Source organism: Haliotis cracherodii, unplaced genomic scaffold (assembly GCF_022045235.1).
Source record: "Haliotis cracherodii isolate W230 unplaced genomic scaffold, xgHalCrac1.p SCAF_15, whole genome shotgun sequence".
Classification (NCBI taxonomy): domain Eukaryota; kingdom Metazoa; phylum Mollusca; class Gastropoda; order Lepetellida; family Haliotidae; genus Haliotis; species Haliotis cracherodii.
In genome coordinates, this window is record NW_027266270.1 from 2,158,356 (window position 1) to 2,302,534 (window position 144,179).

Sequence of the window (144,179 nt, forward strand, 5' to 3'; positions counted from 1 at the left end):
TGTGTGCTCCGCTCATGCCACATTACCAAGAACTGTTAAGATTGTGTTTGTGTGTTCTGCTCATGCTACATTACCAAGAACTGTTTAGGTTGTGTTTGTGTGCTCCGCTCATGCCACATTACCAAGAACTGTTAAGATTGTGTTTGTGTGTTCTGCTCATGCTACACTACCAATAACTGTTTAGATTGTGTTTGTGTGTTCCGCTCATGCTCCATTACCAAGAACTGTTAAGATTGTGTTTGTGTGTTCTGCTCATGCTACACTACCAATAACTGTTAAGGTTGTGTTTGTGTGTGCTCCACTCATGCTACACTACCAATAACTGTTAAGATTGTGTTTGTGTGCTCCGCTTATGCTACATTACCAAGAACTGTTAAGATTGTGTTTGTGTGCTCCGCTTATGCTACACTACCAATAACTGTTAAGATTGTGTTTGTGTGCTCCGCTTATGCAACATTACCAATAACTGTTAAGGTTGTGTTTGTGTGTGCTCCACTCATGCTACATTTCCAATAAATGTTTATGTTGTGTTTGTGTGTGTTCCGCTTATGCAACATTACCAAGAACTGTTTAGGTTGTGTTTGTGTGTTCTGCTTATGGTACATTACCAAGAAATGTTCAGGTTGTGTTTGTGTGTACCGCCCTGGCCACAATGCTACAATACCAAGAACTGTTTAGGTTGTGTTTGTGTATTTTGCTCACACTGCAATACCGAATACGCTTTACGTTCCGCGTGTATGCGCTGATAACCGAATTTCTTTCAGATCCGTTTGCTTTCTCAGCTGATGTCCATATAATATCTCCTGTCACGGTCACGTCCGTGTGCTCAGCCTTTCTTCTGATAAAGGGAACTATTTAGTTTTCGTTTTAGGGGTCCGCCGATGCTCAGCTAACAGAATTTGTTTCCGTATTCAGGTGATGCTCATATATCAGGATTTCCACGGCCATGTTTGCATGTTTGAGGCTGTTCCAATAACGGCAGCTACTGTTTAGTTGCCATGTAATGTGCTCTGCTAGCGTTCTCAATATTCGATTCCATTATGGTGACCAGCATTCTTCATTCCATGCAAGTATTATCGACGCTTCCGTCATACAGACCTTTGACTATTGACCTTTGTCCTTTATTCCAGGATTCTGCCGGAGGTGGACGCTGTGATCCTTGATAGCATCTTAGTTGTATAGTCTCAGTGAGGCTATCAATACCCATCCCCTTTACTGACACAGTGTAGTGTACCGTATCGATCCCAATACCTACACTGCTCCGTCACAAGAAGTAAATAAATCGGATATGAAGCTATACTAACAAAGTGTTCCCTACAAAGCTATTCCAGAGTTGTTAAAAAATCCACCCGTGCAGTGCATGCAGTTGCGGAATGTTAGTTCGACTGTCATTCCGACCGACGTGGAAGCATCTATTGGCTAGGCTGTCGGCAACGTTCGGAATCGATCGATTTTCTTCAGTATCGGAACTCCTGGACACCAGTCTGAAGCGATGAGATCGCCACCTAGCGGCGGGATGCCGTACTACTGAAATTGACGTCTGTTGCTTGTATCGTCTGCTTGGAACTTGTGTCGTCTGCGTTTTCACCAGTCGTGATATGGCGCGAATCTCTGTCGCTCAAAGCTGTTAAAGAAGATCCGGTGTTTGTTTGTGACTGTATTTGGATGGTTATAATCACAGAGGAGAATTCGTCCCGTGTTATGTTATTTTAGAGAATATATTGCCTTCTTCTCCTCGTCCGCCATGCGCCCACCACGCTTCAGGTTTCTGCTGGGGATTGTTCTGGTGTTCCTGTGCGAATGTGCAGTGCTTGCTGTAGATCTGGACGGTAAGTCTTACATACCATTATTACCCCTCACAACAGCACTTGGCGGGAGCTGATCGTAACAAGCTTCCTTCACCGAGATGAATATTGATTTATAATCAAGAATTAATACCGTTCTTCTTGGGGAAACATGTCCTGTAATCATGGGCCGCAATCTAAGGCACCCTGTCGTTATGTCGGGATCATCTTCCCTCGTCAACATCCCCAATGTATATTTAGCATCATATTCGACACTATTATGTAGAATAAGTCTGGAATATGTTTGCCCAGTTTATTCAATGTTCAGCCAAGGTAGTCACGATGTCTGTTACCAACAGGGACAGAATCGTCTTTGATAAACCATATATACTGATTTAGCAATGGCGGTCGCATGCTGACCAATTTAGCCGTGAAATTAATTCTGCTGGTGAAAGTGGTGGTGATTGATAATTCTTTATGTACACTGTTCGATACTTTACAAAAATACGGCATACGTGGTTACACTTGATTAAAAATAGTAATGTTTCTGTTAGTGACAGGTGTCACCTTTTATTAACACATGTGTGACTCTTTGACTTCACGCTCTGACAGATCATGCATATATACAATGGTAGAAGTATATATAGATGTATATCACATTTCACGGCTAGAACAATGCCGACACGCTCACCGCTTGATTGTAACGTGGAGCTGGTTTCCGACTGAATGTTGGGTTGCGTTTTCAACCGTACTGTTGCCGACAGGGTAGTGTACCGGATGGAGTGGATTGGAGGTTTTGTTGATAGATAAAAAAACATTTGTGGCAATAAAAACATGTTTTGCCGGGCTATAAATGAAATCTGAAATAACTTCCTTCCTTTCCGTCTTGTGTTTCCAATATATTGTGTACTCTTTATACGTTTTCGTCATGAGTAAGAACTGTCTGAGTGTGTGGCATGTTTGAGCATTGTCTGAGTGTGTGGCATGTTTGAGCGTTGTCTGAGTGTATGGCATATTTGAGCGTTGTCTGAGTGTATGGCATGTTTGAGCGTTGTCTGAGTGTGTGGCATGTTTGAGCGTTGTCTGAGTGTGTGGCATGTTTGAGCGTTGTCTGAGAGTGTGGCATATTTGAGCGTTGTCTGAGTGTGTGGCATGTTTGAGCGTTGTTTGAGTGTGTGGCATGTTTGAGCGTTGTCTGAGTGTGTGGCATGTTTGAGCGTTGTCTGAGTGTGTGGCATATTTGAGCGTTGTCTGAGTGTGTGGCATGTTTGAGCGTTGTTTGAGTGTGTGGCATGTTTGAGCGTTGTTTGAGTGTGTGGCATGTTTGAACGTTGTCTGAGTGTTCGTCATGTTTGAGCGTTGTTTGAGTGTGTGGCATGTTTGAGCGTTGTCTGAGTGTGTGGCATGTTTGAACGTTGTCTGAGTGTGCGTCATGTTTGAGCGTTGTTTGAGTGTGTGACGTGAAACCATTGTCTGTGCCTGTGACGTGTATGATGACTAAGTCATGTTCGCCCTGGGCAGAACACTGCCATTTCTTTTCGATTAAAGTGTTCTCATATACTCTCGTCACTTGTGTTTATTGACACATGCGAACACCGCGGTGTTTTTGCCTACAAGTAAACACGACGACACTTTTGTGCACATAGAATACCGTGGCATTTCTTTACACATGCGAACATCACAGTTTTTTGTGCACATGCGAACACCTTACTGTTTTTGTACACTTGCGAACACCTCAGAGTTTGTGGATACTTGCGAACACCTCAGAATTTGTGTACACTTGCGAACACCTCAGAGATTTTGTACACTTGCGAACACCTCAGAGTTTTTGTACACTTGCGAACACCTCAGAGTTTTTGTACACTTGCGAACACCTCAGAGTTTGTGGATACTTGCGAACACCTCAGAATTTGTGTACACTTGCGAACACCTCAGAGATTTTGTACACTTGCGAACACCTCAGAGTTTTTGTACACTTGCGAACACCTCAGAGTTTTTGTACACTTGCGAACACCTCAGAGTTTTTGTATACATGCGAACACCAGGCATTTCACCCTGCCGGGTAAACATCAACTCAGCGGTATCTCTGTGCCTTGTGAAAACATGGCAGGTAGATTGTACATTGATTTACCATTTTAACGTTTGTCAGGTAGACACGTGGCTTCGTTTCGTTTCGTTTCCAATTTGGGGATTTGTGAGTTCGTTGTGACATTGTACATCATGTGACACTGAGCTGCAAATCTCCTCCTTTTCCTCTTTCTCACCTGTTCAGCGTTCGCCTGTGTGGGTAGTCGAGACCTCTCTTTATAGGTATAGGTGGAGGTAGTCGAGACCTCTCTTTATAGGTATAGTTGTGGGTAGTCGAGGTCTTTATGGAAATTGTTGTGGATAGCCAAGATATCTATGGATATAGGTGAGATAGTCGAGATCTCTACTTATATAGGTGTGGATAGTCGAGATATGTATAGATATTGGTGTGGATATTCGAGATCTCTATGGATATAGGTGAGATAGTCGAGATCTCTATGGATATAGGTGAGATAGTCGGGTATTTCAGTATTATTGGTACGGGTGTGCGAGACCTCAATTGACATACAGTGTATGACTGCCTGATGTTTGCGACTGGCATGAAGCGTGTCCGCCCAACACGTGCGTTTAATGTGTAAGAATAATATGCGCATATGATGCATGTGATGTATAAAACTAATATGCGTTTATTCTAATATGTGCGTTTAATGTATGGGAACAGTATTCGTCTGTTCCAATAAGTGAGCGTGTGATGTACAAGAACAGAAACCCGAGACTGGGAGTAGCTAGGTCGCCAGTGGAGGACATTTTAATTATTGCGCCGACAAGCGATTTCGTTTCTTGATGCCCCTTTGTATGAGATTAGTGGCGCTTGTCTCGATCCATCTGCTAGTGCATTGCAAGCCCCAGTTAAGTCACGTTTGATTGTAGCAGTCCTTGCCTCTCACAGTCAGGTGTTTGCTGACAACGCCATCCGGCCCAGCTCACCGTGGATGGAGCTGCTTGGGCTGATGGTCATTAGGGGGGACAATAATCACACTCGCCCTATCTCCACCTAGGGCTTCCGTAGAGACAGAAGGAAGGGGTGCTTGGGATACATAGAGACAGAAGGAAGAGGTATAGAGACAGAAGGAAGGGGTGCTTGGGGGATATAGAGACAGAAGGAAGGCGTGCTAGGGGTACATAGAGACAGAAGGAAGAGGTGCTTGGGATATATAGAGACAGAAGGAAGAGGTATAGAGACAGAAGGAAGGCGTGCTAGGGGTACATAGAGACAGAAGGAAGAGGTATAGAGACAGAAGGAAGGCGTGCTAGGGGTACATAGAGACAGAAGGAAGAGGTATAGAGACAGAAGGAAGGCGTGCTAGGGGTACATAGAGACAGAAGGAAGAGGTGCTTGGGATATATAGAGACAGAAGGAAGAGGTATAGAGACAGAAGGAAGGCGTGCTAGGGGTACATAGAGACAGAAGGAAGAGGTATAGAGACAGAAGGAAGAGGTATAGAGACAGAAGGAAGGGGTGCTTGGGAGATATAGAGACAGAAGGAAGGGGTGCTTGGGAGATATAGAGACAGAAGGAAGGCGTGCTAGGGGTACATAGAGACAGAAGGAAGGGGTGCTTGGGGGATATAGAGAGACAGAAGGAAGGGGTGCTTGGAAGATATAGAGACAGAAGGAAGGGGTGCTAGGGTTATGTAGAAGCAGAAGGAAGAGGTGCTAGGGATATAGAGAGGCAGAAGGAAGAGGTGCTAGGGATATAGAGAGGCAGAAGGAAGAGGTGCTAGGTGTATATAGAGAAACAGGGAGGGTGCTAGGTGTATATAGAGAAACAGGGAGGGGAGAAACAGCTATCTCTACAGTCACACTTCTGCCTGTAGTCATGTCTGTCTTCAGAGACTGACTCGGATTTCCTGCAATGGTGTCCTGTTCGAAACGCTAGTGTTTGCATGAATTCATAAACATGTTTCCCGTGCCGTCTGTTCCATGTTGATTCCTGCCTTGTCCGCGCACGAAGATGATGGCGATGACGTCACGACTATCTGAGTCACCTGCAGGTGAATCATACCTATCATTTAAATGTCGAGTTGCCACGACCTTCCGTGGACCACGCAGTCAAGCACAACCCCTACCCACAGTATTGTTACTGCAACGACCAGACACTTGGACGAGTTGGTCTGTAAACTGGCTCTCATGGACAGTGTTTAACCTGTTGCCATGAGTCTCATCCCTCATATACAGCAAAGTAGAAGCGGCATTTGACATTCTGTATCTTGCAATCGGATACTTTGAGGGGGTGTTGACTATATTCTTTATCTGATAATGGGTTCATATCTGACAATGAGGGGTTCACATCCGGAAAATGGGTGTTGATAGGATCAATGTTCATCAATTGTCCCTCGGGTTTGGTAAGGTAATACATGATACATACATGATACATATGGAAAAAGATATAAACCAGATTTTATTCAACGTTTAACTCTCCGTGGTTAGTTTGACCAAGTCCTCAGCGTCCGTACGTCTGGAGCAATACGACTGGTTAGTGAAAAGTTATCTTCGTCCAAGTATGATAACTCATTTAACGCTGAAGTTTCACTTTCAACATGAACGATGCCGGTAATGCCCGGAAATCATGCTCCTGATGTCATCGTGGTGGCATCCTACAACGTTGACCACGACTGACTGTGTCCGGGCTGGTGATGGAGAACACGATCAACATCTGACACAACCTGGACTGTCCGGACACTGGTGTCTCTCAGTCACTTCTACTCCAATACCAATACAAGTCATGAACGTCAGCACTATGGTCGCAGGAGTGGAATGGAAATGCGAGTGCAATGGAAATCACAAGAAACATATGTATTCTATAATGGCGCTCTACATTTCCACTGATGCCTCTGCATCTCGACATGACGTCCAGGAAACAGGATACAGGCTGTCTCCCACGTCGTCACACGATAGCTGCCGTGGCGGTGGAGTGGGGGACGTGGCGGCACCGGACTGCAGGGGGAAATCAAACTTCATTGTCGATACTCTTGACTGTACAGTCAGGTGTGTTGCTGTACAAGTCAGGTGTGTTGTTGTACAGTCAGGTGTGTTGCTGTACAAGTCAGGTGTGTTGTTGTACAGTCAGGTGTGTTGCTGTACAAGTCAGGTGTGTTGTTGTACAGTCAGGTGTGTTGCTGTACAAGGCAGGTATGTTGCTGTACAAGTCAGGTGTGTTGCTGTACTGCCAGGTGTGTTGCTGTACTGCCAGGTGTGTTGCTGTACAGTCAGGTGTCTTGCTGTACAAGTCAGGTGTGTTGCTGTACAAGGCAGGTGTGTTGCTGTACAGTCAGGTGTGTTGTTGTACGGTCAGGTGTGTTGTTGTACAGTCAGATGTGTTGCTGTACAAGTCAGGTGTGTTGTTGTACAGTCAGGTGTGTTGCTGTACAAGTCAGGTGTGTTGTTGTACAGTCAGGTGTGTTGCTGTACAAGTCAGGTGTGTTGTTGTACAGTCAGGTGTGTTGCTGTACAAGGCAGGTATGTTGCTGTACAAGTCAGGTGTGTTGCTGTACTGCCAGGTGTGTTGCTGTACTGCCAGGTGTGTTGCTGTACAGTCAGGTGTCTTGCTGTACAAGTCAGGTGTGTTGCTGTACAAGGCAGGTGTGTTGCTGTACAGTCAGGTGTGTTGTTGTACGGTCAGGTGTGTTGTTGTACAGTCAGGTGTGTTGCTGTACAGTCAGGTGTGTTGTTGTACAAGTCAGGTGTGTTGCTGTACAGTCAGGTGTGTTGCTGTACAGTCAGGTGTGTTGCTGTACAGTCAGGTGTGTTGTTGTACAATCAGGTGTGTTGCTGTACAGTCAGGTGTGTTGTACAGTCAGGTGTGTTGCTGTACAGTCAGGTGTGTTGCTGTACAGTCAGGTGTATTGCTGTACAGTCAGGTGTGTTGTTGTACAGTCAGGTGTGTTGCTGTACAGTCAGGTGTGTTGCTGTACAGTCAGGTGTGTTGCTGTACAGTCAGGTGTGTTGTACAGTCAGGTGTGTTGCTGTACAGTCAGGTGTGTTGTTGTACAGTCAGGTGTGTTGTTGTACAGTCAGGTGTGTTGCTGTACAGTCAGGTGTGTTGTTGTACAGTCAGGTGTGTTGCTGTACAGTCAGGTGTGTTGCTGTACAGTCAGGTGTGTTGCTGTACAGTCAGGTGTGTTGCTGTACAAGTCAGATGAGATATTATGTTTAATAGTGTCCGTGGTGGCACCATGTGATCTGTGATTAATTAAAGTGTCGGTGTTGTACCAAGTAACCTGTGACTCACTGATGTGTCATTGGAGGCATCACATGGTCCGTGACTTCCTGCTGTGTCATTGGAGGCATCACATGGTCCGTGACTTCCTGCTGTGTCATTGGAGGCATCACATTGTCCGTGACTTCCTGCTGTGTCATTGGAGGCATCACATGGTCCATGACTTCCTGCTGTGTTATTGGAGGCATCACATGGTCCGTGACTTCCTGCTGTGTCATTGGAGGCATCACATGGTCCGTGACTTCCTGCTGTGTCATTGGAGGCATCACATGGTCCGTGACTTCCTGCTGTGTTATTGGAGGCATCACATGGTCCGTGACTTCCTGCTGTGTCATTGGAGGCATGACATGGTCCATGACTCACTGCTGTGTTATTGGAGGCATCACATGGTCCGTGACTTCCTGCTGTGTCATTGGAGGCATCACATGGTCCGTGACTTCCTGCTGTGTTATTGGAGGCATCACATGGTCCGTGACTTCCTGCTGTGTCATTGGGGGCATCACATGGTCCGTGACTTCCTGCTGTGTCATTGGAGGCATGACATGGTCCATGACTCACTGCTGTGTTATTGGAGGCATCACATGGTCCGTGACTTCCTGCTGTGTCATTGGAGGCATCACATGGTCCGTGACTTCCTGCTGTGTTATTGGAGGCATCACATTGTCCGTGACTTCCTGCTGTGTCATTGGGGGCATCACATGGTCCGTGACTTCCTGCTGTGTCATTGGAGGCATGACATGGTCCATGACTCACTGCTGTGTCATTGGAGGCATCACATGGTCCGTGACTTCCTGCTGTGTTATTGGAGGCATCACATTGTCCGTGACTTCCTGCTGTGTCATTGGAGGCATCACATGGTCCATGACTTCCTGCTGTGTTATTGGAGGCATGACATGGTCCATGACTCACTGCTGTGTTATTGGAGGCATCACATGGTCCGTGACTTCCTGCTGTGTCATTGGAGGCATCACATGGTCCGTGACTTCCTGCTGTGTTATTGGAGGCATCACATTGTCCGTGACTTCCTGCTGTGTCATTGGAGGCATCACATGGTCCATGACTTCCTGCTGTGTTATTGGAGGCATCACATTGTCCGTGACTTCCTGCTGTGTCATTGGAGGCATCACATGGTCCGTGACTCACTGCTGTGTTATTGGAAGCATCACATGGTCCGTGACTTCCTGCTCTCATTGAGCTCATGATGGACTATGGCACAATATCGTGATGTATGCATACCGACAGCATGGGGAACATTTGTCGTTGAACATGTAGATAACATGGGTTTACTGTGGGTGGTAACATCTCTCGTTATGGTGATTATACCGATAGCATGGGGAACATTTGTCTTGAACATGTAGATAACATGGGTTTACTGTGGATGTTAACATCTGTCGTTATGGTGAGCATACCGACTGCATGGGGAACATTTGTCTTGAACATGTAGATAACATGGGTTTACTGTGGATGGTAACATCTATCATGGTGAACATACTGACAGCATGGGTTTACTGTGGGTGGTTACATCTGTCGTTATGGTGAACATACTGACGGCGTGGGTTTACTGTGGATGTTAACATCTGTCGTTATGGTGGACATACTGACAGCATGGGTTTACTGTGGATGGTAACATCTGTCGTTATGGTGAACATACTGACAGCATGGGTACACTGCGGATGGTAACATATGTCGTTATGGTGAACATACTGACAGCATGGGTTTACTGTGGATGGTAACATCTGTCGTTATGGTGGACATACTGACAGCATGGGTTTACTGTGGATGGTAACATCTGTCGTTATGGTGAACATACTGACAGCATGGGTACACTGCGGATGGTAACATATGTCGTTATGGTGAACATACTGACAGCATGGGTTTACTGTGGATGGTAACATCTGTCGTTATGGTGGACATACTGACAGCATGGGTTTACTGTGGATGGTAACATCTGTCGTTATGGTGAACATACTGACAGCATGGGTTTACTGTGGATGGTAACATCTGTCGTTATGGTGGACATACTGACAGCATGGGTTTACTGTGGATGGTAACATATGTCGTTATGGTGAACATACTGACAGCATGGGTTTACTGTGGATGGTAACATCTGTCGTTATGGTGGACATAATGACAGCGTGGGTTTAATTTGGATGGTAACATCTATCATGGTGGACATACTGACAGCATGGGTTTACTGTGGATGGTAACATCTGTCGTTATGGTGAACATACTGACAGCATGGGTTTACTGTGGATGGTAACATATGTCATGGTGAACATACTGACAGCATGGGTTTACTGTGGATGGTAACATCTGTCGTTATGGTGGACATACTGACAGCATGGGTTTACTGTGGATGGTAACATCTGTCGTTATGGTGAACATACTGACAGCATGGGTTTACTGTGGATGTTAACATTTGTCGTTATGGTGGACATACTGACAGCATGGTTTACTGTGGATGGTAACATATGTCATGGTGAACATACTGACAGCATGGGTTTACTGTGGATGGTAACATCTGTCGTTATTGTGAACATACTGACAGCATGGGTTTACTGTGGATGGTAACGTATGTCGTTATTGTGAACATACTGACAGCATGGGTTTACTGTGGATGGTAACATCTGTCATGGTGGACATACTGACAGCATGGGTTTACTGTGGATGGTAACATCTGTCGTTATGGTGAACATACTGACAGCATGGGTTTACTGTGGATGGTAACATATGTCATGGTGAACATACTGACAGCATGGGTTTACTGTGGATGGTAACATCTGTCGTTATGGTGGACATACTGACAGCATGGGTTTACTGTGGATGGTAACATCTGTCGTTATGGTGAACATACTGACAGCATGGGTACACTGCGGATGGTAACATATGTCGTTATGGTGAACATACTGACAGCATGGGTACACTGCGGATGGTAACATATGTCATGGTGAACATACTGACAGCATGGGTACACTGCGGATGGTAACATATGTCATGGTGAACATACTGACAGCGTGGGTTTACTGTGGATGGTAACATATGTCGTTATGGTGAACATACTGACAGCATGGGTTTACTGTGGATGGTAACATATGTCATGGTGAACATACTGACAGCATGGGTTTACTGTGGATGGTAACATATGTCATGGTGAACATACTGACAGCATGGGTTTACTGTGGATGGTAACATATGTCATGGTGAACATACTGACAGCAAGGGTTTACTGTGGATGGTAACATATGTCATGGTGAACATACTGACAGCATGGGTTTACTGTGGATGGTAACATATGTCATGGTGAACATACTGACAGCATGGGTTTACTGAGTTCACTGAGTGTACTGAGTTCACCTGGATTACTGAGCTCACACTATATTAGAACACATGGGTAGTGTTGTGTGTGTCGTGAGGGCTTCTGCACATCTCTCTGGAATCAGAGCTATAAAGATGCTTTGCACCATGACAAATAGACGGTTATAGATTTCTGATGATATTATGAGATGTGCTTCTAACTGACAGGCCACCATTATCGTGGCACACAGTGTAACCGGCGATATTAAGGGAACAAGTGGCAATATATCACGTTCATTATACACCCTGGTGGCACTGGTAGTTTATGAGGCTTCCGCTTGTGGGAAATTGGCAAAGGAATTATACAAAGTGTAGGCTGTAAGGTGTAATGAGTGTTCATGATGGAAAGTATGTTTTATATTCACCAGTGTATTAAAGCTAGTAACAACATTGAATCATTTATAGGCCCTCTGACTCAACAAGATTATTCACTGTACCATCATACCACACCACGCTGTTTTAATGCAGCATTTACAGTTATCCCTTACCCTTTATCTTGGAGCGTTTTCTGTTTTATTTTTAAGATGTGACACCGGTAGAGTATATCTGCACTGTAACTTGAAACATCAAGGAGTATATGTCGAATCGTTTCAACGGTTCGCTTACAAATCAGTTCATGTTACGTGACTTTGTTAAATGTCAAATATAAATATATGCGAGTACTGAGTGGTCAGCTCTCTTAGTCAAGTTTGGGATGACGCCGAGAGAGGCAGTCGTAGACTTGGATAAATGGCACTTAGTGTGATGCCAGTGTTCCTGTGTGATGCCAGTGTCGCTGTGTGATGCCAGTGTTCCTGTGTGATGCCAGTGTTCCTGTGTGATGCCACGTGTGTCGTAGTCAAACAAATACATTCTCGCAATACATGGATATGTTGCAGTCAAACAAATACACTCTCGCGATACATGGATGTGTTACAGTCAAACAAATACATTCTCGCAACACATGGATCTGTTGCAGTCAAAGAAATCCACTCTCGCAACACATGGATGTATTGCAGTAAAAAAATCCACTCTCACACAATACTGGGATGTTTTGCAGTCAAACTAATACACTCTCACACAATACTGGGATGTGTTGCAGTCAAACAAATACATTCTCACACAATACTGGGATGTGTCGCAGTCAAACAATTACACTCTTACACAATTCAGGGATGTTTTGCAGTCAAACTAATACACTCTCACAATACTGGGATGTGTCGCAGTTAAACAAATACATTTTCACACTATACTGGGATGCGTTCAAGTCAAACAGATACAATCACACAATACAGGAATGTGTTGCAGTCAAACAATACACTCTCACACAGTACAGGAATGTGTTGCAGTCAAACAAATACACTCTCACACAATACAGGAATGTGTTGCAGTCAATCAAATACACTCTTACACAATTCAGGGATGTTTTGCAGTCAAACTAATACACTCTCACAATACTGGGATGTGTCGTAGTTAAACAAATACATTTTCACACTAAACTGGGATGCGTTGCAGTCAAACAGATACAATCACACAATACAGGAATGTGTTGCAGTGAAACAAATACACTCTCACACAGTACAGGAATGTGTTGCAGTCAAACAAATACACTCTCACACAATACAGGAATGTGTTGCAGTCAATCAAAGCCTCGCACACATCAAACAAATGACCGTTAACACCAGGTGTGTCTGGAAATAGTAACACTTCGCTCGCCAGGGACCACATACGGTCATCGTGCAAGTGGAAGCCGGAACAAACTGGACGCGTCAGCTGAGAGAAATCAGAGAGAAACGCCATCACATCAATGGGAGATATCAGAATCTTCTGTAAATGTTAAACCACGTTCCAAACACCTTCAACAGGTTTCGGCCATTTTTAGAGTCGGGCCAACCGTGAATGCTGGTGGCAGTGTGCAATCTGTACCCATCTGTAAACGGTACCAACAGCGAGGCAGTACTTTCCTCCTTGGGACAAACACTTCAATCTGGTGTCTCTGCTCTACCACCTGTCGTGAAGGCTCTAGATCTTTACCAAAACGTCAGACTGTTCCATTTGACCATAAATGATGCATCGAACTTCTTGCACGATTTCTTGAATATTTTTTGTTATTGCATATCTTTACGTCTTACAGTGACTTTTAACACAGCACTAAATGGTAAATTATTTATTCTTTAATATACCTGGAGAATGTCCGGACTGTCACTATTTCAACACATAACGAAAAGAAGCCATAGGCCTGCGTCTTGAACCTCATTACACAACAACGGCTTTTTAAATGAGCTCGCAACGACGTCGGCGACCACTTGGCTGCAGTAGACGAGAGGCATTATTCATACTGTTGCATCTGTGCAGTGGTAGCCGGCTCTCATCTGTCACACAATGGCTGAAAGGCCGTTTTATCATCGCTGTTAGTTTTTTTCATCAAATGAGCATTACTCCGAAGAGCACTACCACCATTTCTGACTGAATAACGTTTAGCAAAATCGAACACTAAAAAATCGATTGCGAAATGTTTTGGATTTAGGGATTGATTTTTGTATTGATTTGCGGCTGAGCTCACACGAGCGAGCATTACTGATCAATGTTTACCCACAAAGATGATTGACTGCTAGACTTGGGACGAAATGGATTGAACTATTTCTCAAAGGCGCCTTAATTTATCGAAAATAATTGATCAGTATATCGATCAATATATAGTATTGAATGTCGATGTTTGTCCAGTACCCGGAGAAGCAGAATGACAGGGGCTGAACTATAAGTCTACACACCAGGTTTTATCTACACAGTAGCGAGGACATTGCGTTTCTTAGGTGCCATTAAGCTTGTTTTGTTCAATATATACAATAGGGAACGTCACAAATAGTAGCTAGATGTCCAATAAGTTGACACAGAGGACGCCACAGTCAGTAGCTAGATGTCCAATAAGTTGACACAGAGGACGCCACAGTCAGTAGCTAGATGTCCAATAAGTTGACATAGGTAACACCACAGTCCGTAGCTAGATGTACAAAAAGTTGACATTGGGAACTCCATAGTTAGTAGCCAGATTCCAATAAGTTGACATAGGTAACCCCACCACAGTCAGTAGCTAGATGTCCAATAAGTTGACATAGGGGACGCTACAAATAGTATCTAGATGTACCAAAAGTTGACACAGGGAACTCCATAGTTAGTAGCTAGATGTCCAATAAGTTGACATAGGTAACACAACCATAGTTAGTAGCAAGATGTCCAATACGTTGACATAGGTAACGCCACAAATAGTAGCTAGATGTCCAATACGTTGACATAGAGCACGTCACAGCAAGGAGCTAGATGTCCAATAAGTTGACATAGGGGACGTCACAGTAGCTAGATGTTCAATAAGTTGACATTGTGGACGCAACAGTTAGTATCTAGATGTCCAATAAGTTGACATACGTAACGTCACAGTTAGAAGCTAGATGTCAAATAAGTTGACAAAGAGGGCGCCACATATAGTAGCTAGATGTCCAATAAGTTGACACAGAGGGCGCCACATTTAGTAGCTAGATGTCCAATAAGTTGACATATGGGACGCCACAAGATGTCCAATAAGTTGACAAAGAGGGCGCCACATATAGTAGCTAGATGTCCAATAAGTTGACACAGAGGACGCCACATTTAGTAGCTAGATGTCCAATAAATTGACATATGGGACGCCACAAGATGTCCAATAAGAGGGCGCCACATTTAATAGCTAGATGTCCAATGAGTTGACACAGAGGGCGCCACATTTAGTAGCTAGATGTACAATTGGTTGATAACCTCATCCCTACACCTTTAGACAAAGCTTAATCATCACATCGGATTTTTGAGTTATGACCCCGACTCTTGGGGCGGCTTCTTAGAAATGTTCGTTACACTTGTTCAAAGGTTCTAATTGGGACTCATCTCAATTTAAATGCTGCTGCTGACTTGAACTTGTCAGTTGTGCGATCCAGCTGTGTCTTATCGCGGTGTTTTCAGTATAACAAGTTTAATCAATCATAATTTGTGAAGAACGTGACACACCAACACCTTTTTCTCATATCCCCATTTTGAAGAAGCCCGGATGTTGTGACGTAATTAGCTTGTTGTCAGCGTTTGAGAAATAAAGTTTGAAAACAAGGGCCATGGCATAAAACAAGCAACAAGTCTTTTAAGAAAATCAATAAGTAGGATTTCAATTGCTGAGCAAGAGGACAGCCTTGCTGAGCCGCGTCCCTACCTGCTGCAGTCGATTACCTCAGCCTTCTGTTAGAAGCTTGTACCAGCGAACAGAAGCGTGTATTGCCGACGAGAAAGAAAATAATAGAAAACGGGAAATGACTATTTAATGATTAATCTTAACGTGTAACAAAAGCAGCGCAATTGATATCATTTCAATTTGTGACAGATCTGAGAAAATGCCTTAATGTGTGCCTGCTGTTATGTAGATTGAGGTGTGCGTTAAGGTGGAATGATATGACTCAATTCTTCAGAGATGGCGGGAAGTAGAAATACATGAGTATTTAAATATACCCAGCTTCATATCTCGAATTGAGTTCGCTTGATGTGTGGCCTCATATGTTAAATGAACAGCTTAATTGCAGTTTCCAAAGGACGAGGTTGGTACAGATATGTGAAGTATTACTATGTACACACGATGTTTGTACAGATATGTGAAGTATTACTATGTACAGACGAGGTTTGTAGAGATATGTGAAGTATGAATGTGTACAGACGATGTTTGTACAGATATGTGAAGTACTACTGTGTACACACGAGGTTGGTACAGATATGTAAAGTATTACTGTAGACAGACGAGGTTTGTACGGAAATGTGAAGTATTACTGTGCACAGACGAGGTTGGTACAGATATGTGAAGTATTACTGTGTACAGACGAGGTTGGTACAGATATGTGAAGTATTACTGTGTACACACGAGGTTGGTACAGATATGTGAAGTATTACTGTGTACACACGAGGTTGGTACAGATATGTGAAGTATTACTGTGTACACACGAGGTTGGTACAGATATGTGAAGTATTACTGTGTACAGACGAGGTTGGTACAGATATGTGAAGTATTAGTATGTACACACGAGGTTGGTACAGATATGTGAAGTATTAGTATGTACACACGAGGTTGGTACAGATATGTGAAGTATTACTTTGTACAGACGAGGTTGGTACAGATATGTGAAGTATGAATGTGTACACACGAGGTTGGTACAGATATGTGAAGTATTACTGTGTACACACGAGGTTGGTACAGATATGTGAAGTATTAGTATGTACACAGGAGGTTGGTACAGATATGTGAAGTATTACTTTGTACAGACGAGGTTGGTACAGATATGTGAAGTATTAGTATGTACACAGGAGGTTGGTACAGATATGTGAAGTATTACTTTGTACAGACGAGGTTGGTACAGATATGTGAAGTATGAATGTGTACACACGAGGTTGGTACAGATATGTGAAGTATTACTTTGTACAGACGAGGTTGGTACAGATATGTGAAATATTATTGTGTACACACGAGGTTGGTACAGATATGTGAAGTATTACTTTGTACAGACGAGGTTGGTACAGATATGTGAAGTATTACTTTGTACAGACGAGGTTGGTACAGATATGTGAAGTATTACTGTGTACACACGAGGTTGGTACAGATATGTGAAGTATTACTGTGTACAGACGAGGTTGGTACAGATATGTGAAGTACTACTGTGTACACACGAGATTGGTACAGATATGTGAAGTATTACTGTAGACAGACGAGGTTTGTACAGATATGTGAAGTATTACTGTGTACACACGAGGTTGGTACAGATATGTGAAGTATTACTGTGTACACACGAGGTTGGTACAGATATGTGAAGTATGAATGTGTACACACGAGGTTGGTACAGATATGTGAAGTATGAATGTGTACACACGAGGTTGGTACAGATATGTGAAGTATTACTGTGTACACACGAGGTTGGTACAGATATGTGAAGTATTACTGTGTACACACGAGGTTGGTACAGATATGTGAAGTATTACTGTGTACAGACGAGGTTGGTACAGATATGTGAAGTATTACTGTGTACACACGAGGTTGGTACAGATATGTGAAGTATTACTGTGTACACACGAGGTTGGTACAGATATGTGAAGTATGAACGTGTACACACGAGGTTGGTACAGATATGTGAAGTATGAATGTGTACACACGAGGTTGGTACAGATATGTGAAGTATTACTGTGTACACACGAGGTTGGTACAGATATGTGAGGTATGAATGAGTACACACGAGGTTGGTACAGATATGTGAAGTATTACTGTAGACAGACGAGGTTGGTACAGATAAGTGAAGTATTACTGTGTACACACGAGGTTGGTACAGATATGTGAAGTATGAACGTGTACACACGAGGTTGGTACAGATATGTGAAGTATTACTGTGTACACACGAGGTTGGTACAGATATGTGAAGTATTACTGTGTACACACGAGGTTGGTACAGATATGTGAGGTATGAACGAGTACACACGAGGTTGGTACAGATATGTGAAGTATTACTGTAGACAGACGAGGTTGGTACAGATAAGTGAAGTATTACTGTGTACACACGAGGTTGGTACAGATATGTGAAGTATTAGTGCAGATCAATATATGGGGAAACGTTCTCGTGGAAACTGCTATACATATTTGATATCCATAACATGACTATTCCCTGGTGCGAGCTGACAGGAGATGGGTCTACACTCGTCACGCCGCCCAGTGGGGAGACGGTGTATGGAAGAGCAGCACGGAATTGCGGGATGGTGGTTCTCGATGAAAGTTCAACAGCCCAATGTTTAAGTGGTATTACACATAAGTCCTACCGAGACACGATTGTTGTGTTGCCTTGCGATATGCATTGGCACAGAACATAATATACATCGCGTTTCAGTCAGGTCCACATAGCCTGTTATATGCATTGCCATCAGCTGAACATGAAGACATTACAAAGGATTCCCTGTAACGTTAATTTTTATGGTAACGTTGATCTACATGGAAACGTTGATCTTCGTGGTAACGTTGCGCTGCGTGGTAACGTTGATCTACAAGGTTACGTTGATCTACATGGTAACGTTGATCTAAATGGTAACCTTGATCTACATGATAACGTTGCGCTGCGTGGTGTCGTTGATCTACATGGGAACGTTCATCTACGTGGGAACGTTGATCTACATGGTGACGTTGATCTACATGGTGACACTGATCTATATGGTAACGTTGATCTACATGGTAACCTTGATCTACATGGTAACCTTGATCTACATGGGAACGTTGCGCTGCGTGTTGACGTTGATCTACATGGTGACGTTCACCTACGTGGGAACGTTCATCTACATGGTGACACTGATCTACATGATAACGATAATCTACTTTTTGACGTTCACCTACATGGGAACGTTCATCTACATGGTAACATTGATCTACATGGTAACGTTCATCTATATGGTAACATTAATATACATGGTAACTTTGATCTACATGGTGACGTTGATCTACATGGTGACGTTCATGTACATAGTAACGTTTATCTATATGGTAACATTAATCTACATGGTAACTTTGATCTACATGGTAACATTGATCTTCATGGTAACGTTCATATATATGGTAACATTAATATACATGGTAACTTTGATCTACATGGTGACGTTGATCTACATGGTGACGTTCATGTACATAGTAACGTTCATCTATATGGTAACATTAATCTACATGGTGACGTTGATCTACATGGTAACTTTGATCTACTTGGTGACGTTGAACTACATAGTAACTTTGATCTATATGGTGACGTTGATCTACATGGTGACGTTGATCTACATGGTGGCGTTGATCTACATGGTAACTTTGATCTACATGGTGACGTTCATCTACATGGTAACTTAGATCTACATGGTGACGTTCATCTACATGGTAACATGGATCTACACGGGAACGTTGATCTACATGGTGACGTTCATTTTCATGGGAACGTTCATCTACATGGTAACATTAATCTACATGGTGACGCTGATCTACATGGTGACGTTGATCTACATGGTGACGTTGATCTACATGATTACGTTCATGTGCTTGTCATCAGCTGGTAGGATCTGTTCATGTTGGACTCCTTCGAAATATCTACTAAAGTTTAGTAGTCTGTTTACATAATTTAAAGGTACAGTATAATAAATAATGTTGCCATGTGACACACATGTAATGCGTTTTACAGTTAAACTAAAGAAGCCTTAACTTTCGACATGACATTAGCGCGGAGAGACTAAACAGTAGTAGCTGGTGCCAATGTACAGGGCGGATGGAGATGCAGTAATGTGTCTCTAGCAGACGCTCATGTACGGACAAAAAAGTGACGTGTTTCTGAAGGCGTCACGTGTTGTTGCAATCATGCAATGGTTTCTTTGTAGAAAATATAACCTTTAAAAAGAGTGAATAATTCTGACTGATCGACAGAGTTGGTGATTCATCGGTTAGACTACTTAGTCAGAGGCCTGGGTTGCCGATAGCGATCAATACACAAAGAATACTCACAGGGCTACCAGTCCCTTAACCACCTCCGCCACACCGACGGCAAGACGACCGCCATGTGTATGTACATGGTGCTACTGTTTCTTATAATGAGGTGAAATGGTTCAAAGACCTAAGATAGTCCAGTAAAACTAATATGACGTCTCTGTTGTCTCGGAGTTCATCCCAACAGGTCAGTTCGCATTCAGGCAGCGAGAGGGTTGTGTGAGACGAGGATATATTTCTGTTTTTCACCTAATCTGTACTGGTGTCTGTCTCCACGTGGCCGTGTGTTTGTCATCTAACAGCGTGTATTGCCTCCATTACACTGATTAGTGAACGTATCATTAGGGGCAGATAACAGGAATCTTGACTCGGATCATATTGTGATATATACATGACACATCTGCGTGCATCATATAGTGATATTAATAAGGCAAGAGAACCATTTCCATAGCAACAGGAAATATCTTGAGTCGATTTAAGGATATCGACTTCATAATGAGCATATGTTTATATAGAGATTCTCACCGAGTATCTTTTAATAACAAATATATCAACATGAGTTAATGAAAGTGGAAAAACTCTGAGGCTTGCCGAGACGTTTTTGCACTTTTATCAACGAGTGTAATGTATAAGTCAGTGATACGCTACTAATACGTTATACATGCGTTACATATACGGTGAACTCGAGGGGTATACGTTATGGGTACGCCAAAATCATGGTTTTGTCGATGAAAGTTCGACGTATGACAGCGTCTTTTACACGCTAGGTGCAAGTTACTCTAACACGTTGTAGTGTGACAGGGCCATAAGATAGATTCTATGAATACAGTGGAAGTCCTTCCTTGAGTGTTTTGTTTGTGTGTTTGTTTGTGGTTTAACGCCGCACTCAGCAATATCCCAGGTATAAGATTGCGGTCTGTAAAAAATCGAATCTGGACCAGACACTCCAGTGATTGACATCATGAGCATCGATCCAGGCAGTTGGGATACGATGACATGCATCAACCAAGTCAGCGAACCTGAGCACCCGATTCCTTTAGTCGCCTCTTACGACAAGCATGGGTTGCTGAAGACCCATTCTACCCCGGATCTTCACGGGTCTCCTTGATTGTATTTAGGATTGTGGTAAATCTTTGAGACAAGGATTTGGTGGTACATTTGTCGGTACATAGAACTGATGACACGACTGATCAACGTTATGAAAAATATAACGACGAGGTGATCATCGACAGAACAAGACTGGCGCTGCACTTGAACAAGAGGCATTTGGACTGAATGATGGGGGAATATGCGACGGCAGTCATCCGGTCTGCCTATCCTGCTGCGACACAGCTGCAAGTTTCTTAGTTTTCTAATTAATGAGGCTCTGCCATTAAAGTTTCATGTTCTTATTGTAAAGGGTAGTTAAACACGAGCCGCATGTGGGTGAATCCGCTGTAACCTAGGTAATGCTATCTATTATTGACTGGGTACACACGACTACGAACTGCAGGTGGACGCGGTGGCGGCTTGCCCTCGCCATCTGGTATTCTGATGCGTGATGACACTTTCGTAATCCCTCGTGCAACACGACCTAACACGAGCCACCTGCACCCGTTGTCTGATAACGGGGTGCAACACGACCCTATACATGCCACCTGTATTCGTTGTCTTATGTCGGGGTGCAGCACGGCTGACACACGCCGCCTGTATTCGGTGTCTTATGTCGGGGTGCAGCACGGCTGACACACGCCGCCTGTACCCGTTGTCTTATGTCGGGGTGTAACACGGCAGACACACGCCAACTGTACCCGTTGTCTTATGTCGGGGTGCAACACGGCTGACACTCGCCACCTGTACCCGTTGTCTTATGTCGGGGTGCAGCACGGCTGACACACGCCGCCTGTATTCGGTGTCTTATGTCGGGGTGTAACACGGCAGACACACGCCGCCTGTACCCGTTGTCTGATAACGGGGTGCAACACGGCTGACACACACCACCTGTACCCGTTGTCTTATGTCGGGGTGCAGCACGGCTGACACACGCCACCTGTACCCGTTGTCTGATAACGGGGTGCAACACGGCTGACACACACCACCTGTACCCGTTGTCTTATGTCGGGGTGCAGCACGGCTGACACTCGCCACCTGCATCCGTTGTCTTATGTCGGGGCGCAGCACGGCTGACACTCACCACCTGCACCCGCTGTCTTATGTCGGGGTGCAACACGGCTGATAAACGCCACCTGTAGTCGTTGTCTTATGTCGGGGTGCAACACGGCTGACACTCGCCACCTGCATTCGTTGTCTGATGATTGGGTGTAACACGACACGTCCTGTTACCTGATGTCGGCGTTGGTGTTGGCTGATGTTTGAGATGATGTTGCCTGATGTTGAGGTTGGAGTTGCCTGATGCTAAGTGAGTATTGCCTGATGTTGGAGTTGGTGTTACCTGATGTTGGTGTTACCTGATGTTTTGAGGTTGGTGATGCCTGATGTTTGAGTTGGTGTTTGCTGATGTTTTTGTTGGTGTTGGCTGATGTTTGTGTTGGTGTTGGCTGATGTTGGTTAATGTTGGTGTTACCTGATGTTTTGAGGTTGGTGTAGCCTGATGTTTGAGTTGGTGTTGCCTGATGTTTGAGTTGGTGTTGGTTGATGTTTGTGTTGGTGTTGGCTGATGTTTTTGTTGGTGTTGGCTGATGTTTGTGTTGGTGTTGGCTGATGTTGGTTAATGTTGGTGTTACCTGATGTTTTGAGGTTGGTGTTGCCTGATGTTTGAGTTGGTGTTGCCTGATGTTTGAGTTGGTGTTGGTTGATGTTTGTGTTGGTGTTGGCTGATGTTTTTGTTGGTGTTGGCTGATGTTTGTGTTGGTGTTGGCTGATGTTGGCTGATGTTGGTGTTACCTGATGTTTTGAGGTTGGTGTTGCCTGATGTTTGAGTTGGTGTTGGCTGATGTTTGAGAAGGTGTTGGCTGATGTTGGTGTTGGCTGATGTTTTTAGGTTGGTGTTGGCTGATGTTTGAGTTGGTGTTGGCTGATGTTTGAGTTGGTGTTGGCTGATGTTTGAGGTGGTGTTGGCTGAGGTTGGTGTTGGCTGATGTCTGAGTTGGTGTTGGCTGATGTTTGAGGTGGTGTTGGCTGATGTTGGTGTTGGCTGATGTTTGAGTTGGTGTCGGCTGATGTTGGTGTTACCTGATGTTTGAGTTGGTGTTGGCTGATGTTTGAGTTGGTGTTGGCTGATGTTTGAGTTGGTGTTGGCTGATGTTTGTGTTTGAGTTGGTGTTGGCTGATGTTGGTGTTGCCTGATGTTTTGAGGTTGGTGTTGCCTGATGTTTGAGTTGGTGTTGGCTGATGTTTGAGTTGGTGTTGGCTGATGTTTGTGTTGGTGTTGGCTGATGTTTGAGTTGGTGTTGGCTGATGTTTGTGTTGGTGTTGGCTGATGTTTTAGTTGGTGTTGGCTGATGTTGGTGTTGGCTGATGTTGGTGTTACCTGATGTTTTGAGGTTGTGTTACCTGATGTTTGAGTTGGTGTTGGCTGATGTTTGAGTTGGTGTTGGCTGATGTTTGAGTTGGTGTTGGCTGATGTTGGTGTTGGCTGATGTTGGTGTTGGCTGATGTTTGAGTTGGTGTTGGCTGATGTTTGAATTGGTGTTGGCTGATGTTGGTGTTACCTGATGTTTGAGTTGGTGTTGGCTGATGTTAGAGTTGGTGTTGGCTGATGTTTGTGTTGGTGTTGGCTGATGTTTGAGTTGGTGTTGGCCGATGATTGAGTTGGTGTTGGCTGATGTTGGTGTTACCTGATGTTTTGAGGTTGGTGTTGCCTGATGTTTGAGTTGGTGTTGGCTGATGTTTGAGTTGGTGTTGGCTGATGTTGGTGTTGCCTGATGTTGGAGTTGGTGTTGGCTGATGTTTGAGTTGGTGTTGGCTGATGTTTGAGTTGGTGTTGGCTGATGTTGGTGTTGCCTGATGTTTGAGTTGGTGTTGGCTGATGTTTGAGTTGGTGTTGGCTGATGTTGGTGTTGGCTGATGTTTGAGTTGGTGTTGGCTGATGTTGGTGTTACCTGATGTTGGAGTTGGTGTTGGCTGATGTTTGAGTTGGTGTTGGCTGATATTGGTGTTACCTGATGTTTTGAGGTTGGTGTTGGCTGATGTTTGAGTTGGTGTTGGCTAATGTTTGAGTTGGTGTTGGCAGATGTTTGAGTTGGTGTTGGCTGATGTTGGTGTTATCTGATGTCTTGAGGTTGGTGTTGGCTGATGTTTGAGTTGGTGTTGGCTGATGTTGGAGTTGGTGTTGCCTGATGTTTGAGTTGGTGTTGGCTGATGTTTGAGTTGGTGTTGGCTGATGTTGGTGTTGCCTGATGTTGGAGTTGGTGTTGGCTGATGTTTGAGTTGGTGTTGGCTGATGTTGGTGTTGGCTGATGTTTGAGTTGGTGTTGGCTGATGTTGGTGTTACCTGATGTTGGAGTTGGTGTTGGCTGATGTTTGAGTTGGTGTTGGCTGATATTGGTGTTACCTGATGTTTTGAGGTTGGTGTTGGCTGATGTTTGAGTTGGTGTTGGCTAATGTTTGAGTTGGTGTTGGCAGATGTTTGAGTTGGTGTTGGCTGATGTTGGTGTTATCTGATGTCTTGAGGTTGGTGTTGGCTGATGTTTGAGTTGGTGTTGGCTGATGTTGGTGTTGGCTGATGTTTGAGTTGGTGTTGGCTGATGTTTGAGTTGGTGTTGGCTGATGTTGGTGTTACCTGATGTTTGAGTTGGTGTTGGCTGATGTTGGTGTTGGCTGATGTTTGAGTTGGTGTTGGCTGATGTTTGAGTTGGTGTTGGCTGATGTTTGAGTTGGTGTTGGCTGATGTTGGTGTTGGCTGATGTTTGAGTTGGTGTTGGCTGATGTTGGTGTTGGCTGATGTTTGAGTTGGTGTTGGCTGATGTTGGTGTTGGCTGATGTTTGAGTTGGTGTTGGCTGATGTTGGTGTTACCTGATGTTGGAGTTGGTGTTGGCTGATGTTTGAGTTGGTGTTGGCTGATGTTGGTGTTACCTGATGTTGGAGTTGGTGTTGGCTGATGTTTGTGTTGGTGTTGGCTGATGTTGAGGTTGGTGTTGCCTGATTAAACTAGACTAGGAGCAGACTGACGTATACAGCCTATATATAGAAGTATTATACAGTAGTTTGACCGACCTGAATTATTATTCCATGTTTTTTAGGGACAGATATAAATCAACATAGAATTCATATATACAAAGAATATTGAATTTTAGCACAAGTAGTTAGGGGAGTCTGTGAGTGAAAGCTAACACGGAGAGGCCTTCGGTTGGTCAGAGAGAGATGTCGTAATGACAAGTACATAGCGGCGTAGTGGTCATTATCCACCGACAACCGGCGTCACGGCCAGCGATTCCTTGGTCTATAGAACCATTAAAGAATAGTTATCACGTAACGAGCCAAAGTTAAGCGTGATGTTACGTAATGTAGTGACCGAATCGTTCATTAGTACAGCAGCGTAGGTCGAGACGAGGCCAGCTAGTCGGGAACCGAACTCATTCGGTTTTTGAATAGTAGGGGCCTCGTCAGGGTCCTGTGCTGTGTGATCTACTGATTCATTGCGCGATAGTCTGTAGAAATGGAAAGCATGACACTTATGTAATGGATAAATCGATAGAGAAGGGAAACATTCCGTTTCCACAGTAACCGAGTTTCCACGTCACGGGTTTGATCTAATACAAACATCTGGACTTTTTAAATCTCGAAAGTGGTTTCAATTTCAAAGTACCATCAGAATGTTATGATGTAATTGTATAGGCTGGGTCTTGTTACGCGCAGGAAACATATGGTGCCCCGACAGTGATGTGTTCTGAGATAATCCATACAAAGAATGCGTTAGGATTGCGTCACGTACATGTATGTCTGCTGAGTCCTACAGCAGAACATTTCTTCAGTTTAATGTCTCAATGTTAAAAAAGGCTTTTAAAGAAACATACACTCGGCCAAGTCAATCCTTAATATTCTCTTTCCCAATCAAATGTCTGTGATGTCACATGCTCATAAGGCATCAGGTAACGGAGGCTGTACAGGTTACCTGTACAGTTAAAAAGTACAGTTTGGGTCATCTGGAGATAAATCTGTTCTCAGTGGTAAGGTCATGTGACTCAAGGTCATACTGCTGTGACCTGGCAGAGTGGAGCCGCCGGCCGTGCCAGCTGTAACGCAGACCTTCAGATGACAATGCCTCTTGTAACACGAAAACACCTCTTGTAACATATCACGTGAATACACCTCTTGTAACATATCACGTGAATACACATATTGTAACATATCACACGAATACACCTATTGTAACATATCACACGAATACACATATTGTAACATATCACTTGAATACACCTATTGTAACATATCACTTGAATACACCTATTGTAACATATCACACGAATACACCTATTGTAACATATCACTTGAATACACCTATTGTAACATATCACACGAATACACCTATTGTAACATATCACTTGAATACACCTATTGTAACATATCACACGAATACACATATTGTAACATATCACTTGAATACACCTCTTGTAACATATCACACGAATACACATATTGTAACATATCACACGAAAACACCTCTTGTAACATATCACGTGAATACACCTATTGTAACATATCACTTGAATACACCTATTGTAACATATCACACGAATACACATATTGTAACATATCACGTGAATACACATATTGTAACATATCACACGAATACACCTATTGTAACATATCACTTGAATACACCTATTGTAACATATCACGTGAATACACCTATTGTAACATATCACTTGAATACACCTATTGTAACATATCACGTGAATTCAAGTATTGTAACATTCCACATGAATACACGTATTGTAACATATCACATGAATACACACATGTATTGTAACATATATAAATACACCTATTGTAACAACACATAAATACACGTTTTACAATAATATGACTATGTCCACCGATAGTAACCACGTGACTACAGTGTGGCAACATGTTGCCCTCCCTATAATGCAATTCGATAAATTCAGATTGCGATTTTCGTGGCACCGAGGCTCCTAATCTCGCAGATATAAGCAATCTCGCGTGAGTTGAATAATGCATAGGTGTGATTAGTGGCGGGGGAACACAATCTAAACCAGAGTAATGCGCTTATATACACACAACCAGACACTTTTAACGAGCAATTTCTATTTTGCAAATGCTTCATGCGTCTGATGTTGACAAGAGCCCCGGACTAACACTCCGAGGCTGGTCGTTCCTGTATGACGTCATAGTCGACAGCTCTCCAACATCGTGAAGTGCTGACCAGATGATAGGTGAAAATAAAATAATCCGTATATAGAGTTTGGAACTCGAACCCGGCACGACCCGCGGGCATAGCCAACTGGGGCGACATTGCCACGTGTGAATTTTAAGTTCTTGATCAGGTTTTGCGGTATCCGAAGTTACAGACTACCGACTCCGGATTTCAATAAATATATTTCTTGATTAGAATATCATCTTAAATATTGATACCATTCCCAAACCGAGACTCAATCCGACATATACACAAAATTTAATCAGACAGATTAATTAATACTTGTCCACAGGTTCCCGGAGACTGTTGCCGACCTTTGTGTGACATTACGTATTCATGCAGAAAGGTGCGGGCTTAGCCCAGCATCACTGTATCACCCACAACAGCTCCCATGCCTCGTCCGCTGAACCCGGTGGAGAGAGCACTTGTTTAATGCCAATCACGTCATTACTGTCCCGACAAGTGCACACCAACCTGACTAATTACTGACAAGTCACAGTTCATTTCCCCCATAGACCCTGGTGGTATCTTAAAGCGCCCTTCACATCACATGTAACATTACACATGTTGCCAGACAACTAATTACAATAACGTGTCTGAGTCAGGGCCTGACATGGAGTGTCAATCAGCGGCACCATAAGCAAGATCAATATGCTGTAATCTCGGTCTCCAGAAACTCCGGACATTGGGCGCGTAATGGCACCAAAGGTCCTCTGACTGCGACGAGTCCATAATTCTAAATTAACCTAAATGACTTTAATAGGTGATTTCTGTTCTGTAAGCGTTAAGGGTCACGATGTCTTAATTAGTTGTACAGAAACTAGCAGAACGTGTCAGTTTCCTATTGGTACGCCTTCACTGCAATGTTGTTCCTGCAGTCATATCTTAACCAGTGAAAACTGTGATGTGTTTTATACACAAACTAATATATTCGAGTTGAAACCCTAAACAATACTTATCAGAGAATATCATGCTCTTCAAGGGGAGGTAAGCGGTGTGGTTGAGGATGATGAGTGAGGGGTCGAAGCTAATGGTGCGTCACTATTCACTTCCTGCCAGACAATCAGCTTTGTGATGGCGCCGTGTTCTTCTTATCAACATCCACTACACATGAAATAGTTATTAAAGTAACCGTGATGATGGCTGGACAAGGCCGTGTTGTGTGAAGAATCTCGTCAAAACAGTGTTCACCAGTTCTAGGCGACTCATATTGCCTGCAGCTGGTATTCTAAATGACATAAGGGCGTGGGGTACCACGTACCGAGGTCGGGCTATCTTATCTTGATTGATGACTCTACGTCCTTGACTAAAAACATTGCTTCAAAATGATCGACAAACACAGCAACAATCCTGCTTTAAATATGTATATCTCTGTTGTAATGGGGCGGTAGAGCCGGCCACTTAACGACCAAGGCGTTCAGAGCTTCCCGCTCATTTTGAATAAAACTGAATCGATCATCAAGCTCTCAGATACGGCAGATATACTCCCCAAAAGGCTGTTTGCCAAGGTTAACTCATGACTTGAATATAACAACAGCAATTATTCGGACGTGCTAGCCTCTAGTAACAGGTTTCACATGTACTGTTGCTAAACCCATGTCTGCCTCACTCGTTCTCAGGTGGATGTCTCCAAATGTTTCCAGGGCCGACGGTCACAACAGTAGGAAGGCCTACCGCTAGTCCTGGCCAGCGAACACAGACATGGACACAGTTACATATGGTTTGCGATAATCGTGTTCATATTTCTGTATATTTCTGTATTTTGAGGTTGCAGTTGCTGATGAAATCGAGATTGACCTTGACCACAATGGCGCGTGTCTGTTGATTCCATGATAGAATGGCGGGTTGTCTGTGTGCGGAGTCTCCCATTGTAGATGGCGGTGTGGGCCAACTCCCCGGTGTTTACACAGTCAGGCGGTTTGTGATATGTCACCCGCCTGACTATTGAGAGCGTTAACTAGGAGCTGAGGAATCTGATGAAGCTACTGCGGGATCAATTGATGGCGGACTTCAGCTGGCCCGACGGCGATGTCCCCAGGGCGGTGTGTAGGCTACGTCCGTCTCATTACCTGGACCCCCCGAGAGGTCGCTGCTTAAATGCCAGGTTCTGGGGAAATAATGACTGAGCTGTGGCCCTGACGACCCCTTGATCTGTCACTTCTTCCAGGGCACCAGCAGCTGGGGGGACAAACGGTCTATACCCGCCCCCGGGTGACCCCCAGAACACACAACGGCATGGTACGTCGTGTGTGTCGTTGTCACATATGTAGAGCGGTCCAGTGGTCTGAGGCCCTGATCGAGTGTTCGAATCTCAGGTTTGTGATGTGTCTTGGTCAGTCGCGCGTTGTTGCACCAAATGGTTGACGCGTGAGTTTAGACGCCATGATGAGAGGTAGATACCCTCACTCTCTGTGTGCAACCCGAAATCTCAAGTCAGTCGCTTTGAATCAGGTAACAGGGAAGAGAGTGGTAGTTTGAGGGCTTGCTCTGACAACAACAACGTGGTCTCCATGTTTCATGAACCATCTTCCTCTCCGACAGAAATTCTGCAAAGTTTTTATCAAGAATTGGACGACATTTTGTTGTATGTATGTTGAATGAGTGAATGGCATTATCATATACTAAAATCAGTACAACGACACGATACGAAATTAGAGACGAAAACTCAGGTCATAGTTGATCCAGCGACATCCCGACACCACCCCGACAACATCATAGCAACATCATAGCAACATCCAGGCAACATCCTGACACCACCCCGACAACATCATAGCAACATCCCGACAACATCCTGACACCACCCCGACAACATCATAGCAACATCCCGACAACATCCAAGCAACATCCTGACAACATCCCAGCATCATCCTGACAACATCCCAGCATCATCCTGACAACATCCCAACAACCTCCCAACAACAGGTCATCTATATTAAACCAACTTGCATCGTGATCCACTCACCAATCCTCCCTCATCCCAGTTTGTCAGCACCATACCCGTGCTCGTGGGTTTCACCGAAGTGGTAAACGTCTGAGACCTGCATCACTTCGGGCTTTCCTCCCACATTAAGCTGACGCGCTGCGATATGACTGGAATTCTGTTAAAAGTGGCGTTAAACCCAACTCACTCACTCACTCCCTCATCCCAACGCGCCCAACCCGACCGATCCCCAATACTCCACCCCGACTCCATCCCACCCCTCTCTACTAGCTGTTGTGATTGTGTGGATGCAGAATGACCTTCAACAAGGAGAATCTGAGCAAGGAGGTCTTCATTGAATTACTAGAAACCGCCACACTGTTTGGAGATCTCGCTGATGTGACGTGATTGCTGTCGAGACAATTATCGCCCGCGAACCACATGCCTTGAATCAACTGCGCAAAAGCGAAAAAAGAAGGCAATATTTTTGCTGACGCGGGCTCCCAGAAGGTGCTATGCTTCACACAGAAAGCACTACAGACACTCTAGGTCCTCCACGAAACACGATTGCTTCAGATGACGTAACTGTCCTTGGCGCTGATAGAACAAAAAGCCGTTTGAAAATATGTAATTTTGTGGATGCCAGCTTTGTAAATATATTTAAACAAAGGTTCCATGTATCTCCTTACGTCGTAACACTGGCAGACAAGGATGAAGATGCCATCCGTCATTGTCTGCCTCTGAAGTGTGAGGAGCACTTTCAGCTACAAGAGGTGACTAACGGGATCAGGTGGTCAGGCTCGCTGACTTAGTTGAAGTTTGTCACCGTATCCCAATTGCGTGGATCGATGCTCATGATGTCAATTACTGGATATCATTTACAGACCGCCCTCATGTCGCTGGAATATTGCTGCGCCCGGCGTCAAACAAAAAATAAACAAACAAACAGGTAATGGGTTCTTTACCTCGTATATAGGTCACTAGGTGACAGTACTGTGACAAGAATACTATGCAACATGTAACCTGAGTTACAGTACAATGACGAGCATACATGTACCCTGGGTCATAGTGCTGTAACAAGAATACTATGAGACCTGTACCCTGGGTCATAGTGCTGTGACAAGAATACTATGAGACCTGTACCCTGGGTTACAGTACAATGACAAGCATACATGTACCCTGGGTCATAGTTCTGTAACAAGAATACTATGAGACCTGTACCCTGGGTTACAGTACAATGACGAGCATACGTATACTCTGGGTCATAGTGCTGTAACAAGAGTACTATGAAAGCTGTACCCTGGGTTACAGTACAATGACGAGCATACGTTTACTCTGGGTCATAGTGCTGTAACAAGAGTACTATGGAACCTGTACCCTGGGTTACAGTACAATGACGACCATACGTATACTGTGGGTCATAGTGCTGTAACAAGAGTACTATGGAACCTGTACCCTGGGTTACAGTACAATGACGAGCATACGTATACTCTGGGTCATAGTGCTGTAACAAGAGTACTATGAAAGCTGTACCCTGGGTTACAGTACAATGACGAGCATACGTTTACTCTGGGTCATAGTGCTGTAACAAGAGTACTATGGAACCTGTACCCTGGGTTACAGTACAATGACGACCATACGTATACTCTGGGTCATAGTGCTGTAACAAGAGTACTATGGAACCTGTACCCTGGGTTACAGTACAATGACGACCATACGTATACTCTGGGTCATAGTGCTGTAACAAGAGTACTATGGAACCTGTACCCTGGGTTACAGTACAATGACGAGCATACGTATACTCTGGGTCATAGTGCTGTAACAAGAATACTATGAGACCTGTACCCTGTGTTACAGTACAATGACGAGCATACGTATACTCTGGGTCATAGTGCTGTAACATGAATACTATGAGACCTGTACCCTGGGTCATAGTGCTGTAACAAGAATACTGTGAGACCTGTAGCCTGGGTTACACGACGATGACGGGGTTCCTGTGGATAAGATGATTTGAGGTTGCTGGACACTACATATGTTAATCCTATTTATTATTTTGTAAGAAGAAACGTTCCCCCGGGCAATGAATTATTGATGATCTGGAAATGACAAAGCAGGCCATCTGTTTGATCATGTGTATTATGTCAGGTCGGAACAGAAACAAAGGCTAATTGAGTTTACAGAAATTGTTTTGGGTGCGTGACCTCCAAGCAGAATGTTATTTTGATCTGATGCAGGTGTCATACAGTACAACATATATACCATCAGAAACATGCTATTTCTGATGTCAAACTTCCTGATAACATAGACAATATGTTGACAATTCTGAAGCGCGCGCGGTCAAGTGATCTGACAAGCACACGCGAGATGATATTCAGTCTGTCGATATCGGGGATCACAATAGCAAGCGATAGTCTTCAGTCTAGCCATCACTAGGACAAAACAACACGGATAGTCTTCATGTCAAGCCACCACTAGGACAATGCAACACCGATAGTCTTCATGTCAAGCCACCACTAGGACAATACAACACCGATAGTCTTCATGTCTAGCCATCACTAGGACAATGCAACACCGATAGTCTTCATGTCTAGCCATCACTAGGACAATGCAACACCGATAGTCTTCAGTCTAGCCATCACTAGGACAATGCAACACGGATAGTCTTCATGTCTAGCCACCACTAGGACAATGCAACACCGATAGTCTTCATGTCTAGCCACCACTAGGACAATGCAACACCGATAGTCTTCATGTCAAGCCACACTAGGACAATGCAACACCGATAGTCTTCATGTCTAGCCACCACTAGGACAATGCAACACCGATAGTCTTCATGTCTAGCCACCACTAGGACAATGCAACACCGATAGTCTTCAGTCTAGCCATCACTAGGACAATGCAACACCGATAGTCTTCAGTCTAGCCACCACTAGGACAATGCAACACCGATAGTCTTCATGTCTAGCCACCACTAGGACAAAACAACACCGATAGTCTTCATGTCTAGCCACCACTAGGACAATGCAACACCGATAGTCTTCATGTCTAGCCATCACTAGGACAATACAACACCGATAGTCTTCATGTCTAGCCACCACTAGGACAATGCAACACCGATAGTCTTCATGTCTAGCCACCACTAGGACAATGCAACACCGATAGTCTTCATGTCAAGCCACCACTAGGACAATGCAACACGGATAGTCTTCATGTCAAGCCACCACTAGGACAATGCAACACCGATAGTCTTCAGTCTAGCCATCACTAGGACAATGCAACACCGATAGTCTTCATGTCAAGCCACCACTAGGACAATGCAACACCGATAGTCTTCATGTCTAGCCACCACTAGGACAATGCAACACCGATAGTCTTCATGTCTAGCCACCACTAGGACAATACAACACCGATAGTCTTCATGTCTAGCCATCACTAGGACAAAGAAACACGGATAGTCTTCATGTCTAGCCATCACTAGGACAATGCAACACGGATAGTCTTCACGTCAAGCCACCACTAGGACAATGCAACACCGATAGTCTGCATGTCAAGCCACCACTAGGACAATGCAACACCGATAGTCTTCATGTCTAGCCATCACTAGGACAATGCAACACCGATAGTCTTCATGTCAAGCCACCACTAGGACAATGCAACACCGATAGTCTTCATGTCTAGCCACCACTAGGACAAAGAAACACAGATAGTCTTCATGTCTAGCCATCACTAGGACAATGCAACACGGATAGTCTTCACGTCAAGCCACCACTAGGACAATGCAACACCGATAGTCTGCATGTCAAGCCACCACTAGGACAATGCAACACCGATAGTCTTCATGTCAAGCCACCACTAGGACAATACAACACCGATAGTCTTCATGTCTAGCCACCACTAGGACAATGCAACACCGATAGTCTTCATGTCAAGCCACCACTAGGACAATGCAACACCGATAGTCTTCATATCTAGCCACCACTAGGACAATGCAACACCGATAGTCTTCATGTCTAGCCACCACTAGGACAATGCAACACCGATAGTCTTCATGTCAAGCCACCACTAGGACAATGCAACACCGATAGTCTTCATGTCTAGCCACCACTAGGACAATGCAACACGGATAGTCTCCATGTCAAGCCACCACTAGGACAATACAACACCGATAGTCTTCATGTCTAGCCACCACTAGGACAATGCAACACGGATAGTCTTCATGTCAAGCCACCACTCGGACAATGCAACACCGATAGTCTTCAGCCTAGAACGTTTTCATAAAGTTTGTAATTGTTTGGTCAAATCCAGTTTTCAAATATACCTTCTTTTGCTCGGCAGTTTAGGTAAATAAACCCAGACCGGAATGGGTCTCCACGCAGTGGTCAGTGTACAGTCAACACTCACTCCTGGACCACTGTTTAACAGTGGTTACTTTCCCGGTGATTGCTTATGTTTCCAAATGTCTGTTCTTCGCAGTTATTGTTTCCCAATGCTTATGTTTCCCAGTGCTTGTGCTTCGCAGTTATTGGTCCACAGTCCTCGCGCTTCGCAAAGCTTGTGCTTGGCATTGCTTTGTGTTTCCCAATGTTTATGTTTCTCAGTGTTTGTGTTTCCCAATGGTGTGCTTCGCATTGCTTGTAGTTCCCACCGTTTGTGATGTGTTATCAATGCCTGTGTTTCCTAATGCCTGTGTTTCCCTATGTTTGTGTTTCCTCATGCTTGTGTTTCTCGGCGTTAGTAGCGTGGCTTACTCACCGCCGCCTCATATTACACAATATGCAGTGCTGTGTCAGCACAATCGATAGCAGCCGCAATAAGGAAGCTCTGTGCATCTTTCATCATGGGTGGTGTATTACCAGCAGGCCCCGCACGCAGCCTGTGAGTGAGTGAGTGAGTGAGTGGGCGAGTGAGTGAGTGAGTGAGTGGGCGAGTGAGTGAGTGAGTGAGTGAGTGGGCGAGCGAGAGAGTGAGTGAGTGCTCCTTCTTTGTGAGTGATTGAGTGCATGTTCCTTTGTGGTTTCACTACCAACAAACGTTGTATAGATACATGTTTAGTGTTCGTTTTCTGATCTTTATCGGATCCTAAAAAAAAGAAGTGTTGGTCAGTGTTGGTCTGTGTGGGTCTGTGTTGGTCGGTGTGGGTCTGTGTGGGTTGGTGTTGGTCTGTGTTGGTCTGTGTGGGTCTGTGTTGGTCTGTGTTGGTCTGTGTTGGTCTGTGTGGGTCTGGGTTGGTCTGTGTTGGTCTGTGTTGGTCTGTGTGGGTCAGTGTTGGTCTGTGTGGGTCTGGGTTGGTCGGTGTGGGTCTGTGTGGGTCTGTGTGGGTCTGTGTGGGTCACTGTTGGTCTGTGTGCGTCTGTGTTGGTCTGTGTGGGTCTGTGTTGGTCTGTGCTGGTCTTTGTAGGTCTGTGTGGGTCTGTGTTGGTCTGTGTGGGTATGTGTAGGTATGTGTGGGTCTGTGTGGGTCTGTGTGGGTCTGTGGTATGTGTACCATTTTACATTCAGACCGACTGATGAAGATGACAATAGTTTCAGTTCTTCAGTGTAGGACTGCAGCTTGCGTGTGTGACTCATACCTTCACCCGGATATGGAACAGACTTATACAACATGTTTTAGCCATAGCCTGTTGACTAGGTGCGCGAACCAACAGTAGAACCAGTTTAAGACAGCTCGTATAAGCAACACTCCCATGTGCAGCTGTCAAGCAGAGGTAGAGTGGTATTACTTCATCGGGCAGCTCTTACGTGAAACACGATGCTGACAAAAAACAATCCAAACAGAAGTGAAAGTGTCAATAGCACAACTGTCAGCTCTATACCTCCTCCGTCTTATTCTGTCAGAAACAGCTAGATCCCCGGGAGTGGACGTGAACACTGCTCTCTCGCCGTGTCAAGGCGTCAGAAGAGATTTCTGTTTCCAGCATAACTGGTTCAAAATAGAAAACAGTAGTTATCGACAAGCCTAGGGAGGGATGCTGGAAATAACGTGGAATAGCTTCAGAACAAACAGATGTGTCGTAATCGTTCGACCTCGTCAAGTCAATACATTTTGTCAGTAGGAGTTGATAGAGGTATGTTTAGGATATTCAGTGATGTAGGTATTATATGTTAAGGCTCATCAGGTTATGGGCGTTTAAGTGTTTAGGCCGTTCAGTGTTGGAGGTATGCTATACATATGTTCTTTATGAGTGATGATAGAAAACAACAGTGATGTTCAAACTCTTCGTGGGAGGACATGTATGTTTAAGCTCTTCGTGGGAGGACATGTATGTTTAAGGTCTTCAAAGGAGGACCTGTATGTTAAAGGTCTTCGGAGGAGGACATGTATGTTTAAGCTCTTCAGAAGAGGACATGTATGTTTAAGCTCTACATGGGAGTACATGTATGTTTAAGATCTTCAGAGAATACATGTATGTTTAAGCACTTGATGGGAGGACATGTATGCTTAAGCTCTTCAGAGGAATACATGTATGTTTAGCTTTTCAAAGAAGGACATGTATTTTTAAGCTCTTCAGAGGAGGACATATATGTTTAAGCTCTTCAGAGAAGGACATGTATGTTTAAGCTCTTCTGATGAGGACATGTATGTTTAATTCTTCATGGGAGGACAAGTATGTTTAAGCTCTTCTGATGAGGACATGTATGTTTAAGCTCTTCATGGGAGGAAATGTATGTTTAAGCTCTTCAGAGGAATACATGTATGTTTAAGCTCTTCAAAGATGGACATGTATGTTTAAGCTCTTCAGAGGAGGACATATATGTTTAAGCTCTTCAGAGGACAAGTATGTTAAAGCTCTTCAGAGGATGACATGTATGTTTAAGCTCTTCAGGGGAATACATGCATGTTTAAGCACTTCATGGGAGGAAATGTATGCTTAAGCTCTTCAGAGGAATACATGTATGTTTAAGCTCTTCAGAGAAGGACATGTATGTTTAAGCTCTTCTGATGAGGACATGTATGTTTAAGCTCTTCATGGGAGGAAATGTATGCTTAAGCTCTTCAGAGGAATACATGTATGTTTAAGCTCTTCAGAGAAGGACATGTATGTTTAAGCTCTTCTGATGAGGACATGTATGTTTAAGCTCTTCATGGGAGGAAATGTATGTTTAAGCTCTTCAGAAGAGGACATATATGTTTAAGCTCTTCAGAGGACAAGTATGTTAAAGCTCTTCAGAGGATGACATGTATGTTTAAGCTCTTCAGAGGAGGACTTGTATGTTTAAGCTCTTCAGAGAAGGACTTGTATGTTTAAGCTCTTCAGAGGAGGACTTGTATGTTTAAGCTCTTCAGAGAAGGACTTGTATGTTTAAGCTCTTCAGAGAAGGATATGTATTTTTAAGCTCTTCAGAGAAGGACATGTATGTTTAAGCTCTTCAGAGAAGGATATGTATGTTTAAGCCCTTCAGGGGAGGACATGTATGTTTAAGCCCTTCAGAAGATGACATGTATGTTTGATGAATGTGTTATCTGTTTATACTCTTAAAAGATGAAGGTATGATATGTTTAGACTACTGAGCGATGAAGGTGAGATATTTTTAATTTCTTAAGCGATGAAATGGAGATAGGTTAGGCTCTTGAGCCATGACGGTATGGTCTGTTTAGGCTCTGAAGGTAAGATATGTTTAGGCTCTTGAGCGATGAAGATATGATATGTTTGGGCTCTTGAGCGATGAAGATACAATATGTTAAGGCTTCTGATCGATGAAGATATGATATGTTTAGACTCTTGAGCGATGAAGATATGATATGTTTAGGTTTTTGAGCGATGGAGATATGATATGTTAAGGCTTCTGCTCGATGAAGACATGATATGTTTGGGCTCTTGAGCGATGAAGATACGATATGTTAAGGCTTCTGATCAATGTAGATATGATATGTTTAGGCTCTTGAGCGACGAAGATACGATATGTTAAGGCTTCTGATCGATGAAGATATGATATGTTTAGGCTCTTGAGCGATGAAGATATGATATGTTTAGGCACTTGAGCGATGGAGATATGATATGTTAAGGCTTCTGATCGATGAAGATATGATATGTTTGGGCTCTTGAGCGATGAAGGAATGATGAAATATTGATGAAATAGTGCAATAAGGGGTATATAGCAGTATTCGTACACTCCTGGGAAAGAGACCAGTAGACTTCCCCATATCAGGCTCGGCAAGCTCTACGGTACCTTCATATAACTCCAACATCGAACATTTAATTACGTCTATCTCGAATTAGATGGGCAAAGGCGAGTGACGTTTGATGCTTTCCTGTATTACGCTTTCGACATAGAGGCAGTGCATTGTGTGTGTCCCACTTCGAGACAGGGCTCTTTATGTGTGTGTCTCACTTCGAGAAAGAGACGCTCCCAGAGGATTCGAGATGTACTTTTAAAATCTTATAGCAACTTGATTGCATTCAGAACGTGGAGGTGCATATTTGCCTGGGGTAATTTATAACTACAATAAATAGCAGTGTTGACGGGCTCTGCAGCCCCGTCTGGGTAAACTCCGGATCTGGAGTTCATGTCAGCCCTATGGTTGCCAGTAACTGTGGCTGCTCGTGGACCAGATGTTTAATTATTCTGCAGTTACCACCGTGTGCGTGTTCGCCAGGGCCTAACTCCGACACAGATTGACTCAAGGAAATCTATAGGAAATGGAAGCCCCCACTTGCATCGACGTTCTATAATGTATATGCTTTTTATTCTAAAAATCGTTTTTCATGGAACTTAATGACAGTCTGCCTAAATGGAATATCTTGAAGCAATTTGTGCTGGAAAAATACGATTTTGGGAACCAAATTTCAATATTTCAGTAAAAGGCCAGAATGCAATGCACCAAGTGGTAACATGTGCCATTAGTTGTTCATTCGTCTTAATGAAACTGGTAAAGTGAATTATAAAGTCCCTTGGCTATGGCGGCCAGACCGAGAGGACATGTTGATTACCTGAACAGCTCATATGGAAATTATAGGAGTTTCGGGGAAGCCATTCATGTCTGCTATATCACATTGACACTGGGCATAAAAGTGATTGTTCAGAAAGGTTTTATTATTCTCTTTTATATGAGGCAGATTTATTCTTAGTTTCTACAGTTACCCTGTGTGAGGGGTATGGGGTGTATACGTGGCTGTGGATGTCTGTGTGTGCGTGCGTGCGTGCGTGCGCGCGCGCGCGCGTGTGTGTGTGCGTGCGTGTGCATGTGTGTGCGTGCGTGTGCGCGTGTGTGTCGGGAGTGGTGGGTCACTTTAGTTCCCTCACAGCAATGACACCAAGACAGGTCACACATGTTGTATACATGCAGGAGAAAGTGGTAGGCCGGCGATATCGGCTACCGTGCCACCTCCCTGTTTAATGTGCGTATATTTCCACATATCGACATACGTTTTACCTGCATTGGAACTATATTCCCTATTTCCATTATTATGATATCACCTAATCGCGAGACTATTACATATGCATGGATTACCCCGCGTAGCGACACGCTTCTTCACAAGCCAACATGGCTTTAAATAGAAACAGACCTTTCAATCGAAATAGATCAAATTCTACTTTACAAACGCATGAAACGTCTTACTGTCAGGAAACTAATCATCTAGGTATGTCTATTTTATGACACGTGCCCGTTTCGTGATCCAAGCACAAAAGCAAATGCTACCAGCAAAAGAAGTATTTCCTCCGTGTAGCGGAAGTGGCCCTGTAATGGCGGTAACGACGCCCCCTGCCGGCACGTTGGAGAACCGTCTCGACTTGAGGGCTTACTTGGCGTTGAATAATTGGCTGCGTTGAAAATACAGAAGATCATGAAATATTGATTGCTTTATTGCAATGTTTAAATTGTCACGAGGGAATAGGGGAGTACTTGAGCTGAGTGACATTTGTCCAACTGCAGCACGACTTGCTGGCGGCGCTAAATGTTGCCCTCCGCAGGGAGGCAGTTTATTATGGCAACAAGGGTTTCATTGTATTCCAGGGAAATTGATTTCATATTTGAATTTCAAATGAGCATATATATTTCGCCTCTTAAAGACTTCCAGTTGCGCTTGTGCGGTTTGCTGTATGTGGCGAGTGGTTTGTCTCGCTTCATACACAACAAGAATACATATTTACGTTCAGGTATTATGTATTTTGACAGTTCCGAGAATTATTAGCAGAACACCGTTTCTTCATTGGTTTCCATCAATACGTGATCATCATTATACACACAACCAACATACATTATTTCTAAATCCAGTTTTAAGGAGACAAGCACACACGCACACACGAACACACGCACGCACGCTCAAACACACAGACACAGACACATATATACACACACACACACATCTGTATTACGTCACGGCCCACCTGTTGTTTATCCGTGTGACACACGACCCAGTTTATCTGTGTGACTAATGCAGGGTGATGGGATGATGAGTTCTTGTTTTCAATAATGCTCCAGATTACGTTTTCTGCGGCATTATTTATTACGACTACTCAAGAGAAGCGTAACAGCATCGGGGTGTGGCTCAAACACAAGCAGTCACGCGCGATACATGTTGCTTGTCCCATCCCATCCCATCGTTCTGAAGCAGTAGAAACGTCTAGTGCGCCTTTTTATCAGCACCACGCCACCAAACGACAATATATGAGGTCTCGAGTTCCACATAGGGTAGTCTATCAATATTTAACTCTCGTACTACAGCAGTTAAGTAAAGCGTCGAGTCGTCCATCAATAGAGAGCGTCGGACGAAAGTAGAAGAATTGGAGTGTTTATCAAGATTGTTCATGAGAAACACGTCACCGGAATGTATTCCTGCAATACGTCGTGATACTGTATGGAATCAATACACGGCCACCACAAGGTCAAATACATTGATTTAAGTAATCAACGTTTGAAAATGAGGAAATGAAATAGAGGGCTTTATGGCCGCTGGGATGCTGTCTTGTTACAGTTGTCTTGAGGTCGACGGGCTTTACCTCATATGTGCGTGTGTGTGTGTGTGTGTTTTGTGTGTGTGTGTGTGTGTGTTTTGTGTGTGTGTGTGTGTGTTTTGTGTGTATGTGTGTGTGTGTGTGTGTGTTTTGTGTGTGTTTTTTTTGTTTGTGTGTGTGTATGCGTGCGTGCGTGCGTACATACGTGTGTGTGCGTGTATTTGCGTGTGTGTGCGTGTGTATTTGTGTGCGTGTGTGTGTGTGTATGCGTGCGTGCGTACTTACGGGTGTGTGCGTGTATTTGCGTGTGTGTGCGTGTGTGTATTTGTGTGCGTGTGTGTGTGTGTGTGTGTATGCGTGCGTGCGTACTTACGTGTGTGTGCGTGTATTTGCGTGTGTGTGCGTGTGTGTATTTGTGAAGTGTGTGTGGTGTGTGTGTGTGCGTGTGTATGTGTGCGCGCAAGTTGAAAATGAATTAGATTAATAAAGAAATCGTTTCAAATTATTTGTTACTTAAATTGTAATATGTGAACTGAATGAGGAGATTTGTAAACTGGAAGCAGATATGAATGACATCATATCACACCATTCAAACAGCCAGATCAGCAGGGACCACGCTGTCTCCTTGTTTCTGTGTAACTTAACACAGGCCAGGGTCATACTATTGGCACATACAGGTGATAACCCGACTTCAGGAGACTAAGCACTTCCGGGTCAGCCAGTGTCAGCTGACCTCAGCAGTCTACCGCAGTATGATCACACAAACAGTTCAACTCCAGATCTCGGCGATGTTCGGGATGTGAAATGCACAGACGCACCTGCGATAAAGCACTGTTTTTAAACATTTGCGACACACTATACAGGTTTCAAATGCATGGATCCCTTGCAGTTTGATAAGTTATAACATATTTATATGCTCGTAAATTTCGAGGGAACTTATAGAGCCTCGATGGCATTTTCACTTTATGTTTAATTCACGCCACTATACATCTGACATTCCTGTGATCCGAGCACGATCACCCACTGACAGTCGCAGATCCCTGACGGGCAAGAGTGAACAATTGACGTGATAGGACTGAAATGTCCCCCCCCCCCACCCCCCCCCCCCCCCCCCCCAGGGTGAGGCATGTGCTGCGGGGGGACAGGGAGAGCGGCAGCCCCGTGGGGTGAGGGGTGGGGGTGTCATGTAACTGTGCGTCTGCGTCATGTGTTGCTGGTAGGGCAGTTTTGGGCGTGGTGCCTCTACGGTGCTAGTCAGTTGTGTGGTCAGTTGTTTGGTAGACTGTACAGTCCTACTCGGTGGTGGCTTGTTTAAGTCATTGATGTCAACTGCTAGCCATGGCACCGGGCGTACGTACACACAATACTGGTGACGTGATGGCACGGCATGCGTATGCTGCGTTCATCGTTGTGACTGCTGTGTCAACCGAGTTGACTGTTATGTCAATACTGAGTTGACTGTTATGTCAAGACCGAGTTGACTATCATGTCAATATTGTGTTGACTGTTATGTCAATACTGAGTTGACTGTTATGTCAATACCGAGTTGACTGTTATGTCAATACCGAGTTGACTGTTATGTCAATACTGAGTTGACTGTTATGTCAATACTGAGTTGACTGTTAGGTCAATACTGAGTTGACTGTTAGGTCAATACTGAGTTGACTGTTGTGTCAATACCAAGTTTACCGTTATGACAATACCGAGTTGACTGTTATGTCAATACTGAGTTGACTGTTGTGTCAATACCAAGTTTACCGTTATGACAATACCGAGTTGACTGTTATGTCAATACTGAGTTGACTGTTAAATCAAAACTCAGTTGACTGTTATGTCAAGACCAAGTTGACTGTTATGTCAATACTGAGTTGACTGTTATGTCAAAACTGAGTTGACTGTTATGTCAAGAATGAGTTGACTGTTATGTCAAGACCGAGTTGACTGTTATGTCAAAACTGAGTTGACTGTTATGTCAATACTGAGTTGACTGTTATGACAATACTGAGTTGACTGTTATGACAATACTGAGTTGACTGTTATGACAATACTGAGTTGACTGTTTTGGCAATACCGAGTTTTTGTTTCCGTTCTTGCCCTTCTCAAAGACATCTCTACTGGAGCAGACATCCCCTGCGTCCAACTGAAGCAGCCGACCCGTGATCTTAAGATCAAGAGTAGAATAGGCCTTCAGCAACCCACGCTAAGAGACAACTAACGGAATCGGGTGGTCAGGCTCGCTGACTTGGTTCATCATGTCATCGATCCCAATTGCGTGGATCGATTCTCATAATATCAACCACTGGATTGTCTGATCCAGACTCGATTATTTACAGACCGCCGTCATATAGCTGGAATATTGCTGAGTGCGGCGTTAAACGAAAAAACCCAAACAAATAAACCTGAATCAGCCAAATACAGATACACAGAAGGGTCTTCCCTTCAGAGTGTACTTTAGTTTGGATATCGAATGAAGTCTCCATGCATGTGTCCTCCCCTCCAGACCCGCTGGGCCGTCCTGCTGCCACTCACACATGCCGCACACAAAACGATTCTACTCGTCTCAAGGTGAAACCGATGTCCCGTCCAGCTTGCAACCCCTCCTTACGTCCAGAACTAGAGTAGTAGCAGCTTACTCTCCAGTTTGATATTAATTATCATCTCCCAATAACTAATACGTGTAAGGATTTGGAGAATTCTTGACAATGACCTTGGCTTCAGGCAGTCGTCCCTGTAGACACTGACGCTTCCCCTGTCGGGTTTCTCTACATCCGCCGCCACTGTGATTGATGGTTCAGTGACACAAGGGCACACCAGCAACGTCCTGGCCTGACTGTAATGCTTGCCCTGAAAGATGGCCGGACATGTAGGGTCATTGACCCCCCTGCGGGCCACACCGATGTCCATTACTGGTGTACGGCAAGTGGATGTGGGCTTCGATTTCACTTACAAAGTGGGCCCTGCATATCTATTATAGATTAGACGTCGGAGGATGCCACTATTTAAAACCTTGAGGAGAGAGACGTATCTATACTGATACCAGTACAGTTCGTTATGTTGTGTAGCGGTCTGGTTAAACTCTATCTTCACTTGAAATCAGTGGATGCCTTGTGCGTTGTGCATCTGGTTAAGCTTTGTGTTAATGAACGGTGGAAAATGAATTACAGTGTTTGAACGAATTTGTCAATATAGCTTATGGCAACAAAATCATTAACTGGGCTACGTGAGAATGTCTTTGTTTTGACGCCTTGTGTGCATTACTAAAGCCGTTGAATGTACTTCGAGAATACGGTTTGTGCCCTGTTAAAGAAGCGACTCAAGCTTGTCGAGCTCTTAATTGTGGAACCCGTGTGTACCCTGTCTATAGAAATAGCTCTATATGGTGGAGCTCTTTATTGTGGATGCGTTTGTACCCTATCTATGGAAATAGCTCTTCATGGTGGAGCTCTGTATTGTGGATTCGTTTGTGCAATTGTTACAGACAGAAGGTCTCAAAGAAGGTACTCGAACAATTCCCTCCTTTGAAGAAGCTCTACCTCACTATGAAATTGTATGACAGACGGCATAACCGGCATTCTGAAACCCAGTTGTTTATTCCCGTTCCCTGTAGAATGGCATAACTCAGATCTCACTAATATTGATGGTCGAGCCAATTGAAACGCACACGAATAAATCCGTTTACTGGAGAGTAATCACCTCATGGGGTTTCTTTCGTTAAAAAGCGGCATGTCACAAGCAATTTTAAGAAAGCAGATTTCAGGAGAATATTACTGTTCAGGTAGTTTGTCTAAGGCTATTATGATATCGACTCACTTGGAATAACTATTAAACAGTGCATCAGCTTCACAACTAGGCGTTCTCAAACAGGCAATGACCATGAATTATTACAACTGCAATCCGACAAGAACGTTGCAGCATTCTATATACGGAGTTTCAAGTAGAGACGGTGGATTAGTTCTTGAATATCAAATTACACTTTAAAACTTAAGTATTTCAACATGTTGCGAACCAACTATACAACACAGATGCTATAATGTCTTAAGTCATTATTTTCATTCATTTATTCCTACGGTAATCCTAGTTATTCAGGTCTAAGTGTTCGTCCCAGCTGCCAACTCATTCTCTCAGAAGCCAAGTGCGATTACTTTAAACCATGTTATATTGTGTTATGTCGTCATTAGAATCTTGATGTTAGTTGTGTGATAAAAACGCTATTTGTTTCTGAAGATTGGCTACTTCCATGTAAGTACCAGACCTTCTACCTTTTTTTCCAAATCCCAGAACAAACCGGAAAGAAAATACATCGATTGTCCATTATTGTCCATCCCTCCTCGAGGTAGAACACAGAAACAGAGCTTATTACATCACACAGCATACAAGACGACGGGGGAGAGTTTCGTCGGATGAAAGAACTGCCGATCGATTTGTTCGTTGTGGAATGAGAACTGACAAGGTGGAATTAATTCGACTTACATGTTTTACTTGTGTCTGAGAAATGATGGGAGCAGACAAATTCCCAGCGGTCTGAAGCACTCTAGGATGAACGGGGATTAGGAGAAGATGTGGAAGATGGCTTGTTGATGGCCTTTCTGGGCCTTTCCCGTGTGTGTCATCACAGGGAGAGCTTCATCCCGCACCTGCAGATCTTATTACTTGATCTTGCACCTGCCACCTGCCTACAGATCTCATGACAGAGCCTTGCACCTGCCCAGTGCCTACTCATGTGCGAGATCTTACACATGCCACATGCCTACCGATCTTATGACAAGGCCTTACACCTGCCACATGTTTACAGATCTCATGACAGGGCCTTGCACCTGCCACGTGCCTACTCATGTGACAGGATCTTACACGTGCCACATGCCTACCGATCTCATGACAGGGCCTTGAACCTGCCCAGTGCCTACTCATGTGACAGGATCTTACACGTGCCACATGCCTACAGATCTCTTGACAGGGCCTTACACCTGCCCAGTGCCTACTCATGTGACAGGATCTTACACGTGCCACATGCCTACAGATCTTATGACTAGGCCTTACACGTGCCACATGTTAACAGATCTTATGACAGGGCCTTGCACCTGTCACGTGCCTACAATTTCCTAAGACTGTGCCTTGCACCTGACATGTGTCTTCAGATCGTATGACAAGGCCTTGCACCTGCCACGTGCCTACAGGCCTTATAACTGTGCCTTGCACCTGTCATGTGTCTTCAGATCCTATGACAAGACCTTGCACCTGCCACGTGCCTACAGTTCTTATGACAGGACCTTGCACCTGCCGCATGACTACAGATCTTATGACAGGAGCTTGCACCTGCCAAGTGCCTACAGGTCTTATAACTGTGCCTTGCACATGCCACGTGCCTACAGATCCTACGACTGTGCCTTGCACCTGGCACGTGCCTTCAGATCGTATGACAAGGTCTTACACCTGCAACGTGCCAACAGGTCTTATGACATGACCTTGCACCTGTCGCATGCCTACAGATCCTATGACAAGACCTTGCACCTGCCACGTGCCTACAGGTCTTATGACAGGACCCTGCACCTGCCGCATGCCTACAGATCTTATGACAAGGCCTTACATCTGCCATAATGCAACTTCTGTCCTTGTCATGTTATTGTATCGTTAAACTGCCAGGACGAAGTAGAAAGTGACAGGCCCATGCCTTTCGTGTCATATCAATGTATATTTTTAACCATACCGTATCCATGTCGTGTCAGTTCCCTGTTGAGATGTAACAAAGTGCATATCGGTCAATGGATCAGTGTGCACCCACATCTATGTGAGATGTGTACATGAAGAATTGCCTCGGGCACTATAACCACTCCATGTAACTGATCCTGTGCATACTATGACGTCAATCAGGGGTCACTGTGACCCCTCCATGTAACTGAACCTGTGTATACTATGACGTCATTCAGGGGTCACTGTTACCGCTCCATGTAACTGATCCTGTGCATACTATGACGTCATTCAGGGGTCACTGAGACCCCTCCATATAACTGATCCTGTGTATACTATGACGTCATTCAGGGGTCATTGTGACCCCTCTATATATCTGATCCTGAGCATACGATAACGTCATTCAGATGACAGTCGATCCTGTTGAGATGGCGAATGTAATTCCGTGGCATGATGGCGCATGTCGTGAGCGTTTAGAAACAACACGAGAGCACTGTGATCTCCATGCTCTCTTTAACGCCAATAGTAGAAGTTCTTCATTCCTAATACGCACCGTATTTTTGTATTATTATGATCATATGTGTTGCATACAAATGACTGTAGTTATGCCACTACACTGTGTCCATATAAGAATCAGTACCATTGCAAAATTTAAATAGTGAATCGATCCACGCACTTGGGATACGATGACATGCACCAACCAAGTCAGCGAGCCTGACCACCCGATCCCGTTAGTTGCCTCTTACGACAAACATGGGGTGCTGAAGACCTATTCTACCCCGGAGCTTCACGGGTCTCTGATACCTACGGCTGATGGTGGGTGTAAGTAAGTCAGGAAATAGGTGTGGGGAAACAGCCGTACTGGGAATGATGTACAGTAGTACTTTGTCTGTGTGACAATACAACTTTGTACCGGCGTTGTACTAGCGTTGTACTAATGTAGAGGGGCTCTTGTGGTTCGAGTACATGGCTAGGCATGGTTGTACTTTGCCGCTGCGTCCAACATGAGCGCAACCTGCCCTCTGGCCGTTCAGTACAACTGAAGAGAGCCTCTCGGAGGGCCAGACGCCCAGGGTATGGAAGAACCAATTCCTTATTACCCGCTCACTGGAACACCGGGGTTTCAAACGAGGTGGTTAATGGCAGTTTTGTGGCAAGATAAATGTCAACCAATCAAAATCTCTTCAGGGGATACAAGCACCAATGAAACCGAAGCCCGGAAGACGAACAAAAGGTGTTGAATCGATACGGCTGAGTGTGAGGTTTGGCCGCTCTCGTTAGAGTTAATTAGGTGGTTGTCTTCAGAGACCTGCCTGTCATGTAGTGTATTATGTTGAATTGGGGGAACTGTTAGACATCATTTGGTGTTACGCGCCGTGCAGTAGAGATACCTTGGCAGTCAAACCATTCACGAACCGTACCGGCTACAATGTCATGACATACCCCGACGTTAGGTTTCACAAAGTTATGTTGGCTGTTTAAAAATGCAGCTTCTTGCACAATCTAAGATATAGTTCACGAGCCGATTGACTGATGGCCGAGTGGAAACGGCAACAACAGAATGACTTTTAGATCATTTAGCTTAGAATCCAAGTTCGTGTCGTGATGTCAACATGGATTTTACCAAAGTGTTAAATTTGAACGACCTTTGTCCCTTTGGACTTTCCCCTGTTAAAGGTTACCATCATCATTGTCCCTGAAATGTTGTTCACAGCGACACCATACTCACTTTACACAAGCACTGCAATAAAATAGGAAGTATGTTGCAATCCACAGTTCCAGAATAGTTTTACTAACATTCATGTCGTGTTTAGACTCCCCATATAGACTCCTGCATGCACCTGGGTAAGATTTAGTTCACGGCAATCTATGCTGGTCGTAAGAGGCGACTGGCTGATCGGGTGGTTCGGCTCGGTGGCTTGGTTCAATGAATGTCATCGTAACCAGGCGCTGTGGATCGTTGCTCACAATATCGATCACTCAATGTATGTCTCCCTTAACAGTGGAGGAACATCACTCTTACAATCCAGCAACTTGTTCTGATTTCAGACCTATCATTGTCATCGTTGTATCTGGAAGCTGGCTCCATTAGCAGAAATAAACGATAGGACTTTCAGAATTTCAGACAGTGATCTTTGATCCTCGCCTCCATTGCTTGTTAGCGGCGTGGTTCTTTTACATCAAAGGGTCGAGACGGAAGGATGCTTGTGTTGTGACAGAGTCAGAGCAACCAGTCGCGGATCAGACTGAAATATTCTCATCACAGTCTGATCCCTGGGAAGATCACAAAACTGGTTACTATCGTCTGTTATGACACCTAATCAGTGTATTTGGATACGTTGTTTCCGCAGACAGAGCCATTTCACCTTTCTATCGACAGTTCTGTCAGCTCTTGGTTCTAGTACAACAGAGCTTATGTTGGCTAGAAGATTAAGAGATGGGGATCAAAGTGACTCGAAATAGCAAATATACAAAGTGGCATTCCTCCCTGTTTACAGGAAGGGAGTGCATTCTGGGAAGATTGCATGACTGTCATCATATTTCATCAATAATGTTTAAGCTGAGTTTCAGCTCTGCTCCTTCATTCCCATATTCTAAAGACTCGCTACGGCAGGATACCTGGTGGGTTCGATTCCTAGACTGTTGGTGTGTCCGCACCATGCCTGTACGAAGTGGTTACTATCTACTGCTCTTCGCGTCCTCGCCACTTTGAGCAGACACGCAATGATGTCAATATTCCCATTTCGTTACCCCTCCCTTTCTTTGTGCATACCTTGCGTGTGTTGTGAGCACTTGCCAAGCCTTCATACTTTTCCTGCTATAGCAACACTGTTGACTTCATCGTTACATTCCCAGTACTCGCCCTGTTATCGGCTTGTTCCGTGCCGACACACATTCAGTCTTCTTTTAATTCTTTGTCTGGTTGAGATTTTTCAGATCGAATATTGACAGTTTAAACACAGGTCTGTTAAAGAAGAAAGCGCGGCACGTCTCTCTGATACTGGGAGAATCATGGGGACTTAAGCAGTGTTTGGCTAACTCTGTTATAGGGGACCCTCACGTCCCGAGCAGTGCGAGCAGGCAGGTGGACGTGTACATGCATGAGAGACGAGCATCAATATCCTGGCGTGGAGTTCAGGACTATGGGCATGGTTATTTATTGCTACACTACATGGGCAGAGTTTCGCGAGATTTTCAATGATTCAGATGTGATTTACTTTGACATTAATCTGACTTGTCGTGCAAGAGTGGGCATTATGTGACGGAGATACAAGGGCTTGATTTCGCGCTGTTTGCATGCTCGACTGACCGTGACAATACAACATGCAGCATCCCAACACTATCAAAGTCGGTACGCCTTATTTGCTTCTGCAAATGATATTGAACCTAAGTCTACATTTTCATGAAATGTTTTCTTCATACGTGGATCAACCTGGTCTTGCGGTTTCTACAGCCACGTCAATAACAAGGGATCTTTTGAAATAGCTTAACGTTGCTGTGGCCCCGTTCCTCTACTGGCCTTTAGCCACCATAGCCATAAGAGGACATAATGAATTTAGTCTTCATTTGTCTTACCGAAGCGTCCTATATCACCCTTGACACTAACATCATCGCCCCTGCCACCAACAGCAGCCGGATGGGTTTTCCGCAGTAACAATCTTCTCTAAGAGCTTTTCTAATTTCATTTCGCGATATTTGCAAAAAAATATATTTATAGGAAAAGTGATGAAATCGTGATTAATCTGACGAAATAAAGAAAAGGATTGCCCCTAAAAAGAAGTGAGACGCGGCAGATGCCATTATACCGTTGTGTTAGACGTAGAAAAGTTTCTAACAAAAATATCAACTCATCGGCTAAAGGCAACTAATTGAACTTCAAAGCAAATATGTTTAGCCTAGCTACACCCGTCACACCAAGAAAGTGCCATTACATATGAAGTCTTATAAAATACTGACTCATTACATTTAGAGACATATATGATACTGACTCATTACATTTAGAGACCTATAACATACTGACTCATTACATTTAGAGACCTATAACATACTGACTCATTGCATTTAGAGACCTATATGATAATGACTCATTACATTTAGAGACCTATATGATAATGACTCATTACATTTAGAGACCTATATGATAATGACTCATCGCATTTAGAGACCTATAACATACTGTCTCATCACATTTAGAGAGCTATAACATACTGCCTCATTACATTTAGTGACCGATGACATACTGCCTCATCACATTTAGAGACCTATATGATACTGACTCACTACTTTCTGGATACTGCTACTGGTACTGCTAATGCTACTGCCCCCGATGTACTAGATATCGATATCTCATCCAATTAAAACTGTTTTGCTCCAATAAACCAAACAGAATACATATCCTGAAAGTGGCGGAACGTACATACAGAAGAATTGGCCTCATCGAGAAACAGAGAAAGGCACTCTTGTTCTGTGTACTCGAGCCTGGCATCTTCTCTGTGTAGCGAAGGTCGTCTTTGATTGTGGAGATCTGGCGATTACTTCACCTACTCCTGGAACAATGAGGTCAGCGCCAATCAATTCCATCAAAGAGTCAAACCTTCTTTCGAGATCTTACCGAGTCATTACGAGATCAGGCAAGAGCTCTGAAAAGGCGGCCATCTTGGTCGATGGTATTAGGCGTGATGAAGATGGCCCGCGACAATTTGTGCTAAATGTAGGACGATTTAACTCACTGATTCACCTCTGGGGTTTGCGAGGCGAGGAAAACTCTTCGTATATCGAAATGCTTTTATTAGTTGGTTCAAAGAGAACTGAGAGAAAATCGCTCTTAGTTTAGATGATAGGCTCCATATGACCTCAGGTTAAAGACATGTGCTAATTAGGGAAATATTTCTATGAATATGTCGAAATGTCGAAATGATTTGGAGAGAAAGAAAATAATTCAGGTCTATTTGATGGGCATGGATGCCCACTATGGATTTTAAATACGCATGCTCGGGAGATGGTATGGCAATACGTTGGTGAAAGAATGTGTGTTTTGTGTGTGTTGGAGATGTTTGTGCTCTAATGGAGAAGTGCACTGACTGGCACCATTATGAAAGAGGAACTGTAGGGACGCAATATCAAACCGTGCTGCATAGGCCACTGTTCCCCAACTGTTCATCACTGCAGCGATCTAATTCCCGGGATTAGCGTTCCAGCCTCTGTGATGTTATTTCTATATAGTTGTCGGTGTTACATCGCTGTGCAAGTCACGGTAACGCTGTATTACAATAGTCTATTTGCTGCTGTGCCAGTCACAGTCACCTTGTACTACAATAGTCTAGTTGTTGCTGTGTCAGTCACAGTCACCCTGTATTACAATAGTCTACCTGCTGCTGTGCCAGTCACGGTCACCCTGTATTACAATAGTCTAGTTGTTGCTGTGACAGTCACGGTCACTCTGTATTACAATAGTCTAGTTGTTGCTGTGCCAGTCACGGTCACCCTGTATTACAATAGTCTAGTTGTTGCTGTGACAGTCACAGTCACCCTGTATTACAATAGTCTAGTTGTTGCTGTGTCAGTCACAGTCACCCTGTATTACAATAGTCTAGTTGTTGCTGTGTCAGTCACAGTCACCCTGTATTACAACAGTCTAGTTGTTGCTGTGACAGTCACGGTCACACCCTGTATTACAACAGTCTAGTTGTTGCTGTGTCAGTCACGGTCACACCCTGTATTACAATAGTCTAGTTGTTGCTGTGTCAGTCACAGTCACCCTGTATCACAATAGTCTAGTTGTTGCTGTGCCAGTCACGGTTTCCCTGTATTCAAACACTCTAGTTTTCGCTGTGCCAGTCTCGGTCACCCTGTATTCAAACAGTCTAGTTTTCGCTGTGCCAGTCTCGGTCACCTTGTATTGCATTAGTCTATTCGTTGCTGTGCCACTATGTACCTTCATCTTATTTAAAAATTATAATTTGCAAATAAGAGATGAACAGCTGAGAATAAATGAATGTAATTGCTTACCGTATATATATATATATATTCATAATGATATGATCTATATTCATATCAGAGACCTTCAATACTTTGACAATAGGCATAAGCTAGAGTTGCGACATTTTAACATGTACCGTCTACATTTTACTGTAAGACGAGGATTGAAGTCAAGAAAACATAAAATATACAAAGGAATTTTAACAAACACCATAGAATGTTGCATCTGCGTTCCAAACATGATTTTATTTGCTGCTGAGTCCCGAAAACCCCGTAACTGACCCCACGAATCTCGCGTACCAAAAGGGGGTTGACCGCCTCTCGTCTTGTGTGGAGGATGAGATAACGGCGTAACGCATTATGAACGACGTCGTTCAACACCTGGTTCTACTAAAGAGTCGGGTCCTGCCAAGAAGGATATGCAGTACATATTTTATCATGTTGACTACATTAAAAAGTATACAGCGTACATATTCTAGCATGTGTTGTTTACTTTCCCCATGGAAGGTCAGTACACCTGGTAAACGCTGTTTACTGCCCTCTTTTGAGGTCGATATATCTAACATGTATTGTTTACTGTCCCTATGTGAGGTCGATACATTTAGCTTGTATTGTTTACTGTTATATATGAGGTCGATACATCTAGCTTGTATTGTTTACTGTTATATGTGAGGTCGATACATCTAGCTTGTGTTGTTTACTTTTATATATGAGGTCGATACATCTAGCTTGTGTTGTTTACTGTCCCTATGTGAGGTCGATACATCTAGCTTGTGTTGTTTACTCTTATATATGAGGTCGATACATCTAGCTTGTATTGTTTACTGTTATATATGAGGTCGATACATCTAGCTTGTGTTGTTTACTGTTGTATATGAGGTCGATACATCTAGCTTGTGTTGTTTACTGTTATATATGAGGTCGATACATCTAGCTTGTGTTGTTTACTGTTGTATATGAGGTCGATACATCTAGCTTGTATTGTTTACTGTTATATATGAGGTCGATACATCTAGCTTGTGTTGTTTACTGTTATATATGAGGTCGATACATCTAGCTTGTGTTGTTTACTGTTGTATATGAGGTCGATACATCTAGCTTGTGTTGTTTACTGTCCCTATGTGAGGTCGATACATCTAGCTTGTGTTGTTTACTGTTATATATGAGGTCGATACATCTAGCTTGTATTGTTTACTGTTATATATGAGGTCGATACATCTAGCTTGTGTTGTTTACTGTTATATATAAGGTCGATACATCTAGCTTGTGTTGTTTACTGTTGTATATGAGGTCGATACATCTAGCTTGTGTTGTTTACTGTTATATATGAGGTCGATACATCTAGCTTGTGTTGTTTACTGTTATATATGAGGTCGATACATCTAGCTTGTGTTGTTTACTGTTATATATAAGGTCGATACATCTAGCTTGTGTTGTTTACTGTTATATATAAGGTCGATACATCTAGCTTGTGTTGTTTACTGTCCCTATGTGAGGTCGATACATCTAGCTTGTGTTGTTTACTGTTATATATAAGGTCGATACATCTAGCTTGTATTGTTTACTGTTATATATGAGGTCGATACATCTAGCTTGTGTTGTTTACTGTTATATATAAGGTCGATACATCTAGCTTGTGTTGTTTACTGTTGTATATGAGGTCGATACATCTAGCTTGTGTTGTTTACTGTTATATATGAGGTCGATACATCTAGCTTGTGTTGTTTACTGTTATATATGAGGTCGATACATCTAGCTTGTGTTGTTTACTGTTATATATAAGGTCGATACATCTAGCTTGTGTTGTTTACTGTTATATATAAGGTCGATACATCTAGCTTGTATTGTTTACTGTTATATATGAGGTCGATACATCTAGCTTGTGTTGTTTACTGTTATATATGAGGTCGATACATCTAGCTTGTGTTGTTTACTGTCCCTATGTGAGGTCGATACATCTAGCTTGTGTTGTTTACTGTTATATATGAGGTCGATACATCTAGCTTGTATTGTTTACTGTCCCTATGTGAGGTCGATACATCTAGCTTGTATTGTTTACTGTTATATATGAGGTCGATACATCTAGCTTGTATTGTTTACTGTTATATATAAGGTCGATACATCTAGCTTGTGTTGTTTACTGTTATATATGAGGTCGATACATCTAGCTTGTGTTGTTTACTGTCCCTATGTGAGGTCGATACATCTAGCTTGTGTTGTTTACTGTTATATATGAGGTCGATACATCTAGCTTGTGTTGTTTACTGTCCCTATGTGAGGTCGATACATCTAGCTTGTGTTGTTTACTGTTATATATGAGGTCGATACATCTAGCTTGTATTGTTTACTGTTATATATAAGGTCGATACATCTAGCTTGTATTGTTTACTGTTATATATGAGGTCGATACATCTAGCTTGTGTTGTTTACTGTCCCTATGTGAGGTCGATACATCTAGCTTGTGTTGTTTACTGTTATATATGAGGTCGATACATCTAGCTTGTGTTGTTTACTGTTATATATGAGGTCGATACATCTAGCTTGTTTTGTTTACTGTCCCTATGTGAGGTCGATACATCTAGCTTGTGTTGTTTACTGTTATACATAAGGTCGATACATCTAGCTTGTGTTGTTTACTGTTGTATATGAGGTCGATACATCTAGCTTGTGTTGTTTACTGTTATATATAAGGTCGATACATCTAGCTTGTGTTGTTTACTGTTATATATGAGGTCGATACATCTAGCTTGTGTTGTTTACTGTTATATATAAGGTCGATACATCTAGCTTGTGTTGTTTACTGTTATATATAAGGTCGATACATCTAGCTTGTGTTGTTTACTGTTATACATAAGGTCGATACATCTAGCTTGTGTTGTTTACTGTTGTATATGAGGTCGATACATCTAGCTTGTGTTGTTTACTGTTATATATAAGGTCGATACATCTAGCTTGTGTTGTTTACTGTTATATATGAGGTCGATACATCTAGCTTGTGTTGTTTACTGTTATATATAAGGTCGATACATCTAGCTTGTGTTGTTTACTGTTATATATAAGGTCGATACATCTAGCTTGTGTTGTTTACTGTTATACATAAGGTCGATACATCTAGCTTGTGTTGTTTACTGTTGTATATGAGGTCGATACATCTAGCTTGTGTTGTTTACTGTTATATATAAGGTCGATACATCTAGCTTGTGTTGTTTACTGTTATATATGAGGTCGATACATCTAGCTTGTGTTGTTTACTGTTATATATAAGGTCGATACATCTAGCTTGTGTTGTTTACTGTTATATATAAGGTCGATACATCTAGCTTGTGTTGTTTACTGTTATACATAAGGTCGATACATCTAGCTTGTGTTGTTTACTGTTGTATATAAGGTCGATACATCTAGCTTGTGTTGTTTACTGTTGTATATGAGGTCGATACATCTAGCTTGTGTTGTTTACTGTTATATATAAGGTCGATACATCTAGCTTGTGTTGTTTACTGTTATATATGAGGTCGATACATCTAGCTTGTGTTGTTTACTGTTATATATAAGGTCGATACATCTAGCTTGTGTTGTTTACTGTTATATATGAGGTCGATACATCTAGCTTGTGTTGTTTACTGTTATATATAAGGTCGATACATCTAGCTTGTGTTGTTTACTGTTATATATAAGGTCGATACATCTAGCTTGTGTTGTTTACTGTTATACATAAGGTCGATACATCTAGCTTGTGTTGTTTACTGTTGTATATGAGGTCGATACATCTAGCTTGTGTTGTTTACTGTTATATATAAGGTCGATACATCTAGCTTGTGTTGTTTACTGTTGTATATGAGGTCGATACATCTAGCTTGTGTTGTTTACTGTTATATATAAGGTCGATACATCTAGCTTGTGTTGTTTACTGTTATATATGAGGTCGATATATCTAGCTTGTGTTGTTTACTGTTATATATAAGGTCGATACATCTAGCTTGTGTTGTTTACTGTTATATATAAGGTCGATACATCTAGCTTGTGTTGTTTACTGTTATACATAAGGTCGATACATCTAGCTTGTGTTGTTTACTGTTGTATATGAGGTCGATACATCTAGCTTGTGTTGTTTACTGTTATATATAAGGTCGATACATCTAGCTTGTGTTGTTTACTGTTATATATGAGGTCGATACATCTAGCTTGTGTTGTTTACTGTTATATATAAGGACGATACATCTAGCTTGTGTTGTTTACTGTTATACATAAGGTCGATACATCTAGCTTGTGTTGTTTACTGTTATATATAAGGTCGATACATCTAGCTTGTGTTGTTTACTGTTATATATAAGGTCGATACATCTAGCTTGTGTTGTTTACTGTTATACATAAGGTCGATACATCTAGCTTGTGTTGTTTACTGTTGTATATGAGGTCGATACATCTAGCTTGTGTTGTTTACTGTTATATATAAGGTCGATACATCTAGCTTGTGTTGTTTACTGTTATATATGAGGTCGATACATCTAGCTTGTGTTGTTTACTGTTATATATAAGGACGATACATCTAGCATGTGTTGTTTACTGTTATATATAAGGTCGATACATCTAGCTTGTGTTGTTTACTGTTGTATATGAGGTCGATACATCTAGCTTGTGTTGTTTACTGTTATATATGAGGTCGATACATCTAGCTTGTGTTGTTTACTGTTATATATAAGGACGATACATCTAGCATGTGTTGTTTACTGTTATATATAAGGTCGATACATCTAGCTTGTGTTGTTTACTGTTGTATATGAGGTCGATACATCTAGCTTGTGTTGTTTACTGTTATATATGAGGTCGATACATCTAGCTTGTGTTGTTTACTGTTATATATGAGGTCGATACATCTAGCTTGTGTTGTTTACTGTTATATATGAGGTCGATACATCTAGCTTGTGTTGTTTACTGTTATATATAAGGACGATACATCTAGCATGTGTTGTGTACTGGTATGTGTAAGAATGATACATCTAGCACCTGTTGTTGACTGCGCCCAGTATATATCTATAATGTACAAAGGAAGCTGTACAGATATTCTTGGATAAGCCCTGGTCTTTTAACCAGACCGACGGTCGTGAAGTGGACGAAGATGTTGATTAACAGAGTGGTCTCGCCCATCACGTTACTGGGTTTGGCTGATGCTCATGTCATACTTTCGGCATGAAATGCTTCGTCTGTCACTTCAGAGAAAACATACTTTGTCGAAATAATTATTCCTATTTCTGGTGTTGGATATTTGAGACAGTCTTAATTGTGACCGTTTCGTCCTAACTGCCAGACATAAAACCACCAGCTTCAAGGCAGTCAGTCCGTCCCTGGAGGAAATGGCATCTGAAAACAGAAGCCTGCACATGGTTGATTTCAGCACAACATTTTTTAATGCTAATATGTCTGGCACAGTATGATTTCCATGGAGACTGAATTACTCCTTTAGAAATATCATTGTTGAATGACCTTGAGCTTTGTTGCAACGCTAGAATTAAGACGGCATGTGCATTCGCAGTGTTGGGAACCCATTGGCTAACATTAGTGTATTTCAGGGGACACAATAGCCCTGTGGTTGAAGCGTTCGCCTGTAAGAACGATACCCAGTTTTGATTTCCCACATCGGTCCAATTATTGAGGACACACTTGTTGACCTGCCTCTATTCTGAGGGGGACTGTCGGGTAGCCTAGTGGTAAAAGCGTTCGCTCGTCACGCCGAAGACCCGGGTTCGATTCCCAACTTGGGTACAATTTGTGAAGCCCATTTCTGGTGTCCCCCTGCTTGATATTGCTGGAATATTGCTAAAAGAGTAAAACCATATTCACTCACTCATTCACCATACGATCCTGACCATATAACTATGTGTTTATGAACCGCTATCAGTTAGTGAGGATACCAGGTATTCGTAAAATGGTGAACATATCATGCCCCATCGGTGACACCCATTACAAACACATGCAGCGGCAAGTCAAACATTCACCTGAACCAACATACGGTACAAGTCAAACTAAGCAATTGCATCGGACATCATTTGGTCACTCGTTTTCTCACATTTGGAAATGTTCTCCCCGTGTCTTCCATAAAACCTTTTGGAAGCGTTACTGAGGCCTACTGCTGTAATCATGATCAAAGAACAACAAGAGTCACATGACGTTGTTTCAAATGTCCATAGAAAGAGCTTGTGTATGATATTCATTGATTCTGAGGATTGTATGATTCCCCTTACTTATGTTGGATTTGTGGAGACAATGCCAATGTCCCGTTTGTAAGTGTAAAGTCATTGAAACTGTTTTGTTTATTTCAGAATCCCTTGAGGGAAATGATGTGACGGACATGTCGGACTTCATTGACCTTGATGACCCCTTCTACGCTCATGAAACCTCCTCAGAAGCTAAAGGTCAAACTACAACCAATGTAAACATTGATGCCTTAGTCACAGAGAAAACCACCCCAGCTGCAGTTTCCGGCGGAAATGACGTCATTAGTGACGACGACGATGACCTTGAATTGTCTGGAGCAGGGTCAGGTTCAGGAATGGATACTGACCTGACCGGCCACCAGCTCAACATCACAGCATTCCCTATACCTGGTGAGTCTTCATCTGTAGGACGGTGTTTACTTGGGATGTCAGGAGTTGAGTCTGAGGTTTTGTTTCTTTGGAGAGTTAGGGGCGGTCGAGTAGCCTAGTGGTTAAAGCGTTCGCCGTGATATTGCTGGAATATTGCTAAAAGCGGCGTAAAACGATACTCACTCACTCACTAACTTTGGAGAGATGGTGGTAAATGATTTTCAGGCGTTTCATTTTAATGTAAGGTCGTGTGTATGATGCATTGATTTTATGTGAGGGTTAGTGTTTTGGAGTTTATTTCTATTTTAAAAACAAATTCAAATGTAAGTGTTTGACGGTAATGTTGGTAATTTATGATCTTTTAACTGTGTTGTAACTGGATTTGTTAAGATTAAATGGATGGTAGATAAGTCTTAAAACAGTTTCAGAACACACAGTCGATTGTATCATTCTCAAACATCAAACGTCTGAACAACAACGTAGTTTCGGAATTTGCAGTCGAATACCATGTGATGGTGATGGTGATGATAATGATATTGATGGTGATGATGGTGGTGATGATGGTGATGGTGATGATGGTGGTGATGGTGATGCTGATGGTGATGCTGATGGTGATGATGGTGGTGATGGTGATGATGGTGGTGATGATGGTGATGGTGATGATGGTGGTGATGGTGATGCTGATGGTGATGCTGATGGTGATGATGGTGGTGATGGTGATGGTGATGATGGTGATGGTGGTGGTGGTGATGGTGATGGTGATGATGGTGGTGATGGTGATGGTGATGATGGTGATGATGATGGTGGTTATGGTGGTGATGGTGATGATGGTGGTGATGATGGTGATGTTGATGATGGTGGTGATGATGGTGATGGTGATGGTGATGATGATGATGGTGGTAATGGTAATGATGGTGGTGATGGTGATGGTGATGGTGATGATGGTGGTGATGGTGATGGTGATGGTGGTGATGATGATGGTGGTAATGGTAATGATGGTGATGATGGTGATGGTGATGGTGATGGTGATGGGGATGATGGTGGTGATGGTGGTGGTGATGGTGATGGTGATGGTGATGATGGTGGTGATGGTGATGGTGGTGATGGTAATGATGGTGGTGATGGTGATGATGATGATGATGGTGATGGTGATGATGGTGGTGATGGTGATGGTGGTGATGGTAATGATGGTGGTGATGGTGATGGTGATGGTGGTGGTGATGGTGATGATGATGGTGATGGTGATGATGGTGGTGATGGTGATGGTGGTGATGGTAATGATGGTGGTGATGGTGATGGTGATGGTGATGGTGATGATGATGGTGATGGTGATGATGGTGGTGATGGTGATGGTGGTGATGGTGATGGTGATGGTGATGATGATGGTGATGGTGATGATGGTGGTGATAGTGATGGTGGTGATGGTAATGATGGTGGTGATGGTGATGGTGATGGTGATGGTGATGGTGATGATGGTGGTGATGGTGATGGTGATGGTGATGGTGATGGTGTGACAATACACTGGAATGAGGGGTTCAGCCACAATCCTTCTGACGTGTTGGACCCTCGTTCCAGTGAGGGGCGGTCGGGTAGCCTATTGGTTAAAGCGTTCGCTCGTCACGCCGAAGACCCGGGTTCGATTCCCGACATGGGTGCAATGTGTGAAGCCCATTTCTGGTGTCCCCCGCCGTGATATTGCTGGAACATTGCTAAAAGCGGTGTAAAACCATACTCACTCACTCACTCGTTCCAGTGATTTCACTATGCCACACACATCCAACCCCTCATCCCCAACCTCCAACCTATAATGGATGTAGAACAACAGAATCTGTATATAAACTGACTGCCAAGAGAAACTTTACCATAGTTTTAAATCACTCTAATTTAGAAACCACAGATGATAGATTCGTGAGGTAAAATGTATTGAAAAGAACAGATCTCTACGAAATCAACATTTAAAATAACAGTCATACAGCTGCCGAACTTGGCGTGACAGTTGTCCGAATTGAGGTGGGTAGCGAAAAAGCTCCCAAAGTAATGGACAAAGGGACTGCACTGAAATCACCAAATTCAATGACACGTCGCATAAACGTATGACCACCCCTGCTTCAAGACATGCAAAAACTCTCCGGCGCAAAGAAAAAGTCAGTCGTCTGATGTCACGTGATGTCATTCTTCTTGAAAGGCCTGGATCAGTTCTTGACGTACGGTTTGGCTGGAGTATGTGGTCGCTGTCAAACATGACCATCCATGGTATCTCAGAGATGTTCTATTGGTGACTTGTCTGGAGAGCGCGGAGACCACGGCAGCACGCTGACGTTGTTGATTGCAAGGAAGTTATGTACGGGGTGTATGGGACAATCTGACGAAGAATGTCATCCATTTGGCGCTGAGCTGTCAAATGCCCGTTAACGATAATCATTAGCGTTCTCTCCTGCCTACAAATTCCTCCCCACACCATAGCATCCCATCCACCATATGGCACGACCTCCTGAACGCAATATGGCTCCATTCGTTCTCCCCTTCGGCTGTCTTCCATCAGGTCTGAACAGACAGAACCGGCTTTCATCAGGGAAGACGACGATGTCAGGGCTGTCAATAACTGTCCTCAGTAAGTTCTGTAAGCCCCAATATGCCTTGAGCTGTCTGACGAGTAAATAAATGCCCTAAGGCGTTCGTCACTGATGACGTCACTGTCAAGAATCAATTCCGGAGATGCAAAGTACGCAAGTAACGGTTGTCATTGGGCGTAGTTTCCCTGGGTCTGCCTGTTCGTGACCTGCTGGGTTCCCGGTCTGTCTGTTACGTTGCGTCAGGTTAGTTTCAGCAACAAGGGAGCAACCAAAAGTTCTAGCTATGTGGGCATGGATGGCCCCCATCTGTATCATACACAGGGCCATCTTGCGTTGTTCGGGTGTCAGACGTGGCATTTCTGATGTGTTTTTTTTATCAGTTTGAGTGTCTGACATTCCTTCCGTATCATTTAATTACCCTTTTGCATGTCTAGTTTCGGGTGCCCAAGAGGCACGTCTAGAAAAGAAACGTGCCGTGAACGTATATCATATTGTGCACGGAACACTGTTGTTTGGACGATGTGTTTTGCTTTGATTTAGTTTGAACTTGTGTTTTTATCTTTTGCGATTTCGGTTAAAAGTGGTAACGTTTCTTTTGGCCGTCAGTGTATTTCGACGGGGACCATTAAAAAACGTCGTCTTGTCAATGTATCTATGTCATCCGATTTAAGGAAGAAGGGTATTTCTGCACTGAATATGGTTGGCTACTGTACGTTAATTCCTGGTGCTGATGTCGAGATTGACAGCTGCAATGCTGGGTTTTACTGAAAGGAATTTAGATAATGGAGCAGAGAGACCTGTCCCACATTGAACATGTAATCCTATTGTACTGAGATGAGGTATACCACTGGCTTTAATGAATGTAAACTACTTTTGATTTCTGGCTCCTCAAATATAGTGGCCTCCACAAATATAGTCACCTCCCATAGTGATCTTGTCGTGCAAGACATGTTCACTGCGAACAAATGATATCATTTTTGCAATTAAAATGTAGGTTTTTACGAAATGGTCGCTTCCATTTGTTTCGACTCATTGACTTCTTTCAAATGTGACATTGACGTTCAGTGTGGTTAAAGGGGAGTTAATGGACGCTGTGTGTATGTTGCAGAGGGCGAGGGCATCAAGCTGAGCGCCGAGGCCACAACTGCTGAAAGTAAGTTATCTCACTATCTACTTGGCAGAAAATGTCCATGGTTAAAGCTTGTTTCGGCTTGGCAAACCGGTGGTAGATATCATGAGCATCGTTACGCACCGCCGGGAACGATGACAAACTATAATGAATACCCGATCCCCAGTTTGGAATAATGTACCCGTAGATCGTCGACCACTGATTTGTTATTATGGATATACAAGGGGCCACATGTGGTCAAGCCGTCCAAGGCGCCTCAGTTCGCTATGTCTCTAAGGCGTGACAAAAACATATGATCATGGGTTCGAATCCAGGTTCGACTTGATTATATTTCTATTTTTGTCGGTTCCATATCCGTTTGTGGGTTTCTCCAAATTGATACACGTCTAAGACCACCACCCATGGCTTTCCTGCACAGGAAGCAGACACGCCGTGATATAAATGATATACTGTTCGAAGCAGCGTTAAACTCAACTCACTTATTAATTACTTAGATATGATACCTCCATATCTACCTTCATATCAATCTCCCTATCTTCCTCTACATCTAACTACATATCTATCCCAATATTCTACCTCCGTATATACTCCCATATCTACCTCCATACCTACCTTCATATCTACCCCCATATCTACCTCCATATCTACCTTCATATCAATCTCCCTATCTACCTCTCAATCTAACAACATATCTACCACAATATTCTACCTCCATATCTACACCAATATCTACTTCCATATCTACTACCATATGTACTTCCATATCTACCTTCATATCTACTTATATAATTACCTCCATATTTACCTCCATATCTACCTCCATATCTACACCAATATCTACTTCCATATCTACTACCATATGTACTTCCATATCTACCTTCATATCTACTTATATAATTACCTCCATATTTACCTCCATATCTACCTCCATATATACACCAATATCTACTTCCATATCTACTACCATATGTACTTCCATATCTACCTTCATATACTTATCTACTTATATAATTACCTCCATAATTACCTCCATATTTACCTCCATATTTACCTTCATATCTACCTTCATATCTACCCTATCTACCTCCATATCTACCTTCATACCAACGACCATAACTTCCTCCATAGCTACCTTCATATCTACCTCACTGTCTCCCTTCATATCTACCTCCATATCTACCTTCATATCTACCTCCATATCTACCTTCATATCTACCTTTATATCTACCTCCATATCTACCGTCATATCTACACCAATATCTACCTCCATATCTACTCCCATATCTACCTCCATATCTACCTTCATATCCACCTTCATATCTACCTTCATACCAACGTCCATACCTTCCTCTATATCTACCTCCATATCTACCTTCATATCAATATCCCTATCTACCTCTCCATCTAACTACATTTAACCGCCTCCGTGGTCTAGTGGTAGAGCGTCCTCCAGGAGAGCGGAAGGTCCGGGGTTCGATCCCCGACCCTGTCATACCAAAAGACGTTAAAAGATTGTACTTGTAGTTACCCTGTCTGGCACCCGGCATAAAGGGGCTAAAACAAGGACTGGTCGGCTCGGAGTCAGTATACTGTGTCTGAGTGGGGTATTCATGTTAAACTGCGGCATGGTATCTCAGTGTGCTAGCACTATAAATCGGCATCAGTCCGGACTAGTACCTCCATGTCTACCTTCATATCTACCTCCATATCTACCTTCATATCTACCTCCATATCTACCTTCATATCTACCTCCATATCTACCTTCATATCTACCTTCATATCTACCTCCATATCTACCTCCATATCTACCTTCATATCTACCTCCATATCTACCTTGATATCTACCTCCATATCTAATCCCATACGTACCTCCATATCTACCTCCATATCTACCTTCATATCTACCTTCATATCTACCTCCATGTCTACCTTCATATCTACCTTCATATATACCTCCATGTCTACCTTCATATCTACCTCCATATCTAATCCCATACGTACCTCCATATCTACCTCCATATCTACCTTCATATCTACCTCCATATCTACCTTCATATCTACCTCAATGTCCCCCTTCATATCTACCTTCATATCTACCTCCATATCTACCTTCATATCTACCTCCATATCTACCTCCATATCTACCTTCATATCTACCTTCATATCTACCTCCATGTCTACCTTCATATATACCTCCATATCTAATCCCATACGTACCTCCATATCTACCTCCATATCTACCTTCATATCTACCTCCATATCTACCTTCATTTCTACCTCAATGTCCCCCTTCATATCTACCTTCATACCTACCTCCGTATCTACCTCCATATCTAATCCCATACGTACCTCCATATCTACCTTCATATCTACCTCCATAGCTATCTTCATATCTACCTCCATATCTACATTCATATCTACATTCATATATACATTCATATCTACCTTCATACCTACCTCCATATCTACCTCCTTATCTACCTCCTTATCTACCTTCATATCTACCACCATATCTACCTCTATATCTACCTCCATATTACCACCGACTGCGATCTTCGAATTACAGTGGTTGAATGACGACAGGAGAAGAACATTATACTAAATAAACTGATGATATACCACCAACCTCTTCCCCGCCCCTACCCCGTGCATCTCATTCTACCCTCTTTAGCGTCAAGGTATTCAGCGACTTCATCACCGTTATCAAGTATCACCGAATGTGTCTCGTACAAAACCAAGGGAAACCTAAAACTGATGTCGTTTTAGATTACTGTGTGGCGACATTAAGACATTGATAAAAAACATCCAGAATCTCTCCTCAGAGAGGGTTGTCATGGCGGGTTTGTGTGACGAGACAGACGGGGTACCCCCGGCATCATCAACGGGTTGGAAGAACGCATCACCTACATGGTCCTTCCTACATCTGGAGCCAATCATCCCCCTCTGTCAAATGAAAGCAATTTAACCTAGTCACTTTTCTAAATATCGTCCTCGCGTGATCCGCTGCACCGACCGCCCATAACTGGCAGCGACCACACCGTGCTGGGCGATCGATAGATGTGATATCACAATTTATTACCTCTCTTATTATTTATTCCTTGATGTCGATAGGCTGTGCTTGTCTTTAACATATAAATCATATAGATGAACCATTTGGAGAGGGATGCTGAATTTGATTATGTTTTTCAAGGTAAGACCGGGTTACGGATGCGAGTGAAGGGATCAGCATTAATATCTGACAGTGTTAACATGAAGACCCCGTACAACTGGTCTTTGTCTAGCTGGGATGACATTATGACAGGAATGTATTCAAATGCGTTTAGGTTGTATTAAGGGGTCAACAGGCATACATGAGTTACCGCCAACACACAAGACAACGCTTCAAGTAGTTGTGTTGCGTGTGGGAGTCGGTTTGTCCTAGAACGCCATGTTTATCGACCGGTTAAAGCATTAATATGATTTAATACGCTATTAAACAAGCAAAAATGTCAGTTTTATATCAATAGGAAGATAACTCATTTTGGCATACACAAATTTAAGAATATGACATTTTGAAATGATGTTGCCTGAAGATAATGTGCATCGTTCTGTCGAGTTAGTGAGTGAGTGAGTGTCAGATTATTGTAAGATTGAGGTGAGTGTGTGTGTCGGGGAGTGGGGGCCGTGTGTGTGTGTGTGTGTGTGTGTGTGTGTGTGTGTGTGTGTGTGTGTGTGTGTGTGTGTGTGTGTCGGGGAGTGGGGGCCGTGTGTGTGTGTGTGTGTTTGGGGAGTGGGGCGTTCGTGCGTGAGTTCATGTGGGTGATTAAACACTAATCGGCTTCATACTCGTGCTCTAAATTAGTAATTGTACTTGATAATTAATAAGTTCAAAATTGTATCTCGAAATTTTCCAAGTTTAAAGTAAACAAGACATTACCCGTGAACAGACAGGTGCAGTTGCGTAAAACAATTCTTCAAGAAGTGCATCGTGCAGATTTTAGTCAGTCTTTTGATCCTTATCTCCAAATCACCACGACACTTTGTACTTCTTTAAAATGAAGAAAAAAGACAAACCGTTGCCCGACGTTCTTGGTTCTTGGTCATGTCTCTCTCTCTCTCTCGAGAGAAGACCACGACATGATAGTGATTAGATTGGCGAGAATATGTTGCGTCTTTTGGCGTAAATTCACAAACTTGTTTACAAACTCCTGTCACGTTCACGAAGTAATCCGTGTTCATATACGTTTGGTCTTCCTGTGATGCGACCTCAAGCCTTACCGTGCAGCGCGCCTTATCTAATGCATGTCAGCATATCCATGCGAGAACATCCACCCTTAGCTTGCTGCGATATCACATGTACATCTAGAAACAAGCTAAGCAACAACAAGCCATATGAATAGTCATTTCTCAAAAACAGTATCCCGTATCAATGTTCAGACTGTCTTTGGGTTTTCTTCACACTAACATACACATAGATTATTTGATGTTTCGTAACTGCTGAATAGCAATAGTTTTGTGTGTACCCTTTCCATTCCATAGGGGGTGAACTAACATTTGTATCCACGAAGAAGAACAGAGAGTCAATACTTGTGTCTATCTTGTTGTACAGATGTATGCTATCCTCTGTTCACCAGTCGTGCTTGGCGTTCTTCAGATGTATGCTATCCTGTGTTCACCAGTGGTGCTTGGTGTTCTACAGATGTATGCTATCCTGTGTTCACCAGTAGTGCTTGGTGTTCTGTAGATGTATGCTATCCTGTGTTCACCAGTGGTGCTTAGTGTTCTCCAGATGTATGCTATCACGTGTTCACCAGTCATGCTTAGTGTTCTCCAGATGTATGCTATCACGTGTTCACCAGTCATGCTTGGTGTTCTTCAGATGTATGATATCCTGTGTTCACCAGTGGTGCTTGGTGTTCTGTAGATGTATGCTATCCTGTGTTCACCAGTGGTGCTTAGTGTTCTCCAGATGTATGCTATCACGTGTTCACCAGTCATGCTTAGTGTTCTCCAGATGTATGCTATCACGTGTTCACCAGTCATGCTTGGTGTTCTTCAGATGTATGCTATCCTGTGTTCACCAGTGGTGCTTGGTGTTCTGTAGATGTATGCTATCCTGTGTTCACCAGTGGTGCTTAGTGTTCTACAGATGTATGCTATCCTGTGTTCACCAGTCATGCTTAGTGTTCTCCAGATGTATGCTATCACGTGTTCACCAGTCATGCTTGGTGTTCTTCAGATGTATGCTATCCTGTGTTCACCAGTCGTGCTTTGTGTTCTGCAGATGTATGCTATCCTGTGTTCACCAGTGGTGCTTGGTGTTCTACAGATGTATGCTATCCTGTGTTCACCAGTGGTGCTTAGTGTTCTCCAGATGTATGCTATCACGTGTTCACCAGTCATGCTTAGTGTTCTCCAGATGTATGCTATCACGTGTTCACCAGTCATGCTTGGTGTTCTTCAGATGTATGCTATCCTGTGTTCACCAGTCGTGCTTTGTGTTCTGCAGATGTATGCTATCCTGTGTTCACCAGTGGTGCTTGGTGTTCTACAGATGTATGCTATCCTGTGTTCACCAGTCGTGCTTTGTGTTCTGTAGATGTATGCTATCCTGTGTTCACCAGTGGTGCTTAGTGTTCTCCAGATGTATGCTATCACGTGTTCACCAGTGATGCTTGGTGTTCTACAGATGTATGCTATCCTGTGTTCACCAGTCATGCTTTGTGTTCTGCAGATGTATGCTATCCTGTGTTCACCAGTGGTGCTTGGTGTTCTACAGATGTATGCTATCCTGTGTTCACCAGTGGTGCTTGGCGTTTTCTAGATGTATGCTATCCTTTGTTCACCAGTCGTGCTTTTTGTTCTGCAGATGTATACTATCACGTGTTCACCAGTCGTGCTTGGTGTTCTTCAGATGTATGCTATCCTGTGTTCACCAGTGGTGCTTGGCGTTCTTCAGATGTATGCTATCCTCTGTTCACCAGTCGTGCTTGGTGTTCTGCAGATGTATGCTATCACGTATTCACCAGTGGTACTTGGTGTTCTTCAGATGTATGCTATCCTGTGTTCACCAGTCGTGCTTTGTGTTCTGCAGATGTATGCTATCACGTGTTCACCAGTGGTGCTTTGTGTTCTACAGATGTATGCTATCCTATGTCCACCAGTTATGCTTTGTGTTCTGCAGATGTATGCTATCACGTGTTCACCAGTGATGCTTGGTGTTCTTCAGATGTATGCTATCCTGTGTTCACCAGTGGTGCTTTGTGTTCTGCAGATGTATGCTATCACTTGTTCACCAGTCGTGCTTGGTGTTCTTCAGATGTATGCTATCCTGTGTTCACCAGTGGTGCTTTGTGTTCTGCAGATGTATGCTATCCTGTGTTCACCATTCGTGCTTGGCTCTCTGCAGATGTATGCTATTCTGTGTTCACCAGTGGTGCTTGGCGTTCTGCAGATGTATGCTATCCTGTGTTCACCAGTGGTACTTGGTGTTCTTCAGATGTATGCTATCCTGTGTTCACCAGTCGTGCTTTGTGTTCTGCAGATGTATGCTATCCTGTGTTCACCAGTCGTGCTTTGTGTTCTGCAGATGTATGCTATCCTGTGTTCACCAGTCTTGCTTTGTGTTCTGCAGATGTATGCTATCACTTGTTCACCAGTCGTGCTTGGTGTTCTTCAGATATATGCTATCACGTGTTCACCAGTCGTGCTTGGTGTTCTGCAGATGTATGCTATCACGTGTTCACCAGTCGTGCTTGGTGTTCTTCAGATATATGCTATCACGTGTTCACCAGTGGTACTTGGTGTTCTTCAGGTTATGCTATCCTGTGTTTTCTATGTGTCGTTGACTGGTCGCTGGGAAACAATGAATCCTCACACGAAGCTCTGTTATTGACCCATACACGCGCCGTCCACCTTCGCACTGACGAATATCATGGCAGGTTTATAACAAAGGGACACAAACACGTTTAAGACTGAATATTTACTTTGTGAAGAACTCTGAGCAGAAAATGGGAATAAGGAAAGACGCTTTTGTTCAATATTTCTAATAAGCTTTGAATGTTGTTTTCAAGAAATGTCCATCACGAATGAAATATTCGGGTAAATCAAATAAATCTAAAGAAACCACATTAAAAATGTGTTTCTTTTAGTGATTCATACTTTGTCGACCTTCTTCCAGGCTCAAAACTGACATCGTCCAAACCGTCGACATTGTCTACATCTACAACAACAACGTCAACTACAACAGCACAGCCAATCACAGGTAAACATAAATCTAAAGACCGGCCTCTCGACACTCAGAACCTCTCTCTACATCGGCCTCTCTTTAAACAGACCCTATCCCAATAACGGTGTCGGTACTCAGAACCTTTCTCTAAATCAACTATATATATAAGATTCTCTCTTGCTATCCCGACATCTCCGTATATCAGTCTCTCTTGCGTGAAGATCCGGGTTGAATAGGTCTTCAGCAACCCATGTCCTGCTTGTCCCCGCGAAGATCCGGGGCAGAATAGGTCTTCAGCAACCCATGCTTGTCTCCCCGTGAAGATCCGGGGTAGAATAGGTCTTCAGCAACCCATGTCCTGCTTGTCCCCGCGAAGATCCGGGGCAGAATAGGTCTTCAGCAACCCATGCTTGTCTCCCCGTGAAGATCCGGGGTAGAATAGGTCTTCAGCAACCCATGCTTGCCGTAAAAGGCGACTATGCTTGTCGTAAGAGGCGACTAACGGGATCGGGTGGTCAGGTTCGCTGACTTGATTGATGCATGTCATCGTATGCCAATTGCGTGGATCGATGATCATGATGTCAATCACAGGATTGTCTGGTACAGACTCGATTATTTACAGACCGCCGTCATATACTTGGAATAAAGATAAAGTGGCGTTAAATAACAAACAAACAAACAGAACAAACAATAGTCTCTCATTTCTGTATATCAGCCAATCTCGCTATACCAACATATCTGTATTTCAGTCTTTCTCGATATACCGACATTTCTGTTCATGGGAAACTTTTTTAAACATTTTCAGAATCAACAACACAAGATGAGGAGATCAGGACGACCTCAAGGGGTAGGCAAACTTTGCTATTTTCATTTTACATATAACTTAAACAATCTTCTGCCGCCTGGTCGTCAAACATTCAATTTGCATACATGTGAATGGGTTACCCACTACAATGAATGAACTTTGTGAAACTTAATATCGGTATAAGTGCCTGTACTGAAATGTTGACAGATTAAAACAAACGTATTTAAAACCTATAAGTCTGGCTTCACCAAGAACAGCCTCTGAACCACTAACAATTGACGTCTCAGGAGAAATAGAATAATTAGCCACAATGTCGTACATGAATCACTTTTCTATCACATGGATTTATCATGTACAGTAAAGAATAACTCATAGCTATCCATTGACGTGTTTGGAAATCCTTTTGCTAGGCGAGAGCAAATATACACTCCGGATGATGATACAAATACCATATACACATTGCCAGTCTTGTCCTGACGGGTCACGCTCACCGGACTTTACTCATGTAACCATGGCGATAGCCCGGCGCTCTTCGCCTCCATCTATTCATACTGATATGAATGTTTCACAGAGCTCCCCGAGACGACATCGCTGCTGTCGACATCAGCCATGGTGGACGACAACGAGGATGAGGACCAGAGGGACGACGGAGCTGCCGACGACTCCATGGTCGACTGGGCCATCAGAGGTAACCAAGCCCTCTCCTTAATGTACATACTCTCTAACCAAAGGCCATCAGAGGTGACCCTGCCCTCTCCTTAATGTACATACTCTCTAACCAAAGTCCATCAGAGGTGACCCAGCCCTCTCCTAATGTACATACACTCTAACCAAAGGCCATCAGAGGTGACCCAGCCCTCTCCTAAATGTACATACACTCTAACCAAAGTCCATCAGAGGTGACCCAGTCCTATCCTTAATGTACATACACTCTAACCAAAGGTCATCAGAGGTGACCCAGCCCTCTCCTTAATGTACATACTCTCTAACCAAAGGCCATCAGAGGTGACCCTGCCCTCTCCTTAATGTACATACTCTCTAACCAAAGTCCATCAGAGGTGACCCAGCCCTCTCCTAATGTACATACACTCTAACCAAAGGCCATCAGAGGTGACCCAGCCCTCTCCTTAATGTACATACACTCTAACCAAAGGTCATCAGAGGTGACCCAGCCCTCTCCTTAATGTACATACATTCTAACCAAAGGCCATCAGAGGTGACACAGCTCTCTCCTGCGCTGTGTTTCAGAAGGAGGCGATGAGGATGGAGACGAGGCTCTGTATGAGACAACATCACTTCGACCTTCACCTTCAACAATGCCAACCACCACCAACGTGGTTGCCCCAACTGAGAAGGTGAAGGAAATTCCAGCCATCCTTGACATCATCCAGGAGGCCGGAGCTGGAGGTGAGTATCACACTGCCTGTATAGACTGATAGCATGCGGAGATACTGTTTCCTTGACAGGCAGACTGCTGTTAAACATGTTTTACCATTTTTTGAGAGAGTGTCATTTACGTGACTGGATTAACGCATGAATAACACAATAACACAAAATGTGGCTTTATAATTTGTATAATGACAGATCCAGCAACAAGTCAGTCTGGATTTATTGGGTGTAGAACGTCAACAACAAGTCAATCTGGATGTATTGAGCGTAGAACGTCACGCCCAGCAACAAGTCAATCTGGATGTATTGAGCGTAGAACGTCACGCCCAGCAACAAGTCAATCTGGATGTATTGAGCGTAGAACGTCACGCCCAGCAACAAGTCAATCTGGATGTATTGGGTGTAAAAGGTCACGCCCAGCAACAAGTCAATCTGGATGTAATGGATGTATAAACGTCACGCCCTGCAACAAGTCAATCAGGATGTATTGGGTGTAGAACGTCACGCCCAGCAACAAGTCAATCTAGGTGTATTGAGCGTAGAACGTCACGCCCGCAACAAGTCAATCTGGATGTATTGGATGTCGATCGCCACCCCGCAACAAGTCATTCTGGATGTATTGAGTATAGAACGTCACACCCAGCAACAGTCATTCTGGCCGCGTGCAGAACGACGTCGGTGCCGTCACCTATGTTGAGGCACGTCACTGTACATCACTGGTGAAGGCGGGGACTTGACACGGCAGATACGTACAACATCACCGACGACTGTGAAGTAGATCCCAGGGACGTGGCATTACCTCCCTGATTACTGCGCCAGTATATAATCATTAAGGTGGCGAGGAGGGACACTATAAATATCAGTTAGTTTCTCTTTATTGTGGCCCTTTAGTGATTTGGCATCGTTATGTACTGGATGTCTGTGTTCTACAATGGACACACGTAAATATTTAAAGTCAATAACACATAAGTGCCAAGAACATCGTGTATACCACGGCAACTTCTCATGATCAGACAGTGATTGAAATGTCGATACAGTGATAGCACACATGTGCTTAACCCAAGTGTATAACACCGTAACTTCACAGACAGCGATTGAAATGTTGATAAACTGATTTATCATATTATATTGGGTAGGTTTCTCGGCAGGATAAAGCCAACGGATAAAAACGATATCCGTTGGGGTCATATGCGGATAGAGATGCAAATTTCAAAGGTCAAGTAGGGACTACTCCCACTGTTTATAAACAACATGGCGTTGCCCTCGTCATTCGGCGATCGAGTCAGAATTAACCATCAGGAATCTGGATAAACTACAGGGATAATTGCTATCATTATCAAAAGAACAGACTAATATACTGAAAATCAGTGTCTAACTGTGACGTAGCTAAGGCATTTTATAAGTTTGGCAACTTTGGAGATATAAATTTCGAAACAATTTTGCGAGGGCACGAGGCCTAGCCAAACGGGATCAGTAGCCATATCTGTGCTTGTAGACCTCTGCGGCTTGAAACCTTCTCCACAAATTAAAATAGGTGGATTTGGCTGAAATATGTTTGAATTGTTAACTTGTTTCGTTTTGTCGCTGTGTGCACATCTGACTACACTTCTTAACGTTATGACAGGACACACTGTCAACAACGTCTGACCGTGGCCGTTACGTCTCATAGACTAGGGTTAGAGTAGCTTCCCTTTGACAAAGGGCAGTTACTCTAGCGGACAGACCGATGGATGGCCGCGGAAGGCAATTGAAAACAATTTGCGTATATGTTGCTTCACCACTGTATAAGAAACAGATTTCAGTTGGAACTATATTGGCTACTGTCAATGTCCGACTGACACATCACTTAAACTGTGACGTCATAAATATTAATGCGCGCAATCCAGGAAAACTCGCAATGTTTCGGTAATGTTTGTGAGAGAGGGAAAGCGATTTTGAAGCACAGAATTAAAGACTGACATTATATGATAAAGAGGTTATCACGCTTAAATGTTTGGGGATGGTAAATACCCTGTATTAGGAATAAACACTATGTATTTAGCTCGCCAAGGCTCGCTAAATACAATGTTTATTCCTAATACAGGGTATATACTATCCCCAAACACACTCGCGTGATAACCTCTATTTATTACCCACGTGGTGAAGATACATGTGGTAAGATACTAAATCCGTCACACGTGTGTCGTACAGGGTTGACCTTGTTTTATTCGTTTCGATTGGATAACCGTGACCTCTGTCACATTGGGACTAATTTTTTCAGTCATAAAAAATCTACAAGGCAGAACTGAAGCAATCTCATGTGATCGAGAGATATTAACAAACACTTTATTAAACCAATCATGATAGTCACACGCATCAAATTCGGTTTGCATCCTATATAAGTTATGCATTAAGCTTCCACAGACATTATATAATCGAGCTAGATCTATATTCATTTACAAGGTACGAGTACCGTTCAATAGATCGAGGGTCCCAATGAGCGTGACGCACCCGACTACTTTCGCAACTTCCAATTTGATTTAACGTAAAAGGATAAGCGTGGTGAAATGAAGTCAGTTTAAACTACCATAGACTTACTTGGGATGATCCGGCTGTGCCATCAGTGTACAAATCATTCGAAAACACCGTAGAAGAGTGCCTGATTTCTGATGATGTGGCCCAAAATATCCCGAAGGTGAACAATAACATTCCCTATCTCTAGCTTAAATCGCTGAGTAGATCACGGTTGTCTTTTCTTATTCCGGTGGTGACCTTGCCCTTTGTTCGAAACTGTCACTGACAGGCAATCAGACTTGAGCGTACTAACAACATGGCGCTTGAATTCTCATAAGTTGGAGAAATTCTTCCAAAACGATCTTGAGCGTCGGTGCTGTTATGTTTGCAAACACTGCAGGCGCATGTTGGTAATGCGTATGCATATGAATGTCAACAATGCCCATTTTTGGGCATTAGGGCTGGGACTAGTCCAAATTTACTACCCGGGTACCCGCCACCCTATTACCCGGCCCCACCCGGATACCCGCCCCCACCCGGATACCCGGCCCCACCCGGATACCCGCTATAGGTATCAAGAGTTGGGTACAAAATGTCCGAATGGGAATTGTTTTACCGCAGCCCTGGCAAAAACTATTTAGATACATGCATCAAACGGTCTGATAATGCATACACTGCAGTTCATAGACGCTTTATCCTTACTCGAACATATAAAAGTCAGAATGAATGCCTGCATAGTGAGAAAGAGATGTGAACATCAGCTAGGCTTGTGGTGTAAACATTGAGTTTTATTGTTTATGTCATTACAGTATATCACGTGACTCACTACGGGTCAGGGTAGTCATGTGTGTACCCGGGTCCTACTCAGGACCGACCCGACCCGAGTATCCGAGTTACCCGTCCCACCCTATTGGGCATATATCACTATTCATGCGCAACTAGATTTTGCAACCGGTTTCAGTTTGGTCTGTCAACGAACAAAAGTTGTTATGTATTTACACTTACATACATATTTAAAGTGGTCATAAATAAAATACCACACTCATTCTCCTTAGATTTCGCTCGGTCCCATACCATAGAAAGTCCACTCGTTTCGTAAAAATGGTATCTAATATAACGAGAATGAGTGTAGTATTCTCTATTTATTACCTACGAGGGCAAACATGTCAGGGTTCATAAAAATGATCATCATATGTGTCCTAGGGTCATATCTCGTCACGAGACAACGGTGTATTGTTTCTGTCATCCGGACGGCATTGTTGGCGTCATTCGAATTTTATTGTGACGTGAGCTTGGAATGACGTCACACTAAAAACGACGTCATAGGTGAAGATTGCTGACGTCATTTGGCAAATTGTGTTTCAGACGGCAGCCCATGTGATGACGTCAGCTGCTTGTACGGCGGCATCTGCAAGGCTGATGGAGACAGTGTCACGTGCGCATGCTCCATCAACTGCACTGGTCGAGCCACGCGCCCCATCTGTGGCAGTGACGGTCAGTGGTACAGGAACAGGTGCGAGATGCAGCTTCAAGCCTGTCAGAGTCAGGACAACATCACCCCTGGCAACAACAAGAGCTGTGAGTGTTAGGCTAGGGTGGGGAAGGGTGGGGTAGGGCGGGATAAAGTGAATTGGGTGTAGGGTGTGGCGGTGGTTGGTTGGTAGGTAAAGGGGGGTGGGTGTGTGAATGAGTGAATTTGAATTTACATCTCTCCTAATTTACAACACGATGTGTCAGGTTAATGTGGGAGGAATTTCCCTAGTGATGCAGGTCTAAATCCTTTACCATGTTGGTAAATGGTGCTTACATATATAGGAGGACAAGCAGGGCCAATGTTGGATCAACGACCATTGGCTTTTGTCCAAGCGACACAACTCAATATCTGCACAACCATCTACAGCTCTATAGACGCCAGGGCTCCATGACCCTTGCGTGAGTGGGGTGGACAGCAGGACATGTCGAGAGTTACAGGAGGACGTCATCACCGTGTACTATCCAAGGATAACTCATACTATGTAGATCGTGTGACGCTTCACGAAACCTTTTGCGGTTCGTTTGTAATTCAATAATTTCTGATGTAATATTTTCCATTGCAGGCCAAGACTCCCAGACCGGAGCCCCGCTGTGTCCCGAGAAGAATGGTACGTTGATATGAATGAGTCACTAACACCATCGCATCATAAACCAAATGAAACATATTCTTTTCACACGTCACACAAGAATAACTGTTGTATTCCTGTATAATGGTATCTCGTTGATTGCCTTTTGGTTTTAACACAGTACAAGAATACTTTGTCCGTACGTTTCTATTTTGAATAGGGGCGGTCGGGTAGCCTAGTGGTTAAAGCGTTCGCTCGTCACGCCAAAGACCCGGGTTCGATTCCCGACATGGGTACAATGTGTGAAGCCCATTTCTGGTGTCCCCCGCCGTGATATTGCTGGAATATTGCTAAAAACGGCGTAAAGCCAAACTCACTCACTCACTCACTCACTCTATTTTGAATACGTGCCGCTGTTATTTCAGCAAGAGCAATGTGGGGCAGCTGGTCGCCATGGGTAGCATCAGGCGATGTGGATGTCCGCTTCCGGTCATGTGACATCGACGGGAATTCTCTGGGCAAGATGGTGACGTGCAGGGGTCCAAGGGTCGAGGTTCGATCCTGCAACATCCGGGACCAGGGATCGTGCAGATCGTGGAATGGATCCACCAGTGGGAAGTTCTCGTACAGATGTGATGGCGTGGACGTCCGAGATATCAGCAACGCAGGTGCGACCACGTGATCTGACAGCTTGAGTACTAATAGCACAGTAGTACTGTAGCACACACCCCTGTAACATACGTCGCTTTACCAGAGGCCTGAGTGTCCTTGGATAAGTAAAAAAGGACGAGTCTATCTTTTCAAATCGACAGGAGAATCATGAAGCACCAGACAGGACCCGGACACCTGGCGACAAGCTTCCATTACATCCACCCAGCTATCGACCGGTGTTGAGTCAGCGATGTGAATATATCGAATCAAGTAGAATCCAGACAGATACCATTTTAGTATGCGTGTCCGATATTAATTAGTTCATGTACGTACTGTCATTGTATAATGTAACGCGACACATGCCAGGCAGGAGGCGAATGGTATGGTAGGGATGTAATGTTATTCGTCACCAGACTGTTATAATTAATTCATATTTGCATCAGTTGTGGCATTGTGTATCAAGGTTCGGCAAGCCGTATTGCTGGTGCCTTCAAAAACCACATACGTAACACAATATCTACATACGTATCACATCGCATTGGGGGGACAGACAAACATATGTGTCATTAAGTATTATTTTTTATTCTTTCGTTGCAGAAATGACGTTTGGTCCAGCAGCGAATGGAGGTACGATGCATAATAGTACTAATACTAACACTAATAATAACAATGACAACGAAAACAACAACAATGATTATACTGATGTAATACTACTGCAAAATATGATAAAAAGGTCACGTGAGGTGATATTGGGTTTAACATCGTGTTCAACCGTGTGTGTGTGTGTGTGTGTGTGTGTGTGTGTGTGTGTGTGTGTGTGTGTGTGTGTATGTGTGTGTGTGTGTTAATGTGCTGGCCCATTGAGATACCATACCGCAGTTTTTAACATAAATACTCCACTCAAAAACAGTATACTGACTCTTGAGACGACCAGTCCTTGTTTTACGCGCCACGCGCCAGACAGGGTACTATCTTTTAACCTCTTTTGGTATGGTGGGCGGACGCGCTACCACAACCATGGAGGCGGTCAATAATAATATTAATAATAATAATAATTATGTTCTTGCTGTACCTTCAGGGGACTTCTGCCGCTACTCTCTGTACGACCTGAAGCGAAGGAAGATGGTGTTCTCCAGCTTCAACCTGTCCCAGGTGGTGTCCAAGGGCCATCTCAGACGATGGTGCTCCAAACAGGAAGCCTTCTTGGTATCCCACACTGCATTGCACGTCTGCAAGCGCCACCTACAGGACATCTGCAAGTCCTCCCGGAAGTGCAAGGGCTCCAAGCTGGCGCGACGACAGAGGAACCTCGGCGACTACACCCACAGCTGCTGGAGGGACTTCATCCTCGGCAACAGAATCCCCTCCGGTATATCCGACATCCACTCCACCTTCTCCTTCCTCTGTCAGAGATTCGCCCCCGACAGCAAGTGGGGGAAAGTGTTCGGGCACAAGAGGGCGTACTTTGGTACAATCTACGACACCGCCCGCCGTATTCCCGTTGTGTCCTTGGCCAAGGTCACGCAGCTTGGAGAGGACACCTGGCCCAAAACCGACTTCATGATCGAGAGAGGTTAGTGACAAATACAGGGAACAGACATAAAACAAGATACCCTGCTCAATCTTTTACAGAAATATGTGTTTGGTATAACTGTTTTGGGGGGAGTCAGGGTGGTCTGGTGATTAAAGCTGAAGACTCCAGTTTTATCACTAGCATGGTTTCATGGTTTCAGCGTTGTCCATTTCTCATGTTCCCTGGCGAGATGTTACCGGGAATATTGCTAAAACGGCGTAATGCCTCTGTGACTGTGTGAGCGTGGAGGAGGGAGCGGGTAGAGGAGTGTTTAGAAAGTTGATGATGCTGAGTGGAGTCTGTGAGTGAGTATGGTTTTACGCCGCTTTTAGAAATATTCCAGCCATATCACGCTGGGGGACACCAGAAACGGGCTTCACACATTGTATGCATGTTGGGAATCGAACCCAGGTCTTCGGTGAGACGAGCGAACGCTCTAACCACTAGGCAACCCCACCGCCCCTGGAGTCTGTGAGTTGAACATGGAACATATAACTGTATTTTTTCATATGCGATAAATCGCTACGATAAATCAATCCGATAAACTTTGTTTCACGAACCGATAAATTTGCATATGAAGTAACCCGACAAGAACTACTACTAAGCTCCATGCATTGATGTAATGTGAGCGTCAATCTGATAATTTTATGGAGCTCCCAATAAGTTAAGATATGGGCTACCCGGAGTGTGGTGTTTCTGGAGACAATCATGTCTGTGATTTATTTGGCAGATGGTACATTAGGCGGTTCACTCAGACACACTTTTCATAGGGGGTTTCTTATGTTTCTTCATGGAGTGAAAGTACGTTTTAAACATCGGTTATTTCAAGCTTCAATTGATAAAGATGTGCTAATCCTCGTGTGTTTCCGTGTGGTGAACATCATATACTTGTAGTAGGAATAAACAATAGGTATCATGTCGCCAAAGGCTCGCGTAATACAACTGTGATTGCTAACGTATAATATATTTACAATACGGAAACACATTCGACTTATTATCTATATATACATATTTCTCAGTTCCTGCAAATATGACCCTGCTCTTTCACCGCTTTGGTTCGATAATTCAAGAAACATTCTCGCGACGGCTTGGACCTTTGACATTGACTGCGACCTACTGATTGACCGAAAAATATAATCTTCGACCTCTGGTTGTGCTATATGATGATAAAAAGCCATGATTAATATTTTAACTAACTCTGCACGTGTAGAGTCTCCCGAGTTTAGTTAATATAGTGTCTACTGTACGCGGCAAACATACGCACATGTCCATACACTTATTAACATAGAGGCTGCCGGATATGGCAAACATACACACATGTCCATACACTGATAATGTCAAGTGAATAACATTTAACATTTAATCAAGTAACAAACATCCATCAAAACATACAATTAATGTCAATTGAAAGCTGACACATATTACTGTCTCTCCACAAATTACCAATTATTAAATACTCGATTTATTCTTAAGAGACTCCAATGCTGAAGCAGCCATGTTGTCTACGGCACGTCTACACTGTGTGTACTATATGTCTACAACGCTGTGTGTAATGATATTATGGAATAACGCTCATCTCGCTGTCTGTGGAGGTTGGTACCTCTGTCGTAGAAGGCGCGGAAATACTATATATGTCTTCCACGAAACTTGGCCAAGGTCGAGTGGAATGCATGCTGTTCTCTTCAGTAGACTTAAACATGAGACGTACATTTTCTTCATAGCTAATATTTACGATGTTTCAGTATTCGTGGCCACAAGAACACAATTGTTTCAGTCCCCATGGATACAAGAAGACGCCTGTTTTAGCTCCCGTGGCCAGAAAGAACCACGATTCTTTCAGTTTCCATGGCCACAAGAACGCGCTTGTTTCAGTTCCCGTCGCCACAAGAACACGGATGTCCAAGTTCCCATGGCCACAAGAACGCGATTATTTCAGTTCCCATGGCCACAAAAAACACAACTGTTTCAGCTCCCATCGCCACAAGAACATATTTCCTTCAATTAGTCTTCCTCATTGTTACCAATGCCATGTTGCCATCTGAGAACATGTTTTAATCATGTTCAAATTATTTATCATAACCTTCAGTAACCTTTCTCAAAGCATTACACGCTAAATATCAATTTGGTAGTTCTAGACACCCATTGTCGGCAGTGACTGAGCAAGTCTATATGTACTAACAAGAAATATATGGCTTGATAAGAGGAACAACGTCTCGAGCCGTTGGTCCTCAGATCAGAAGAGAACTTTTGTTTCAAGCCCACGTTTTCTGTGCACAATCAAACAGGTCCTACATTGTACGCCCCCGGTCCTCTTCAGTAGGTTCTGGCGACAAACACAACCTACAGGGGACCTAGCCAACCCCAAATTAGTGAGTGAATATGTATGTATGTTGATAATGTTGGACATGACCCTGGGAGTGGACTGTAATCAAACATTGATTTATACCTGACGGCTGAATGCAATGTTAGCAGAGACTGTGAAGGCAAAGCTCCAGTGTGTCTGTAATTGTTGTGCAGGCTATTGCTCACAACTACCCACCCCGACAGTCCACGCCATGTTACTCAATCACTGCCACCGCAAATTTATTTCTACTATCGGCCAGTCTGGGCTGTCCAATTACTGGACAATCACATCCAGGTTCTCTATCCCCAGGGCTACGTTGCTAGATATAAACCGGTGTGTATGTCAGGACGTGGACGGTCCATTTGGGCAAAGTGATGAATGTAGAGAGGAAATGCAAAATGATGACAATTGGATAGTGGTAGATCACCCAATTGATTATAAATGGCGTCTAAAGATTCCATCAGACAGCTGAGGGATGGAGAAGGCCTGGGCGCTGTGAGAGTCTGACAAAAGACTGTTCAACTTTCAGATGAAGCAGCATGGCATGGGGTGGACACTGGGGGATGTAGAGACTTTATATCACAGCGATGTTGATTTCCTCAATTATTGATTAGACGTTGTCATAAATCGGCTTCAGTTTAGTCCTGGTCGGTCTCTCTCTCTCTCTCTCTCTCTCTCTCTCTCTCTCTCTCTCTCTCTCTCTCTCTGACGTATCTTAAAACTGGTAAATTTCTCTTATCTTCTCTGTGCTCCCTGTGCATTGGTGATGTTCAAGGTATTTGTATGATTAAACCCCAACCAATACATTTCCTTCGGTGTCATTGTCTAAATGCGCAGGTTCTCTCACATCTCCCTCAGTGTTGACATATACCATCGTAAACAATGTAAATATTAAAACATGTATATTTTAAAAATTATTTTTTTCATTTCATGTGCTGTTAGATCATATGTTGATGTCTATTTCAGGTCTGATTGATGAGCCAATGACGTTCAGCTGGCTACTGAAGAGGGAGCGCGGTTTGGCCACGATGTCCGACGCGCAGAAATGTGACACGGACTGGGACTGCGACCTCGGCATGAAGCAGGCCCTCCCCGTCGACTACGACATGTCTGGCTACCGAATCGCGCACCTCATGTGGCCTGAGCTCATCGGAGCGGATGTAGACGCCAAACTGTCGACCTTCACCTTGACCAACGCTGCCCCAATGCACCCATCACTGTACCCGGCCTGGCGCCACGCTGTCACGGAGATTCGGTCTTACGCCATCAACCACTGCAAAATTCCCGTCGACGTTGACCCGATGACAGGGCCGTCGCGACCAGAGATGTACATAGCTTCCGGCGCTGTGCCTTCTAAGGACCCAGAGATCACTATCGGCAATGACGTCCACGTCCCTTACCTCTTCTGGTCAGCGGTCTGCTGTTTCAGGGACGACAAAGTCCAGGCTTTCGCCGTGTACGCCCGCAACATCGGCGACAACCCTGTCATTGTGGCCCCGGTGCTGCAGCTTGAGTCCATCCTCCAAGACATGTACAATGTCAGAAAGCGTGACGTCAATCTGCGTATATTCCCTGCCGGGGACGGGGCGTGTGCGGAGCTTAGGAATGACGTGTCACGGTCTATCAACTTGTAGATGTGACGGACTATTTGACTGACATGTTAAATATCAAACTTATCATCGGTCAAACAATGGATCATTAAGATGTTACATATCTTCAGGTTTAGAAGTAGCCCGGAGATATATACAGAACTCTTTGTGTTGGATGTAAACCTTGTACTGTACGAGGAACAGATGCGGATGTTGATTTTGTGGAGGAATGTTCATCTGAGAATTATATAACTGGTTACCACCAAGGTAACCGATTAATTTACTCATTAGGAATCGTATCATGGGGATTATACCGCCGCTTCAGGCGGCTGCGGAATTGTGCTGATGAAGAGGAATCATCTGAGATGAAATCGTGAGGCACTGCACGGGTCCCACGTGCAGCGCCCAGTGTCCTTATAGTTAATCGTAGCTTTTGATGTCGTCATCATGTGTCATGTGACCCGCTGGTCAACCCGGGAGTAGTTGCAGAGACCTTTATGTGTGGGTTGTCTCCCTTGCGGAGGATCTCGATGGAGATTCACACAGGATATGGTTCTGTTACCTTCAAATGTTTCCGTAATCGGCTTTAGTCAATGGATGTTAGATGCTGAATATTTGAGTCTTGATATTTACCCAGCAATCCCCTGTACGTTACCTAGTAACCAGACCAGGTAGCACCGTGTTGATAAAACATGGCGTGTCTTGTTGCCATGTCACCGAGCCAAGTAACGCCGTACATGAATCGGCACAGTTAGTACGTCATGGTAGTGATGACGCGATAATAGCGTTGGGGGCATTTACACAATCATAGGGTCCAGCATTTACAAGGCTAGAGACAGGGTCTATCACAAGGCTAGAGACAGGGTCCAGCATTTACAAGGCTTGAGACATGGTCTATCACTAACAAGGCTAGAGACAGGGTCTATCACAAGGCTAGGGACAGGGTCCATCACTTGCAAGGCTTGAGACATGGTCTATCACTTGCAAGGCTAGAGACAGGGTCTATCACTAAAAAGGCTAGAGACATGGTACATCACTTACAAGGCTAGAGACATGGTCCATCACTAACAAGGCTAGAGCAGGGATCCATCGCTTACAGTGCCAGAAACATGGTCCATGTGATGGTATAATTATTCAATTATTCGTATCAGTTGTATTGGAAGTCTGGTTCGTTGATACATTTTTGACAGCTTCATATGCATATATATGTTCCATCGTTCTGTATATTGCTATTTGTGATATAATGCTGCTTGTGGTAGTCGTGTGTGTAAACTGTGTCATATGTACAGATATCGGTAGATTGTGTACTCTTCTCATTCCAACGAGACAACTCACCGTCATTAAATGAAATGGATATTTTTAAATTTAGCGCTCAGCACGTCAAGGATTTATTTGTTTGGTGTTTGCGTTGCACTATTTCTACAGCTACATGATTGATGGTGGTCTCAGAAGGAATGCTGGGTAGGTAGAGCGGTCTAGACTACTTCAGAAGGATCTAGGTAATGTCAGAATGATCTAGCTGATGCCAGAATGATCTAGGTGATGTCGGAACGAGGCGATTGTCAAAAGGAATGCTAGAAGGAATTGAGGGAAGACTAAAGATTCGCGATATTGAGTCTAAGGTTGCTTCAAGACTTTGGGGTGGTCGAAGGGTCTAGGGTTGTCAGAAGGGTTCAGCGGTACATACGAGTCTTGGGGTGTTTGAAGGTTCTAGATATGTTGACGGGTCTAAGGGGTGGTCGAAAGGGTCTAGAGTTGTCTGAAGGGTCAAAGGGTTCTCTGAAGGATCTAGAGTTGTAAGAAGGGTCGAGGTGTGTACAAGTATGGGGTGTTTAAAGATTCTAGAAAGCGTTTAAGGCTCTCATAATGGATTAAGGATTCTCTTTAGGGCCTAGGGCCTGTTCGAACGGTCTTGGGATTTGGCTTGGGATTTGGCTTATGCGAGAAGGGCTTGGGTGTGTGAAAAAGACCGAGGGGATGACTGTAAGACACGGTGGCGTCTGGAGGAGAAAGTGATAAAGAAAAAGCTCAAAACATACAAACGTATCAGATCTTCTATCCTGCCAACATTTTGAGCAGTTTTAAGTGAGCTACATAACTCAGCATGATACGTCTAGTGATGGGATGTCCACCCCATTGTGTCATTCAGCTACCAGGACGTAAACATTTACTAAAGCTTTCCTAATCAAGTCACACCGCACCATTATCATAAGTCTCTATCAGCTTACTCGCGAGGTACATGATTTCATATGGAGCGTATGCGTGCGCACTGCGAGAGAGCGCCATCTACCTGTAGATCTGTAGCGCGTACATACACCTGCACTGTTGAGTATTGTTCCGGTAGTGATTGATATACGACTTCTAGACGTAGACACTAGTATATTTTATACCAACGTAGTTCCCCTCGTGTTTCTCTTTAGATCTGTGATACAACTAAATATTGGTTATTATGTTACAAAGTGCACACTGTTGCTTATTATTCCTATTGTTGCAATAAAGTATATTTCTTTTCAGTTTGTAGTCTGGGTTGTTTGTGGTCTTCGCCATTGTCACAGTGTTCGGGTATTGCTTACATCCCCAGCACCTGAAACCAGGTTGGGATATACAGGAGTCCATGTTTGTAACGACAATGTGACCTGCAAAATAATGTTTGCAACGAAGCTGTGACCTGCAAAATAATGTTTGTAACAAAGATGTGACCTGCAAAATAATGTTTGCAACAAAGATGTGACCAGCAAAGTAATGTTTGTAACAAAGATGTGACCTGCAAAATAATGTTTGTAACAAAGATGTGACCTGCAAAATAATGTTTGTAACGAAATGTGACTTGCAAAATAATGTTTAGAGCGGAGGTGTGACCTGCATAATAGTTTTTGTAACAAATATATGACATGCAAAATAATGTTTGTAACGAAATGTGACTTGCAAAATAATGTTTGTAACAAAGATGTGACCTGCAAAATAATGTTTGTAACAAAGATGTGACCTGCAAAATAATGTTTGTAACAAAGATGTGACCTGCAAAATAATGTTTGTAACGAAATGTGACTTGCAAAATAATGTTTGTAACAAAGATGTGACCTTCAAAATAATGTTTGTAACGAAATGTGACCTGTAAAATAATGTTTGTAACAAAGATGTGACCTGCAAAATAATGTTTGTAACAAAGGTGTGACTTGCAAAATAATGTTTGTAACAGAGATGTGACCTGCAAAATAATGTTTGTAACAAAGATGTGACCTGCAAAATAATGTTTGTAACAAGAGATGTGACCTGCAAAAATAATGTTTGTAACAAAGATATGACCTGCAAAATAATGTTTGTAACAAAGATGTGACCTGCAAAATAATGCATATAACGGATATAATATTTATCAATGAACTGTTATCTGAGTTCAGCATACAACGGACATATTAGAAAGAAATGATATTCATTTTCTACAGTGTTCAACTCACAAAACTGACAAACCCTATGTTCTCTTAATATCCACATATATCTTCCTGTCGATGAAGAGTTCGTGTGAGCTACATCTGAATCTAGCAAGTGCTATTCGAAATGTTTTAGTTTTAGATTAAATAGGAACTCCTCTTAACAGAAACTGTTTTTAACAGTGTGTAAACTTGATAGTTTATTGGATAATGACACAGAAGAATGCCAACTTCGAATCTACATCAATGAAATTACCTGTTCAGTCTATATATTACCATAACCACATGAATTGAGTTGGTTTGTCAGGTATTCAAATACTGACTAACGTATAACTAACGATTGGTATCACAACGTGAAACCATCATAGATGAAGCATGTGCCAAAATTAAGCAAAAAGAGAACATGAATGTCTTTCGGAGTTAAGTCAGTGCGTGATGTTGTCGTCGATGTTGTGCGCAAACTGACGAAGAGGAAACCGAATTGGAATAAACGCATTCTGTCACAGTCAGCTGTGATTCAAAGTCTGGCTGCTCCATCCAGGAAATGTTGGTTAGTGTTCCCACTGACAAAGCCTCAGTTAACATGACCATTGTATGTAATTCTTACATACAATGTACATCACTTTATTAATTGTTTGATCAGAGAACGCGGTGTAAGTGACATGTCAAATATTGCCACATATAAGGCAAGTATGTTAACTGAGGAAGAAATCCGCCAAAAATACGCATCAGTACAATCAACTTTTTGAAGTTACTTTAAAACCCTTCTCTTTGGTACTGACTTCATGCAAATCCATACAAAAAGAAATATATTGGTTCTTATGACCGTGTGACCTGCAGAGTCCCACGTTTTTAATGACAGTGTGTCGTGCAGAAATCCGGTGACCATTGGTCTTCAATCTATTGTCTGTCTGAACAAGACTTGATTATTGCCAAAACGCTGTGATTGGCTGAAAATATTACTGACTGGGTATAATTCAGTCACCAGGAGGGGGCATGCGAGTGCGGAGTCACTAGGGGTTGGGGAGGAGTGAGGGGTGAGCATCATGCACTGTTGTAACCAGAAGACGTCACACCCTATGGTCTTGAGTCGGGAGACGTGCAGCACTGTAGGGACAAGAAGGGAGTGGGGAGTGTGCAATACAGTGCTCACTCCCTATTTCATGTGCGTTCTCTTGCTATTTATTCAAGGCGCGACAGAAGCAAAGAGACAAGAGGACTTCTTGACTGATTGGGTTTATTGAATGGCTGTCCATAACATAAGTTCAGCAATGTTATACATCACATTGGTATACTGTGAACATGACAATATTCAAACTCCACAAACACTCCACCAGCGTTCCAACACAAACCTACAGCTGACACTGTTATCCTAGAATCAACAAACACTGAAACACGTGCAAGTAAAAATTTGACCACTGCTGAAGGCTTTGAATCAATGTCAGTTGTGACTGGATTGTAATTTCTCCGTGCCTTAAGACAGAAAGAAGACTCTATTTAGATATCCTTTGTTCGCAATACTGTACCTGTCACGAGTGCTCTATCTTTCACATAGAACATGTGGACACAAGCCATTAACAATGAAGTGTCCATGATCCCCAGACACACAGCAACCAGCAGATACTGGTACTTCTGAGGCTCATAGCAACCGGTGAAACCTGGTAGTCCTGGCAACCATAACAATCAGCAGATCCTGGTACTTTTGACCACATAGCAAGCAGCGAAACCAGGTAGTCCTGGCAACCATAACAATCAGCAGATCCTGGTAGTTCTGAGGCACATAGCAACCAGCGAAACCAGGTAGTCCTAGAAAGAATAGGTCTCATCACCCGACAAATGTGGCCTCATCTCTTCTTCTTCAGTCTGGCCACACACCCTACAAACGTCATCTCCGAGCAATTATTACTCACAATTTCTTAAGAAAATCAAATTTGAACATAGACAGGCACTCATAACAGGGATGGAATCTCATAAAAAAAAAACAACTTCACCAGATGCAACAACCTTCTATGGAGGGGTTGTATGATGTCCACGAAGAAAGGTTTCAAATCTGAGTATCAGATCTGTTTGTTTGTTTAACGCCACACTCAGCAATATTCCAGCTATATGATGGCGGTCTTTAAATAATCGAGTCTGGACCAGATAACCAAGTGATTGACATCATGAACATCAATACACACAATTGGGATATGATGACATGCATCAACCATGTCAGCGAGCCTGACCACCCGATCCCGTAAGTCGCCTCTTACGACAAGCATAGTCACCTTTAACAGCACGTATGGGTTGCTGAAGACCCACACTAACCACATCTGATTAATGAGACTCAACAATGATATCACACATACATATCACAAGTTGATGTGACTGAACGAATCCTATCATGCACCTAATCCATGCAGAGAGACAGATACAATACATATTTGTATTAACAAGAATATAAAAAAGCCTCTTCTATCCTGTGATGAGAGTCAGCTGACTATTTCCTTCACCTTCTCCACAAACTTGTAGTAGTTGTACCTGATGTCAAAGTCCATGTCGTACCAGTAGTTCACTGAAACAGACGTGAGTCAGACCAGATGTCAGTGAGTGAGTTGGATTACCCTGTGTTTAGCAATATTGCAGCAATATCATGGTGGGAACACCAGAAATGGGCTCCACACATTGTATACATGTGGGGAATCGAACCCGGGCCTTTGATGATATGAGCAAACACTTTAACCACGAGGCTACCCCAGCTCTCTGGGTGACACCTACCGGCTATACATGCATGTGACTGCTGGACGTGGTGGAACCACAGCGACGGCAGGTACAGCGTCTCTCCAGCCTGCACCACCACCTCGATGGGACGTGCAGATGCGTACTGTGGATATTTCTTCAGGTCTGGCTTCAGCGGGTCGATGGAGATCCAGGGGACCTGAATAAAAGGGGACATAACTCTCAACCATGGATTCATCGTCAATCTAAATATTTCGTTTAAAAAACTTCAACTTGTAACAATGTATTTTTTGTGTCTCTTTTATGTGTCTGAAGCATTATTATTTTTTTCAAGCATTTTCAGGGACAAATATTTTTGGGGATAAAAATCTAAAAGACGTACCATTTGGCTTTGCAAAATGTATATCATGTCATTAATTAAAAACTGATCACTTTTATCAGAACAACTTTGATTTAGGATTTTTACTTTCATATTTTGCTCACCAGACAAGTTCATTTATTATGGAACCATTTGATGTCATCCATTGCATCAAGGTGGCATCGTATTTGATTTCATTGCATAAATAAATGACTTTTCCATTTTACAACGTCAATAAACACTTAGCGTTTTCAGATCTGTGAGTCCTATTAAGTATTTCATCTGAAACTGACAGCTTTATCTCCAAACTACACTCTTCAGAGTAATTTACCATGGTTATACAACATTTCTGAACTAGTTGCCACAGTCTCTTTGTATCAGCTACAGGAGTATTGACTGATACACCTCTCCTCTACACTCATAATTGAATGGTTCACAAAAAAAGAATTATCCTAAAGCTTTCTTACAATTCCAAAGTGCTTCACATATTGTACCCATGTCAGGAATCAAACCGGGTCTTTGGCGTAACGAGCAAACGCTTTAACCACTAGGCTACCCCACTGCCCCTCCAAAGTACACAAAGTTAAAGTGTAACCCTTTATACAAGCTACAACACTAAGCCATCAAGTCACTGATATTACTGCAGGGTGAAGCATTTAGAACCCACTTATATCATTAGGAGAGTAGTGTTAATATTTTATGTCCGTTTCAGTTACTTTTGTAAGCCTTGATATGCAAACAACCCACAGAATGGAGAAGGTGACTAAATGTTTGTGCTTGCCTGGAGTGTGGGGTTAAGATTAGGGCTGACTATTGGTCTGGAAAGCACTATTGCAATAACTATTGATATTGCAAGCAACTATTGCGATAAATATCGATAGTTTTCAGTGTATCATTTTAGATGAATTTTAGAGTTGAATTAAACCTTGGAAATGAAGTTTCCTTTGAATGTGATAACCATTAAACCAAAAAAAGGAAAGTTTGAAGTATGACTGATTTGTTTTTTCTTTACCCTAATAATTTAAGAAAAAGAAACTTCCACATCACCATGTGTGAATTACTACCACTCATGATCAAAAGAAAAACAAATTTGAACAGCATTGCAGGTATTTTATTGATATGGTAAATACAATCAAAACTATCTATATTCCCAAATGAAATCGATACTATTGATCGGAAACTGATTTAACAATCGATTTATTGACTTAAAAGTGCTTACCAATGGCAATATATCAATATTTCAATTTATCGTGACACCCCTAGTTAAGATACCAATACTTTCTGTGGTGTATTAGCCAATATACCCACAGTACATGTACATGCTCTGTTGACTCACTGGGCCCAGACATCTGATGAAGATTCTGAGTTACCTACCTGCCCTGCCTCCTCGTCGTCCACGATATGGAAGTTGCCGTCATCGTCCGTGCTGTACGCAGCAGCCTGGTATTCCCCTGGAGATGCCAAACAGACAAACTGACAACCCTTCATTTGGCACAAATAACCAACTTTCTGAGATGTCCCATATCTTACTTTCTGGAACACACCCAACATTTTCTTGTTTAACTGCAATTTAAACATCTCTGAACCCCTGTCTTCATCAATGTGACATCTTCTACAGTGTACCTATACTTCGGAAACTTTCATAAGCATCTACACTGTAGTGTAGTGTGTGATGTAGACTACAACTGTAGTGTAGTGTGTGATGTAGACTACAACTGTAGTGTATCGTGTGATGTAGACTACAACTGTAGTGTAGTGTGTGATGTAGACTACAACTGTAGTGTAGTGTGTGATGTACAACTGTAGTGTATCGTGTGATGTAGACTACAACTGTAGTGTATCGTGTGATGTAGACTACAACTGTAGTGTAGCGTGTGATGTAGACTACAACTGTAGTGTAGTGTGTGATGTAGACTACAACTGTAGTGTAGCGTGTGATGTAGACTACAACTATAGTGTAGCGTGTGATATACACTTCAACTGTAGTGTAGTGTGTGATGTAGACTACAACTGTAGTGTAGTGTGTGATGTACAACTGTAGTGTATCGTGTGATGTAGACTACAACTGTAGTGTATCGTGTGATGAAGACTACAACTGTAGTGTATCGTGTGATGTAGACTACAACTGTAGTGTAGTGTGTGATGTAGACTACAACTGTAGTGTAGTGTGTGATGTAGACTACAACTGTAGTGTAGTGTGTGATGTAGACAACAACTGTAGTGTAGTGTGTGATGTAGACTACAACTGTAGTGTTGTGTGTGATGTAGACTACAACTGTAGTGTAGTGTGTGATGTAGACTACAACTGTAGTGTAGTGTGTGATGTAGACTACAACTGTAGTGTAGTGTGTGATGTAGACTACAACTGTAGTGTAGTGTGTGATGTAGACTACAACTGTAGTGTAGCGTGTGATGTAGACTACAACTGTAGTGTAGCGTGTGATGTAGACTACAACTGTAGTGGAGTGTGTGATGTAGACTACAACTGTAGTGTAGCGTGTGATGTAGACTACAACTGTAGTGTAGTGTGTGATGTAGACTACAACTGTAGTGTAGCGTGTGATGTAGACTACAACTGTAGTGTAGCGTGTGATGTGCACTCACCATATGGAATGAACGGCAGGTCTGTTGGAGGAATGAGGATAAATTTCTTCCATCCAGACACGACACAGTACAGGTTCTCATAGTGGTCTCTGTGCACTACAACCAACACACAGCAGACTTAGTCATCAAATCAGAAAAAAATCCATTATCGGAACAAAACATGAAATCATCAGAGCAGGACATTCAGTCATCGGCACAGAGCAGACTTCCAAACAGAACACTTGTCATCAGTACAGAACATTCAGTCATCAGTACAGAACATTCAGTCATTGGTACAGAACATTCAGTCATTGGTACAGAACATTCAGTCATTGGTACAGAACATTCAGTCATCAGTACAGAACATTCAGTCATCAGTACAGAACATTCAGTCATCAGTAGAGAACATTCAGTCAATGGTACAGAACATTCAGTCATCGGTACAGAACATTCAGTCATTGGTACAGAACATTCAGTCAGTACAGAACATTCAGTCATCAGTACAGAACATTCAGTCATCAGTACAGAACATTCAGTCATTAGTACAGAACATTCAGTCATTAGTACAGAACATTCAGTCATTGGTACAGAACATTCAGTCATCAGTACAGAACATTCAGTCATTGGTACAGAACATTCAGTCATCAGTACAGAACATTCAGTCATTGGTACAGAACATTCAGTCATTGGTACAGAACATTCAGTCATCGGTACAGAACATTCAGTCATTGGTACAGAACATTCAGTCATTGGTACAGAACATTCAGTCATCGGTACAGAACATTCAGTCATCGGTACAGAACATTCAGTTAGTACAGAACATTCAGTCATCAGTACAGAACATTCAGTCATCAGTACAGAACATTCAGTCATCAGTACAGAACATTCAGTCATTGGTACGAAACATTCAGTCATCAGTACATAACATTCAGTCATTCCCATGGTACAGAACATTCAGTCAGTACAGAACATTCAGTCATCAGTACAGAACATTCAGTCACTGGTACAGAACATTCAGTCATCAGTACAGAACATTCAGTCATCAGTACAGAACATTCAGTCATTGGTACAGAACATTCAGTCCTCGGTACAGAACATTAAGGGAGGACAGAAAAAACAGACAACAAACCCAGACACAACATCCACATGAAACAAAGTAATTCTCTAACATATTACATCAGTTTTGAAACTCTCCTTAACAGAATCTAGTCATCTAATCTCCTCCACTCACTGGAGGTGATAGCTCGACCATCCCCCATCCAGAAGTTCACAGCATCAGGACATCTCCCTGCAACACAGATGATACATTCTCTCTGTATTCACACAATCAAGCTTAGCTATATATAGGCTGAAAATAATAATAGTCTTCGTTCTCAGGCACAACTGTATTATTTGGTTACATACTAGTTTGAATAACCAAAGATAAAAAAAGACACTGCCCACCTGCACTATATTTTCAAAAACCATTGCCTGAGAACCAATCCTTTTGTTTTTTTAAGCCTTAAACATGGCAATCCATGCCCCACCCGTACATTATTACCTGTCTGGGCCACAACAATAGGCAATCTTCAGTGTAAACAGTCAGAACAATCCTTATAATATTACACCTTGTTATAACATAGTTTCAGAGGAGATTCCCTTCCAACAAGAAAATACATGCATGAAAACGTTACATAGTGTCACAGGGCTGTGGTTCATAAGGTCACATAGCCAACAGTTGATATGTAACAGTGTTAGGATCACTGGCAGGGACTTGTAAACATACCTGCAGCTTTGTCACGTCATCAGTCCAGTGGAATCTGTCTACACTTGGCTCAAACAGACAGGGGCGGTCGGGTAGCCTAGTGGTTAAAGCGTTCGCTCGTCACGCCGAAGACCCAGGTTGGAATCCTGACATGGGTACAATGTGTGAAGCCCATTTCTGGTGTCCCCCGCCATGATATTGCTGGAATATTGCTAAAAGCGGCGTAAAACCATACTCACTCACTCACTCACTCAAACAGACAGACATGGGTCTGTGGCTCAAGCCAAATGTCCCAATTTCACTACATTAACTATCACCAAGTACAGACTCCCTACACTCCGGATTTAAGCTTCTAAGCTACCAAATGTCAGGTCGACTAACCTACCAAATGTCTCACTGCACAAGTGTCAGGTCGAGTAACCTACCAAATGCCTCACATCCAAGTGTCAGGTCGAATAACCTACCAAATGTCTCACATCCAAGTGTCAGGTCGAGTAACCTACCAAATGTCTCACTGCCAAGTGTCAGGTCGAGTAACCTACCAAATGTCTCACTGCCAAGTGTCAGGTCGAGTAACCTACCAAATGTCTCACTGCCAAGTGTCAGGTCGACTAACCTACCAAATGTCTCACTGCCAAGTGTCAGGTCGAGTAACCTACCAAATGTCTCACTGCCAAGTGTCAGGTCGAGTAACCTACCAAATGCCTCACATCCAAGTGTCAGGTCGAGTAACCTACCAAATGCCTCACATCCAAGTGTCAGGTCGAGTAACCTACCAAATGCCTCACTGCCCAGTTTCAGGTCGAGTAACCTACCAAATGTCTCACTGCCAAGTGTCAGGTCGAGTAACCTACCAAATGTCTCACTGCCAAGTGTCAGGTCGAGTAACCTACCAAACGTCTCACTGCCAAGTGTCAGGTCGACTAACCTACCAAATGTCTCACTGCCAAGTGTCAGGTCGAGTAACCTACCAAATGTCTCACTGCCAAGTGTCAGGTCGAGTAACCTACCAAATGCCTCACATCCAAGTGTCAGGTCGAGTAACCTACCAAATGCCTCACTGCCCAGTTTCAGGTTGGGTTCTACATCAGAAATGATGGAGGTGAACTCCTCTGTCAAGTTGGAGTTCTGTTTCTGGATGTAGTACACCTCGGCAGAGTCGTCCCCCTTATCGAGATGATCAAGGAACTCCGACATCGTCATCCGTTGTTCCTCGGGCATCACAAACTTCCCCTCTGTCACAGCGTCGGCGTAGCCATTGGGCGTCGCCGTGACCGTCACTTCCAGCTCCCCAATTGTCTTCCTTTGATCACACAAACACAATTACATATAGCCTGTTGTCAGTGCAAGAAATTATTTAATTAATGTAAATCGAGTCATTAACCTTTAACGGAGCCATATAAATACACAGGAAAATTTTAAATAAAAAATTCTGACATGAATAGAATGTGATTTCTTCAAATGTCAACTGTGCTACTTGATCTTCCTAATTACTGTCTTTGCAGTATAAATGGCTTCCTTTGCGTTGGCTCGAGATGCCACCTACCTGAAATAATCTGGTGACCACTTGGACAGGGCTGGCCAGTGGGCAGTGAGGCCTCTCACCAGGACAGGCTTGTTGGGAGCCACATACTGTCGATAGAAGGTCAGTGGTGTTGGCGGCGAGGTCAGCAGTGGGACTTCACTGTCCAGGTACAACTCTGGAAATGGAGGAGGTGGGGAGAAATGTGGTTTAATGCGCGTTCAAGATTATTGCATTTACATAACGAGTGCATGCACGTCCGTGTGTTCCTGCTTGTACTAGTCCTGACAATGAGTACTATCTTCGGCAACTCTGTCATTACAGCTCTCGTTTGTAGGTTTGTTGTTTAATGCCGCACTCAGCAATATTCCAGCTATATGACGGCGGTTCGTAAATAAACAGTCTGAACCATACAATCCAGTGATTGACATCATGAGCATTGTTCTACGCAATTGGGACACAATGACAGGCGACCGCTGTCTCGCTATACTGTTACCGTGGCTCACGCTCTAGCGACTCTCACTTCACGATCCAACACCCCTTTTCGGTCTTAGGGAAACTTACACGTCTTTACGATCCAACACCCCTTTCAGTCTTAGGGAAACTAACATGTCTTTACGATCCAAAACCCCTTTCGTATTTTAGGGAAACTTACACATCTTTACGATCCAACATCCCTTTTCGGTCCTTAGGGTTAGCTTGCTTAGGGCAAGGGTAGGCCATAAATTCTTACCTTTTCAAGCAGTAATCCGGTTAATCTGATTGGTCGGTCATGTTGACATAAACAATGGCGGGTGTGGTTTCAAGAAAAGATTAATGGGTGGGTGGACGCATGCGCAAGTCATTGTTTACTTCAATGCGCATGTGTGTTAATGGGGTGCTAATGACCTGTTAAACAAGCACTGATTACAAGTGATAGCGCTCGTTGTCCAGTAGAGCGTCAGCCAATTAACGCACTAATTACCCAAGCCGGAGAGCCCCCACAGCGCTAATTGGATCTGAAAAAGTGCGCCCGGTAAAGTCACAGGAACTCGTTATTGGTCAGTAGATAAAAAAATATATACCCCCTATCTCTACTGACATATAGGGGGTATATATTTTTATTTACTGACCAATAGCGAGTTCCTGTGGGTAAAGTGCACTACTCCCAACTCAGGGTTAAGGTCAACACACATACTTATTCATCATGGTGATGTTGCAGTCATAATATTACGTCATGTCCACAGTACAGGACTGATCGCAGGACCTAGCATGAGCTGGGGAAAATCATTTACTGTAATAATAATAATAATAATAATAATGATAACAATAATAATAATAATAATAATAATAATAATGATAATGTATACACAAATTAACACTACAGGCAGCTTTGTGATTACTGTTCTCGTTTGTATGTACAATGTTTATTATCCCTGCCACTGCACCAGCTGTAACAGTTTCCAGTTCTCATTTACAAACTATCTCATGTCTCGGAAAACAATCTTTTTATTAGCTCAACTGTAGAAGGCGAAACTCACAACTGATTTTGGGTTATTATGATAGTAATCACTAGAGCTATTATGTCGTGATGATTTCATATTAATGACTGGTCGAGAAATGATACAGAAATCACGATTGATTGCGTCCAATGACTCGCCAACAGTTCTACAGTACATAATTAAGAAGGCTACAGAGTACAATGCATGGGCGTTACCTCTCGCCTCGCTGGCCAAATATAGAAACTGTTGTTTGATCGCGGCTGTCAAATCTTCAGACTCGTTCTCCGACATCTTGCTGTCATATTCAGTCGACAGTTTCACTCTAGAAGCAAGAACCACACTGAACCATGCCTACCTCATCAACATTTGTTGACATCAGGCACGTGTTCCGTTCAAACCGGAAGTTTATTAGGTTGTTTCTAAAATGCTGATTTATCTAACGAAACGAAATTTGTATTGACTCGATTTCATTCGTGACCAAGTCGTTCCGGGACAAGCTATCTGTAGATTACGAGTGGGGACAAAAGTCATTGTCTATACTACTGACCTAATTGTTCCTGTAACAGAAACACGAAAAGTTAAATACAGAATGCATATCTCTACTTATAAAGAGAATTGCCTTCAATAACTTATCTGCCTAAAAACATGATTAATTCAAAGGGAAAAAAATGCCCCATTTGCATTTTTACATACGAAACATCGCATGGTTATAGCTTAAACTGACGTTTATATAGTCCCAGAAATAAAGTGATCTTGAAGATTATTTAATATACATCCTTGAGTCCACAGAGAGTATGCCGAGAAGTACACCTGGTAGACCACACAAGTACACCTGGTAGACCACACAGGTACACCTAGTAGACCAAACAAGTACACCTAGTAGACCACACAAGTACACCTAGTAGACCAAACAAGTACACCCAGTAGACCACACAAGTACACCTAGTAGACCACACAAGTACACCTAGTAGACCACACAAGTACATCTAGTAGACCACACAAGTACACCCAGTAGACCACACAAGTACATCTAGTAGACCACACAAGTACACCCAGTAGACTACACAAGTACACCTAGTAGACCACACAAGTACACCTAGTAGACCACACAAGTACATCTAGTAGACCACACAAGTACACCCAGTAGACTACACAAGTACACCTAGTAGACCACACAAGTACACCTAGTAGACCACACAAGTACATCTAGTAGACCACACAAGTACATCTAGTAGACCACACAAGTACACCTAGTAGACCACACAAGTACATCTAGTAGACCACACAAGTACACCCTGTAGACTACACAAGTACACCTAGTAGACCACACAAGTACACCTAGTAGACCACACAAGTACATCTAGTAGACCACACAAGTACACCTAGTAGACCACACAAGTACATCTAGTAGACCACACAAGTACACCTGGTAGACCACACAAGTACACCTAGTAGACCACACAAGTACACCTGGTAGACCACACAAGTACACCTAGTAGACCACACAAGTACACCTAGTAGACCACACAAGTACACCTAGTAGACCACACAAGTACACCTGGTAGACCAAACAAGTACACCTAGTAGACCACACAAGTACATCTAGTAGACCACACAAGTACATCTAGTAGACCACACAAGTACACCTGGTAGACCACACAAGTACACCTAGTAGACCACACAAGTACACCTGGTAGACCACACAAGTACACCTAGTAGACCACACAAGTACACCTAGTAGACCACACAAGTACACCTAGTAGACCACACAAGTACATCTAGTAGACCACACAAGTACACCCTGTAGACTACACAAGTACACCTAGTAGACCACACAAGTACACCTAGTAGACCACACAAGTACATCTAGTAGACCACACAAGTACACCTAGTAGACCACACAAGTACACCTAGTAGACCACACAAGTACACCCAGTAGACCACACAAGTACACCTAGTAGACCACACAAGTACACCCAGTAGACCACACAAGTACACCCAGTAGACCACACAAGTACACCTAGTAGACCATACAAGTACACCCAGTAGACCACACAAGTACACCTAGTAGACCACACAAGTACACCCAGTAGACCACACAAGTACACCTAGTAGACCACACAAGTACACCTAGTAGACCACACAAGTACACCTAGTAGACCACACAAGTACATCTAGTAGACCACACAAGTACACCTAGTAGACCACACAAGTACACCTAGTAGACCACACAAGTACACCTGGTAGACCACACAAGTACACCTAGTAGACCACACAAGTACACCTAGTGGACCACACAAGTACACCTAGTAGACCACACAAGTACACCTAGTAGACCACACAAGTACACCTAGTAGACCACATAAGTACACCTAGTGGACCACACAAGTACACCTAGTAGACCACACAAGTACACCTAGTGGACCACACAAGTACACCTAGTAGACCACATAAGTACACCTAGTGGACCACACAAGTACACCTAGTAGACCACACAAGTACACCTAGTAGACCACACAAGTACACCTAGTAGACCACATAAGTACACCTAGTGGACCACACAAGTACACCTAGTAGACCACACAAGTACACCTAGTAGACCACACAAGTACACCTAGTAGACCACATAAGTACACCTAGTAGACCACACAAGTACATCTAGTAGACCACACAAGTACACCTAGTAGACCACACAAGTACACCTAGTAGACCACACAAGTACACCTAGTGGACCACACAAGTACACCTAGTAGACCACATAAGTACACCTAGTGGACCACACAAGTACACCTAGTAGACCACACAAGTACACCTAGTAGACCACACAAGTACACCTAGTAGACCACATAAGTACACCTAGTGGACCACACAAGTACACCTAGTAGACCACACAAGTACACCTAGTGGACCACACAAGTACACCTAGTAGACCACACAAGTACATCTAGTAGACCACACAAGTACACCTAGTAGACCACACAAGTACACCTAGTAGACCACACAAGTACATCTAGTAGACCACACAAGTACACCTAGTAGACCACATAAGTACACCCAGTAGACCACACAAGTACACCTAGTGGACCACACAAGTACACCTAGTAGACCACACAAGTACATCTAGTAGACCACACAAGTACACCTAGTAGACCACACAAGTACACCTAGTGGACCACACAAGTACACCTAGTAGACCACACAAGTACATCTAGTAGACCACACAAGTACACCTAGTAGACCACACAAGTACACCTAGTAGACCACACAAGTACACCTAGTAGACCACACAAGTACACCTAGTAGACCACATAAGTACACCTAGTGGACCACACAAGTACACCTAGTAGACCACACAAGTACACCTAGTGGACCACACAAGTACATCTAGTAGACCACACAAGTACATCTAGTAGACCACACAAGTACACCTAGTAGACCACACAAGTACACCTAGTAGACCACACAAGTACATCTAGTAGACCACACAAGTACACCTAGTAGACCACATAAGTACACCCAGTAGACCACACAAGTACATCTAGTAGACCACACAAGTACACCTGGTAGACCACACAAGTACATCTAGTAGACCACACAAGTACACCTAGTAGACCACACAAGTACACCTAGTAGACCACACAAGTACACCAAATAGACCACACAAGTACACCTAGTAGACCACACAAGTACACCTAGTAAACCACACAAGTACACCTAGTAGACCACACAAGTACACCTAGTAAACCAAACAAGTACACCTAGTAGACCACACAAGTACACCTAGTGGACCACAAAAGTACACCTAGTAGACCACACAAGTACACCTAGTAGACCACACAAGTACACCTAGTAGACCACACAAGTACACCTAGTGGACCACACAAGTACACCCAGTAGACCACACAAGTACACCCAGTAGACCACACAAGTACATCTAGTAGACCACACAAGTACATCTAGTAGACCACACAAGTACACCTAGAAGACCACATAAGTACACCTAGTAGACCACACAAGTAAACCTAGTAGACCACACAAGTACACCTAGTGGACCACACAAGTACATCTAGTAGACCACACAAGTACACCTAGAAGACCACATAAGTACACCTAGTAGACCACACAAGTACACAGTGTTCAACAGTACAAAGTAACGAGGCCTGTGTTCAACTGTAGAAAGTGACGAGGCCTGTGTTCAACTGTACAACGTGACGAGGCCTGTGATCAACTGTACAAAGTAACGAGGCCTGTGTTCAACTGTACAACGTGACGAGGCCTGTGATCAACTGTACAAAGTAACGAGGCCTGTGTTCAACTGTACAAAGTGACGAGGCCTGTGTTCAACTGTACAAAGTGACGAGGCCTGTGTTCAACGGTACAAAGTAACGAGGCCTGTGTTCAACTGTACAAAGTGACGAGGCCTGTGTTCAACTGTACAAAGTGACGAGGCCTGTGTTCAACTGTACAAAGTAACGAGGCCTGTGTTCAACTGTACAAAGTGACGAGGCCTGTGTTCAACTGTACAAAGTAACGAGGCCTGTGTTCAACTGTACAAAGTAACGAGGCCTGTGTTCAACTGTACAAAGTGACGAGGCCTGTGTTCAACTGTACAAAGTGACGAACATGCCGGGAACATTGATACACACCGACCAGAGATGCGAGCCAACACTCTGGCCTCAATCCTAGGTAAAGCAAGACAACGCCTTATGTCTTTTTCAGTTTCCTTACCCGTGATGATGGGATTCTCAACTGAGCGAATTCTCCGTCTGTGCACACTATGTAACCCAAATAAGACTTGGTGTTGCTTGGCTCTAAGTCAGACTTATCCCAATTAATAAAAAACCCAAGCTTTGAAAGAGTGTTCACTAATTGTTTGTTTTGTGATACGATATGTGCAGGAGTACTCATAAGTAGAATGTCATCTACATAACACACAACTCTCAGTCCAAGAGATCGCGGATACGTAACAACTGGTTTGAGTATTTTACAAAAGTAGTACGGAGCTATTGATAAGCCAAATGGGACAACCTTTCATCGATAAAATGTATTTTGCCACTGAAACCCAAGATAATCTCTGTCATCTTGGTGTATGGGTATATGATGAAATCCGTTTTTAACGTCAAGTGTAACTAAACTATCACCTGCTTTAACACACTGCCTAACCGTTCTAATGTGCTCACATTGGTATCCCTGTTTTAAACATGCACTGTTCAGCTCCCGTAAATCATGTATCAATCGTAATTTCACCACCTTTTTAGGTACAGTTCCAATAGGCGATACACATTTTGGTTTTCGACTGCATATTTCAATTGCCCCCGAACACAACAATGCCCGAATTTCACTTGTCACAAATTGATATTGTTTATAACTGAATTTGTGGTTAGACAGATGAAAAGTTTGTGATTCTTTAGTGAATGGTATTTTTACGCCACCATAAACCCATTTACAAACATTATCTGGAGCTCCTATTTCACGCCAGGCATCTTTGTGTCGTTGAATATTCCCTGCCTTGAAATGTAGGGTCGTTTTTGGAAAACACATTTAAAACATCAAATGTAAAATACCCAATAAAAATGTTTTAAAGCAGAAACATACAAATATTTCTAAATGAACATAAACTAAGACACTTGCATAAAATAAAAAAATAAAAAATAAACATAAATATAGAGAAAGAAATTAAAACATATCAGTCTAAGGGAGGTAATCCAACCTCTAACTAACACAAATAGAAATCTAGTACACACAAAACAAGGGAGACTACTTTTGTCACCTTAAACGCTCTCTTGGCAATTTTCAAACGTTTAACAATATTATATAATGTTATAAAGAATATATTTAATGTCTGACTCCAGTAAAATCAAAGTTTCTTCCTTGACCGCTGACATCTTATAACTGGAATTTGTTGTCCCCCTTCAATATCGCGAGTGGTAGGGGTGTTTCGACCCGTGAACACGTCTTGTGAAGAATGTGCTTGTCGAAAGTTAAAGTCACCGCGTCTAAACCCGCGTGATCTGAATCTTCGGCCTCTTAGTCGGAACGGATAGCGTCCACGGTAGGATCCCCGACCTTGCTGTACTGATACTGAAGCTACGACTGCAGCGTTTCTCAGGTCGTTTATTGCGTCTGGAGTAAAACCATAGGTATTTCTTCTAAATGTTCTGAACAATCGTGCGGTTTCAGGGTTAACAGCACCACTAACTAAAAGAGCAGCATATTCATCTTGTAGATAACGAATATTAGCTAACAGTACAACATAAAGTTCCTGAATATTCTCACTGTCATTTGACTCAATGCTTTGTAATATTTTCAAACCTGTTTCAATATACCGCGCACACTTTGCTATAATAGAATAGGTTGTTTGGTCCTGGCGTTTTATTCCTCCGCGAGAATCCTGCAGTTTGTGATCGGCAGCTAGCTAGCTTGACACGTTGATAACTGTCCTGGATTACTTGAAATTGAGACTGCACATCAACTGCATTCGTCGCATTGTGCCCTGCTGTGCCGGTGGCGACTTCAGCGTTGCTAAAACCGGGACTCGGTGAACTCGACGCACCTTTGGGAGCATGTCCGCCATTTTGGGCATTCAACTCCAGAGACTGTTGTATCAATGCGTTGGTATGCTGTTGACTCCGCAATAAACATTCGAGAGTATCTTTTATATCTTTCCTGATATCATCTTGATAGCTTTTCTTAGGACAGTGTTCCTCAAAAGACATACTAAACTAGTAAAACCTACTTAATTTTGGTTGCAACAGCGTAGGTCGACTCGCTGGCGACGTTGCACAACAGGAAGTGACGTCAGCAGAAGAAACGTATTTCTTCTGCTGCTGATTATTATTTTGTGGTGTGTACTAACTACTGCTGCATGTCCTACGCTAGAAAGATGTGTCATCACGGGCCAGTGACGGAAAGAGGACACCGGAACTCTTCCATACTTTAGTCCCTATTGTCAATGGGTTTGTCGGCAATGTCACAACTTCAATTCATATGCTTATATATGTATATAAGTTGACATCCATAGATTCTCTTCCTTGTGGGTATCACTTCTAAATGCCATTGAAAGACTTATACATGTTGTTAGTTTAAACGCTCCACGTAATGCCACGCCAGCTCGGGAACAGCTGACCTTCAGTGTGTAGGACAGTGTAACGGATGACGTGCTTTATCTCAATCCATCAGCATCATGTTATCGCCATGAGACAAGGTATCTGGTATGCTGGTGAGCTGTGACCCTCATCGACCTGGTTCACCCAATCATGTACCTTGGAGCTGATATGTCCTCAACTGTCACCAGGCAGCCAGTGTTATCCCCAGGCAACGTGACATATTCTTTTACATCTCCAACGCTTTATTCCAGTTTTGAAGTATCAACTTATGTACTAACGTTGGTGAAAGACCAGCAGAAATTCAAATACTCTCGGGCTCTCAACTCTCCCATGAGATGCCTACTGTTTTGGCTTGATTGAGAGTGAGACTTGTGATCATTTAAAATCCTATCATGTATTTTATCAACAGATTCCTTAGCGGTGACAATTACTGTCCTTCCTGATCTTGGATCATTTTCGAGATTCTCTCTTTTTGTCTTGAATTCTGCTGTCCACATTGACAAAGTAAGGAGACCATTCCCTAAAGTTGCCATCATGTCAACATGTCGAGATACGTGATGAAAGCACTGAAGCTAATTTTCTCCATCTTCATCAACAGCGAAAAAATTGTCACTTTTAGATATGTAGCCTTTTGTGTATTTGGTTTAAACGAAGCGTGTGAGCATGAAGTATGAAGTGTTGCTGTATCAAGGGTGTTCTATGCACCCGTCGTTGTTAGGCTCAGAACTGTTCAGTCATCCTTCGAATGATCCCTCTCATTAAACATGTGACCCGAGGAGAGTTTATTAGTGCAGGAGGTGATTGAGGTGGGCCTGGAACAATGTTGAATGCATTACCAATCTGTGGGTGTGTGATGGAGTGAGACTTCAATATATTGCTAGGACATGCGCGAGACAGCCCGGTGTGTGTCTTCTAGCGTCACGAAACACTCATGTCACGAAAACTCCCACATCATCACAGAATATAAACGTTCAGATCTGTTACTGTTTCACACTCGACAAGAGTATATCCCCCACCTTCTTCCTTCCCTCTTACCTACCACACCTCATTCCTTCCACACCTCCCTCTACTCTACCCTGCCACCTCCCCCTCCCTTCCCTCCCCTCTTCCCCGCCACACCTCCCCCTCCCTTCCCTCCCCTCTTCCCCGCCACACACCCCCCTCCCTTCCCTCCCCTCTTCCCCGCCACACACCCCCCTCCCTTCCCTCCCCTCTTCCCCGCCACACACCCCCTCCCTTCCCTCCCCTCTTCCCTGCCACACACCCCCTCCCTTCCCTCCCCTCTTCCCCGCCACACACCCCCCTCCCTTCCCTCCCCTCTTCCCCGCCACACCTCCCCCTCCCTTCCCTCCCCTCTTCCCCGCCACACCTCCCCCTCCCTTCCCTCCCCTCTTCCCCGCCACACACCCCCCTCCCTTCCCTCCCCTCTTCCCCTCCACACCTCCCCCTCCCTTCCCTCCCCTCTTCCCCGCCACACACCCCCCTCCCTTCCCTCCCCTCTTCCCCGCCACACACCCCCTCCCTTCCCTCCCCTCTTCCCCGCCACACCTCCCCCTCCCTTCCCTCCCCTCTTCCCTGCCACACCTCCCCCTCCCTTCCCTCCCCTCTTCCCCGCCACACACCCCCTCCCTTCCCTCCCCTCTTCCCTGCCACACACCCCCTCCCTTCCCTCCCCTCTTCCCCGCCACACCTCCCCCTCCCTTCCCTCCCCTCTTCCCCGCCACACCTCCCCCTCCCTTCCCTCCCCTCTTCCCCGCCACACACCCCCCTCCCTTCCCTCCCCTCTTCCCCGCCACACCTCCCCCTCCCTTCCCTCCCCTCTTCCCCGCCACACACCCCCCTCCCTTCCCTCCCCTCTTCCCCGCCACACACCCCCCTCCCTTCCCTCCCCTCTTCCCCGCCACACACCCCCTCCCTTCCCTCCCCTCTTCCCTGCCACACACCCCCTCCCTTCCCTCCCCTCTTCCCCGCCACACACCCCCCTCCCTTCCCTCCCCTCTTCCCCGCCACACACCCCCTCCCTTCCCTCCCCTCTTCCCCGCCACACCTCCCCCTCCCTTCCCTCCCCTCTTCCCCGCCACACCTCCCCCTCCCTTCCCTCTTCCCTGCCACACACCCCCCTCCCTTCCCTCCCCTCTTCCCCGCCACACCTCCCCCCCTTCCCTCCCCTCTTCCCCTCCACACCTCCCCCTCCCTTCCCTCCCCTCTTCCCCGCCACACCTCCCTCCCTTCCCTCCCCTCTTCCCCGCCACACCTCCCCCTCCCTTCCCTCCCCTCTTCCCCGCCACACCTCCCCCTCCCTTCCCTCCCCTCTTCCCTGCCACACCTCCCTCCTCCCTTCCCTCCCCTCTTCCCTGCCACACCTCCCTCCTCCCTTCCCTCCCCTCTTCCCCGCCACACACCCCCCTCCCTTCCCTCCCCTCTTCCCTGCCACACCTCCCTCCTCCCTTCCCTCCCCTCTTCCCCGCCACACCTCCCCCTCCCTTCCCTCCCCTCTTCCCTGCCACACCTCCCTCCTCCCTTCCCTCCCCTCTTCCCCGCCACACCTCCCCCTCCCTTCCCTCCCCTCTTCCCTGCCACACCTCCCTCCTCCCTTCCCTCCCCTCTTCCCCGCCACACCTCCCCCTCCCTTCCCTCCCCTCTTCCCCGCCACACCTCCCCCTCCCTTCCCTCCCCTCTTCCCTGCCACACCTCCCTCCTCCCTTCCCTCCCCTCTTCCCCGCCACACCTCCCCCTCCCTTCCCTCCCCTCTTCCCCGCCACACACCCCCCTCCCTTCCCTCCCCTCTTCCCTGCCACACCTCCCTCCTCCCTTCCCTCCCCTCTTCCCCGCCACACCTCCCCCTCCCTTCCCTCCCCTCTTCCCTGCCACACCTCCCCCTCCCTTCCCTCCCCTCTTCCCTGCCACACCTCCCTCCTCCCTTCCCTCCCCTCTTCCCCGCCACACACCCCCCTCCCTTCCCTCCCCTCTTCCCTGCCACACCTCCCTCCTCCCTTCTCTCCCCTCTTCCCCGCCACACCTCCCCCTCCCTTCCCTCCCCTCTTCCCTGCCACACCTCCCTCCTCCCTTCCCTCCCCTCTTCCCCGCCACACCTCCCCCTCCCTTCCCTCCCCTCTTCCCTGCCACACCTCCCTCCTCCCTTCCCTCCCCTCTTCCCCGCCACACCTCCCTCCCTTCCCTCCCCTCTTCCCTGCCACACCTCCCTCCTCCCTTCCCTCCCCTCTTCCCCGCCACACCTCCCCCTCCCTTCCCTCCCCTCTTCCCTGCCACACCTCCCTCCTCCCTTCCCTCCCCTCTTCCCCGCCACACCTCCCCCTCCCTTCCCTCCCCTCTTCCCCGCCACACCTCCCCCTCCCTTCCCTCCCCTCTTCCCTGCCACACCTCCCTCCTCCCTTCCCTCCCCTCTTCCCTGCCACACCTCCCTCCTCCCTTCCCTCCCCTCTTCCCCGCCACACCCCCCTCCCTTCCCTCCCCTCTTCCCCGCCACACCTCCCTCCCTTCCCTCCCCTCTTCCCCGCCACACCTCCCCCTCCCTTCCCTCCCCTCTTCCCCGCCACACCTCCCTCCCTTCCCTCCCCTCTTCCCCGCCACACCTCCCCCTCCCTTCCCTCCCCTCTTCCCCGCCACACCTCCCCCTCCCTTCCCTCCCCTCTTCCCTGCCACACCTCCCTCCTCCCTTCCCTCCCCTCTTCCCCGCCACACACCCCCCTCCCTTCCCTCCCCTCTTCCCTGCCACACCTCCCTCCTCCCTTCCCTCCCCTCTTCCCCGCCACACCTCCCCCTCCCTTCCCTCCCCTCTTCCCTGCCACACCTCCCTCCTCCCTTCCCTCCCCTCTTCCCCGCCACACCTCCCACCTCCCCCTCCCTTCCCTCCCCTCTTCCCGTCACACCTCCCTTCCGATCGATGCTGTGGAGAGAGGCCGGTCGCGTTAACATCGCACTGGTCAATACGTCGGACCTAAAGTACACTACTCAAAATTTGATAAGAACCAAATATGACATCTTTAGTCAAATTGTTGTCCTGTTGTAGTATAATACAATGGGTGTTCAACGTGCAAAATATGTACATGGATAGAGATTATAAAACGTGCAAGAAATGTACACAGGTGGAGCGTGTTCAGCGTGCAAGACTTGTACACGGGTTGAGGGTTTTCACATGCAAAACCTGTACACGGGTAGAGAGTGTTCAAAAAAGCTATGTAGACAGGTAGAGGGTGTTCAACGTAGGCAAGTACACGGGTAGAGAGTATCCAGCGTGCAAGACATGTACACAGGTAGAGAGTGTTCAGCGTGCAAGACATGTACACGGGTAGAGAGTGTTCAGCGTGCAGGACATGTACACAGGTGGAGAGTGTTCAGCGTGCAAGACATGTACACAGGTGGAGAGTGTTCAGCGTGCAGGACATGTACACAGGTGGAGAGTGTTCAGCGTGCAGGACATGTACACGGGTAGAGAGTGTTCGGCGTGCAAGACATGTACACAGGTGGAGAGTGTTCAGCGTGCAGGACATGTACACAGGTGGAGAGTGTTCAGTGTGCAAGGCATGTACACAGGTGGAGAGTGTTCAGCGTGCAAGACATGTACACAGGTGGAGAGTGTTCAGCGTGCAAGACATGTACACAGGTGGAGAGTGTTCAGTGTGCAAGACATGTACACAGGTGGAGAGTGTTCAGCGTGCAAGACATGTACACAGGTGGAGAGTGTTCAGCGTGCAAGACATGTACACAGGTGGAGGGTGTTCAGCATGCAAGACTTGTACACAGGTGGAGAGTGTTCAGCGTGCAAGACATGTACACAGGTGGAGAGTGTTCAGCGTGCAAGACATGTACACAGTCGGAGGGTGTTCAGCATGCAAGACTTGTACACAGGTGGAGAGTGTTCAGCGTGCAAGACATGTACACAGGTGGAGAGTGTTCAGCGTGCAAGACATGTACACAGTCGGAGGGTGTTCAGCATGCAAGACATGTACACAGGTAGAGAGTGTTCAGCGTGCAAGACATGTACACAGGTGGAGAGTGTTCAGCGTGCAAGACATGTACACAGGTGGAGAGTGTTCAGCATGCAAGACATGTACACAGGTGGAGAGTGTTCAGTGTGCAGGACATGTACACAGGTAGAGAGTGTTCAGCATGCAAGACATGTACACAGGTGGAGGGTGTTCAGCATGCAAGACATGTACACAGGTGGAGAGTGTTCAGCGTGCAAGACATGTACACAGGTGGAGGGTGTTCAGTGTGCAAGACATATACACAGGTGGAGAGTGTTCAGCGTGCAAGACATGTACACGGGTAGAGAGTGTTCAGCGTGCAAGACATGTACACAGTCGGAGGGTGTTCAGCATGCAAGACATGTACACAGGTAGAGAGTGTTCAGCGTGCAAGACATGTACACAGGTGGAGAGTGTTCAGCGTGCAAGACATGTACACAGGTGGAGAGTGTTCAGCATGCAAGACATGTACACAGTCGGAGGGTGTTCAGCATGCAAGACATGTACACAGGTGGAGGGTGTTCAGCATGCAAGACATGTACACAGGTGGAGAGTGTTCAGCGTGCAAGACATGTACACGGGTAGAGAGTGTTCAGCGTGCAAGACATGTACACAGGTGGAGAGTGTTCAGCATGCAAGACATGTACACAGGTGGAGAGAATTCAGCGTGCAAGACATGTACACAGGTGGAGAGTGTTCAGCGTGCAAGACATGTACACAGGTGGAGAGTGTTCAGCGTGCAGGACATGTACACAGGTGGAGAGTGTTCAGCGTGCAAGACATGTACACAGGTGGAGAGTGTTCAGCGTGCAAGACATGTACACAGGTGGAGAGTGTTCAGCGTGCAAGACATGTACACAGGTGGAGAGAATTCAGCGTGCAAGACATGTACCCAGGGGGAGGGTGTTCAGCGCGCAAGAAATGTACACGCCTTGTGGTAGAGCGTCCGCCCGAAGTGCGGAAGGTCCAGGGTTCGATCCTCGGCTGCGTCATGCCAAAAGACGTTAAAGGAAGGTACTTGTTGTTACCCTGTCTGGCGCTCGGCACTGCCGCTCGGCAACAAGGACAGGTCGGCTCCGAGACAGTATCATGTGTCTGAGTGGGGTAATCATGTTAAACTGCGGCATGGTATTTCAGTGGGCTAGCAAATCATCAGCACATATTTGCCGGATTGTACACACCTGAGTTTAGATGTCTCTTGTATTTTATATACATGCTTTATTGTATACATCAGAGTTTAGGTGTCTCTTGTATTCTAGATGTATGCTATATTGTACACACCAGAGTTTAGATGTCTCTTGTATTCTACATATATGCTATATTGTATAAGACAGAGTTTAGATGTCACTTGTATTCTACATTTATGCTATATTGTATACATCATAGTTTAGGTGTCTCTCTTATTCTACATATATGCTATGTTGTATACACCAGAGTTTAGATATCTCTTGTATTCTACATACATGCTATATTGTATACATCAGAGTTTAGATGTCTCTTGTATTCTAGATATATGCAATATTGTATACACCAGAGTTTAGATGTCTCTTGTATTCTACACATATGCTATATTGTATAAGACAGAGTTTAGATGTCACTTGTATTCTACATATATGCTATGTTGTATACACCAGAGTTTAGATATCTCTTGTATTCTACATATATGCTAAATTGTATACATCAGAGTTTAGATGTCTCTTGTATTCTAGATATATGCAATATTGTATACACCAGAGTTTAGATGTCTCTTGTATTCTACACATATGCTATATTGTATAAGACAGAGTTTAGATGTCACTTGTATTCTACATATATGCTATATTGTATACATCAGAGTTTATGTTTCTCTTGTATTCTACATACATGCTATATTGTATAAGACAGAGTTTAGATGTCACTTGTATTCTACATTTATGCTATATTGTATACATCAGAGTTTAGGTGTCTCTCTTATTCTACATATATGCTATGTTGTATACATCAGAGTTTAGATGTCTCTTGTATTCAATATACATGCTATATTGTATAAGACAGAGTTTAGATGTCTCTTGTATTTTACATACATGCTATATTGTATACATCAGAGTTTAGATGTCTCTTCTATTCTACATGCATGCGATAATGTATACATCAGAGTTTAGATGTCTCTTGTATTCTACATATATGCTATATTGTACACAACAGAGTTTAGATGTCTCTTGTATTCTACATACATGCTATATTGTATACATCAGAGTTTAGATGTCTCTTGTATTCTACATACATGCTATATTGTATTCATCAGAGTTTAGATGTCTCTTGTATTCTATATATATGCTATATTGTATACATCAGAGTTTAGATGTCTCTTGTATTCTACATATATGCTATATTGTATACATCAGAGTTTAGGTGTCTCTTGTAATCTACATATATGCTATATTGTACACACCAGAGTTTAGATGTCTCTTGTATTCTACTCATATGCTATATTGTATAAGACAGAGTTTAGATGTCACTTGTATTCTACATATATGCTATATTGTATACATCAGAGTTTAGGTGTCTCTTGTATTCTACATACATGCTATATTGTATAAGGCAGAGTTTAGATGGCTCTTGTATTCTTCATACTTATTATATGTAACTATCTGAGTTTAGGCGGCAATTTTATTCAACAATTGTGTTATGTTGTGCTGTCAGTATAGCATATATTATACATATACAATAATGTATTAACGAGATCTGGTGGTCAGTCTCGGTGACTTGGTTGGGGGATGTCGTCGTATCCCAATTGCGTTGAACGAAGTCAATCACTGGATTTTATGGTCAAGACTCTATTATTTAAAGACCGTCGTCGTATAGCTGGAATATTGCTGTGTGCGGCGTTAAACAACAAACAAAGAAAGAAAGAAAGAAACAAACATATACACTGTGTTGTACACATCAGGATAGGATAGCAGGTGTTCTGTGTACTTCAAGAGACATGTCATCAAGGAGAAGGGGTTAGATTAGTATCAGAGTTAAGGTAGCAGGTGTTCTGTGTACTTCAAGAGACATGTTATCAAGGAGAAGGGGTTAGGTTAGTATCAGAGTTAGGGTAGCAGGTGTTCTGTGTACTTCAAGAGACATGTTATCAAGGAGAAGGGGTTAGGTTAGTATCAGAGTTAGGGTAGCAGGTGTTCTGTGTACTTCAAGAGACATGTCATCAAGGAGAAGGGGTTAGATAAGTATCAGAGTTAGGGTAGCAGGTGTTCTGTGTACTTCAAGAGACATGTCATCAAGGAGAAGGGGTTAGATTAGTATCAGAGTTAGGGTAGCAGGTGTTCTATGTACTTCAAGAGACATGTCATCAAGGAGAAGGGGTTAGATTAGTATCAGAGTTAGGGTAGCAGGTGTTCTGTGTACTTCAAGAGACATGTCATCAAGGAGAAGGGGTTAGATTAGTATCAGAGTTAGGGTAGCAGGTGTTCTGTGTACTTCAAGAGACATGTCATCAAGGAGAAGGGGTTAGATAAGTATCAGAGTTAGGGTAGCAGGTGTTCTGTGTACTTCAAGAGACATGTCATCAAGGAGAAGGGGTTAGATAAGTATCAGAGTTAGGGTAGCAGGTGTTCTATGTACTTCAAGAGACATGTCATCAAGGAGAAGGGGTTAGATAAGTATAAGAGTTAGGGTAGCAGGTGTTCTGTGTACTTCAAGAGACATGTCATCAAGGAGAAGGGGTTAGATTAGTATCAGAGTTAGGGTAGCAGGTGTTCTATGTACTTCAAGAGACATGTCATCAAGGAGAAGGGGTTAGATTAGTATCAGAGTTAGGGTAGCAGGTGTTCTGTGTACTTCAAGAGACATGTTATCAAGGAGAAGGGGTTAGATTAGTATCAGAGTTAGGGTAGCAGGTGTTCTGTGTACTTCAAGAGACATGTCATCAAGGAGAAGGGGTTAGATAAGTATCAGAGTTAGGGTAGCAGGTGTTCTGTGTACTTCAAGAGACATGTCATCAAGGAGAAGGGGTTAGATAAGTATCAGAGTTAGGGTAGCAGGTGTTCTATGTACTTCAAGAGACATGTCATCAAGGAGAAGGGGTTAGATAAGTATAAGAGTTAGGGTAGCAGGTGTTCTGTGTACTTCAAGAGACATGTTATCAAGGAGAAGGGGTTAGATAAGTATCAGAGTTAGGGTAGCAGGTGTTCTGTGTACTTCAAGAGACATGTCATCAAGGAGAAGGGGTTAGATTAGTATCAGAGTTTGGGTAGCAGGTGTTCTGTGTACTTCAAGAGACATGTCATCAAGGAGAAGGGGTTAGATTAGTATCAGAGTTTGGGTGGCTCTCGTTCTCTTGGGATATACTATACAATACACATCAGAGTTAAGGCGGATCTTTATATATTGTTTATATATGGTATTTTGTACATGTCTTTGATGGAATATTGTATTCTACCCGCCATGATATTGCTGGAATATTCCTGGAAGTGGCGTAAAACTATACTCTCTCACCCTTGTATCTGTCAAAAAGCTCTATGTTTCATATCAAAGTTTAGATAGCTCTTGTATTCTACATATATGTTGTACATATCTGAGGCCCATTTCCGGTGTCCCCCGCCGTGATATTGTTGGTGTCACAAAACAGAAGATGAACCAGCATTTGCTCTCAGTATGATGATATCTATTGATGTAAAAGATAGCTAACATACAGACACACTTCAATGGCAGTTTTGTGAATAATAAAGAACGCTAGACTGACACAAACACCAGATGCGAAAAGTCTTCAGATATGCAAGATTAAACATGTTGAAGTTTATGACATTTGATGATGTTCATCACAGAGTTGACACAGTCACCAAGTCTGCATTTGTCGTTTCCTGCGAGTCCCATCTTGAATCCCTACCAATGTATGTTGAATCATTATTCTTCCTTATTGAATCATTACCATTCTTTGTTGAATCCCTACCCTTCCCTGTGGAATCTTCACCCTTCCCTGTTGAATCCACACCCTTCCCATGTTTCCCCAGCCGCGCCCCACCCTCTCCATATACACGTGGGCCACAACATAACGTCCTCCACACTGACCAGGTCTTTCACCTGGAGTCGTAGAGTGCGAGCCATCTGGTCAACCGCTTGCCATAGGGCGTGTGCCACCCTTGTTGGCGTTTTATCTCGTATAGTCGTTTTTGTTTCTCGTCCCATCCCAGCTGTCGCCTCCTTACTTTCTGTTCCATAGCTTCATATCCAGAAAACTCGACCTGCTTCTGGGCGATAGGTACATTTCGGGTGGCCAGGCTCGGGATGTAAGGCTGAAGGTCCAATTCCCGATCATACGCTGATGGTTCAACGTATCCCGTGATGACGTCACCATTGCTTTCTCTCTTTCCATAACCCACGTGCCAGCCCTGCTGACGTTTGCGGTATGCTGGGCGCCAGCCTTGGAACAGTGTATTGTAGATGTCATTTAGAGACACCTCTCTAGGAGACGCATCGTATTCATTTTGAGAGGCGTAGTCTGCATTCCAGCCCTGTTGCCGTTTACCATAATCCGAGTGCCATCCTTGTTGCCGTTTACCATAATCCGAGTGCCATCCCTGCTGCCGTTTACCATAATCTGAGTGCCATCCTTGTTGTCGTTTACCATAATCCGAGTGCCACCCTTGTTGCCGTTTACCATAATCCGAGTGCCATCCCTGCTGCCGTTTACCATAATCCGAGTGCCATCCCTGCTGCCGTTTACCATAATCCGAGTGCCACCCTTGTTGCCGTTTACCATAATCCGAGTGCCACCCTTCTTGCCGTTTACCATAATCCGAGTGCCATCCCTGCTGCCGTTTTCCGTAGTCAGTGTACCAACCTTGTTGCCGTTTATCGTAAGAGGTGTATAGCGGTCTGCCGTTGTCGACGGGCCAGCTTTGCTGTTGCTTAAGGCCCGGGGCATTTCTCTTCCAGGGCAGCGTCTGGGGGTCGGGGCGGTACAGCAGGTCCCAGATCAGATCCCCGAGTTCTGAGTCGCTGGGGGTGAGGTCCTCGTCACTGTGGCGGAGATATTCGTCGATGAAGTCGTATGAGGGGGAGTAAGCGAGGGAGTCACTTTCGCCGTACTCACCTGAAGAAGAAAACACCAAGTTGGGTAAAATGAATGTATGCACTACAAAGGAGAAAAAACATACGAACTATGAAACGAAAAAAATTGCTACACTTCTGTAAGATATATCAAATAAATCAGCCTTGTCCTTACACCCTTACATTTAGATAGATCCCCGTGTGGAGCCTTGTCCTTACATCCTTACATTTAGATAGATCCCCGTGTGGAGCCTTGTCCTTACATCCTTACATTTAGATAAATCCCCGTGTGGAGCCTTGTCCTTACACCCTTACATTTAGATAGATCCCTGTGTGGAGCCTTGTCCTTACATCCTTACATTTAGATAGATCCCCGTGTGGAGCCTTGTCCTTACATCCTTACATTTAGATAAATCCCCGTGTGGAGCCTTGTCCTTACACCCTTACATTTAGATAGATCCCTGTGTGGAGCCTTGTCCTGACACCCTTACATTTAGATAGATCTCCGTGTGGAGCCTTGTCCTTACATCCTTATATTTAGATAGATCCCCGTGTGGAGCTTTGTCCTTACACCCTTACATTTAGATAGATCCCCGTGTGGAGCTTTGTCCTTACACCCTTACATTTAGATAGATCCCAGTGTGGAGCCATGTCCTTAAACCCTTACATTTAGATAGATCCCCGTGTGGAGCTTTGTCCTTACACCCTTACATTTAGATAGATCCCCGCGTGGAGCTTTGTTCTTACACCCTTACATTTAGATAGATCCCTGTGTGGAGCCTTGTCTTTACATCCTTACATTTAGATAGATCCCCGTGTGGAGCCTTGTCTTTACATCCTTACATTTAGATAGATCCCCGTGTGGAGCCTTGTCCTTACACCCTTACATTAAGAGGGATCCCCGTGTGGAGCCTTGTCCTGACGCCCTTACATTTAGATAGATCCCCGTGTGGAGCCTTGTCCTAACACCCTTACATTGAAATAGATCCACGTGGGTTGTCTTGGATTCATATATAAATATATGTATATATTTTAGATATTTACGTCTACATGGATCCCCGTGTGGAGCCTTGGTTTTACATGTTTACATGGATCCCTGCGTGGAGCCTTGGTTTTAGATATTTACATGGATCCCTGCGTGGAGACTTGGTTTTAGATATTTACATGGATCCCTGCGTGAAGTCTTGGTTTTAGCTATTTACATGGATCCCTGCGTGGAGACTTGGTTTTAGATATTTACATGGATCCCTGCGTGAAGCCTTGGTTTTAGCTATTTACATGGATCCCTGCGTGGAGACTTGGTTTTAGATATTTACATGGATCTCTGCGTGGAGCCTTGGTTTTAGATATTTATATGGTTCCCTGCGTGGAGCCTTGGTTTTAGATATTTACATCGATCTCTGCGTGGAGCCTTGGTTTTAGATATTTACATTGATCCCTGCGTCGAGACTTGGTTTTAGATATTTACATGGATCTCTGCGTGGAACCTTGGTTTTAGATATTTACGTCCACGTGGATCCCTTCGTCGAGCCTTGGTTTTAGATATTAACATGGATCCCTGCGTGGAGCCTTGGGTTTAGATATTTACATGGATCTCTGCGTGGAGCCTTGTTTTTAGATATTTACATGGATCCCTGCGTGGAGCCTTGGTTTTAGATATTTACATGGATCCCTGCGTGGAGCCTTGGTTTTAGATATTTACGTCCACATGGATAGCCGTGTGATGACCCAATTACTTGCAAGTGATTCCCAGTGTAGAGCCTTGCCCTAGGCCTCGATAGAGACTCATTTACGCTGTCGACATTAATACCACGAAAAATCGGTGGTGTCTAGTTTTCCGACTCACAAGACCATTTCTATTTCTTCTCCTTGTGACGTTGACTGCCTCCGTGGTCTAGTGGTAGAGCGTCCGTCCGGATAGAGGAAGGTCGGCGGATCGATCATACGAAAAGACATTGAGAGAGGGTACTTGCAATTGTAACCCTGTCGACGCTATATTAGTGCAGTAATCTTGAACGCGACGTATACCCCATTTCGCCGACCCCCACCTCACCTCCTTCTGACGTCCCAATGATAATCCACACAATCCCCATAATTGATAGAGAATGTCTCGCCCTTAAGCGATTGATGAGCATTCGAAATGCGCCATTTCTATCAACATTTTCAGTGAATTGTTTCGTGATTCGGTGCGTTCGTATGACGTACAGATGGATGATTGGGTTCGTAAGTCTCTGTATGTGTATGAGCTGGAGCTTGTCTCACTGGCCAACTTCATATTTTCAACTCTTAGAACCATTAATGTCTAAACAATGAACTCTTAGAACCGCCAATGTCTAAACTATTTGTCTTCTCGGGTTTTTATTCATGTGTCAAACTTTTGCTCAGTTTGGAACACGTCATCACTCTTTACCTGTTCAGAGTGTTCGATGGATAGTGAGTGAGTGAGTGAGTGAATATGGTTTTACGCCGCTTTTAGCAATATTCCAGCAATATCACGGCGGGGGACACCGGAAATGGGCTTCACACATTGTACCCATGTCGGGAATCGAACCCGGGTCCTCGGCGTGACGAGCGAACGCTTTAACCACTAGGCTACCCGACCGCCCCGGATATATTTTCTTGATACTCATAGAATCTGTCCTTTGTGTAACATTTCAGTTTAGGATGAATTTCATTATATATTTGGATGCAGTAGTTTTGTAAATGAGCGCCGGTGTTATCTAATGAATTTCATGTTTGTCAAAATGTAAATAACCAAAAAGCTAGAGATAGAATTCTACAACTTAAGGACGAATTGTATTTAATGTATGGCGTGAACATAACCCTTCAGCAAAAGATATACATGCCAACCAACCCCTTTGAAACAAGCGCGCGTAGACTACTAAATTTCCCAATAATATGTTGCCTTCCGTCAGGAAAACGGAAACAGGGCCTAGTTTCAGATCGGACCACTCACCAATATACAGGGCTATGGTTTTTAGAAGTTCAATAGTTCTCTATTAAAAATATACGAAACTTATGTAACACTCGTTAAGACTACCTTTGAAGAAACAAATCAGCAGTATAAAATGAAGATAATAACATAGAAACCGAATTTAATATAGACAATAAACATTTCTGGGAAAGATGAGAGGTAAGACAATACAATATTCTTCCTACAAAAAGGAAAAGCAACATAATCGGGAAAGAAAAACTCAAGAAAAGCTAACGCTTCTGACTAAACAATTAGATGAATCCCCTGAGCAAACAGTGAAAAAAGGAAATTCTGGCAGAGAGATTATGATAGTCAATACAGAATTAGAAGAAATCATAAAGCATACAACAAAAAGGTTAATGGTACGGGCAAAAGCACAATGGATGGTGAAAGTGGAAACACCAACATAATATTTCTTAAGTTTGGAATATAAAAAACTATCTAAATAAATCTATAAACAGAAAAGAACAGGAAGATGGCAAAATGATTGAATCACAAGATGACATACTAAAAGAAGTAAAAGTCCATTATTCGATACTATACTCAAAATATGATATTTCAAAAGTAGACTAAAAGAATACAATATTCCTGAACTATCTGATGGTATATTCCAACCCAGAGGTTGGAAGCTGTGTTGGCCTACAATGACGTACAAGAAGCTGTTAAACACTTACAAAATGACAAGAGTCCTGTGCCAGATGAATATATGTCAGAAGCTTCACATGTTTCTGGAATGAGCTTGGGACATATCTAATAAAAATCCTTAAATAACGCTTACAATAATGGAAATTATCAACATCACATAGACAAGGGCCAATAACGTGTATCCCAAAAGGAAATGAACCAAAGCAACATTTGAAAAACTGGGCACCAATAAGCTTACTTTCAGTAACAAATCGCATCAATATCAATATCACAAAGGGTAAAATCTGTGTTAAACTTCCTGATTAACGAGGATCAAAAGGATTTCTGGCTGGTGAAACATCGGTGAAACAACAAGACAAATCTATGATCTACTGGACTACACCGATAACTCACAAACCAGATATATCATTACTTATAGATCTTGAAAAAGCATTTGATGGGAGTGGGGTGGGGTGGGGTGGGATGGGGTGGGGTTGGGTTTGATGGGGGTGGGGTGGGGAGGGGTGGTGTGTGTGTGTGTGTGTGTGTGGGTGTGTGTGTGGGGGGGTGGTGGGGTGGGGTGGGTGGGGTGGTGGTGGTGGTGGTGGTGGGGTGGTGGTGGTAAACCCGACAAAGTAAAGAGAAGTCAAATTATATGTGAGACATCAGATGGAGGCACACAACGTCCCAACATACCATAATTTATATGCGCAAAAATATCTGTGGTACGTAGAGCATCATAATCGAAATCTATGAGGTGTCCATTCTTCTCCTAGAAAATATCTCGTTCTGGACCCTATATTGCATTCGAAATTACCTGCACACGGTAAGATTACACATGATTACCAAGATAAATAATATATACTGCAAGAACCTTACAGAGGCCTGGTGGAAATTCGTAGATAACACCTACGTCGAGCGTATAAATGCCAGGGTTATCCTAGCACAATATATAAGGCATAACCAGAACATAAAAAGAGGAAATACCAGTGTATTCTGCATTGAATGATTTGTAAAAGGGATACATTTCATTCATGGTCTTCTAGATAATAACGGACAATGGATTGAAACCTTTAAACCCATTTTTCAGTTTAAAAACCACATACACAGTGATGTCGCTGTTGACCAATACTGTCGAAGACAACGATTACCCAAATTTACCATTATCCTACCATATCATATATATCATCTGAACAAACAAAAAATATATGTGAGAGAAATAATCATTTGCTAAACAGGAGTACAAATATAGACTCGATATTGAGGAACAAGACAGGAAGATGATCAATTCTATCCCGTTTCGTTGCACGAACGCGACTAAACTACAATGGTTCCAGTTTCAATCATAGATTGCCAACAAACTGTCTCCTTGATAAAATGGGATACGTAGATATCTAATGATATCAACGAGGGAGCCGACCACTGAAAACACATGTGACAAAGCATCCCGTTCTTAGATGATGTAAATACAGATGACATCAGACGTATGTCCCGTGTTGAGAGGACCTGACGTCACACGGAATGTGTTGGGGCGGACAATCGGGACTAGTTAGTCTCTGCTGTTGACGTTGTATATTTGGAACGATGGGAACTCATCGATCCATGTTTCAAGAACAAGCGGGCATACTGTAGGCGAAAATGAGAGATCCCCGGTAAATGTGACCGCCTATATACAGGCACCTGATGTATTACTCATCGGGAGACTGATAAACGTAGAGGACACAGTAGGAGAAGGGCCCTTTTGAAAGTAAGAGAATTATTGTCTGACAAACACCCCTCTTTCAGTCTTACACTAGCACGTTTTAGTTTTATTAAGTTTTATCAAGTTTTATCAAGTTTTATCAAGTTCATATAAATGCTCAAGCTTCATCCACAGCTCTATGTATAGATTCAGTGGGCACAAATCCCCTTTATTAATCTCACAAACACACACACACTCACAAATACAAACACACACACATGTACACATGCGCACACACACACACACACACACACACACACACACACACACACACACACACACACACACACACACACACACACACACACACACACACACACACACTCACACACACACACACACACACACACAAACGCACACCACACCCACCCACAAAGCATTCCAAAACAAACACTCCCTGGGCGCGTTGCAAGCCACGAATCGCTAAGAGAAAGCAAATTAATCGCTCATCCCGGGGTCTGCAACAGTTGGAAGCGCTTGCGCACTCTTCCAAAATGGCAGCGCAACTACCGCTTGATTGCCTTGACGTTATGAAGATCATAATAGAAGAGGCTCGATGACGAGCTGATGAAATTTATGACTACTTTGAAGATGTGGAGCAGACTGAGGATGATGGTGTGTTAGCTACCTTTGCTCATTTTCTCGTTGATCCAATCAATAATTCCTTGTTCCGCTGTCAAAGTAAGCCGCCCTTTTGGTTTGAGAACGAAGCGACCTCAGTCAGCGATTGTTTCGCTTGCAAGCGGCTGAAAGTTAGCGCACTGTTGTGAGGCGAATCGCTGTACATCGCTTACAAGCGATTGGCGCTTTGCAACGCACCCCCTGATACACTCACATACTACACACACACCAACACACTCATACACACACGGAAACACTCACAGGCACACACACGAAAACACACAGATACACAAAGGCAGACAGACACACTCACACACATACACTGGATACAAGTGAGTGAGTATGGTTTAACGCCTTTTTAACAATATTCCAGCGATATCACGGCGGGAGACACCAGAAATGGGCTTCACACATTGTACCCATGTCGGGAATCGAACCCGGGTCTTAACGCGCTTTAACCACTGGGCTACACCAGCGCCCCGCACTGGATACAAGGCACGTTGATATATTTAATTATTGCTGTAGAATTCCGAGGCAACGTCATAAGCTATAACACACCATTTTTGCGTTGTTGGGAAGTCTGAACGTGACGGCCCATCAGTCACTGCGCCATGACGACGGTCCTACGTGAGAAGTCACGTCGACCCACAACATGGCGTCGGCGACGGCGTGAGACGATGGACGCTCTACCAGGGTTTATTACATCAACAGCAACAGAAAACTGAGAGTAGATTCGATAATAGTTGGCAGTAGATTGATTGGATGAAACATGACCCTCCTTTCCCGTCCCTCGTCATGTCTGGTCACGCAACTGCATGCACAGGATGAACAGGCCGAACCACCGCTAGCAGTGGCCTCACTTGACGGCAGCGCGCAACACACTCGTCTCAGATTCCGAGGTCCTTTAGAGGAAGCGCATGTGTATGATCCCGTCGCAACTTCGTGAGTGTGCATTTAGAATGGTTCTGATGAACAATTGACAAGCATCCTCTTCCTCCTCCCCGTACTGATCTCTCAAGTATTCGGATGACATATATTGAGGATATTTCACGTTTTTTATTGATTGGGGTTTGCTAATTTTTTTATGACAAGATGGATATGTCGATAATATGTATCGGGTTGCATGTGAGCCTGAACTATAATCTGGTTATTTCGAAACAGGAATGTTTATCACCGAACTGAATATTTCTTTACTGCAAGTTTAATCAAGTTTAAAAAGTAGATTGGATACGTTTGTAATGATAGTTTGGGGTGGAGGTATAGACGTTGATTGATGAGTGTATGTGTTGGAGGTTGGGGTGGGGTGTGGGGTGTGTGGTGGGGTGTGTGGGGTGTAGACGGTGATTGATGAGTGTATGTGTTGGAGGTTGGGGTGGGGTGTGGGGTGTGGGGTGTGGGGTGTAGACGGCGATTGATGAGTGTATGTCTTGGAGGTTGGGGTGGGGTGTGGGGTGTAGACGGTGATAGATAAGTGTACGTGTTGGAGGTTGGGGTGGGGTGTTGGGTGTACGGTGTAGACGGTGATTGATGAGTGTATGTGTTGGAGGTTGGGGTGGGGTGTGGGGTGTGGGGTGTACGGTGTAGACGGTGATTGATGAGTGTATGTGTTGGAGGTTGGGGTGGGGTGTGGGGTGTACGGTGTAGACGGTGATTGATGAGTGTATGTGTTGGAGGTTGGGGTGGGGTGTGGGGTGTGGGGTGTAGACAGTTATAGATAAGTGTATGTGTTGGAGGTTGGGGTGAGGTGTGTGGTTTGGGGTGTGGGGTGTGGGGTGTACGGTGTAGGTGGTGATAGATGCGTGTGTGTTGGGAATTGGAATGTTGTGACTATTGCGTTGTATCTGTGGAAGATGGTTGGGGTTGGAGTGGTGGTCTGAGTCCCAAGTCTAGCATGTGCGACTGTATGTTGTCTGAAGTCCAAGTTACCAGACAGACATGTGCAGCTGACAACGCTCCTTGTAGCCAACGCTGACTGTCGCCGAAATGTCCGCCGTGTGTACCGATAGGTCAGTCCCAGATCGGCGGGAGAGGCCTCTTTCATACCAATGACGTCTTTACCAATTTCATTCATGTTTTAATCACACTCTCCTCTATCATACGATGCTGCCCATTCACAGAGGTTATTTTGATACACTTCCTTGACATAATCTCCTCCGATCTGATGGTGACTTGAAGCAGCTGTTAGGCTCACGCCGCGAGTGTGTGTGGAAGCTGGTCGCTACTCTCGTCTTATCGCCATCACTGCGGCATAATTGATCCCGCTACTCCAGTTATTAGCCTGAATAAGATCGCAAATTGTTTGTTATCAGTTAAAAGATAGAAGGTCAGACGAAAAGACAAATGGAAACGCCATTAAGCGGAATGTCGACATTTGCATCAAAATAAAATATCAGTTTTGATTATTGTCGCCAAGGTTACTTGTATCTCTTGTCAGCATCTTGCTGGTCCATCATCACTGATGTAACATGGCATCGTCGTCATCAGTCCACGAGTCACAGAAGTGACACTGCAGTACGCCCCTTAGAACAGTAGTACAGGTGGACGCTGGACCAGGCAAACCAGAGCAGGAGCATCGAGCCGCAAACATGGCGTCTTGCGTCATACATTTGGCAGGGGACTGAATTCACAAAACGAGTTTAATACTATGTACTTCCGTCAATGTAGCATGGGGTCAGATAACGTATATGTTTGTACCCCTCGGGGCATCAGTCACACTGTTAGTGTCCACTCAAGGCAGGTTTCATATTTCTGGGGAGGACATTTCCAATGCTGACGCATCAGTGACAAAAATGATGTCCCACGTAAATCCCTATTTTATCTTGTACTATATGTTCCCGTGTTGCTTCATTTGAGCAATTGACATGCCTTTGCATGCGTTGTGGGGGGTGCCACGGGTGGGGCAGATTACGTTCTTCTTTTCGCAAACATCTGGTGTCATCACTAGTTGATATGGATTCATAAACACCTACTCTTGATATAGTCGGAAACGTACAATCAACTCGTGAAAAGAAAAGGATTTCTTCTGCACATGGAAAGGGTTTTGTCGCTTTTATTAAGACAATGGGTTTTACTCCTCAGGGCACTGATGTCACAATTACACTTTTATCGTTTCAATGTGAATATAATGCCACAGTCGTCTTTTAGATTTCCGTCTTCGTTTAATGATAAGGAAAAACGTTTTTTTTTGGAATTGAGGCACCCCAGCTCATCCAAGAATCGGTTGTCATCGATTCTGGTTTAGATAAAGGTCATCCGTTGGTAGATATTGAATGTTACTTCGAGGTAAGCTGATATATCTTTTCTGGTTGCACGGACCTAGACGTAATGGCTTTCCTGTCTGGATATTGATGAAGAGAGAAGTGTCAGTACTGATACACAGACTCAAGGACGTGCAGACTGGCGGTGCTGATAATGCCCAGGCTCATTGCTTCGCGTGACATGTCATGTGATAATGCATCGATCACGTACAAAAATTTTAGGCAAACTACCCGAACTAATTTATATCATGTATATGTATTTGGACTGGTGCCTACATCTCATGCTTAGGTCTGCATAGATACAGAAATATTATTCTTGGTCTCCTTGCTGAGGTCTGCATAGATACATAGATATCTTTTTTGGCCTCCTTGCTGAGGTTTGTATAGATACAGGAAGATCCTTCTGGATCTTCTTTCTGGGGCCTGTATAGATACATACATATCCTTCTTGGTCTTTATGCTGAGGTCTGTACAGATACAGAAAGATCACTCCTGGTATCCTTTCTGAGGTCTGTATAGATACAGAAATATCCTTCTTGGTCTTCTTTCTGGGGCCTGTATAGATACAGAAAGGTCTCACTTGGTCTCCTTGCTGAGGTCTATTTTGCTGGTGTCTATACAGATACAGTAAAACCTATAAGTAGACTTATAAATATACGTAGCCAAATTTGTTATCAATATACATAGCCAAATTTCTTATAATATCAAATTCATCACTTGACATCAAGACATTGAATTTATCTAATATGGGAAATATATATTAGTTTCTTGGAATGTACTGTTCAAGAAATGATTCTCATTCTCAACAGAGCCTTATTCATAAACATTGCAAAACCTTTCGTTTGTTGAAACATTTACATATCTGCCAGTTTCAATTATTAAACACTATAGATTTATGCCTAGAGTAATTGAATGTTTTTGCACCATGTGACAAGGATGCTTGCCAGTCTTGCTGATAAGTATTCATTTTGCTGTTACCATAAATTCTGATTAAAATGATTGAACACCACCAATATTAGATTATCCCAAACACAGCCAAATCCCATTTAAAAAAAATATACACTTCTTAACTTTGAAGCCCAATTGCTTTAACCATGACTCATGGAATATTGTCTGAAAAATACCCTTTTTGATTCTCACACTTGCACTATTTAGTTTTATCAAGTTTTATTAGGTTTTATAAAGTAAATGCTCAAGCTTCATCTGCATGTCTATATGTAGATTCAGAGAACACGAACATAGCCAAGTCCCATTTTTAATAATACATTGCTTAACTTTGAAGCCCAATTGCTTTATTACAGCATTTGTTTGGAAGTCGTAAGACTGGCATGGATAATAATTTATACCAATATTTATACAACGCTTATAGCCATAGATATATACAGGGTATCACCCACACACCACGAACAACATGATTTGGAGTTGACGACTTCACACCTAGAAAACATTTTCATGCCTGAACATGAATGTCTTCAATAACCCTGCTAAGCTTACAATCTGCGTCATTATCCAGTCCATATATTTCAGCACCATACAATAAAATTGACAGATATTTTGAGATATCAAATAATGCTTTTCTAGATTGCAACGAAGAATTCGTAAAGTGCTTATTCCAGGTTAAGATCTTAGAAAATGTGCAAGTAGATTCGAGTTGATTTTCAATTTCTTCGGTATAGAACGGTACAACAAACACTGTGGTAATACTACTGACACATATACAGGAACTGATGAGATGACATTGAAGGTGTAATGACGATAAATGCATTTCGGGCGTTCATTATCCTGTGTGCCCACCATGCTGGGCGATACATGCACGGCACTTTGGGTGAGTGAGTGAGTGAGTGAGTGAGTATGGTTTTACGCCGCTTTTAGCAATATTCCAGCAATATCACTGCGGGGGACACCAGAAATTGGCTTCACAAAATGTGCCCATGTCGGGAATCGAACCCGGGTCTTCAGCGTGACGAGCGAACGCTTTAACCACTAGGCTACCCGACCGCCCCAAACACGACACTTTGGTGGCACTCAGTTGGTGGCACATTGTTGAATAACTTGAGTATGGCTGACCTTGGTATTGCCCGCCACTCAACCTGAAGAGCTACCCCAAGCATGGCCACGTTGGCGGCTGCTTGGTGCAGGCATACACTCTTCGCCCTAGACCATCCCACATGTGCTCTGCCGGGGACATGTCAGGGGACTTAGCGGGCCCGTCCAATGCCCGTATGCCTGCTCGTCGGTGATATTCGGTGACAACCTGGCATTAACTGGTCCGGAATTGTCATCTTGCAGTTCAACAATTCGGCCGATTATTTTCGTCAATGGGACAAAAGGACGCAAACTTTGGTCAGCATATCGCTGGCCTGTCACATTTTCATTCACAATAACCCAAGCAGTTCGCCTGTCATGTGTGATACCGCCAGCACCATGACACTACCGCCTCCATACCTGTCATGTGTGATACCACCCCACACCATGACACTTCCGCCTCCATACCTGTCATGTGTGATACCGCCCCACACCATGACATTACCGCCCCATACCTGTCATGTGTGATACCGCCCCACACCATGACACTACCGCCTCCATACCTGTCATGTGTGATACCGCCCCACACCATGACACTTCCGCCTCCATACCTGTCATGTGTGATACCGCCCCACACCATGACACTTCCGCCTCCATACCTGTCATGTGTGATACCGCCCCACACCATGACACTTCCGCCTCCATACCCGTCATGGTTAAGAATTGTTGCCCTCAGCTGGCACTCCACTCACGGCAACGTCGCCACCAACGTCGCCAACAACGTTAATATCATCTGTGAATCGAGGCAAAACCTTGATTCGTCTTTAAACATAGTGTTAGGCGATTGGCGCACAGCCCGTCCCTGGTGTTGCCTGCCCAATCTTTGCAGCTTATGGAAAGATGTTAGGGTCACCCTCTTCACAGTACGCCCTTCTTTTAGGCGGGCTACATACAGCGGTTTTTTTAAAGGTAGGTGTTAAAACTCACCCATTCGTTATTGTAGAGAATCCTCGATTGATAATAGGAGCAGATTTAAATCTCTTGCGTTGTGCAATTATTGTAATCAGACGATTTTGTGAAGGTGTCGTATTTTTATGCCTGTCACGCCAGGGTCTTTTTGCAACACACCCGTTTGACGGCATTGTTTAGCATCGTGCTGACAACAACCACTCAGAAAAACAACAGAATTACGCAATTATTCAACATTATGCAGTCAGGCGAATGCGTTCAGAGACCATCCTCGGAGTGGCAGGCCATGCGTAACCAATAATCGACAAGATAACTGGATTCGAACAACACACTTACGAAATCGATAACCAGCCAGCAACAGTGGCTGCAAGAGGCATCCCTGGCCTTCGACGAATATCTTCACAAACCGTACGCCCTGCCATACGTCCCATCCTGACACACCGTCATCGAGTCAACCGTCTAAGATGGTGTCGAAATCTGTTCTCCAACTTCGAATATGGTGGAGAAATGTTGTCTTTACAGATGAATCGAGGTTCAACATTTCCCACAGTGACGGGCGCCAACGTGTCTACCGGCGTTTGGGAGAACGTTATGCACGCAACTGTATTGTTGTGAGGAATCGTTTTGGAGGTGGCTCTGTGATGACTTTGGGTGGGATAACAGCACGGCACCGATCCCCTTTGGTGGTTGTTCAGGACAATCTCACCGGTGTTGGCTACAGAGATCAGATTTTGAGGCCTGTGGTCATTCCTTTCCTGCAACGTCATGGCCCGGGATTGACATTTCAACAGGACAACGCTCGTCCTCACACGGCTAGGGTCGCAATGGATTTCCTTCACCATAATAATGTCATGTTACTGCCATGGCCTGCAGTTTCTCCAGATCTCTCCCCAATAGAGCATGTGTGGGATGAAATGGAGCGCCGTCTGCGTCGTCTTCCACATCCTCCAGATAACGTCCGTGACTTGGCACAGGATTTGAGGAGGATATGGCAGGCCATTCCCCAGGCCTTCCATGCCCATTTGGTGGACTCCATGCATCGCCGATGCACTGCTGGGATTCACGCACAGGGTGGTCATACCCGTTATTGACTTTGTGACTTTGTCGTATGACCCCCTACTCCATTTTGATCTTCTGACGTCATCGTAACAGACGTTGTTCAGGTCCCGTTGACATTTTCTTATGGTCCGATCATTCAGCTGCCACAGCGTCTGCATCATTTTGTTCTTGCTGTATTGTATTTCAATCCAGAATATATTTTCTCCGTGCACAGTTTCTTTATGTGGCTATATTTGCACACTATTTTAGTATGATCTGATAGCGAACAAAACTGTCATTTGTTTAGATTTATAACATATTTAGCGTTGGTGACACATAGAAGATGTTAGATGGCATTGTTAAGAAGAAACTTTCTATGATATATGAAAAAACGATTCCGAACGATAATTACTCGTAATTAAGATGATGAATGGATCGTATTTCTGATGTCATTAACCTTTGTTGTTATCGACGTATTACACCTGTTCTCGTTACGATCAAGCCGATGTCCATGGCGATTACAATCCCCTGCAGCACATAAGGAGGTCATTACGTTGGATTAGTATTTATCTTCTCCTCGAAGATCACTACCATGTTTTTTAAGTATGATGATGTCTGTGGAAACAAATTAATTATAAGTCCTATTAAGATTAATGTAATGTTTATACAGTATGGAACTATCTTAAAATAGTTTTCATCTTACCTGTCTGAGAGATTGCAGTCCGTTATTGTAAATGGTGCAAAGCCACACGAACTGAATTATCACATGATGTTTTAAGTCATATTCTCACCCAGACAGTCTGACTGAAAACTATGATAGTGGTCATCCCTGCACTATTGATTTGAATTGTTCACAATATAGTGCCAACAACAGCAGCTTTTGAATGGAACAAACTAGCTGAAAACATCAAAAGCCAAAACTGGATCAACAATTATTATTATTATTATTATCATTATTATTTAGAGATTAAAAATAAAACAAATGCAGCAAAGAGGGTTTGGGTGATCCTGGCACAGTCAGGCTGATTGGGCTCATCATCAGCTCAGGGGCCTTGCCCCCTCTACACGCAGCCCGGACAGCGCATGGGACTTCTCCCAGGAGGCGCTGCACAGTCAAACCCGCCCAGAACTTTTCGGAGAATGTGAAAACTCCCCAACACTGCAGCCTTCTGCATTACCCAGATTGTCAGAAGGGCTGTATTCATGGTAGCAAACCCGGGTACTCTCCCAATGTCAGTCAACAGATTGGGAGGTACCAAACCTAAGGCACCGAGAACAATGGGGAGTCGGACAACTTGGTACTTGGGATGCAAGCGTGACATTTCGAAAGTGAGGTCCGCATATTTGCCATGTTTTTCCTGAATCTTGTCAATCACATTAGTGTCAAAAGCGACAGAAAACTCAACAATATCAATGATTTCATTGGATTTATCAAAAAGGACAAGATCAGGTTTGTTGACTTGGATACGTCTGAGGTTGTATACGGGCCTGTTCCAAAGAATTTTGTATTTATCATTTTCCATGACGCCCTCTACATATTCCGGGTCGTACCATGGATGGACCTCTGTGTCAAAACCACGAGCATGACGAAGACGGTAATAAAATGATCGAGCCACCCCATCATGTCGTTTAAGATAATGTGTCTGTGCCAATGCTGGGCATCCACTCACAATGTGTTGGACAGTCTCATTAAATTCATTACATAATCTACATTTTGATGCAAAATCACACATTGACGGTTTTGAGTTGGATGTAACTGGTCCTGAGCAGCAAACAGAACGCCTTCTGTTTCACTTTTCAGGCCAGACGACTTCATCCAAGTGAAGGACTCTGCAGGATTGCTGATCTTCTCAACACACTGCAACTCGATGCAGCGGTCGTTCAGAAAGCCTCTCCTTGAAAACAGAGTCTGGGCCGATTTGATATGGCACTTCGCTTGGTCGTCCAGCAGTACAGAACCATGAACAAAATCAACACTGACATTGAGATTATGTTCCACATCCTTGGCTCGTTTTAGAGGATCATTATTATTATTATTATTATAATTATTATTATTATCATTATTAATATTATCATTATTAAAGCTTTCTTATCCTCAATAGGAAACATTGTACAGATGGAGTGGGGAGGTCCCCACAGAGTACAGGTGCAGTTTTAGGTGTTGTTTCCAGCAGAGTGGATCGTATCCACCCTCATGGCACAGATTCTGTAGCATACCTATCGTCCTGAGACAGACTATCATGGTAGAATTGGTCTTCAGCAGCCAATGCATGCATGAGAGTCGACTAACGGGATCGGGTGGTCAGGCTCGCTGACCTGGTTGATGCATGTCATCGTATTCTAGTTGCTTGATTCGATGTTCATGATGTCAGTCACTGGATTGTCTACTCCAGACTCGATTATTTACAGACCGCCGTCATTCAGCTGGAATATTGCAGAGTGGGGCGTTAAACAAAACAAACAAATCGTGGGTCATTGCTCACAGCAGCAACCACTTGATGGGCTGGTCCGACATGTCCAGAATATAGCAGCGTAATACAATTTTCACTCACTCAAATGCTCCTGCTTGACACAAAACGAAGAAGCAAAGGAGAGCATATTGAAACGTATTTAAGTAATCAACAAAAAGACTTTGTTCCGGGTGAAGGCTCTATCAAACGTTGATTCCTCCTGGGGGGACACGGTGTCATTAGTGAGGATGGGGATCACTGTAATCAAGGCGACATAGGGCTGTCTACGTGTTGCAGCTACAACTCGGGACCACGTAGAAATCACGACCATGTAAAAGTATTGAGCATGACACCTGCTGTAAGCCTATAATGACTTGCTGTCACTTCGGTGTTATGTTCAAGCCTCGGGGTGCCTGCTGCCTCAGTTTTCTTGTGATGTGAAACTCTATTTCAAAATAAACAATTTCATGTCATGTGTTCATACCTCAGTTAGGAATATCGCTTCTGTGTTAATAGCTTGCCTTGACGGTTTGTCAGTCGTTTTCCTGGCTCGCCGTGACAGTATTTCAGCAGGCTTGCCTTTATATATATACTTGTCAACAATACTCTGCATATCACTTGCTTGATAAAGGTGTTAGAACCTACAAAGAAACTTCGCTCTTAATTGTTATAAAGAAGTTGTTCATCCCTAAATCTTATCCTTACTTTGTAAACCTGAAGACATGTCCAGTCCTCTTTTGCACTGTATTACAAAACTCCATGAGCATCTGTACAAGGAGATAGATAGCAGAGTCCAGCAACTTCACATCTAATCCTTTTTCTCACCATTAACCATAATCAATCTCAGAAAAGTTCAAAATTTCTTCAACTTTGTACACCGCTATTTTTTCAACTTTGTACACCACTATTTTTTCAACTTTGTACACCACTCTCCCAATCGACAAAGGACAAAGAAACCTTCCTTTCTTAATTAGTGATTGAGCGAGTAGTGTTTTACGCCGCTTTTAGCAATATTCCAGCACTATCACGGCGGGGGGCACCAGAAATGGGATTCACACATTGTACCCAGGTCGGGAATCGAATCCGGGTCTTCGGCGTGACGAGCGAATGCTAACCCACAAGGCTACCCCACCGCCCCGCATATTTTAAGAAATGTTGGAAATCCTCTTAGATAACACCGATGTGGAATTCGAGGATACGACATTTGGAAAAGAAGCGGGTATCATCATGGGCATTAATTGTGCTCCCTATTTGCTAATCTTTTTCTTCATATTTATACGCATTTTTTGTATCTACAGTAGCTACGCGTATAAGAATAGGCCATGGCTGAGAATGTAGCTCGCTAAACAGAGACTAGTAGTAGGTAAAGTAAACAAATGTAGCAAACAAAAAACAAAAAGGACAATAAATAAAAAAATAAATAAATGAAGCTTATAGGGTAATTTAAAAGCATATTATGAGGTTAATTGATGTATATCAGCTAAGCTTGTAGTTATATAAAAGGCTTTCTTAAATATAGAAAAAACCAAACAAGGATAAGCCTGATTCCTTTGTTCCTACCTGATTGGCCAAATGCAAAGTATCGATGCCAGTATGACTAGGTCAATCTGTGACTATTACTGGAGTTACAAATGGACTATGTTATTGCACGCGGATGTGTAAACCACAAGACCCGTCACGAGTAATGGTACCCTACAATCAGCTACTTGATACACAGCAGGCCATGCTACATTAACCAACCAGTACAGTACACATGATGTAGTGAAGACTACTTTAGACACGTTTGTCATGAAAGATAATAAAAATTATCATACCTCCATGTCAGAATAATGAGATCTGATTGGTACACGTGATCTTCATAAAATACTGTGTAACTCGCATTGGAGGGGAATACATTTCTCACCGGGGGAATAAATATCTTATACCCCTCCACGAGCAAATCAGACTGCACGTGAAAATCTGGGAGACAGAATAAATCCCTTATACCCTGCTTCAAAGCAAAAAGGTGCGCCCTTTTACCGAGTCAGTGGAAGTCACATGACAGCGCAAGCTAACTTCAGCTCAGTCGCTCTTTTCTATCAATTTTGAATTTGTTTGAATTCTTTAACTATGTCATATTCAAACATGCCAGTAAGATAAATTCGTTGTAGCAGGATCACGAGGGTTACACGCGGTTTTAGGCGTCCCTCGTTAGGTTTTAAACCACTCACAGGACGCATAAAAAACCCATGTACCACTCGTGATCCTGATAAAACCTAATATCTGACACTAATAAATTGTTTAAAACGAACATCACATATCCTTAAAAATATTATATCTTCATAATCTTAAACCGATCAATTTCCCACAAGTGTACATTGTCTATTAGACACACTGTAAAAGACATGTGTTGTATAATGTATTGATATTTCGTATAATGTGCAGGTGTGGTCTTGATAAACTCTCCCACTCACCATTGTGTGAAAAACTGGCTACTGGGTGTTGGGAAGTGCTTAACTGGCCACCTAATGGGAACGTGGCGGCTGGCATAGAAGTGTTTTGCTCAGACAGACTTCAGCGTTATACGATATCAGCAGGCGTGGAAGTAAGCCGATACTTCTCACAATGGTAATTTACACACGATTAGTATGATGTTTTACCTATAGGCTGTATCACAGGTGCAGCGTGCATCAGTGCTGTTGTTTGTTTTGTTTGTGTGTTGTTTAACTCCGCACCCAGTAATATTCCAGCTACATGACTACGGTCTGTAAATAATCCAGCCTGGACCAGACAATCCAGTGATTGACATCATGAGCATCAATCTAAGCAATTGGGACACGATGACATGCATCAACCAAGTCAGCGAGCCTGACCACCATTTTACGGCATGTATGGGTTGCTGAGGACTTATTCTAACTCGGTTCTTCACATGTATTTAGTACAGGAACAGGGTTCGAATCCAAGAATCACGTGGCTTATCATCCTAGGTTTGTCAGCACCATGTGGGGAGCATCTAAGGCCTCCAACATCAAGCTGACAGGCTGTGACACAACCGACGAACTGTTGACAAACCTATACCAATAACACTGCCTGGGGTGTTATATTAATCCCTGACCCAGTCCCACCTCAACACCCTACTCCTAAAACCACACCAACCAACTTTCCCATCTCGACAACATCGACACCACCCCACCTCTATAACCCATTAGCTAACCTCCACCGTATGCGTAAACATGTTTTGAACCATTAACAAAACATCGCAAAATAATTACACCAACGTCATCTTGTCATGCGAATGGTCAATTATCTTTTGTATTACACATATTCAAAACATCTGGCTCTTCTCAATGCCAAGATATGAACAGGTATTGTACCTTATCAAAGTCTCCTTTAACGACGGATTAACGGTGCGTTTGAGTGACAGCTCCTCCAAGACGCCGTGTACGATGTTGACTGTTCTTGGTCACGGTGCCTGATGTGATCATGGCGACACTGCATCGGGCGATTTCCATGACCTCCACGTGAACTTATGTAAACTCAACCATCTTTACTAGAAGTGATATATCAATATCTGGTGGGGATAAATAACATATCGATACTCCGGAAAAAGATAAGCGACTACCTGCTCATAGGACAGAGGGAGATTAATATGACCTGTTTTCACATAGCATCAATAACTATCGGGAATGTTTGTTGATATGCGTGACATACGTGTGTTGTTTCCCGAATCGAGTGTCATCTATGTAAATGTGTATTAATTCCCTGGTCGAGAGTTCATTATTTATTCACCGTGTTCTGTATCGTATTTCTGATTACTTTATGATTAAACACAACAAAATGTTCATTAAATTTTACATTAAGAATATTGAAAATGTCAAAGTGTCTTTCCATTCGTGTGTTTTGTGTTCATGTTGGTTTTTTTTGGTTAATCATTCTTGAAAATACACAAGCTGATGTCCTATCTGACTACAATTGCCCTCGACAGCCCCCGTTGACGGCGTACTGTTATCAGAATGCACAAGCCGATGTCCAATCTCAATACAATTGCTCACGACAACCCCTGTCATCTGGATTCACACGATAATGCGTATGTTATTCTTCAGAACAATTTCCGGTTTGAAGACTCCCTGATTGTGCCTTGGTGACGGAGTTTCGTCATAGAGCCAAGTGACTCCTGTTCACAACAACACAGAAAGACGCGTCCTGTGCCAACACACGTAGATGCAATCAGTCGGACAGTTGAAGACATATATCTGACGAAGGTCGAGGCTGGGGTGGAACAGCCGTGGTATTCTCTCGATTTGACGTTTTATATTGTAGTAACGAGGCTTCATGTCAGATTTGTGCAGCAGCTTTTCGCGGGAATTGTGAGTTTTTCCAGAGCACATACAAAAACACACAGTCGTCCCTTATCATTATTTTCAAAACCATTTGTCACGAGCCATACAACCATGAAAGTATGGCTTTGGGAAACAAATACTTCAACCTTGATATTCGTTATGTACTTCTACTGAACCTTAACAGAAACATGAATAGATTGACAATATTTTACGGATAGCAACTTCTTTTATTCTTGGTACGTCGTTTCAGAGCTACTTCTGGCTCCTTCATCAGGCGAATGCCCAATAAGCTTATAGAGTACTATATATAAATGTAGAAAAGTGTCATGTATTCATGTCCTCCCAACTTCTAAGTGCATATCAAAAACTTCACTTAACAGAAACAATCTAATACCATTACACCACTGTTTAGCAACACATTACAATGCCATACGACATTTGTACTGATATATATCTTTTTCGACGCTTCCACGAAACCAACATTTCAATTACTAAATCAACCATAGGATCCTGACATACGCTCTCAGTTGCAGAAATAGTGTTTTATTCTGAAAAGCGACTTAAGACATCATCACCACTATCACAATCTTTGAATCTCTCAAGTCAGATGTAATAAATGTAACCTTGCCACCTGGACGCCATGGAACATTCTACACAGTACATGATTATCATAATCAAGAGCCTAACTAAAACAAGCGAAACAAAACGAGCACCTAGATCAACAGTATCTCTCGAAGGACACCTATGGAAGAAACTAAGGATATGCTATTCTACGGAGTGTCAAAGAGTCCTGAGGATTATGCTTAACACGTTCTGAGTTCTTGTCTTGTAAACTTATCAACGTTATCTCAGCTTTTAATACATGTGCATAGGTTGCTCATATGAAGCAAAGTGAGCACCGACGGTCCCTGCAAGAAGTTGTTTGTTTATTTGTTGGTTGTTTAACGCCGCACTCAGCATTTTTTCAGCTATGTGGCGGAGGTCTGTACATAATCGAGTCTGGACCAGACAATCCAGTGATTGACATCATGAGTATCGATCCACGCAATTTGAATACGATGACATGCATCAACCAAGTCAGCGAGCCTGACCACCGCATCCCGTTAGTCGCCTCTTACGACATGCATTGGTTGCTGAAGACCTATTCTAACCCGGATCTTCACGGGACATGACGGCCGGCCCTGTTAGAGGAACGGAATGTCCGTTATAGACTCTCTTTCCAAAAATGACAATGAAGGAAACAAGATGAAGATAATTCGAAGTTGTTTTATTTCATAAGGGTATCATTGCTGTGTTTCGAACCTACGTTTGCAGCGTTTTGGCGACTGTTTCTAGCCTTGTAACGTTTTCAATAACGTTTTCACGTTTTGGTCAATCCAATTCTCAAGTGTTTAAATTATCTTGCCAGTCAGTGTATCTTGTTTCTCAACCTGCAGATGTCACTGCATTGAATGACTTCGAGACGGAACAGAACCTATTATTCGGGTGCTCCACAAACATTTAAGTTATACATCCTTTGCTGTTTTTTAAAAAGATAACCTACCTGGTTGGAGTGGTTCCCCGTAAGCATTGAACGGTAACAAATAACGGACACTAAGCTGGTCTCAAACAGAATTCACACTTCTTGGCTTTACCCGTCATTTAGCAGAAATAGTTGAAAGCAATTGCAAGGACAAATTTAAATGTACAGCAGTTTTTATGCAGATAAGGTCAACAAGAAGTGGCACGTGTCACGTACAACAGCATGAGTAAAGGCGATATTTAACACCAAGGGTCTTCATTGGGGTAACATCACGACTTTACATGAGATACGTACAACGTAATGCTATTGTACCTGCCCAGATGCCTGTATTTAGCATCCTCGTATCGATATTCATAGGTGGGTTTGGGTTGGGGGTGGGCTATGTTTTATGCAAGTGTCGGTATTATCAGCAAAATCATTCGACCTAACTTGGCCTTCAAAATTTAAATAAATTCAAGTTTATTCCAAAGGGGATGTCATTTACTGAGGAATTGTCAACCAATGTTTCCCTGTTGTCTATCTCTTTTACTGACTATTGTGTTCTCTGGTAACCGTCGGGTGCTTTCTGTACATTTCAGTTCTTTTTACTATAGGGGAGGTCGGGTAGCCTAGTGGTTGAAGTGTTCGCTCGTCACGCCGAAGATCCGGGTTCGATTCCCGACGTGGGTACAATGTGTGAAGCCCATTTCTGGTGTACCCCGCCGTGATATTCCTGACATATTGCTAAAAGCGGCGTAAAACAATATTCACTTACTCACTCACTCTATTTACTATATTTTCACATTGTATTCGTAGGATTGAAATATCCGCATGAAATCACGATTGAGACTTGAATATTCTCGGTGGCCACCAGTTCTAAGAATCACATGGTTGCTAAGGAAGGCGTTAGGGAGTTATAGAGATACATATTAACGTCTGATAAAATAAGAAAATTAACTAAGTTTGGGATCAAACCGTATTGAAAAGTAATATATCGGAACAGTATTGTATTTCGTGCCACTACGTCTATCAACACAGACTGATGTAAGGTGCACAAGCAGTCCACCTCCTCCCCACACACGTCCGTACGTGACCATCTGTGACTGCAACACATCGAAATGTACGACACGCAGACAATCCACCCACCCACCGTCCGTACGTGACCATCTGTGACTGCCACACACCGAAATGTACGACACGCAGACAATCCACCCACCCATCGTCCGTACGTGACCATCTGTGACTGCAACACACCGAGATGGACGACACGCAGACAATCCACCCACGCACCGTCCGTACGTGACCATCTGTGACTGCAAGACATCGAGATGGACGACACGCAGACAATCCACCCACACACCGTCCGTACGTGACCATCTGTGACTGCAAGACATCGAGATGGACGACACGCAGACAATCCACCCACACACCGTCCGTACGTGACCATCTGTGACTGCAACACATCGAAATGGACGACACGCAGACAATCCAACCACGCACCGTCCGTACGTGACCATCTGTGACTGCAAGACATCGAAATGTACGACACGCAGACAATCCACCCACACACCGTCCGTACGTGACCATCTGTGACTGCAACACACCGAGATGGACGACACGCAGACAATCCATCCCCTCCCCACATATCGTCCGCACGTGACCATCTGTGACTGCAACCCACAGAGAGTGCCGATACCTACTCTGCGTGTCGCCGCCAGGTCTTGACACACGTCGACTGAGCGGTAGAAAGACACACACTGTTTATAAGAAATTGGCTGTGGGCTCAAATTTCGGAATCCGTGTTTGATTGATTTGATATGAAACTGTTCCCTGCGTGACGACAACGGCGGACATGCAGTGCGGAACATCTAACGTTACAAGTCCTGGCCAGGAGTGATGCGGCTGAGTCAGTCCATGGTCTCTGCAGCCACCAATATTCCACCTACATCACCGATACCCAGTCTGGACCAGACAAACCAGTGACTCAAAGTATGAGACACGATCTCTGTTCCAGGGACAACCACGGGCTACAGGTGACAGAGGCAAAAACCACGCGATAACTCCTCGGGCTCCCGGAGTAACAATATTGCAAGTGGGGAACCGATATATATCAGAACGGTATATATCAAAACGGGTATATAACAGAACGGTATACATGTTTATCAAAACGGGTATATATCAGAACGGTATATATCCAAAAGGGTATATAATAGAACGGTATACATGTTTATCAAAACGGGTATATATCAGAACGGGTATATATCAACACGGTATATATCAAAACGGGTGTATATCGAAACGGTATATATCAAAACGGGTGTATCTCAGAACGGTATATATCAAAACGGGTATATATCAGAACGGTGTATATCGGAACGGTATATATCAAAACGGGTGTATATCAGAACGGTATGTATTAAAACGGGTGTATATCAGAACGGTACATATCAAAACGGATATATATCAGAAAGGTATATATCAAAACGGGTGTATATCAGAACGGGTATATATTAAAAAGGGTGTATATCAGAACGGTACGTATCAAAACGGGTGTATATGAGAATGGTACGTATGAAAACGTGTGTATACCAGAACGGTACGTATCAAAACGGGTATATATCGGAAAGGTACATGTATATATCAAAATGGGTGTATATCAGAACGGTATGTATCAAAACGGGTGTATATCAGAACGGTACGTTTTAAAACGGGTATATCCTATCGGTTAATATCACATATGGACAAATAAATATCGTGATATACCTGGAGTGATATACATTTATAGTAAATACAGATATCAGAGCCATATGGACCAAACAGAACAAAGTCACATGAGATACTTCCACGATGCCCTCATCAAGTACAGACACACACAACATCATCTAACAGATGTGCTCAAGTTGCACCCTCGAGAATCTCAGCTGTCTACTTCAGTGGACATACAGTCCCCATCTCATTTCAAGTTAATCAATGAGATTAAACAAATGTGTGCATGTTATTACCAATCCGACTCCGAGCTCAAGTAACCGCCAATTTGACTAAATTAAGCGGCAAAAGAAAGTATAGGTTGGTAATTTGTAATTTTCCTAAAAACAGCGACAACTAGTGGAAAGTGGGTATTGGGAATATGACTGCCCAGGAACAGGTACCAAAATACATCTCACCCGAACGCGCCACCTTTGACGGCGCTCGTGCGGCGACAAAAAAATGGTGAAACAGGTTTCCCACCTATGGCATAAACTGCACGCGCATGTTAGCTGTATAAATGCCTTCGTCTGCAGGGTATAACCACACGTGATGAAAGCACACAAAAGAAATGCCACGACTGTCACAGGCCAGAAGGTTTGGTTGTACACCATTGACAGTAGCCAGGCTGTTTCAACGGTACAGGCAGACAGGGAGGACACAGGACAGGCCTAGAACCGGACGACCCCGAGTGACAAAACCACTGGAACACGGTCAGATACGGCTCATTCACCTGCGAAACAGATTCGTAACGGCGACGGCGACGGCAGCAACAGCGTTGGGACATCCCATTAGCCATCGTACAGCACTACGACGACTTCGTGCTGCTGGAATCCGAGCGTATCGTTTTTTCCGAGGAATGGTACTGACTGCTAAACATCGAGTGCTGTTTACTGATTTAACTTGTTTCGAAATGACGGCAGTGAACGAGTTTATCGACGCATAGGGGAAGGTTTGGCTCCGGCGTGTATTCGAGAGGTCCATCCTTTCGACGGGGGAGGTGTCATGGTTTGGGGCGGTATTTGTGGAGATCAGAAGACAGAGACCAAGTGTTGCAGCTGGTTGTGCTTCCGTTCTTACAAAACCAACAGCAGGGGACATTGTTTCAACACGACAATGCCATGCCCCATAGTGCAAGAGTGACTCGGAACTTTCTAAACCAGCAGGAAGTTGAAGTTTTGACCTGGCCTGCCCACTCACCCGATATGAATCCTATTGAATATCTATGGGACCATCTTGACAGACAGATTAGAGCACGCCATCAGCCTCCAGTCCACGTCATCAGAAGACTAACGTTATCGATGAGGCGGCGTATCACAGCATGCATTGAGTCAGCTGGAGGTCATACACGCTATTGAACTGTGTCGACAATGAACTTGTAGTGTGTCTGACAATTTTTGGTGACATTTCAGACAACTTTTGAAATTGAAATTTCTTACCCCACCATTGTTTACTTTGAGCTTACATTACCTGTGATTGCACAATGTCATTCAAACTGTGGTTGGTCAATCATTTCTTACCCCTCCCTAGATTATAGTATAATTGACAACAAAACCTCTCCTTGTTATTTTTTTATCGATCATGGAACTCGACCTATACTTTCTTTTGCCGTCCAGTTTATTTGTGGAATATTGTCCGAACTGCAGAGTTAGTGTACGTGGGATACACACATTAAGCCATTCGTCAATAGTCAATCTAAAGTATTACCAAGAAATTGGATTTGAAACATATACATACATGGAGGAAATGGATCACTTATATCTCTCACAAATACAAATATCCCACCTTTCAGATCAACTATCAGGCGAACATAACATCCGTAATACTAATGACGAATCAGTAATATCATTAGCTGAAAAGTCCTCGCATGGCCATACAAACAATACTTTTGTTAAACAAGCACGGCAATAATAGCCATAGCGTCTACATACGCCACAGTTCACATACAGGTATTAGCCTAATGTTAACAAGCGGTCATTCGCCCGAGGTTTATTGGGGGTGTGATTGATTGTCCGTCAGTGTGATCCCGCTCTTGTAGAAACTACACCGTCAGTAATTGTCCACTACAATCAAATGTGCAGCATTGATTCATACTTGAGGAATAGTTGACTTTCCTGTAACGTATCGATTATGTCGCTTTCTTGGAGTGATTAATATGTGCGTTAATATTATTCTCCTCTCGCTTGGATGGGTTCGGGTAATGTGAGCGGACTTCCATATTACCTTTATGTTACACTTACGAAATATTGTTGATATATTTGATATCAAAAGAATCGAGGGGGAGATTTTATCTATCATCCAATATCATTCTTAAATTGAAATATGCGAAAACAAAATCAGTGATTTAGAGCGATATATCCTGTGGGAACCAGTTTTAGATGATAAATAGAGGATATTCTATTCGTGTTCATGTCATACTATGTTAACCAGAATTTAGACACTCGTGTCGTAAACATAGTATGTCGTAAACATGAATATAATATTCCGAAGAGACGAAATTTAGGGTTAACATATAAGGACGTTAACAATGTCGTCCGGATGACGGAAACAATACACTGTTGTCTCGTGACGTGATATGACCCAAGGGCACTTATGATTTTTATGAACCCCGATATGTTTGCCCTCGTAGATAATAAAATAGATACTTTAGAAGTAGTCTATTCAAATCTTCATCAGCTACGTAGTGTAATCACTGAACAGAATAGAAATTGTCCATCAATATTAACATCGGAGACATTGCATCACTGAGTAGCAATTTAACACTGGAGACATTGCATCGCTGAGCAGCAATGTAACATCGAATACATTGCATCGCTGAGCAGCAATATTAACATCGGAGACATTGCATCGCTGTACAGCAATATTAACATCGGAGACATTGCATCGCTGTGCAGCAATATTAACATCGGAGACATTGCATCGTTGTCCATCAATATTAACATCGGAGACATTGCATCACTGAGTAGCAATTTAACACTGGAGACATTGCATCGCTGAGCAGCAATGTAACATCGAATACATTGCATCGAAGTGCATCAATTTTAACATCGGAAACATTGCATCGCTGTGCAGCAATATTAACATCGGAGACATTGCATCGCTGAGCAGCAATTTAACATCAGAGATATTGCATCGCTGAGCAGCAATATCAACATCGGAGACATTGCATGGAAGTGCAGCAAGTTAACTTCGGAGACATTGCATCGCTGAGCAGCAATTTTAACATCGGAAACATTGCATCGCTGTGCAGCAATACTAACATCGGAGACACAGCATGGTGTGCAGCAATTTAACATCGGAGAAATTTGCATCACTGAGCAGCAATATTAACATCGGAGACATTGCATCACTGAGCAGCAATATTAACATCAGAGACATTGCATCACTGAGCAGCAATATTAACATCGGAGACATTGCATCACTGAGCAGCAATATTAACATCGGAGACATTGCATCACTGAGCAGCAATTTAATATAGGGGACATTACATCACTGAGCAGCAATATTAACATCGGAGACACTGCATCGCTGAGAAGCAATTTAACTTCGGAGACATTGCATCACTGTGTAGCAATATTAACATCGGAGACATTGCATCGAAGTGCAGCAATTTTAACATCGGAGACATGGCATCGCTGAGCAGCAATTTAACATCAGAGATATTGCATCGCTGAGGAGCAATATCAACATCGGAGGCATTGCATGGAAGTGCAGCAATTTAACTTCGGAGACATTGCATCGCTGAGCAGCAATTTTAACATCGGAGACATTGCATTGCTGTGCAGCAATATTAACTTCGGAGACACAGCATCGAAGTGCAGCAATATTAACACTGGAAACATTGCATCGCTGTGCAGCAATATTAACATCGGAGACACAGCATTGAAGTGCAGCAATATCAACATTGGAGACATTGCATCGTTGTCCATCAATATTAACATTGGAGACATTGCACCACTGAGCAGCAATTTAACATAGGGGACATTACATCGCTGAGCAGCAATTTAACATCGGAGACATTGCATCGCTGAGCAGCAATATTAACATCGGAGACACTGCATCGAAGTGCAGCAATATTAACATCGGAGACATTGCATCGCTGTGCAGCAATATTAACATTGGAGACATTGCATCTCTGAGCAGCAATATTAACATCGGAGACACAGCATTGAAGTGCACCAATATTAACTTCGGAGACATTGCATCGAAGTGCAGCAATGTTAACATCGGAAACACAGCATCGAAGTGCAGCAATATTAACATTGGAGACATTGCATCGCTGTACAGCAATTTAACATCGGTGACATTGCATCGCTGAGCAGCAATATTAACATCGGAGACACAGCATCGCTGAGCAGCAATTTAACATCGGAGAAATTGCATCGAAATGCATTAATATTTATATTGTAGACATTGCATCGCTGTGCAGGAATATTAACATTGGAGACACTGCATCGAAGTGCAGCAATATTAACATCGGAGACATTGCATCTCTGAGCAGCAATATTGCCATCGGAGACATGCATCATTAGACAGCGATATTTACAGCGATATGTACATTGGAGACAATGCATAAACTTCGATTGTGTACTAAGGAGAAAATACCGACAGATTTATGTAGCCGTTTGTAACATTTTAGAAAGAAACAAATACAAATATATTGTTTGAATCTTGTTTTTTATGTTTAGCTCATCAATTCAAAGTTAGCATAAAATTTGTATTAAGTCTTTGAAAGGCATTTAGAAGTGATATACAA

At 43.6% G+C, this 144,179-nt stretch overlaps 4 protein-coding genes across 5 annotated transcripts in view; 1 reads left to right on the forward strand and 3 right to left on the reverse strand.

Moving 5' to 3' along the window:
• Positions 1-1,468: 1,468 nt before the first annotated feature.
• LOC139462171 (uncharacterized) lies at positions 1,469-85,714 on the forward strand. Of its 2 annotated transcripts, XM_071243708.1 has the most exons (13): positions 1,470-1,829; positions 59,086-59,370; positions 63,031-63,075; positions 70,211-70,294; positions 71,064-71,105; positions 71,635-71,751; positions 72,312-72,470; positions 76,311-76,523; positions 77,042-77,086; positions 77,470-77,712; positions 78,293-78,322; positions 78,774-79,268; positions 82,579-85,714. In XM_071243708.1, exons 1-13 carry the CDS (start codon positions 1,745-1,747, stop codon positions 83,244-83,246), a joined length of 2,511 nt encoding a protein of 836 aa, XP_071099809.1. In that variant the 5' UTR covers positions 1,470-1,744; the 3' UTR covers positions 83,247-85,714. The 2 variants fall into 2 exon arrangements, with proteins under 2 accessions (XP_071099811.1, XP_071099809.1); XM_071243710.1 differs by lacking the exon at positions 63,031-63,075 and having other exon boundaries at positions 1,469-1,829.
• Positions 85,715-87,633: 1,919 nt separating this feature from the next.
• On the reverse strand, positions 87,634-97,445 carry LOC139462172 (bifunctional peptidase and (3S)-lysyl hydroxylase Jmjd7-like). Its single transcript, XM_071243711.1, has 8 exons — positions 97,251-97,445; positions 95,579-95,732; positions 95,082-95,335; positions 93,520-93,576; positions 92,310-92,405; positions 91,080-91,156; positions 89,387-89,546; positions 87,634-89,183 (listed from the first exon to the last, which is right to left on the reverse strand). The coding sequence occupies exons 1-8, from the start codon at positions 97,324-97,326 to the stop codon at positions 89,101-89,103; spliced, it is 957 nt and encodes a 318-aa protein (XP_071099812.1). The 5' UTR covers positions 97,327-97,445; the 3' UTR covers positions 87,634-89,100.
• Positions 97,446-105,172: 7,727 nt separating this feature from the next.
• Positions 105,173-113,983, reverse strand: LOC139462617 (WAG22 antigen-like). Its single transcript, XM_071244451.1, has 2 exons — positions 113,914-113,983; positions 105,173-107,943 (listed from the first exon to the last, which is right to left on the reverse strand). The coding sequence occupies exons 1-2, from the start codon at positions 113,981-113,983 to the stop codon at positions 105,173-105,175; spliced, it is 2,841 nt and encodes a 946-aa protein (XP_071100552.1).
• LOC139461705 (uncharacterized) overlaps positions 113,823-144,179 on the reverse strand; it is a 31,672-nt gene continuing 1,315 nt past the window's right edge. The window contains exon 2 of the mRNA XM_071243165.1: positions 113,823-115,202. Coding sequence (XP_071099266.1) covers positions 114,187-115,202 — 1,016 coding nt within the window. The 3' untranslated portion in view covers positions 113,823-114,186. The remainder of the gene's footprint in view (positions 115,203-144,179) is intronic.

Coding starts and splice junctions, on each gene's coding strand:
- LOC139462171 (XM_071243708.1), top strand. CDS start 1,745: ATGCGCCCACCACGCTTCAGGTTTCTGCTGGGGATTGTTCTGGTGTTC. Junction 59,371..63,030: donor CACAGCATTCCCTATACCTG/GTGAGTCTTCAT, acceptor TGTATGTTGCAG/AGGGCGAGGGCATCAAGCTG. Junction 71,106..71,634: donor GATCAGGACGACCTCAAGGG/GTAGGCAAACTT, acceptor AATGTTTCACAG/AGCTCCCCGAGACGACATCG.
- LOC139462172 (XM_071243711.1), bottom strand. CDS start 97,326: ATGTCGGAGAACGAGTCTGAAGATTTGACAGCCGCGATCAAACAACAG. Junction 95,733..97,250: donor TTTGGCCAGCGAGGCGAGAG/GTAACGCCCATG, acceptor CTCCATTTCCAG/AGTTGTACCTGGACAGTGAA. Junction 92,406..93,519: donor TGGTCGAGCTATCACCTCCA/GTGAGTGGAGGA, acceptor TGTTGGTTGTAG/TGCACAGAGACCACTATGAG.
- LOC139462617 (XM_071244451.1), bottom strand. CDS start 113,983: ATGGGACTCGCAGGAAACGACAAATGCAGACTTGGTGACTGTGTCAAC. Junction 107,944..113,913: donor TGTGATGAACATCATCAAAT/GTCATAAACTTC, acceptor GAGGTGTGGCAG/GGAAGAGGGGAGGGAAGGGA.